General features: G+C 34.8%; 4 protein-coding genes, 2 long non-coding RNA genes and 2 other non-coding genes across 8 annotated transcripts; 3 read left to right on the top strand and 5 right to left on the bottom strand.

Annotated features, from left to right (window-relative positions):
• Positions 1–35,621: 35,621 nt before the first annotated feature.
• LOC145621782 (small nucleolar RNA U19) lies at positions 35,622–35,757 on the bottom strand. Its single transcript, XR_014108579.1, has one exon. It is a non-coding gene; the product is annotated as a small nucleolar RNA U19 (small nucleolar RNA).
• An 8,481-nt stretch (positions 35,758–44,238) lies between these two features.
• Positions 44,239–52,966, bottom strand: LOC145620333 (tyrosine aminotransferase-like). The gene is made up of 7 exons (XM_081674988.1): positions 52,553–52,966; positions 47,201–47,540; positions 46,747–46,965; positions 46,370–46,429; positions 44,987–45,142; positions 44,812–44,905; positions 44,239–44,488 (listed from the first exon to the last, which is right to left on the bottom strand). The coding sequence occupies exons 1-7, from the start codon at positions 52,840–52,842 to the stop codon at positions 44,370–44,372; spliced, it is 1,278 nt and encodes a 425-aa protein (XP_081531114.1). The 5' UTR covers positions 52,843–52,966; the 3' UTR covers positions 44,239–44,369.
• Positions 52,967–54,830: 1,864 nt separating this feature from the next.
• On the top strand, positions 54,831–57,776 carry LOC145621584 (protein FAR1-RELATED SEQUENCE 5-like). The gene is made up of 4 exons (XM_081676307.1): positions 54,831–55,205; positions 55,511–55,824; positions 56,264–57,572; positions 57,618–57,776. The coding sequence occupies exons 1-4, from the start codon at positions 55,164–55,166 to the stop codon at positions 57,774–57,776; spliced, it is 1,824 nt and encodes a 607-aa protein (XP_081532433.1). The 5' UTR covers positions 54,831–55,163.
• A 1,323-nt stretch (positions 57,777–59,099) lies between these two features.
• LOC145621601 (uncharacterized) lies at positions 59,100–60,117 on the bottom strand. Its single transcript, XR_014108452.1, has 3 exons — positions 60,053–60,117; positions 59,743–59,952; positions 59,100–59,162 (listed from the first exon to the last, which is right to left on the bottom strand). It is a non-coding gene; the product is annotated as an uncharacterized LOC145621601 (long non-coding RNA).
• A 22,348-nt stretch (positions 60,118–82,465) lies between these two features.
• LOC145619175 (tyrosine aminotransferase-like) lies at positions 82,466–99,096 on the top strand. The gene is made up of 7 exons (XM_081673805.1): positions 82,466–82,827; positions 87,889–88,228; positions 88,513–88,731; positions 89,994–90,053; positions 98,291–98,446; positions 98,541–98,634; positions 98,816–99,096. Exons 1-7 carry the CDS (start codon positions 82,547–82,549, stop codon positions 98,932–98,934), a joined length of 1,269 nt encoding a protein of 422 aa, XP_081529931.1. The 5' UTR covers positions 82,466–82,546; the 3' UTR covers positions 98,935–99,096.
• An 8,301-nt stretch (positions 99,097–107,397) lies between these two features.
• Positions 107,398–110,446, bottom strand: LOC145621487 (uncharacterized). The gene is made up of 5 exons (XR_014108427.1): positions 110,148–110,446; positions 108,876–109,107; positions 108,570–108,696; positions 108,388–108,474; positions 107,398–107,745 (listed from the first exon to the last, which is right to left on the bottom strand). It is a non-coding gene; the product is annotated as an uncharacterized LOC145621487 (long non-coding RNA).
• Positions 110,447–123,727: 13,281 nt separating this feature from the next.
• LOC145621749 (small nucleolar RNA R71) lies at positions 123,728–123,833 on the top strand. The gene has a single exon (XR_014108549.1). It is a non-coding gene; the product is annotated as a small nucleolar RNA R71 (small nucleolar RNA).
• A 13,318-nt stretch (positions 123,834–137,151) lies between these two features.
• Positions 137,152–138,108, bottom strand: LOC145619730 (uncharacterized). Its single transcript, XM_081674432.1, has 2 exons — positions 137,908–138,108; positions 137,152–137,814 (listed from the first exon to the last, which is right to left on the bottom strand). The coding sequence occupies exons 1-2, from the start codon at positions 138,106–138,108 to the stop codon at positions 137,152–137,154; spliced, it is 864 nt and encodes a 287-aa protein (XP_081530558.1).
• Between the last annotated feature and the right edge of the window lie 6,071 nt (positions 138,109–144,179).

Below are 144,179 nucleotides of genomic sequence, written 5' to 3'. Positions count from 1 at the left end.
ATTAATCACACACATGCACATGAAATATCAACCAAATTTAATCATATCATCAACTCCATCAATTATCCCCAAATTACACTATTCCATCATTCATACATGCTTCACCATTTCCCTAGCTAGGAAACTACTCACTAGCCATAGGAATTAAGATCAAAACTACAACAATCATCAATTTCATCATCAACATAATTGAAATCAAAGATTAAACCAACAATCAATCAAAATCAATCAAAATTCAATCAATGACCAAATCAATCATCAATAACATGGAAAAACTAATGAAATCAACTAAAATCAAACTTGTATTGAAATCAAGAAGAAGATCCTTACAAACTGTGAAATCAAAGATTAAACCAACAATCAATCAAAATCAATCAAAATTCAATCAATGACCAAATCAATCATCAATAACATGGAAAAACTAATGAAATTAACTAAAATCAAACTTGTATTGAAATCAAGAAGAAGATCCTTACAAACTTTGATCTAAAGATCAAATACAATGAGGAATCCTTGAGCAATCACCAAAAATCATGAGTTTCTCTCTCTAAGATCTTGAGTTTCTCTCTCTAAAATTCTCCCAAAAACTAACTATCAAATTCAATCTAAAACTAACTTTCTAAAAATAGGTAGAAATAACTATATATACAAAGAGGAGGTCGGTAATGACGCCCAAAAATAGACCCTCGTAAGTGCGGGCGCTCGGAGGAGAGAGAATGGCGCGCACGGGACACACCTAGACTGGTGCGCCTACACGCACCTGGTGTGCGGCCGCACACGACCAATGTGCGGCCGCACACTCCCTTGGTGCGCCCGCACCTGGCTGGGTCTTTCCCCCTTCTTCTCCTCGTCCTAGCTCAAGTGGTGCACACATCCATGATGATGATGATGGAGGACAAAGTAGGCAGGAACTTTCTTGAATTTCTTGAAGAGAATAATCCATGAGGGAGGCATAAACAAAGCCTTGAAGCTTGCCCCTTGGATCCACCTTTGACTTGGAACTTCTTGCACCTTCTTTAGGCATAAAAGCAATGAAAACTCGTAGAGAGGAAGCTCGGGAATTCTTGGACAATCAATTACCACCTACAAACAAAAGATAAAAAGCAAGTAAAAGAGAAAAATAACAAGTAAACTAGAAAAAGGCATGAAATAGAGAAACTAACTACAAAAAGCATGAAATGAAGAAAACAAGAATAAAACTAAGGAAAACTAAAGAAAAGAGAGATAAAATGAAATAAAAGTCATCCAAAAAGGAACCAAATGAGTGCCAAAAATGTCACTCATCAATAATTGGCTTCGGATCCATCTTGTCAACCAACAATTTTGGAATTATTTTTGTAGTACCCTCGTACTCCACAACATCATCTTTTTCCAGCTCACGAATGGCAGCTTGCACCTCCGGCTTACCAACAACGTCAACAATGTTGGGTAAGTGCGCCACAAAAATCTCCCCAGCCTCATTGACCATCATCAGTTTGTCCATGTGGTGTTGCTCTTCTTTAGGGTTGGCAACAATTTTCCTCAGAATATCATACCCCACATCATGCAAGGTCATGTTTCCATTTTGACTATGAAAATATGCAAAATCATTGAAGTTCATTTCTTGTTCAGTGTTCGTGTTGTACTTGAAACAGTGTTTGGCGTTATTAGTGGCTGTAGCCAGGAAGATCCCAGGAGGGTAAGGCACTTCTTGGTTGGGTTCCATGGTTGGAAATGAAAATATTACTTGGGGAAGAGAGGGGGAAAGGGGTGGGGTGTGTTTCTTTTCTGTCTGATAACTTTAACTTAGCTAACTCTAGTTTTGTTTTTTTTTTTTTTGAAAAGCAACTCTAGTTAACTTAAGTCCACTCATAGTACACCCTTAGTAAGGTAAGTTAACTCCTCTCAAAGAAAAAGAAAAAGAAAAAGAAAAAAAAGTAAAGGTAAGTAAACTGGCACGTGTCTAGTTGAGAGTTTTAGTTAGAATACAACTGCTACGGTTATGGGTCAAGCAACATAGTTAACAAACACACACACACAAAAAAGCAATACTTAAAAACTCATAATGTTGACAGAGATTTGCTGCTTGTTTCCCATGAACTTTGCCATTGTATAGTCATTGTAAAAAATATTTGCATTTGAGGAAGTGATACAGTATAAAGTCAATTGAAATGATTCTTGGTAGGGCTATTAATAAATGTTGTGCAGTAAAAAGACAACTGGAAATCAAACCCTCCAAACCCTAAACCCTTCCAAATTAAACCCTAAACCCTTCCCAAACCTAGGGGTGTCCATTATTCGGATAAAAACCGAAATCCAATCTAATCCAAACCGAATTATAAATTCGGAACGGATCCAAACTTTAAATCGGATCGGATCGGATTGACCTTGTTCGGATCCAAAAAACCGAAATAACAGAATTATGAAAGCGTTATTTTACAAAAAAAAAATATTGTTAATATTAATCGAATTATAATTTGGATTGGATCGGATCGGATTTGGTAAGTAACTCGGATCGGATTGGATTTGATAACTAAAAACCAAAATTGAGTTCGGATCGGATTGGGTTTGGCCACAAATCCAAACCGAAAAACGAATGGATACCCCTATCTAAACCCTAAACCCTTCCAAACCCTAAAACCCTTCCAAACCCCAAAACCTCCAAACCCTCCAAACGCCAAACCTTCTCAACCCTAAACCCTACAAACCCTAAAACCCTTCCAAACCCTAAACCCTCCAAACCCTAAACCCTCTCAACCCTAAACCCTCCAAACCCTAAACCTTCTCAACCCTAAACCCTACAAACCCTAAAACCCTTCCAAACCCTAAACCCTCCAAACCCTAAACCCTCTCAACCCTAAACCCTCCAAACCCTACAAACCCTAAACCCTCCAAACCCTAAACCCTCTCAACCCTAAAGCCTCCAAACCCTAAACCCTAAACCTTCTCAACCCTAAACCCTACAAACCCTAAAACCCTGCCAAACCCTAAACCCTCCAAACCCTAAACCCTCTCAACCCTAAACCCTCCAAACCCTACAAACCTTGGCCTAAACCCTCCAAACCCTAAACCCTCTCAACCCTAAACCCTCCAAACCCTACAAACCTTGGCCTAAACCCTCCAAACCCTAAAGGCCTAAACCCTTCCAAACCCTTAACCCTCCAAACCCTTCAAACCTTAAACCCTCCAAACCCTGAACCCTCCAAACCCTATAAACCCTAACCCTTTGTGATATAAAACTTTTTTTATACTTATACTCCCCAAATGGAATATTTTATATGTATAATTCCTCAATGAACTCGATCATTGAAGTTCAATTGTGTTCCCTCGATCTATTAAACGTTGTTAAATATATAAATCATGTGGTTCCTTTTAGTGATCTTGTTGTTCCTCCTAGTTGCTCGGAAGTAACGTTTGTTCCACATACTCTAGTCCATCGTAAGTATTTGAGATAAGCTTTAAAAATAAAATCAATCCATATTTAAACAAGCTAATTTAATGTTAATTGGTTTTCGGATTTGATTCGGTCCAGTTAGGGTCAATAAATCTATCAAACACCCTAATCTGATTTCTTTTAAAAAGTCTCAATCCGACCCGATCCGTTTAAGAGTTCCGATCTGAATTGATTGGATTGGATTTCAATTTTACTCCAACTTATTTACACCCCTGTTTTAGTCGATTACATTGACATGCTTTGAAATGTCGGTCATTACATAATCCGTACGTTTTCATATCATAAATATTTATATGAGAATAACTATGTGAATGAATATGATTTAGTTGCCTTCTATGTTTGTAGATTTAATTGCCTTATAGCTTTAGTTGCCTCTAGCTTTGTAGATTTACTATGATTTTGTTAAGTGTTACGGTTTTAGTTGAAAAGATAACCACAAATAATATACTCCACAAAATTTTAGAATTCAACAAACTAATTACAACCGTTGATTTATCAATATGTGACAGTTGCATTAGTAGGACTACATATACGATTTTCAAATGGGTGTTTGAGATATTGGTAAAAGGACACGGTAAAAGGACACGGTTTCACCATGGTAATTCACTACAAGAAAATAACCTTTCCGTAGCGATTATTTTAACCTTTAGTATCGATTGTAATTGCAATAAAAAGCTTTCCCAACGAATGGTCATTCGATACAATATCCCCCGTTGCCTTAGCCTTTAGTAGTGGTTTTCAATATCGCTGGGGTTGGCCTCAATAATCGATACGAAAAACTACATCCAATCATAGTGATTATTGTAGCGATTACAATCGCTATAAATGTTCAACTCATTTTCTTCAAAAAAAAAAAAAACATGCGTATGATCTTTATAAGATTCGAACATGCAACCTCAAACTCTTATATTAAATGTTTCACCAATAAGCTATAACATGTTTTATGTATTATTTGTCAAACAATATTTATATATCTAGTGTTGAAAAGGCTTTTCGTATCGATTTTTAGGATTTAGTGGCGATTGTAAATGATACGATTTCTCAAAATTATATAAATGTGTAAAAATAGTGTGGATATGTATTATTATGCTTTCCGTATCGATTTTATATGGGAAAACCATGGCGATTGTAAAAATGATACGACATCCTTAATTATTTCACAAACATACTTGCATATTGTAGCGAATGAACAATCGCTACGAAATAATCGCTACGAAAAGTGATTTTTCTTGTAGTGATTAGTAGGGTAGCTATCATTCGGGGTAGTATATGGGTAGTTATGTTTTGGAACATTTGGAAAGGATGTGGGTGGATATGTTTTGGATTCTTGTTTCCATTATTACAATAATACTCTGTACTTGCTTTTGTGAAGGTCTGCAAACTTTGCACAGTTTTCACAAGCAACCTCCTTTTGTCCTTCGTGAAATAAAGTAACTAAAACACTCCTAAACAAAGGTCTGTAGTTCATCAGTTGTTTTGGGCGCCAAACCAACACAAATCTAAAGTAAATTGGTAATATCCGATAATTTGTATTTAAATTTTTTAACAACATTTCAAATTCTTAAAAAAGTACGGAGTACTATTACAATCATAAAGTAAATTTAACAATTTGCAAAAACTAATTAGTTTTAAGACTAGTATATATATAAATTCTTAGTTTCAATTTAATCATGAACATAATTTCACATGATTAAGATAAACAATCCTCATTTGTAACATCATGGTTTTATATGTCTGGGAAATTGATTTATTAGATCCAAACAAGGTCAATCCGATCTGAAACATCCGAATTCCCAAAAATTTTCGAACCAATCCGATCCGATAATATATAATTTATCCGATCCGAATAAATAATTCGGTTTAGATTGGAGTTTTTTGGTTTTTATCCGAATAATGGATACCCCAAGTTGTCGTATAAACGATCAAATTGGAAATCAAACCCTCCAAACCCCAAACCCTTCAAACCCTAGACCCTTCAAACCATGAACCCTTCACACCCTTCACACCCTTCGAACCCTGAAATCGTTAAATATGATCTATATTCAGTTGGACTAAATTCGTTTTCTATTCAAAAATCTAAATCCGCATTAAAATCAAAATGGAATTGCATCTTATAAACAATCAACGTAATCATGAACATAAGTTCACATGATTAAGATGAACAACCCTCATTTGTAACATCATGGCTTCATATTTCGGTGAAATTGATTAATTGGATCCAAACAAGGTCAATCCGATCCGATTCGAAAATCCGATTTATAAAAATATTTCAATCAAATCCGATCTGAATTAATAAATTTCGGTTTAGAGTGGAATATTTCGGTTTTTATTCGAATAAAATTTGAAATCAAACCCTCCAAACCCTAAAGCCTTCCAAACCCTAAACCCTCCAAACCCTACAAACCCTAAACACTTATATTTGATCGTGATAATTAACTTCTTGTGTACTTATAGTGATATAAAATTTTTTTATACTTATATTCCCCAAATTGAATATTTAATATGTATAATTCCTCAATGAAGTCGATCATTGAAGTTCATTTGTGTTCCGTCGATCTATTAAACGTTGTTAAATATATAATCATGTGGTTTCTTTTATTGATCTTGTTGTTCCTCCTAGTTGCTCGGAAGTAACGTTTGTTCCACCTACTCTAGTCCATCGTAAGTATTTGAGATAAACTTTAAAACATATTTAAACAAACTAATTTAACGTTAATTGGTTTTCGGATTGGATTCGATCCAGTTAGGGTCAATAAATCCATCCAACACCCTAATCTGAACTTACAAAAAGTCTCAAGCCGACCCGATCCGATCCGTTAAAGAGTTCCGATGTGAATTGATTGGATTGGATTTCAATTTTACTTCAACTTATTTACACCCCTGGTTTAGTCGATAACATTTATTAATTGCCTTCTGGCTTTAGTTGCCTCTAGATTTGTAGAATTACTATGATTTTGTTAATTTTAAAGTGAAAACATAACCACAAATTAAATAATATACTCACCAAAATTTTAGAATTCCACAAACAAATTACAGCCGTTGATTTATCAATATGTGACAGTTGCATTAGTAGGACTACAGATACGATTTTCAAATGGGTGTGTGAGATATTGGTAAAAGCAAAGACATTGGTAAAAGGACACGGTTTCACCATGGTAATTAGTAGGGTAGCTATGATTCGGGCTAGTATGGGTAGCCAGGTAGGTATGATTTTGGAACGTTGGAAAGGATGTGGGTGGATATGTTTTGGACTCTTGTTTCCATTTTTACGATAGTACTCCGTACTTGCTTTTGTGAAAGGTCTGCAACTTTGAACAGTTTTCACAAGCAACCTCCTTTTGTCCTTTGTGAAATAAAGTACCTAAAACACTCCTGAAGTTCATCCGTTGTTTGGGTGCCAAACCAATACAACCCTAAACAAATTCATGGACTGTTAACCTTTGTTATTTTTAAAGATTGGTTATAGTATCCGAAATTTGTATTAAAGTTTAATTAACAACATTTACAATCATAAATTAAATTGTAACAATTTATATATACTAATTAGTTTTACGATTCGCGTCATACATACATTGCATGTTATAAACAATCAACATAATCATTAACATAATTTCACATGATTAAGATAAATAATCCTCATTTGTAACATCATGATTTCATATGCCGGTGAAATTGATTTATTAGATCACAGACAAGGTCAATCCGATCCGATCCGAAACATCCAAATTTTAAATTATCCGATCCGAATAAATAATTCGGTTTAGATTGGATTTTTTTTGGTTTTTATCCGAATAATGGACACCCCAAGTTGTCCTATAAACGATCAAATTGGAAATCAAACCCTCCAACCCCTAAACTATTCACACCCTAGACCCTTAAAACCCAAACCCTAAACCCCAAACCCTTCAAACCCTAAACCCTTCAAACACTAAACAAACCATAAACCCTTCAAACCCTGAAATCATTTGGATTAAATTATTATGCAAATTTGTCATTGTTTTTAACTAAAATCTAAATCTGCATTTAAATCTAAATGGAATTGCAAACAATCATCGTAATCATCAAAATAATTTCACATGAATAGGATGAACAACCCTCATTTATAACATCATGGCTTCATATTTCGGTGAAATTGATTTATTAGATCCAAAAAAGGTCAATCCGATCTGATCCGAAAATCCGATTTCTCAAAAAATTTCAATCCAATCCGATCCGATTAAAAGTTATCCGATCCGAATTAATAATTCGGGTTATATTGGCCTATATATTTCGGTGTATATCCGAATAATGTACACCTCAAGTTGTAAACGATCAAATTTGAAATCAAACCCTCCAAACCCTAAAACCTAAACCCTTCAAACCCCAAACCCTTCCAAACCCTAAACCCTCCAAACCCTAAACCCTTCCAAACCCCAAACCCTAAACCCTTCCAAACCCTAAACCCTTCAAAACCCTAAACCCTTCAAACCCCAATATACCTTTCAAACCCCAAACCCTCCAAACCCTAAACCCTCCAAACCCTAGACCCTTCAACCCCAAACACTTATATATGATCTATCGTCGTACTAATTAAATTCTTATGTACCTCTAATGATGTAAAACTTTTAAATACTCCGTACTTTTTTACGCTTATAAAATAAACTTGATTTGTTTTTGTTTCAATATATTTAGCTAAAATTTGTTGAAAAGTCTATATATATATATATATGCATATACATATACATATATATACATATACATATATATACATATACATACGTATACATACATACATATACATATACATACATATACATATACATACATATACATACATATACATATACATATATATACATATACATATACATGCATATACATATACATATATATGTACATATATATATATATAAATACATATATATAACGACAAAATTTAGTGTTCACACACAAATTACAGCCGTCAGCCGTTGAATTGTCGATCTATATTTAAAGCCGTTGATTTATCAATATGTGACAGTTGCATTAGTAGGACTACATATACGATTTTCAAATGTTTGTGTGAGATTTTTGAAAGTATGAGTTTGGTAAAAAGGACATTGTTTAGTTTGGTAAAAGGACATTGTTTTACCATGGTAAGTCAGGAGTAGGGTAGCTATGATTAGGGCTAGGTAGGTTGTAGGTATGATTTTTAAACATTGGAAAGGGTGTGGGTGAATATTTTTTGGATTCTTGTTTCCATATCTATGACAATAGGTTAAAAAAAAAATTTAATATTTTATATTCTAAAGTACTAGGTAAATAAAAAAATTAATTATTGACAATTTAAATTCTAACTTTCTAAGTAGTCTATCAACTTTTTATTCAAATTTTAATCTGCATTATAATCTCTTAATTGTACATGCATTTATAAATGACAGTATTTCTAAAAATATTTAAGTTTGCTTGGACATCGAATTCTTTTATGTAGTAAATCGTAGTTTGCTTGGTGTTCGAATTATTATTTGTAGTTGAACGAAGTAATGATGTTCGTCGAACCTCAATTGTTCTTTGGTTTGTAAGATTTATTGTACCAGTTTTGATCGAAATGAGCTTTGATATTAAACCAAAAAACAATCATAATTGTTCGAATTGAGGAGCTTTGATAAAAGAACTAATAAGATATTATGTCGTAACTTTATTTTTATTTTAAAAAGGCACCTCCTTAATATTGACCTCTTTAATATTGCAGCTATAAAACAAAATTTATGTTTTTTGTTTCATTTAAAAAAAACATTTTTTTAAAAAAATTGTGTTACTTTTACTGAAATCATACGAAAGCTTTTCAATTTAAATATTGTCAAAAATGTTTTAATGAAATTAGAAATTAGCCTAAGAAGTGACTACTCTATTGTACTATTGATGTCTTCATTACCCCCTTGTGATGTCTTTGATCAAAATAGGGGTCTTATCATTGTTATACTATGTGTGCTATTATGTTTTTTTTCCTTTATATAAAAACAAATTTCAACTATACCGTTAAAAAATAAAAATATAAAATTCTTCAACTGTAATGCATTTGAATTTTGTCCTATTCAATTGTCCCGATATTGGGTTGTCGTGAGTAATTTATTCTTTAGAGGTATCAAGTAATAAATTCCATAACTTTTGGAACGCACGGTATCTTTAATTCTACGTATGTAAACTAACAATATAATATTAATTTTATTTGACAAATTTTTTGACATGGAGCTCATGTTAAAAAAAAATGAAGGTGAAAGAGTGGGCAAATATTCAATGCAATTGAGTTGAATGTTGTTCTACCTAATATCATAGTAAACTACAAATTGGAAGTCAAACCCTACAAACCCTAAACCCTAAACCCCTAAACTCTAAACCCTTCAAACCCTAAACCCTCTTAAATCCTTAAATAAGATCCATACTGAATTCGCTCTATTGGCTTTTTTTTGTTTTAAAAATTAAACTCTCCGCCTTAATTACAAATTAGAATTGTACATTTTAACATTGACAGTAAGATCTAATTATAATAGTTTGTAAAAAGAAATGTATTCACCGTGGTAAAATGGTAAAATGTGATGTGTTAGGATAAGATTTGGCCTAAGATAAAGCTAGTAGCTAGGATAGCTACTTACGAGTATGATTTTGGGACGTTTAGAAAGGATTAGAGCTGCAGTGCTGAACATTCATAGGAAGATACATGTTTCCCTTTATCTGTTAAACAATTTTGACAGACCTCAATCTCATTTTGTAAGCGTAGACAATGTCCTTTAGTTAATACCTTGCGGATAAAAGACAACTCCTTTTAGTACAAAATTATATGTTATTATTATTATTATTATTATTATTATTATTATTATTATTATTGTACACACCCATTTGTGTCTCCCCAAAACCAAACCCAGTGATGAATGCCTTGCACGTTGTGTCATTATCGAATTAGGTGAAAGTGATTTGAAAGCCGAGTGTTGCGGTTTAGTTTTAATTAAATTCTTTTCTCTCTGATTTTGAAAATGACTTTATTTATTTGAAAATAGCCGAACCAGTTTAGTTTGGTCCATAATTAAGGTCCAATAATAGTGTAGATGGATGGGGCTTGAAAAGACCTTTCCAACGATATATTATGAGCCCAATTCCGATGAATAATGAGGAAGTTATGGCCAAAATACTAAACTGGGCCTGGTTAATTATTTTAATACGGCCCAATGATCTAGAGGAGGGCCCAATATTAATTATTATTCCTAAAATTATTAGGATTAATTATAGTTTTCTAGAAGTTTCTAGAAAGTTCTTTTTAATTCTAATATTGTTAGATTTAATAATTAATTATCTTTAAAAGATTTTTATTTGGAATAAAATATTGTTTTGTTATCTTAAAAATATGTATTTTATCTTCTGTACGGATTCCGTAGATCAAGTTGATTAAAGATCGGATTCCGCGTGAAGAAAAACGCGCTAATACAGGCTGTCGCCAAACGACAAGTCTGTCGCCGCGCGACAGACCATGTCGCCTCGCGACAGACATTGTCGTGTCGCGACAGAGTTAATTCCTGGTGACAGCGTGGAGTTTTATTCTTTATCAAATTCTATGATTTTCCGGGCTATTTTCATTATAAATAGCGTCCGAATTCCTGTTTTCAGAATCATCAATTACTATTAATTCTCTCTTTTCTCTCTTGAGCAATATATGCTTTCTTTCTCCTTCTCTCTAAACTAGCTTTTTACAAACAATATTCCGCATTCACAAGACTTAGAGTCTCTTAACCAAGTTCGAAGTTGCCTTCGCCCTAGACGTGCAAGGTTAATATTTTCTGAGGGTTTGGTCCAAAACTAGTCTAAACTTTATTTTGATTTCAATTTAATTCTTTAATTATTCTTTATTTATTTTCGTTGAAGTTTACTAACTTGTGTATTTTGTTATTAGAAAGAGGTACGAGGCTTCAAAGTAAGTAGATTAGCTTACTTCCTATTTCTTTCACAATGTAGATTGCATGTTTATTAATGTTTAATTCCTAGTATCATGTTAGGATGCTTTTAATGCTTTCTAGTATCATGTTAGGATGTTATTTAATGCTTTCTAGTATCATGTTTAGGGTGCCTTTGCTTATTTCTAATATCATTTTATCATGTTAGTACCATGTTAGGTTGAAAGCTTTGATCTTTATTGCTTAGTGACATGCTAGGATTTGTTATTAATCTTGTTAGTATCATGCCTAGGATCTTGCTATTATTATCAAGCTTTATTATGCCTTATCATGCTATTATCATGATTATTATTTAATATTGTTTATTATTATGTTGCTTGATTATATTTTGTTATTGCTTGATCACACCTTTTATGATTGTTAAAGGGAATTTGTACTTGGAATCACGCTTAATAAGATAATTAATAATTTGGTTTAGGCTAATGTGATTTTAACTCAAGTGATCGCCAATAATAATAGTTTATTTGTGCATTAATTTCAACCAACATAGATAAACAGGGTAGGTTTAATATGATGTTTGTATGTTATTCGAAAAGCGCACATGAATACGAGCAGAACAAAGTAGAGGCCTATTTTATAGGGCGGGTCCTTTCTTTTGTAGATTGGATTCGTACCCTCATCCCCGGACCCTATTTGGTTCAAGACCTTATGGAGTAGTTGATGGTCCTTTGGATTGTCTTTTGGGTTTACAAGTTCCTAAAACTTGTTGGCGACTCTTTTTTATATTAATCTTTCCCTTTGGAACGCCACCGTACTTTAGTGTATGATCACAGTGGGGTTCAAGTTTGGGGTTATCATAATGCTTGAAATATTCCCTACAGTTTTTGGCGACTCCACTGGGGAGGATTTCTATTTATATTCCTGAAATTTATTTAATTTTGGCAATTATTTAGAATGAGCGGATGAGACTCGAAAAATTCTAAGTATTTCATGTGCGTGATTTGATTAACATTATTGTCATATGCATTAAAAGGTCCTCATGGGAGTACCCCATGAGTCAATCCATAGGAATTTTACACGTAGGAAATTTGGGAAATATCTTTCATGACTAGAATCGAAAAGATGATGCGAAATCTGGAAAATTCGAAGAACACAGAAACTTGCCAAGGCATGTAGGAACTAGCGTCTAGAAAACAGGGCTTGTCGCCCGTAAAAAGTTTCTATCGCCTGGCGACAGGAGATTTTTTGCGGCGACAGTCACTGTAGTCTGGCGCCAAATTCTTCCAATACCGAGCCAGGGGTCTGCCTTCTTGCTTTGACCATTTCTAGCATTGTTGGCTTGATTTTGCTTATTGATTGAGTCCTTTTCTCATTTTTCTGAACCCATATGTGTTCTACATATGGAAAAAACCCTCTGGGGGTTCGCCCAATGGAATATCCCACTATCATGTGCAAAGTTCAGATTTGGGTACGTGTAATGTTTGTGAATCCACCAAACCATGGCGTCGAGTTCGATTTCATCACGAACTCGCGGAATCCTGTCCATTCGCTCCAACCCTCACGGTAGGCTTGTGTGCAATGCGTATGGATTCTTAACCATGGACCTTTTTGACTTAACCCACATCCTCGAACTTTAGAGAACTAGAGCCATGGTTAGGGTGCAAACTCATCATATTGTGACTATGTGAACTACTTGTGCCTTTGTTTGTATATATTATATATGTGTTAACCGTTTGTTTGACTTGTGTTAAAGACTAAATAAATTGACTAATGACTAAAAGGACTTTGTCTAATGAATTATTTAATCTTGAATTAATTAAAGGCTAATAAATTAATCAATTCGACTTAGTACGACTTTAGGCATGTTCATTTAGAGTAAAATTACTGGAAACAGTCCAGATTAATGTTCCAGCAATGGCACAGAAATTTGGACTGTGGCGCTGCAGTTTAGTGTCTGTCGCCTGGCGACAATTTTGTCGTCTGGCGACAGGCTCTAAACAGTGGCGACAGTCCTGTTGTTTTAGCGACAGTCCAGTTTTCTTGCTCGAGTTATCACGACGAGTCTAATTAACAGTCTACTATTCCGTTTATCAATTTATTAATGGTTCAAACCATGTTTAAGTCTTTAATTGAGTTTAGGCACTTAAAGTCCAATGGTCATACACTAAGAGTCAAAGACTTTGTTTAATTAATTAATTAATTAATTTGAACTAATAAAATTCCCTTAAATTGAGTCATAATTCCTTTTAGTCAACCCGGATTTTTATTCCCATATACTACACATGCGTCAACTTGTTTTGGTCATAGTCGGAGTTCTAGGAAGAACCACGAGTCGTACAACCTATGGATCTGTAGCCCCGAGTTTTATATTTAATTTGGCGTTGGTTTCATCCCAATCAGTGATTAAAAGTTATGACTAAAATACCACAGCCTGTCCAGTTTAATGCACATACGTGAAGTCTTAACTTAGTCTTTACTTGAGTCTAGTCACATTGTCTAGCCACATGGTCATGACACAAGTCTTAACATGTCACCTAAACTCACTAGCAAACACTTTGTACATGTCACCATGACCATGTCTTAGGTTCATGCATGAGTCGTTTTTCCGTCATTTGAGTTGGGGGTCCATTCTTTTCCTAATTCTTCCATATTTCTTTATCTACATCTTCTTCCTACACTCCACATACTTTCTCCATACATATCAGTCCCTTCATTCTTTCATGATCTTTTCCCATCTATGCATGTTGAATCGAGTTTGAGTCATGTGATTGACAATAATAATAATAAAAAAAAGTAATGATGAGACAAAATACAAGGCAAGCTTTTCACCAAGATTTCATGCTTTCTTCTTCTTTTTTCAAGCCTTTCCCCCCATAAGTCTAGCATAGGCACCCCTTGTCTACCTTAGATTTATTACATAGGTTTTTTTTTTTATTTTTGTTCCCCTTAATAAAATGAGCATTTCATTCCTTGCATATGATCATTGCATTACATTGTCCAAAAACAAAAAAAAAAATCAAGGTCGAATTAAGCACAAGGTATACCAATGATTTGAGGCACCCCTTGTAGCCATGTCATAACATCTTCACCCTTTAAATATATAATCCTTTTTTTTGATAAACCACTTTGAGCCTCGTCTAACGATAGACCTTTCATTTTTCAACCCACATCTACTAACCTTGGGATGGGATGGTGTGTAACTTATGCAATTTACAAATATGAAAGCTTGAGTGATCTCAAAAGAATAAAATAAAAATAAGTATATGAATAAAAGTGTAAAAAAGGGCAAGTGTTCCAATGTCTATGATATGAAAATATCTTTGATAAGAACATGTCTCAGATTGCGTCTCTTATCGAGTGCTCGGTACCGTGCCTGAGAAACATGAATGCCAAGTGAGTGATAGACCGCATGATCGGGATTGCCCACACTTATGAAAATAAAATAAAAATGCAAAAGCAAAAAAAAGAAGAGCATAAAAATACAAAGATTCAAAAGCAAGGTTACACACCTTGGGGGCTTATCTAGGGTCTTGAGCCTTTATCCCCTTCTTCTTCAACCTTTAGCCTAACAACGTTACAACCCTTAAAAAAGACCTTTTTGAGGTATACACACACTTGTGCGAGGTTCGGCTAGAGCTACGTTTGGCCTGATTCCTAACGGATACGTAGGCAACCTCACATTGAGGTGCGACCATAATAAAAATACATTCATTTTCACATTCACACTACACTTACACCATGATCATATCAAGGGATTTCCAATGCTCATCCCTATTTACTTAGAGCTAGACTTGGGGGCTTGATCCTTACATCATTAGCCTACCTAGCCTAAGAGTCATCATTATTTGACTCTTATCAAATAATACTTTTTCCATACACTTAGCCTTTGCAGCTTAACTTTAGTGTCACTTTCACACACATCACAGATACATGACCAAATAGACTTCCAATTAGGAACCTTTTGTCATGAAATTTTAACATAACGTTGAAGCATGGTTTGTCATATCACTCATCACTCATCACTTATAATCATCATTGTATCAAAGTATGAAGTACTTAGCCTCCGCGCCTAAGTTACCTAAATACTTTCATAATTGAGTCAACTAAGATAGTTTAGGATGAATTAATCCTTATACCTTGAGGGATAGTATCAAATGCATATACTTAATTAAGCTCATTCAACATGCACCATCAAACACTTTGATTCTTTTTCGCGTCTTTCTTTTTCGGGAGAAAGTCGGTACCCTCCACAAAAATGACGGAAAATTTTTGCTTTTTTGCATTTTCGAGTCATGTACATTGAGTCATGTTGTGTCATATCACATCGAGTTGAGTCTAACACATGTGTCAAACGATTTGAGTTAAGTCATGTCAAATCAATGAGTCAAGCAATACTAAGCCTTAGGTTAACCCTAAGATAATAAAAGATTAGCAAAGTCCTATAGTCCAAAATATAGATGCAGGTACATTCCAGCGAGCAAGAATATTTCCGGATTTTTTCGAAAAATCGCGAATATAGATGTATGAAACTTTTCCAAGATGAGAGAAGTTTGAGCAAAATTATATGGAGATGAAGAGCCTTAATTTGCAAAAGATTTCAGCAGATTTGGTTGTAAGGAAACGACCCAATTGAAAGTTCAGAACGATATCGCGGCGATAGAAGGTTTTGGCTTGCTCTGGTGCGGCGACAGGTCACGTGGCTTCATGATGTGGACATATAGACCTGGCTCAGCAATTTCGGGTTCCTTGGTACGCCAGTTAGCCCCTCTAAGCAATTTGACATGATTTAGTAGTCGGCTTGATTACAATCACAATAAGTGATCGACCTGACAAAAGATCGTCTCACTTAGCATTATTAAAGCGCCTAAGTATTGGCTCATCGCAAGCACCAAAGTAACGGTTCACAACGATTTCCTAGGATGGAAGAAGATTTGAAGATTCGAGATGACAAAGCTTTCAATAAGGGGGGCTTTAAGATTAAAAAGAATCTATTACTTGGATTTAAGAAGGACGGTTTGAGATGAAGCGACCTTCAATAGCTTTCACTATGATTGGGGAGGTTATTATTTGAAAAGAACGATTCAAGATGAAGCGGTCTTTGATAGCTTTCGCTAAGATTGTGAAGGTTATCACTTGATTTGAGAAGATAGCACGAGATGAGCAATCTTCGACAACTTCAACGCCCGCTAAGATTGTGGAAGTTGTCATCAAGATTTGAGAAGATAGCACGAGATGGGTGATCTTCGACAATGTCCGCTAAGATTGTGGAAGTTGTCATCAAGATTTGAGAAGATAGCACGAGATGGGCGATCTTCGACGACCTTCGCTAAGATTGTGGAAGTTGTCATCAAGATTTGAGAAGATAGCACGAGATGGGCGGTCTTCGACGACATTCACTAAGATTGTGGAAGTTGTCACCTAGATTTGAGAAGAGCGGTTCGTGATGAGGCGGTCTTCGAAGACATTCGCTATGATTGGGAAGGTTGTCACCATGAATCAAGGAAAAGCTCGAGATGTAGCAGCAATGATAGACAGCGTTCCCTAGGATGTGGAGAGTTGTCACAAATCTTGGAGATGGCGAAGTAAGGTCACCTTCGACGGTCCCTCAAGATAAAGAAGAGATTGTCTATAGCGGCGATGCACTGCCGTGGCGACGTATGGCCACAACCCTGAAGATGACGATATACAGTTATTTTCGACGATGTTCCCGAAATACTATAGAGGATTGTCACCAAGAATATTGAAGATGACGACATATGGCTATCTTCAACACTGGCGTTCACGAGGCACTGTGGGTGTTGTCACAAACAACAGATGAAGCAACAGCAAAACGGTTACGCTCAGAGACGTGTGCGCGACGGTGCAAGATACGCGTTTCTTAACTCTTTTATCTGTTTTAACTAATGATTAGTTTGCAGGTATCGGCGTTATAAGAATGATTTGGAATCGCAGAACGTTTTGAATCATTCTCCGTCCCTATCGATACTTTGACTTTTGTTTTCGAAACATAAGTTTCTTCAAACTCAGTCAAAGTGGGGGCTTCTGTAGACACCCATTTGTGTCTCCCCAAAACCAAACCCAGTGATGAATGTCTTGCACGTTGTGTCATTATCGAATTAGGTGAAAGTGATTTGAAAGCCGAGTGTTGCGGTTTAGTTTTAATTAAATTCTTTTCTCTCTGATTTTGAAAATGACTTTATTTATTTGAAAATAGCCGAACCAGTTTAGTTTGGTCCATAATTAAGGTCCAATAATAGTGTAGATGGATGGGGCTCGAAAAGACCTTTCCAACGATATATTATGAGCCCAATTCCGATGAATAATGAGGAAGTTATGGCCAAAATACTAAACTGGGCCTGGTTAATTATTTTAATACGGCCCAATGATCTAGAGGAGGGCCCAATATTAATTATTATTCCTAAAATTATTAGGATTAATTATAGTTTTCTAGAAGTTTCTAGAAAGTTCTTTTTAATTCTAATACTGTTAGATTTAATAATTAATTATCTTTAAAAGATTTTTATTTGGAATAAAATATTGTTTTGTTATCTTAAAAATATGTATTTTATCTTCTGTACGGATTCCGTAGATCAAGTTGATTAAAGATCGGATTCCGCGTGAAGAAAAACGCGCTAATACAGGTTGTCGCCAAACGACAAGTCTGTCGCCGCGCGACAGACCATGTCGCCTCGCGATAGACCCTGTCGCCTCGCGACAGACATTGTCGTGTCGCGACAGAGTTAATTCCTGGTGACAGCGTGGAGTTTTATTCTTTATCAAATTCTATGATTTTCCGGGCTATTTTCATTATAAATAGCAGATTAGCTTACTTCCTATTTCTTTCACAATGTAGATTGCATGTTTATTAATGTTTAATTCCTAGTATCATGTTAGGATGCTTTTAATGCTTTCTAGTATCATGTTAGGATGTTATTTAATGCTTTCTAGTATCATGTTTAGGGTGCCTTTGATTATTTCTAATATCATGTTATCATGTTAGTACCATGTTAGGTTGAAAGCTTTGATCTTTATTTCTTAGTGACATGCTAGGATTTGTTATTAATCTTGTTAGTATCATGCCTAGGATCTTGCTATTATTATCAAGCTTTATTATGCCTTATCATGCTATTATCATGATTATTATTTAATATTGTTTATTATTATGTTGCTTGATTATATTTTGTTATTTCTTGATCACACCTTTTATGATTGTTAAAGGGAATTGTACTTGGAATCACTCATAATAAGATAATTAATAATTTGGTTTAGGCTAATGTGATTTTAACTCAAGTGATCGCCAATAATAGTTTATTTGTGCATTAATTTCAACCAACATAGATAAACAGGGTAGGTTTAATATGATGTTTGTATGTTATTCGAAAAGCGCACATGAATACGAGCAGAACAAAGTAGAGGCCTATTATATAGGGCGGGTCCTTTCTTTTGTAGATTGGATTCGTACCCACATTCCCGGACCCTATTTGGTTCAAGACCTTATGGAGTAGTTGATGGTTCTTTGGATTTTCTTTTGGGTTTACAAGTTCCTAAAACTTGTTGGCGACTCTTTTTGCTCTTTGTCTTTCCCTTTGGAACGCCACCGTACTTAGTGTATGATCACAGTGGGGTTCAAGTTTGAGGTTATCATAATGCTGGAAATATTCCCTACAATTATCATCATTTTTTATTTTCGCAACAAAAAATAACACAAAATTATAAGTTAGAATTATATATAAAATCAAAATCTAATACATTGTCAAAATCAAAATCAACACAAAATATTGTTATTATTATTATTATTGCATACTTGCTAATCTTGCTAATAATCAGGCTATTAACATTACCAAAGATTGAAAATATAAGCAACTCCTTCTTGTAAAAAAGTATATGTACAAGATAAAATTGGACTACCTTTTTATAAACCCAAAAGTCCAAAACAAATATTGGAGTAGTGTAATAAGCAAAAAATAAAAAAACAAAATGGGGGGTGGGAAATGCGGCTGTTGGGACTCGAACCTGGAACCAAGTATAGTGCGTAGGTAGAATGTAAACCAATTGAGACAGTCATCGACCGTGATATAAGTAGGAAACAAATATTATATATAGTACGGGAGTATTGCTTTGCACTCTCACTCTCATTTGCATAATTAAATTAATATTTTAATTGAAAAACCAAAATAAAAAAAAGGCTACGCAAGGGGGACCGAATTTATTTAATTTTGTAGATTATTTATTTATTTTTTTTAAAGATTACTTTTGTAGATTTAATTATAGAACAAACTTTTCAAAAAAGCAAAAAATCAAAAAAAAATTGGGGGTTGGGAAATGCGGCTGCTGCTGGGACTCGAACCTGGAACCAAGAATAGTGTATAGGTAGAATGTAAACCAATAGAGACAGTCATCGACCGTGATATAATTAGGGAACAAATATTATATATAGTATGGGAGTATTGCTTTGCACTCTCACTCTCATTTACATAATTTAATTAATATTTTAATTGAAAAAAAAGGCTACGCAAGGGGGGTTATATAAGACCGAATTTATTTACTTTTGTAGATTTTTTTTTAATTATAGAAAGATTACTTTTTTAGATTTAATTGTAGAACAAACTTTTCAAAAAATCAAAAAAAAATTGGGGGATGGGAAATGCGGCTGCTGCTGGGACTCGAACCTGGAACCGACTATAGTGCGTAGGTAGAATGTAAACCAATTGAGACAGTCATCGACCGTGATATAATTAGTGAACAAATATATATATAGTATGGGAGTATTGCTTTGCACTCTCACTCTCATTTGCATAATTTAATTAATATTTTAATTGAAAAAAAAAGGCTACGCAAGGGGGGTTATATAAGACTTCACAAATAACTTATTCACCAACATCATCCATGCATAGATAATCATCCGAAATGAGTTCCTCCGCCCCTTCAAATCTTAACCCTAATAGTATCCCTTCCATACTCGGTCCACGTAGGAAAAGGAAGACTTCTAGCGGGCGTCACATCCTCTTGGAGCAGTTAGCGTGTGGCATGATGGTCGGAGGAAGAAAAGGCCGCGCTAGACTGCAGTCTCATCGTTCTGTTCCTGACCTCATTGAAGATCCTGTACATGACCTTACGAAACCAAAAGGAACTGTTGCCGAAGTGAAGGTTGCTGATGCTGAAGAGCACAAGGACGTCGGTGCTGCTGCTGAAGAGAACAAGTACGCCGATGTTGCTGCTGAAGAGAACAAGGACGTCGTTGCTGCTGCTGAAGAGAACAAGGAAGTTGTTGGTGCTACTGAAGAGATGGAGGACGTCGTTGCTAATGCTGAAGAGAACAAGGACGTCGTTGCTGCCGTAGAAAACAAGGAGGATGTTGCTGATCAGGAGAGGAAGTCTAAGGATGTTATTGTAGAGATAGAAGATGGTGAAGTTGATGTTGTGGTTGTCATGGCACCTCCTACTGCTAAGCCATCGCCTGTTGCTAAGAAAGGGCCAAGGTTTAGGAAGGAAAGTCTTGGAGTATTAGCTCCAAAGATCTCTTTCAGAATTCGCAGCCTAAATGACGACGATCCAGGGCTCGAGTATGAGCTTAGGATTAATGAAACATTCCTGAAAATTTACTATGACTATGCTAGGAGGCTGGACTGTCATTCGGATGATATTAGTATAAGGAATGCTCGTGGGATCATTTCTTGTACTCACAATCCAATAGCTGCTGGGATTGTGGATGGGGCTGTCCTGTGGGTTCGTGGCCACCGGGTAACTTAATCATTTAATTTTGCTTTTTTTTTCATCAAGTTAAATTTTAACTCATTTTAGGTGTTAATGTCATTAAAATTTAATTTTTACATGCGTTGAATTTTACCTGCTAAACACGTACAAATCAATTTAATTTTTAAAGCTGTTAAAATTTCATTTTTAAAGTCGTTAATTTCGTTATTCAAATTTAATTGTTAATAGTCGTTAAATTATTTATGGTGTTAATTTAGCTAAATTTTAGCTATTAATCTCGATAAACTTTGTGGATTAAATCCATTGTAAATCTGAATCAAATACATAAAACACGTTTTTGGATTTTAGTTGTTAATTTCGGTAAATTGTAGTTCTTAATGTCTGCTTTGATTTGATTTGATTTGTAGAACCATGCTGATGGCAACATGGATGTTCGTAAGAAGCTAGTCGTTCTCTGAGAGCCGCGAACACGGTCAGTGAAGAAGAAGGTGTTGGTTAAGCTGGACGACACTCTGGATGGGCTGTTTCAAGCTTGGAGTGAGGTGGTCAAAGTAAGGCCCAACAAAATCCTGATGATTCATGAGAACAAAAAGGTTACTCCAATTCACCAAGTTCGGTGTGCGGGCATGAGGAATGGGGATGAAATATTTTGCTTCACAGACAAGTAGGTCGTGTGTGAACAAAATCATGTATTAATGGTCTAGGGTAGATAGTGAATGCAATCGCCTTTTGTAGGAAGCCCGAAGGACCTATGTATTAGAAATTCCCCTTAGTATGGGCATTATGATGATGATGTATTGCTTTTGAACTTGAATCTTTTAACTTGCTTATGAACTTGATGTTAAGTTGTTTTAATTATGTTAGGTTGTTTTGATTAGCACAATATGCAATTGTTTGAATGAACAATTATCCCTGCAATTATCACATTACCTCAAATTTTAATAACTATAAAGTGTAATTTGATACAATTAAACTTGTAAAACATACAGTACACTAAAATTATACACTTCCAGCACACTTATGAAATCTATAACATGGTTTTCAAAAACAAATGAAATCTATAACATACAATTATAAATTATACAATGCCATAAAATTATGACAAAGTCCATTTGACATAAAATAAGGCCAAAAATAAAATAGACCAATGCATTGGGCCAAAGGAGCCCACAAACCCACAAACCAACAAACCAGATATCAGGGGCCTTTTTTGTGGGCTTTACCCTTACACATTCGAAATTGGAAACTGAGTTTTCAACCTAACTGAAAATTGAATATTCTTTTGTGAAAAAAAAAAAAAAGAAAATTGAGTATTCAATTAAGTTAAAATAAGAATAAGAATATCCAAAAATAAGAATAAGAATATCCAAATCCAAACAACATTCTAAAAACTGAGCAAATAAGCCCAAAAAAACCAGATATCAGGCATATTTTCTGGGCTTTACCCTTGCACATTCCAAATTGGAAATTGAGTATTCAACTAAACTGAAAATTATATGTCACAACACAAACTACAAATTATTTGTCAAAAAAAAAACTGAAAATTATGTGTTAAGAATTAACCAAACTGGAAATTGAATATTCAATTAAGTAAATATAAGAATATCCAAATCCAACAAATATAAGAACCCTTAATACATTACACATTCTAAACTCAGAATCGCATTCAACACATCAGGCATTGTACATATTGTTACCTCCCTTGCAGTTTAGAATCACCTCAGGCATTCGGCCCCTTCTTTGCTTAGCCTTGAAGTTAACCCCAGGCACTGGTAAATCATGCATTTGCATCCACACAACAGAGATTCAGAATCAACGTACACAGGTGAAACAACTACTATAAGATCAAACCTCACATTATTCACTCCAGCTTGGGGTCCAATGCTATCCCGTGCATCCCTTGGGTGTTGTTCACCATAGGCAATATCCAATAGCTTCATCCACCACAAGGAAATGTAGGAGTTTATAGGTACTACGCAGTGGAAATAAACATGAATCATATTCATACAGTACCTAATCCAAGGATCTAATGCATAACACATAAAGAACAAATAATTGTACCTTTGAAGCGTGATTCCACGTGCGATCGAGCAAGAACAAGGGAGATAAAGAACCCCAAGCGTCATTCCTCTACTTGGTCCACGGGCACAAGTTAAGACCTACACTAATGCTAGTTAGCTGCAATTGAAACCTTCAATTGACCTTCTATGGAGAAGAGCGACATGCTAACCAAGAACCACCACGAACCACCACACGCGCCACCAAGGGGTGGCCGGGCCGTGAGTCCAAAAGGGGGAGGAGTGAGAGTCGTGAATGTGAGAGAGGATTAGGGTTTGGGATTGGTTGCCTTGATGTCCAAATTCACAGTGTGTGAATTATGACTGCTTATTACAAACCCTAGGCATGGATCTTATTTATAGATCTCATCTCTAAATAAGAGCCCATGTCAAAAGCCCAAAACCTAATTCCAATCTAACTATGCTAGCCCAATCCAATTCATGATTAGTTAATTGCTCATGAGGCCCATTAATGGGCCTCTTACTTGCTTAACCCAATACCCTTGTGTGTGACCAATATAGGATCCATTCTAAAGGGCTTTGGACTATTTGACTAGCCCAAAGATCATCTCTCATAGTCTAGCAACAGAGGATGACGCCCCAATAGAATGAACTTATTATCTCCATAATAGTGATCCTTGATATATCTAGTAATTACACTTATCGAAGACATAATTCCTTCAATCTCCCACTTGTCTGAGACAAGTGCGCAATATTCAAATTCCTTAAGTCAATGTGTGTCGATTTGATAATATGATTGCATCTTATGTCGTGATCATATTAATCTACAAATCGTTTCTTGAAATCTGAGTTAGAATTGCAAAACAAATGATTACTATGTAATCCATTTGAGCACGGCCATGCATTTTCTGAATTCTCTCTCTTCAAGGGGCCAAGACACATTCCTAATTAAATAGGTAGACTCAATCCAATCTTATGGCAGCCAAAGCTCCCACTCAACTTCTGAAATAACCAGAAAACACCCTTTATAATCTCCAGTTACGGGAAGACGTTTGAATGTACCACAGTTATGACATCCATTGAATGAGATCAATGTTCCACTCATGTCAAAGGAATCCACTAATATATCCGGAAGCTCTATACTTGAACTTCAAAGTTGGTCTATAGTTCGATCATGCATCATTCATGCATATCCATGTGATTGACCGAGCATCACTACGCTCCTATAGCCCATGAAATTGCGCTATCAAATCAATCTTAACATGCTAGTCCAAATTGAAATCATTTATGTCCACTTAAATGATTCCGAACTAGGAACTTAAATAATGTATGAATTTAGTTCACCTGTGGGGTTTCATTCAAAAGGTCATTAACCTAGTGAGCCCATCAATTCATAATTATTTTGGACATTTTATTTAATCTTGAAACCACGATTAAATAAGATTGAAACTTTGTTTCAATTGATAAACATAATTCTGCAAGCTAATGTATTTACTTTTGTAATATGCTTTCTCAAAACATACACAACTAAAATTACATAACTTGCTTCAATCCAACAACCTTAGTATGACTCTCATACCTTGGTCATGGAAGGGGTTCAGTAAGTAGAGTTCATGAGACATTCTCATAAACATGAACTTTGCAATTTCTAAATCTTATAATCATTTTCATCTCCATACACGAAGAATTTTCCTTCGCCCTTTCGCAAAGAACTTAGGAATTTCTAATTTGTATTCCAACGTTACATTGGATTTCGATTGAAATCTATCATCACTTGTTCTTTAAAACACGTGAATCAAATAGACGAGTATAGTCCATGACATCCATGATGCATCCTTTGCAAATTGCATAAGGATCATCACTCAAAGTCTTTATTTCATCAACCTTTCTTAAAGTATTGAATCATTAAGCAATGTGCCATGTTACATGGGATTGAAACTCCTTTCAATATAATGTTGAACCCTATAAGAATCTTATCAATATAAGCTTCTTAACCAAAACTCAAACATCCTTCGAGACCTATCTATATAGATCTTGAATCCCAAATGTACTCATCTTCTTCTTCTTCAAGGTTTTCATACAAAATGCATTACCAACCACTTGACTCTTCAAGCAATAAATAATTGCTCTTTATACTAGACCAAGAAGACTTCATAGCTCCCACTAAACGTCTTGTACACATAAGACCTTTTCTTCATTTTTGATACGTGTCGTTTAACCGTATTAAATTAATAAGTTATTTACCTAACTTAGACCTTCAAAAATCTTTACAAGTAGTAAAAAGGACAAGCAAGGGTCGATCCCACGGAGAGATTGTTAATCTACTATACTCAGATAACTCGTAAAATACAATAACTATTTACACTATTTACATATGATGGAGGGGTTTAAATGATAATAATCAACTAGTACTATAATGAAAAATAGAATTTAAACTACTATATACAATCGACGACATACTTAACCAACTCCATTAATAACATTTACTCAAATTAAACTATTGGTGATTATAATTAACCGGCCTTGCATAATTAATCAATTTAATTACTAGACTAACTGTAGAGACTTTAGTAACAAAGACTCCCTGTCTTCCCTTAGTTTAAACCAATTTTGAACTAAGCCGAAATTGACTCTAAACCAATCTAATTAACACAAATATGGTCGCAACTTGCATGAATTAGTCTTGGCAGCCTTAATAACTAGGAGACCTCATTATTCCTAACTAATCCGATCACATAAATGTCAGATTATTTAGATTGAAATTGCTCTCTAACTTAAACCAAACCATAATCGCAGACTCGATTTAAAATTAGGGACTACTCTTCTATACAATTTAAAATAAGCTAAACCATATAGATAGCAATACTTTACAATCCAACAATAGAAAGATAACAAACATAGCTGAACTGCAAAATTAATAATTAATACCTAGCAAATTCAAATAGCCGTAAATTGAAATAAACCATGCAAATAGATTATAAAATTAATAATCAAATCATCACACCAATAATCCAATAAAAGTAATTAATCAATCTTAGCAAAAACAATCCAAAATAACAGTAAATGGAACAATTGAGTAAGAAGACTTATGAACTATACTCCCAAGAACAATCGTACAAGACCCGAATTCGACCCCGCGAATTGTCGTCGTTCTCGTTCTACCTTGGACTCGAGACTAAGCCCTCCTTCAATGGCTATCTTCTATACTCCAATTGCCCAATTAAGAGTCAATCGAACTATCTCACTCGGATAATATTTTCTGGTTAAGTTGTGTGTTTTGAGAGGGAATATTTGGGGGTTTTTATAAGCAGAAACAACCTAGGTTATCCGGGATCAAAGAGGTAGATTTGAGAACAAAGATAAAGATTCATCTTATTTCCATCTTGAATTTCGGATGAAATTTGTTGAGGCAGAAGAACTGTTCAATATTTCTGGGTTTCTGGTTATCAAACCCCTTTTTACAACTTTTCTTCTTATCTTTTCTTTCCTTGCTTTTACTCTTGATGATATTGATGCACGTGACTTTGTTGATGAGTAAGGTAAGTGGGCTTCAACCATTTTCTCATATTTTCCAAGTTCACTAATTTCTTTTCCTCTTTTGATGTGTGGTTGCAAGTGGATTGTGATAAAAGTGGGCTTCAATATTCTTACTTGTATAATCTTGGCCTACTTATTTATTTTCTTCTTGTTTCCCTACAAAATACACACAACATAATATTAAGTATCACTTATTATAAAATAGTTATAAAATAAAATACTAACATAAAATAAGAACTATAAATATTAAATGGACTAAATTAATAAAATAAATAATTGAAAACGATTATAAGACTAATATTAGGGACTAAAAATATGGTATATTATGCACTTATCAATTTTACGAGAACATCAAACGATTTGATTAACTCACAAGATTAAGAACATTAACTCCCTGACGCTAACTTCAATCTATTATGGATCTTTTAGGCATCCCTAGGATTATTGGATCTCCAAACTTTTGATCGTATCATATACAAATCTTATTTCATGAACAATTTCAAGAAAGCGTTTTGATATCCATCTACCAAATCTCATAAGGTAGAAATCACTAAAATATCTTTAATAGATCTTTGCAACATGACTAATGTAAAAGTTTCATCGTAATCATAGTCATACTATGAATTTGTTGAATCCGTTAACAAGTCTTTGCTTTAGTTAGAAAACATTTTTCTTTCTTGTCTGCTTTGCTTACAATGGGTTTCACCCAATTTAGGCAAATTATTCAAGTGTCATACACTTGCTTACAGACTTAGAATCTATTTCAGATTTCCTGGTTTTAAACCACTTGGAGTTATAACTTGTCAAATCATCGTTATTACTTGCATAATCATCATGTTCCAAAATAAATATATATTTTAGAACTCTTAGTCAATATGAAATCATATTTCTTTGGCTAAGTTTTAAATATGCTAGTCATCATTGTGGGTTTGATGCAACAATCGAAACTCATACAACAACTTTGTTTAGTTTTCAATGAGAAACGACAATAGAGGATGTGCACTTGGAATGTACTACCTTCGACACATGGTTATTAATTCCATTACACTTAATGAGACCACGCGTTGTCATTTGTAACATGAGGTGAATCATGCTCATATTGTTGTTTTTATTCGATTACTTCTCAAATTTCTTCGAGATTTTCGAAATCACTTTTCTTGAACTCTTTCAAGGCTCTCGAACTTTTCGAGATTCTTATACTCCCACTTGCCTTTTGAGGAGGCATATTTAGCATAGGGTGAACCAACCATGGTTTGAACTACATTTGTTTGTTGCTTTTCTCGAACTCTTTCGAGATTTATACTACTCCCACTTGACCTTTTGGAACAATTTCCATAAGGGCACCTACTTGAGCAACAAACATTTTGTGCTAAGTATGGTTGTGTAGTAATACCCCGTGCTCTATATAGGAATCGAATGTGCATTAAACGTTTCAATACAACTTTTATTCCTTGCTTTGTAGAAAGACTTTATAAGAACTTTTCTTATCCATATCACATATGAAGCCTTTGCTACTTTTGATTTGACGTATGTAGTTTTTGTTTAGTTTTGTAGCTTATCTTAAAAGTATATCCCTTGAACAATGGTTGGAAGATAGGTAACTTACATCCACTATCAAAAATATATCTCATATAGATTGATAGCTTCCTTCATAAACACTTCACAAGGTTTTCTTTCGGATTTTGTTGTAAAACGATTTCACAACTCTTGGATGTTTATCAATGTGTTGGCTTAAATTCTCATTATTACGATCATATCGCAATATTTCGAATATATTGCCAAGTGCATGTCTTGACTTAAATTTTCACAATTACAATCATATTGTAATGTAATCATTTTCTTGTCAAGTTGATACTGAACTTCATACTGAACATTTAGAACTTTTCAAAATCTTCACTCTTATGCTTCAACCAAGCACAAGTAGTGATCGTATCACAAATGAAGTTTCATTGTCCATCTCTAGTCTTTGAACCTTTGGTTTTCTTACATCGATATGTATTCGACCTTGAGTTCTCATCATCATTTCTCTAAATGGTAACTTAGTCAAAATTTCAAATTAGAATGATAATTACATATATCAATAGATTCATAATCAAATGATATTGAAAGTCCATCCCTTTGAATCTTTCGCATGCAATTTTCATTTTCATTCGAATTAATTGACATGTTAGAGACAACTTATATACATAGAAATGGTTTAACTATTTCTATCATATAGAACTTTAAACCTATTCAGCAAACACATTATGACTTAAAGAAGCATAGAATAACATTTATTCCACGTTTTTGATTCTTCGATGCTTAGTCATTACTAACATTGAATGGTGTTTTGATAATGGCAAGAATGAATAACATTTATTTAATTCTAGCCAATTATTAGTGGTGAAATACTGGTTCTACTTGGAAAGTTGCAACTTTTGCTTCCAAACTTGTAGATTCTACTTGTGAAGTAGCAACATTTGCTTCTAAACTTATAGATTTATTTCTCCTTTATCCATAACTTCTTCCTTTAGTTCAATCACATTGTGCAATGAGTGATCTAAACAAGACATCATATGTCCAAGAAGTAGCAATATGCTAAATCAATTTCTATAATATAATTCTTAAATTGGAACATTTCCATTCTTTTACCTTCCAACTATATGAGGTAGCTTCTAATCAATTGGAATTGGTCCATTTAATTTGAAACATTTGTTGTTCATAACAGCTTTTAGCATGTAAGTAGTTCTAGGTTTGAGAAGTAGCAACTTGTTTGCATTTCTTGGCCTATTACTTCTTAATGCAATCCTCATATATTCCTAAACCTTTCCCTTTGAGCCACTTAGAACATTTCTCTTAGGTTCAAAATGATACCTTGCTCAACTACTTTAAGCACTCTTCATGATTCTGCTAAGTCTATTCTATCATTATTTATATTTGAGTTTAATCAAGTATTAAACTCTATATAAAGTAGATGAAGAATACTGTTATTTGATCAACTTTTGATCATAGAGATTTCTAATCACTTTCTTATATTCAATTATATTGAAGATAAGAGATTTTATTGGACTTGTATACTTGTCTTTTGAGGGATTGTACCTCTCATCTCATTATATCCCTTGAAACATTTTTCAAAATGAAGATGTGTTGGTATTTTACTCAAACATTTTGAATAAAACCAACATGTGACATGAATTTCTAAAACTTGCCTTTTAGAACAATCTTAGCAAAATTGGAATATAGGTTTATGGATTATCTTTAAAACTTTTTGAGAACGTTTTTAACTTTATTTTTCAATCGAGGAGATTATATATAATAATAAAATTAGAACGACATGTTACTAATAAGTAAACGCAAAATTCAATTGTGTTTATTAAATTTAAAGTACCATAAGCGAATTAAATTGGTAACTTTAAAGCATTTATTCAATGTTAATTGATCCCAATTGAATTAAATGATTCCAAGATCCTTTATTCGTGCAATAATTGACCGGACTTTGGCCCTGCCATCAACCATTACATTTTCAAGGTGAGTAAACTCTTTACTGATTACAACTCTTTGTAATTCTTGGTTGAATAATTAACCATCACATGTTTAATTATTACCCTTAGCTTCAAGGTTCTAAGCTTTATCTTTAGGTAACCTTGTTGAGTATAACCAATTAAAAGTGTAGAATTTGTCCTACCCCCACTCCCCAATGAAAAGTATGATGCCCAGCTTTGGCATGACCCATCATAAATGTCAAAGGTTTCATCGGGTTTTTAATTGGAAAAACTGCCTCAATATTACTGGGATCTAGATTTATTATGTTGTGATTAAATAGTGAACTCTAGCGCATCATCACAAAACATCAATAAAATCTAACATGCATAAAATACTGAATGCATAAATAAGACATAGCATGGCCCCTAATCCTAAGAAAACTAATAAAGTAAATGGTCCCACTTGAATCATCATGGATCGCATCCACCTTGCTCCTTTGGGTCTTCACTTCATGGGCTTCTTGGATTATCTGCAGCCTGTAATTCTATTCTATTCTATCTACTACTTAAATAAAATGAAATAAAATTACAAAATACTTTATCGGTACGTAGACCGTACTAAGATTACAAAAATACATCACGATGCGCAGATCGTATTTAGCAATCTACTGGGCCATACTAGTCATTATATAGCAATAAACAACATCATATATTATAAAATTGCCACATAATAAATCACTCATCATGCTTTCCTAAACTATACGATCGAATGATCATAATTAAGGAAACATGGCATCTAAATATCTCATATTTTAATTAATGTAATTAGATAATATCATATATTATTCATGATCATCAATAAAATATCATATATTCTAAATTAGTCATGAGATAGAATCAAATCTTATTTTAATCTTAAAAGATAAATCATATTTATCCTCAAAGATTATCCTAAAAAAGTTAGGAAATTCTATCCTAATTACTAGCCAATCACAAAATTTTAAATCAATTATATCCAAAAATAATTATGGGATAATCACATTATTTAAATCAATTATTATCCTTTTGGAATATGCTCAGAATATCCTAAGAAATCTTATCCATAATTAACCACTTTAATTTAGGATAATTACCCATTTAACAACTTAAATATGGATAATATCAAATATAACAACTTTTGAATATTTGATTTTATCCTAAAAAAAAAGATTTTATCCAAATAAAACCAATTTTATCTTTTAAAATAAAAGATCATATTTTCAAAATATTTTAACTTATCCAAAATAAAACTGATTTTATCCCAAAAAAATTCATAATTATGTTGAAAAAATTTTTTAAAACTGTTTTTTTTTTTGAAAAACGTGAGCCACCAATGCCGGCCATCGTGGTTGGCTAGCCGAAGCTAGCCACGGTGGCTGGCTGCCATGACAGCAGCCACTGCCGCAAGGGCAGCAGCGTGGCAGCTGCTTCTGCCAGGGCTGCAGGCCACCGTGCGTGGCCAGCCAAAGCTAGCCACGGTGGCTGGCTGCGGTTAGCAGCCACTACCGTGCAAAAGAGGCAGCAACAGCAGCCCTAGTGTGGCTGTGACAGCAGCCGTGCAACTCTTGCACGTTGCTGTCCAGCCACCTTTCTGACCACTTGCCCTCCCTTCCTCCCTCTGGACTGTCCACCTGGTCGGCAGCCGCCGTGGCTGCGCCACCCAGCCGCGGTTGCCGGCCACAATTTTTTTTTTTTTTTTTGTGTTTTAATTTAATTAAAATAACACTTATCTTAATTAAATTAAATCAGTCCATAAAAGTAAAATTAAATCACATTTAACTTTAAAATTAGGGTTTATCATAAAATTAATCCCAATATAATTTTAACGTTTAAAATTAAATCTTTGATCATACATAAAACATTTTTATGCATAAATCAATCCAATTAAAAATATGAAACATAATACAAAATGAATTAAATCAAAATCAAGCATAAAAAATCATATTTTAAGGCTGGAAATTCGAAATTATTCGAAAATAGGGTTAAGGGGTTCGAAAATTTCGAACACTTTTGGGCTAAATTTCGGTCCTCTTCATGGCTATTTTGAGCATAATCAAATCGCATTTAATCTATTCCAAAAGTTTAATCCCATTAAATATAACAATTGAACCATAATTAAATATTCTCCCTCCTAATTGAATTAAAATTGTGGATTATCAAAGAATTATTGGCAATATGCGTAAATGCAATAGGCTAACTAATACCACTGTAGGAGTTTATAGGTACTACACAGCGGAAATAAACATGAATCATATTCATACAGTACCTAATCCAAGGATCTAATGCATAACACATAAAGAACAAATAATTGTACCTTTGAAGCGTGATTCCACGTGCGATCGAGCAAGAACAAGGGAGATAAAGAACCCCAAGCGTCATTTCTCTACTTGGTCCACGGGCACAAGTTAAGACCTACACTAATGCTAGTTAGCTGCAATTGAAACCTTCAATTGACCTTCTATGGAGAAGAGAGACATGCTAACCAAGAACCACCACGAACCACCACACGCGCCACCAAGGGGTGGCCGGGCCGTGAGTCCAAAAGGGGGAGGAGTGAGAGCCGTGAATGTGAGAGAGGATTAGGGTTTTGGGATTGGTTGCCTTGATGTCAAAATTCACAGTGTGTGAATTATGACTGGTTATTACAAACCCTAGGCATGGATCTTATTTATAGATCTCATCTATAAATAAGAGCCCATGTCAAAAGCCCAAAATCTAATTCCAATCTAACTATGCTAGCCCAATCCAATTCATGTTTAGTTGATTGCTCATGAGGCCCATTAATGGGCCTCTTACTTGCTTAACCCAATACCCTTGTGTGTGACCAATATAGGATCCATTTTAAAGGGCTTTGGACTATTTGACTAGCCCAAAGATCATCTCTCATAGTCTAGCAACAGAGGATGACGCCCCAATAGAATGAACTTATTATCTCCATAATAGTGATCCTTGATATATCTAGTAATTGCACTTATTGAAGACATAATTCCTTCAGGAAAGACCACACAAATGAAATTCAAATGAAAATTGGTTCCTCCTCTCTACACCATATTTGTTTGTTTGAAGGACTGTGCAATAAAACACATACAAAAGTGCTTACCCCAATTTTCCCGTATTCGCCAGACAGCAATTTGTCCGACTTTGCTGCCATCCCAATCTGCTGCATAGTCCACACTTTAATTCTAGGAAAAACACCCCACTGAATAGGATCCCTATCCAACCGATCCAAGTACAATATCTGCCAATATGTTGAAAACAAGCAATTACTAACAAAGTAACCACAAAGAAAAAACAAAACAAGCAATAATACACTGAAACACACATACTACAGCAAATATTGCACACCCGCCGCATCCATTGGCAAACCCATTAGCATGGAAACGTCAAGCAAAACTGTGTACGCTCTTCAGCAACCTCGACAGCACTAAAGAGCACCAGTCATACTCAACTGCCTCCATAGCACAACTTATTGCAGGTAGTAGGTCAGACGCAAGCCGGGGTGACTGAGTGGGACACAACACCATCTCTAGAGCAATTATCAAGAACAACGTCTTGAATTTATCTTCCTCTCCAGCATGGAAGTACCCCTCCAAGCGACTCATCATATCTGAACTTAATGGTATGCCTACAGACGTGTATACTTGACCAGACTGTCCCCCAGACTTGGACTGCCACGATTTACCATACTTTAAAATTATATTCTGAACCTTTACACGTTCATCATGGGTCATGGTTTTTGTACAAGGAACAATCCTAGAACCCATTGGTATCCCTCGTACCCACCTAACCTGATTCTTTGAAAACTTGAACTCTATACCGTTGGGACTTCTAAACATTTCACTAATTGGATCCATCCGTGTCATGACCCAGTATGCCAATTGTCTTGGTAAATGCATATCTAAAGCAAGATGTAAAAGACTACCAAATCCCATCTCACAAACCCAACGTCTTCTCCTATCATCAAATTTCTGACATATGCGCCCAAATGACTCGATGTGGCAACCCATGTTAGGAGGCTGCCAATGAAATCACATTAATGAAGTTAATGTTCCTCTCCTAGACCCACTGACCACTTAATCAAGAAGCAAACTTACCCGACTTGAAGCCTTTGTATGTTCAGCCATCACCTCCGCTCTACCTTTGACAGTCCCTCCATAACTTAATCTATCATCCTAATAACTCAAAAAAACAGTATACTTAAGTCATTCGTAAACATTAATCATGCAAAAACACAGTCAGAACAATCTTAGATTGAGTATTGTAGTACCTTAAACAATTCTGCATACAAATGCATGATCTTCTGCTCACATACCTTACGCTTCTTACTAAGCCCACACCCCTCTTCAACATCTTCAGCCACAGCCCCAACCTTCATCCCAAAACCCCTCACCATTGTACGTTTATTCTTACCATTCCCCACTGACATTTTGATAATCCTGTCCCAAAAACTATTATATCAAATTTGCTGCCACAAAACTCATTCTACCCACAAACAATTAATGACTGCATAATTCAACTCATTTAATTAACACAATATCACATAGATATAATGAGTAATGAGCACCAGTGAATGCATAATTCAACTCATTCCATCTAATGAACATTTCAATACAACATAAATCACCTCATTCAGTCAACTCAACAGTCCACCATAACACAATATAACATATACAGAAAGAATAATGAGCGCCAATGAATCAATAATTCACCTGATTTAACACAATATCACATAGATAGAACGAATAATCGTCACTAATATGAATGCACAATTCACCTCATTCAATCAAATCAAATGAACATCTCAGCAGCGTAATTCACCCCATTCACTGAACATCAACATTTGCATTATTTAACAGCAGCGTAATCGCAATAATTCCATTATTTAATTTCGGACAAATTAATACCTTTTGTAGCTTTGGTTCTGCATCTGCAACCCTAACAAATCCTAGAACTGAAACCCTAATTCTGTCAATTGAAACAGTCACCGAAAATCGACCCTCAACCCTACAACATTCAAGAAACATGAACCAAGCGTCCAGTACGAATTGAGAAACAAGCCAGTTCGAATTGAGAAAAAACAAAGAAGCCAGTTCGAATTGAAATCAGAAAATTGTAATAAAAAAATTGAAATAGAAATCAGTGAGAACCTGGATACAGTGTTTCCGCCCAAATTGGAGATTATCCTCTTCGTCTTCGACTTCGATTCGGCAGTTTCAGAAATTTTGAAATTCAGGTCGCCCATATTCGAACTTGCATTTTTACCCGTGAATTCGCCCATGGTCGAATTCAAATCTCCGTCGAAGAATTACGGGGTATGGCAGCAAGTATTACAGCTGGCAAACCAATCATAAACACGTAAGATTAATTGGGCCAGGTCAGTCGTCCAGCAAGTCGTCCAGCAAGTGACTTATAATGGCGAAATGTCGTTTGTACCCCCGTGAGAAACAACCCTTGTTTCTCACGATGAGAAACAGGGAATTCGCCAAAAACAAATCAAGACGAGCTCGGACATTAAAATAAATGTCCAAGGCTGCTTGGAGGACAATCAATGGTTAAAAAACAATAGCCCCCCTCAAAAAGGCCTTGGCATAATATGGATCAAATTTTACATTTGACCCAAATTAATTAATTTTTGCCCCTTAAATAAACCAATATAATACCTTAATTCATTCATAAGGCTACTCTTTAGAGGCAATAATGTCCTTATTATACCCAGTAATACATTCAAATTAAACACTTCTAACAAATTCTAAATTACAATAATTGAGGCAAAATTGATTTAAATGCGGCAAATTTAGGCAAATAATTGAAGCATGAAACAATAGTATAAATTCAAGCAAAGACCCGAAGAACAAAAAAATTATCAAAAACGAAGAACAAAAAAAACCCAATTGAAGAACTCGAAACCCTAAATAAGCGAATACCTCAAATTGACTATACATAATTCAATATTATAACCCAAATAACTGATTATAAACCAATCAATCAAAAGAAAATGCGAAAATCAAAAGCCACATTTCACTAAAAACTCCCAAATCATCAAACACTAAAACATAAAACCCAATAATTTCAAGATCAAATTCCCAATCCGATCAACATAACCAGCTCCAAATCTAATAAAAATAAAATTAACAAAATTTTGATTCAATTTGAAACAAATCAAACAATTCAATCAATTTTTCCTTTTTATAATTATGTACATTCTAATTCTTTATTAAAATTTTAAACTTCCTTTTTTTATTAATAATTTACTCCTTAACGCGTAGTATTTGTAGTTTTAGTCAACTATTTAATATAAAATTGGAAAAATGGCTAAAAAAGTCCCTCGAGTAGGACGAAGCGAAGTCCCTGCTAGGGTTTGTTCGTGCGTTCACTATTGGTTAGTTTCTTGCTTATTTTTGACAAATTCTCATAATTTTGTTATCGATTTTTGCTGCTTGTAACCATGGATGATAGTTTGGTGAAAGATTGGGAAAAATTAAAACTGACTGAAGATGAAGAAGTGGTTATTGAAGACGGAGGAGAGGAGGATGTTACTGGGATTCCAAACCCTAGAATTGCATTATCATTGGTAGGTAAATTACTTACCAAAAAGCCCTTTAATTTCGAAGCCATGATACGTGTGTTGCTAAATTAGTGGCGTCTGGATGACAAAGTTGTTATTCCCATGATAGAAACCAACCTATTTGTGTTCCAATTCTTTAATGAAGAGGATAAATCCAAAGTTCTTGAGGGGAGACCATGGGCTTTTGATAACCAAATTTTACTCCTCAAAGAAATTCAAGCAAACGAACAACCATTTGAAATTTTCTTTAGCTCTTCCCCTTTCTGGATCAGATTTATTGATGTGCCGTTCAGAAAGAGAAATCTTGAATTTGCTCGTGAGGCGGGTGACTGTATTGATGATTTTCTTGAGATGGACGATTCTTATCCTTTTGGATAGGAAGAGTTTATGAGGATTTAAGTGGTGGTAAATATTAAGAAACCGCTGCGACGAGGGATTAAAATTGGTGCTGGTGATGGTATTACAAAATGGATAGGGTTCAAGTACGAGAGGTTGGGTGACTTTTGCTACTTCTGTGGTAGACTTAGGCATGGTGATAGAGAATGCTCCGAGAAAGATGAACGGGTGAGTGAGTCTCCGTTAGTGTTTCAATATGGACCCTTCTTGGTTGCTTCTCCTCACCAACGTGCTAAGAGATCAGGTCGAGAAGGAAAAGGAGAAGGGTTGGATGGAAAAGTTAAATCAACGGGGTGGTACTAGGCGTATGGATTATAATAGTCCAGGCGCCATCCGTTTGGGACCTCTAGGGGCTGCCTGAAAATTGCTGTTTAATTCGCCAAATGTGAGTGCTACTCAAACTTTGCAGAACCGAACCACCAAATTAGTTGATGTGCATGATGAGAGTAGTAACAAATTGATCTTTAGACCAATGGGAATTATGGAGAGTATGAAAGCACCAAATGAGAGGGGGGGAGAAGAATATGGAGGTGTTGTGGGGGTGGGAATGTAGGAGGATATAATTCGAATATGGGGAGTGTTCATGAAGTTGGTGTTACTAAGAATGATAGTGGGGTAGTGATGCATGTGCATGAGTCAACTGAGATGATGGAGGTTGATGTGGGTATTTTGCAAGGAAATAAAGTAGTTAAAAATAAAAAATAAAAAAAAAAGAGCTGGAGAGGAGGTCTTCGATGTAGAAGGAGAAATAATAAAGTAGGGGAGTGACAAGAAGCAGTAACTTATGTCTCAAATTCGGGATGTATTACTACACACATCTCAAATAGAGGAACTCGATGAACCCCAGGTCCTCGAACAACAATGAAACTTTTGAATTGGAACGTCAACGGAATCGGCAATCCGTGGACAATCAAGGCTCTCTAAGACCTTTGTTGGAGAGAGAGGCCAAAGATAGTCTTCATCATGGAACTAAGATTGATGATAAAAGACTTGAAAGGGAAAAAAACAAGTGTGGCTTTGTTAATGGAGTTTGTCTTAGTAGCAATGGTAGATCGAGGGGCATGGGGATGTGGTGGAAGGATGTTAATGTTTCTGTAGTATCTTTCTCTAGATATCATTTTGCTATTGATGTAAATGAAAATGTTGGTGATGCTATATGGAGAGCCATAGGTATTTACGATTGGGTAGAGCTTGCAAACAAACATACCGTGCTTTATGTTTGGTGATGTTAATGAGATAGCTTGGACTTCTGAGAAAGAAAGGGGGGTCTTAAGGAGTGATAGACTGATGGAAGCGTTTTGTGACTCTATGGACTCGTGTGCTCTTAGGGATCTTGGTTTTAAAGGATCTCCTTTTACATGGGAAAGAGGGAAGACAATTGAGACCTATGTTCGCGAGAGATTGGACCAATATCTAGCTGATGATAAGTGGTGTTACTCATTTTCAGATGCCGAGGTACGAAATTTACCTATTTTGGACTCTGATCAGGCTCCAATTATTTTATCTAACAAAAAAGAGGTAGGCAAATGAGTGGGGGTAGTTCCTTTAAATTTGAAGCTTTTTGGTTATCCTCTGATGATTGTGGCCGTGTGATTGAAGATGGGTGGAAGAAGGGTTATGAGTTAAATATTGATAAAAAAAAATAGCTTTGTGTTGTGAGAAATTGGGGTCATGGGCATCACGTACCTTTGGGGCTCTTCAAAAAAAAATCAAAGAAGCAAAAAAGAAGATTAGTGCTCTAAAGGGTGGGGTTATGGATATGGTACAAAATTGGAGCAGTGTAACATTCTTTTTCTTGAGTTGGAGGCTTTCCAAAGGAATGAGGAATCATATTGGTTTGCTAGAGAGAGAGTGAACGAGCTTAGGGATGTTGACAAAAATACCAAAAAATTTCACCAAAAAGCGAGTCAAAGAAAGAGTTAAAATAGAATCGAAGGTCTCAAAGGGGATAATGGTGAATGGTTTGATCAAAGGGTTGATATGGAGAGACTCATCACGGCCTATTTTACTAATCTGTTTGCTACTAGTTCACCTACGGACTACTAGGATGCTCTTGAGGGGATTGATCGGGTTGTATCGGATGATATGAATAACTCCCTTGATTGTGAGCCTACAGATGAGGAAAAAAAACAGCCCTTTTCAGATGCATCAGAATAAGGCCCCGGGCCCTGATGGCATGCATGCACTAAATTTTGGCATGTTGTCGGTCCTGATATTATTGCTTTTGTGAAAAAAAATGTTGGATATGGGTGGCTAATCTGGCGTCGGTTAATGAGATGTGCATTGTTCTAATTCCGAAATGTAAGGACCCTACCCTTATTTTGGAATTTAGACCTATTAGTTGCTGTAATGTTATATATAAATTTGTTTCGAAGACAGTAGATAATAAGTTGAAGATATTTCTTGGGACAATGATTTCTCAAAACCAAAGTGCTTTTGTCCTCAAACGTCGTATTACTGATAATGCTTTGGTTGCTTTTGAGATTTTCCATTCTATGAATAGAGGGGGGTGAAGGGAAAGAAGGTAATATTGCATTGAAGTTGGATATAAGCAAGACCTATGATCAGGTGGAGTGGATTTTCTTGGTGAAAGTTATGGAGAAGATGGGGTTCTTGAGAACCTGGATTGGGAGAATTATGAGTTATCTTGAAAAGTGTGTCTTTTGCTTTCAAGACAAATGGAGAGATTTTGGGGGCGGTTACCCCATCGCGTGGTCTTCAACAAGGTGACCTAATATCTCCATACTTGTTTCTTCTCTGTGCCGATGCATTTTCTACCTTGATTAGTAAGGCTGCCAGGGATAAACTTATTCATGGGGTGAGTGTCTGTAGAGGAGCTCCTCTGGTTTCACACCCATTCTTTGTCGATGACAGTATTCTTTTTGCTAGAGAAAATAATCAAGAATGCTCTGTGATTGCTAATATTATTAGCGTGTTTGAGAGAGCATCGGGTCAAAAATGTCAACTTAAATAAAACTGAAGTCGCTTTTAGCAAAAAAAAAAGTGTGTAACAGCCGACGGGAAGAAATTATTGAAACTTTGGGTGTTCGTGAAGTTGAGAGGCATGAGAAGTACCTTGACCTTCTGACTATTATTGGTAGATCTAAGAAATCTATATTTTCAAGGTTAAAGGAGTGTATTTGGATGAGATTACAAGGTTGGCATGAGAAACTACTTTCGAAACCGGGAAAAGAAGTACTTATCAAATCTGTCGTGCAAGCTATTCCTACATATGTGACGAGTATCTTTCGCCTCCCGGATGGTCTTATTGATAATATGCATTCATTGTTGGCTCGTTTTTGGTGGGGATCTATTGACTCATCGAGAAAATTGCATTGGCAACGGTGGGAGCTTCTTTGTAAACCGAAGAGAGAAGGAGGGATGGGGTTTCGGGATTTACGTTGCTTTAACACAGCTTTATTGGATGTTGGTGGCTTCATCACTTCCAAGGTACTATCCTTCACTCTATTTTAAAGGCCAAATACTTTAAGCATGGTGATGTTTTGGATGCTTGTCGGGGTTATGACCCGAGCTTCACTTGGAGGAGTATTTGGGGGGGGCGAAATCTTTCTTGTTGGATGGTCTAAAATGAAGAGTTGGTAATGGTAGTGCAATAAAGGTGTGGGAATGTGTGTGGCTACCTAGTAATTCGTCGGTGTTGGTGCCTTCACCTTTACCATGTAGCGACATGAGCCTTAGAGTGTGTGATTTAATAGATTTTGATTCAATGTCATGGAATATCGGGGTTGTGCAGGATAAATTTTCGACTACTAATCAAGCCTTAATTTTATCCATACCACTCTCAATTCGGCAAACTAGTGACATGATGTATTGTTGGTCTTCGAAGTCGGGTGAATATAGTGTAAGGTCAGGCTATTGGCTTAGCAAAAGATGTCCGAACAATAGTAGTACTCAGTAGGGTAATGAGACTTGGAAGATCATTTGGGACCTTAAGGTCTTCCCCTAAGCTTTGTCCTTTCTTATGGTGGGCATGTAAGGGCTTCTTGGGGGTCCGAGAGCGTTTGCACTATCGCCACTTGATTCCTGATATGGTGTGTACTATATGTGGAAGCGTGGTTGAATCAATTTTTCACACTTTATTTGAGTGCAAGGCTGCCAAGAAAATTTGGAAGGTGAGTGAATTTGCTACTCTTGTTTCTCAAATTCCTTTTCATGACTTTACTACTTGTTTCTTATGGTTTGCTTCGAAACTATTAGGTAAGGAATTGTTATCTGTTGGTGCATTGATGTGGGTTGCGTGGTGGTGTCAAAACAAGACTATTATTTATAATGATTCGTCTTGCCCTGTCATGGTTGCAGCGAGAATGATGAATTATGTTTCTGATTATGGAGAGTATGCTAGTAGGGTGTTCAAGCCCCCTGCAATGCTCACTGATGCTGTGTCTTCGTGGAAGTGCCTAGGGGCTGGTTGGGTTAAAATTATTGTGATACTCACATTGGCCAAGCTACAGGGCTAGGGGTCTTGATTAGAGACGAATGTGGTAAGGTGGTAGTTGCTGCAGTTCGAAGGGAGCATGCGGGATGGACTCCTTCTCTGGCCGAGGATGCTACTTGCAGATATGGGCTATTGTTGGCGTGCATGTTAAAGTACATCAGAGTGATTATTGAGAGCGATGCCCAGCTTGTTGTGTGTGGTCTCAAGTAGATCGAGAATGCAGGGGTTTGATCCCTTTAGTTTGTTGTTGGATGATGTTTTGTCTGTTGCTAGTTCTTTTTCTAATTTGTCGTTTTCTCATACTAAAAAGGCGGGTAATACTTTGGCTCATCTTGTTGCGAGGTGGGATACCAAAGATTGTAATGAATACGTTTGTTTAGGTCCGTTACCTCAAAGTCCTCTAACTTTGGCGGAACTTGACCTCGTTTAATTATGCCCAAACCGTTTGTTTCAAAAAAAAATGGAAAAAAAATAATCCCACCTTTGCATTATCTGACAATAATAATTCCACCTTTTGTTGTTGGTGACTGATTTTTGTAGGTTATATGACACGTGTTAGATTTTAATAGGCTCATTTTATTATTTTAAAAATAAAAATTAAAAAAAAACAAAAAAAAAAAAAAAAAAAAAACTAAAATACATAAAAGAAAAAAAACCCAGCCACCACCCACCAACTCCCCCACAAGCAACCGTAAAACGCTAACCCTTACCCAGCTACCACCAAATACCAGCCGGTCGTCCACCTTAACGTCCGAAAAGCATTGGTCGGCACCTACCCACCCACTAAGGGCCTGTTCTCTTACGTTGAAATTCAGTTCAGTTCAGTTCAGCTCAGTTCAGTTCAGTTCAGTTCAGCTCAGCTCAATTCAGTTCAGTTCAGTTCAGCTCCTAATTTCCTTCTCTTATAAAATATTCATTTCAGTTCAGTTCAGTTCAGCTGAGTTCAGTTCAGTTCAGCTGAGTTCAGTCAATGAGAACAGGCCCTAAGTGATGTGTTTTTAGGGTGTTACTTTAAGGGGGGTTTCTGAGATAGTGATATAGGGAATTGGGGACTTTCGTGGCTGAGATGGGGAATTTAGGGGTAGTTAGGGAGGTTGAGTGGGATTGTCAGTGGTTTTTCGGCGGTTATAGAGGTTTATCAAGGCTGGGATGGGAGTTTTCGTTGGTTTTTTCGGTGGTTATTGGAGTTTATTGGGGTTGGGATGGAGGTTTTTGGCGGTATTCGACAATTATACGGGTTTTTCGACGTTCGGGTAGTGTTTTTAGGATGGTGGTTATGGTAGTTTTGGGGGTTAAATTTGGGTCAAGGGTGATTTCGGGGGTGGCTTTTGGTATTGGGAGGTTCCAATCGGCGTTTCCAGGGGTTAAGGGTGGTGTCTGACTGTTTTTAGGTGGGCCTAGGGTATTGGGTAGGGTTTCACGGTGGCTGATGGGTTTTTTTGTTTGTATTATTTTTACCTTTTTTTTTTTTGTTAACTTCTGACCAATCATTAAGCGACATATAGCTATTAAAATATATATAAATATATATATATATATATATATATATATATATATATATATATATATATATATATATATATATATATATATATATATATATATATATTAACCTGTTTGATAGGTTGTATGTAAAAAGAATCATTTAAAGAAGATGATATACAAAGGTGAGATTATTGCCTCGTAATAATCAAAAGATGGGATTGTTATTGTCAGACCACGCAAGGTGGAATTATTTATTTCCATTTTCCCTATGAAATTCGTGAAATATTTTGTCAATTTACTACATTTGTTTCATATTATTAATTTGTAACTTTCATTTTCTCATCCAACCTAAAACCCTCTTTCACTTTCTCTATCCTTCATTAATGGCGTTACTGATTTCTCCTCCGACACCCTTCACTTTGCCACGGATTTTCTCCGATTTTAATCTCAATTCCATAGTTATACCACCTTCTTCTGATCTTCAAATCTCCATTTCTCCTAATTTGCTCAGGCGGTTGAAGATTTTGTCAATTTGCAATTTTTGCCAAAGAAGGATTAATGGGTGGTGGAGTGTGTACGTATTTTGGTGGTTTAAGGGATTGGGGGAGGGGCAGCGCCGAAGCTGGTGTCGGCTCGGGGGAGTGGCAATGGGCGCAACCATTTGGGGCGGGTGGGGTACCTAGGATGGGCGGTGGAAGAAGGTGGCCGGAAATCCAGGGTGATGGAGAGGTTGTCGTGGGTTGGAGCTGGTTTTTGATTTTTGGTTTTGATTTTTATTTTAGTTTTTTTTTCCAACTAGTTACGCGGTGAAACGTGTTACTAAAAAAAAAAGTTGTATAACAAGTTACTAGTCACTTGAGACTGTTTAAAGCGAATGACCCTCTAAAATTCGGATTATTTACAAATAATCCAAAGTTAGGATTATTTTGAACGAACGGGCAAATTTTGAGATTCTTTAAACAATTTTTCCCTATAAAAATTGAAATTGAGGAATTGGGTAGTTTATTTAAAATGAGAGAATTATTAAAGAAAAAGCTCGAACACACCTAAAATAGATATACTTTTATTTTTTGCTTTGTTTTTATTTTTTTACTCTATATAAGTAATAATTTTATAATTCTGTTTTTTTTTTTTTTAAAAAAAAAAAAAAAACAAATATCATAAGTAAATTGTACCATTAGATGGTGTGCATGTAATGGTATTATAAATCCTTCTAATGATACATATATTATTCTAGTCGTAAAAATAAATCTATAAATGGTGTATCTGAACAAGCGATGCTTGAACCTAAGATCTTCTTTCAGCGACATCAAGTTGCTCACCAGGCCACTTTAGCCAACCCGTTTTGGTTAGATGTCTCTTTCTTAGTGTGCCTTTCCATTCCTTTCACAAAATGCTTTTATTCTATCAAGACCTTCTTCAAGAACTGATGGGTCAAGTGCAAAAGTTATTCGAAGCCAATTTTCCATTCCAACAGTAGAACCTATTCATAAACATTACAATTGATCATCAGAAATCTCTTAGCTCATGCTTATTAAACAAAATTGTTTGCCTAAAAGAAGAACCAAAATAGAAAAGCAATTTCTTATAATTTATTAAATTTTGTTAAAAATTCCATGACTTTGAACTAATATTGAAGTGTCTTAAGTATGGAGCAGAGAGATTATTTTGCACAATGTAATGACTTTTAGTTTTAGACATAAATGATTAAGATAATGAATAAATAATACGTCACAACTTATAAAAATTAGACAATTACTATGAAAGAGGAAGAGAATTTATATCTAAAGCTTGACCATATCATACCAGGCAAAATGATCACTTTCTCCTGTTTAGCAAGCTTTAAGCAAAAATCAGCGTCATCTTGTATGCCATCAAGCATAAACACATTTAACTTGACCTGCAATTGAAAATGTGGTTTTTGGTTAATCATGAACTAAAAGTTACGAGAAAACATACACGAAAAATATGATTTACTAACCATTATGAACATGGATCCTTCCGGCTTACTCGGACATGTAATGCAAGGGATCTCCTTGAGCTTTTCATAGATAATATCTGCATCTTGTCGAAGCACATCAATACATTTTGAAAAGAACTCTTGTTTTGTATTTTGAAGGATTTGAGGAACTGCCGCCTGATCAAATCACCATCCTTGTTATGCTCAAGTGACAATAGTCATTTATAAAATTTCTGACTAGTGGTATAGTATTTGAACAATTGAATATCAAAACAGACAATTCAAAGGTTATTTATTTATGTGATGATTATCTGGTTTGTTCCGAGTAGGGTTGAACATGGTCTGGTTTGGTGCGGTTTGAGTCTAAACCAAACCAAACCGCAAAATACGGTTTGGTTATTTTCCAAACCAAACCAAACCAAACCAAACCATATTAGTATTGAAACCAAACCAAACCAAACTGTAATAATGCGGTTTGGTTTGCGGTTTATGATGAGATGACATTTTTTCCTAAAAAATTGTCAAATGTTAATAAATTTATAATAAAGTTTAAATAATTAGCTCAAAGGGATTAAATTTTACTACAAAGTTTAATAAAAATAACAACCAACTAATTAAGTGCTAAGTGCTAACACAATAAGAGCAATATGATCAGTTATATTACCTATTGAATTTTAAGTATTGATATTTGAGAATGAATATAGAGTATAGTAGTATACTGACCGTATAGTCTTTTAATGATTTTCCATTTTTTTTTTTGAATTTTAACTGTGTACAGCCCTGGTTACGAGTAGAATCCAGACTTTTGTACACTAAGCAAAAAGCTAGTAAATTGATGAAAGATACAACGGATATGATCCATATGAATTAGAAATTAACTTCAGCTCACAGATATCATTAGGAATACAGTGTGTGTAACATCTGTTTTTTGTACTACAAAGAGGCTGATATGTTTGATTTCATAGATATGGACACATGGTGGATTATAAATATTCGGATTTTATATACGCAAGAACTTGGTTAACTCAACTAATCATTTATTCAAGTCATACCATATCTCAAGAAACTAGCCAATTCCCTTACACTCAAGTCCAAAGAAACATACAAGTATATAGGAAACTAATCAAATAACAAATTTTCACATTTCTTTTAATCGATTTGTGATTAGCCTGCAAGGATAGTGATGTAGAAAGGTATCAAACTCTACCCGAGGTGCTATGGTAATACCTAACTAGTGTTTCGATGATCTATTTAACTGAATCGAATGAGATCTATTAAGTTCTGAACTTTCATAGCTATAGAAAATGCTAATGAATCATGAAAAGAAATATATTCATATTGCTTTCAAAAAAAGAAATATATTCATATTCATAACAGGGGAAAAAAATTATAGGAGGGGCAAACCTGAATGAATGTAGCAGGTTCAGGACTTATGCTGATAAAGTCTCTAACACGCTTCATAAACTGACAAGAAGAAATCAAAGAAAAGGAAAGAGTAAAAATGATTAGAAGACATAAGGTACAATAATTCATCCATATCTAGAAGCTCCAACAATTTGCCATGATTACTTCATGAACATGTTGTACAGATTGAAAATCATAGACCAAGTACTTTTGTTTTGCATAAAACTCTACACTGGTGTGTGCTTTAAACCTCTGTCATGTAATTTGCAGGCTTCTGAAAGATATAATACTACAAGAGAGTAGAAGATTTAAATCAAATTTGCCAATTTATAATGAAGAAAAAGGGCTGCAGCGAACAAGATATAAGAGGAAACAACCTGAGATTTTTGTAGGAAGCTACTAGGATCATTTGTGACAAGCCAACCAAGTCTCCAGCCAGGAACAAGCCACCTCTTAGAGAGAGATCCCACTGTAAGCACAGGCACAATGGACGCAAATTCTCCCATCCGAACAAAGGGATTGTTACCAAAAGTGATGTGTTCATACACTTCGTCTGCAATCACAAGTAACCCAAGCTTTCTTGCAGTTTCTGCTACCTGAAACAAAAAACAAGAAATTCAGTGATGCATTATGGACTTCAGACTTCTGTTGGTAAAGTAACGTGCTACTATGCTGCTATACCTCAATTGATTTTTGTATAGAGATATCGAAAAAATAAAGTAACCTCTTAAGCTCTCCAAATTTCTGATGATCTATAAGTTATCATATATCACTTAAGTCATAGTAGGCAGTAGCACAAGAAAGCAATCAGTTTTGATGAAAAGTGCACACCTTTTGCAAATGTTGGCGAGTGTAGACACTTCCACTAGGATTTCCAGGATTAATTACGACAATAGCAACAGTATTGCTATCTGCTAGAGCTTCAACTGAGTCGATGTCAACTTCCCATCCTCTTTCTGGGAGAAGATCATATTGCTGGACTTTAAGGCCTGTATATGCAGCAGCCGCATCATACATTGCGAAAGTTGGCCTGGGTAGTAGGATGTTGGAACCAGGAGTAGCAAGAGAAGTTATTGCAAGTTGAATTGCGTGTTTGCAACCACAAGTTAGGTGGATGTCATCTGCTGAAAGTTTGTAAGGAAGATCCTTTGAAATGTAGTCTGCTAATGCCCTGCAATAAAATGACTGATGATTTATATATGGACAATTTTACAAATATTCTAGATTTTGTAGCCGTAAGCCACCATAATCTATTGAGAAGACCACAAATTCTATAAAAATACTCCATAGTAGTAAATTAGAAAATTTTGTAATATTTTAAAATCAATAAGTTGCTCATATCCCCACTTCTCGTTATATGATTTTTTATAATGAAATTACATGAATTATATATACATAATACCATAGCCGTAAAATTTACATTTTTTTATAATTTAAATTTGTTGATGAAAATAATAGCAAATAATAGAATACTTTAGATTAAAATAAATACAATAAAAAAAGCAAAAAAAAAAATACTTTATATAAAAATAAAACAAATAATTTTATAATTAAAAATATATATAGTAGTCAATTGCAATTAAATTTACACTTTACATTTTTACCAACAAAATTAAATTAAGTTGTGCTTTGATATACGTATATAGAATAAAATACAATATAAAGTATTAAGATGTGTATTAAGTTGGGTCTTGAAAGACTCCGTTCAAAACTTTGTTAAGACTTTGCTTCATAAATACATAAATTTTGTGAAGTCTTGTATTAAGACAATTTAAAAGTGATTTGATGATGTCATGTATAGTCTTAAATCCAAAAGTAATGGTCCCCACAAAACCTCTCACTTTCTTCTCTTTCCTCAAAATTATACCCCACTACCTACTATATTATTTTAATAAATTCTATTAACTATTTAAAACTCCGTGAAATGTAAAAAATCTATGCTAATATATTAAAAGGCGTTTATTAAAACATCCATGTGCCACGTAGATCCTTTTATAATACGTCACGTCACTTCACAAATACTTCATGATGCCACATCATCTCTTTATGCCACATCATCACCCAAGCAATCCACAATTTTACTTCAATTCATACTTGTATATAAAAATATAATGTTAAGGGGATTGAACCCCCACCCACTTATAACAAAGGTGGCTTATAAACCATCTTAGCACATTATCAAGCGTGTTATAAATATTAAAAAAAATATATACATAAGTGTAAACCACATGATTTAATTATTAAATATAACACATTCAATCTAATATATATATATATATATATATATATATATATATATATATATATATATATATATATATATATATATATATATATATGGGAATTTTTTCCCGAGTTTTTAGAGAGCCACGTACGATTTAATTTTCTTAGCGCGCCATGTAGGATTATAAAGTTTAGTTGTAGCCAATTAAATAAGAGATTATTAATTTATTTTACAGTTAAATAATTTAAATGTCACGTAAGCAAAATTGACAAATGATATTTTTAAGTTTAAATTAATTAAATATAAAATATTATCTTTTGATATTAAGAATTTATCTAAATATGCAACAAATTTTAGCACATAAATACAAAAAAATATATTTTAGAAAATTCAAACAAACCGTGCATCGCACGGGCTTCATCTAGTAATATTGATTTCATATTTCAAAATCCTTAAAAAAATGCCTCAATTGCACGATTATAAAAGTAGCAACCCGGGCTACTCACTATCTATACTAATATATTAAAAGGCGTTCCTAAGAACGTCCACGTGTCACGTAAACCCTCCTCACTATGCCACGTTACCTACTCGATCAACTATTCATTACGCCACGTGGCTCTCCTTCCATTTGTTTTTCATTCCATGTCATGCACTCATAATAATAATAATAAGTATAATAATAATAATAATAATAATAATAATAATAATAATAATAATAATAATAATAATAATAATAATAATAATAATAATAATTCTCCATAAGAATTGAACCCACAACCTCTAATTTTAAAAATAAGTATCTTACCACCAAGTTATGTGATTTTTTATGTAATCTTTTGGATACAAAATATTATTATGTAGCAAATGACAATATGAACAACAAATTTAATTGCAAGAAAATTAAATCATACATTACAACGTATATTAATGTTCAATTTCATGTAATAATCCGGGGCATCGCCCGGGCCCAAAAACTAGTTATATATTAAAAAGCGTTTATAAAACAGAACATGTTCCACGTGTCACAATTTTTTTGCATCTAAAAAATGCTTATAACAAGACTTAAAATCAAGTCCAACAAGTCTTAAGTTACAAATCTTACCATCTTAGCCATTTATTAATTGTGTTTTTTTTTTCCAACAAATTTATAGTTAACTTATATAAGTTAACTGATGTTTTATTATACTATTTGTTTTCATTATGTAATAATTGAGTTTAGCAACTAAAAATGTTTATAGCAAAACTTAAACTCGAAACTAACAAGTACAAACTAGCAACCCAGGGCATCCCTCGGGCCACACACTAGTTTTATTTATTTAAATACGGAGGGAGTATTTACTTAGACAGGCTAATAAGTTTAGTATTAGTAGTGATAGTGGACTAGTGGGCTATAATAACAGGCACTATCAACAACTGGCCCAAGTAATTTTTAATTTTTTTTGGTAGTGAAAGCTAAGGGTTTGTTTGGCATCATTTTTTGTTTTCAGTTTTCTGTTTTTTTGAAAATTAAAAACCAAAAACAGGAAACAAGAAAAAAGGTGTTTTCACTTTTTTGTTGTTAGTTTTCAAAATTATCATAATTTTAATTAGTCTAAATAATTTTTTATTCATTATGTGACATATATAGTATACTTTTTAAAAACAAAAAACTAAAAAACAGAAAACTACAACAATGCCAAAAAAACCCTAACTTGTTTCAATTTTGGATTCTTTCAAGTTTAAAATGCCGTAATTTTTTTTCCCCCAACGTTTTTCATTTGCATTTTGCATTCACATTTCCATCAAAATTAGGAATGGCAACGGATTGGATTCGGGTCGGATGTAGCTAAATCTGAATTTGATCCGTTTAGTAAACGGACTTGTAATCAGATCTGAATCCGAGTCCAAATCCGAACAATCCGAGTCCGAATCCGATCCGACTCATGATTTCCGGATCCGAATCCGGTCCCTTTATATGGACCTCCGAAATAATCCGAATTTTTTTTTCGTTTTTTTTTGTGATGTCATATATACCTATGATTGCTTGTATTGTCATACCAAGTAAAGTATAAACATTATATATTTAAATTATAAACTAAGTTACATAACAAATTTTGCTACAAAAAAAGCAAACAATTGTCCCAAGTTATAAAACATATGCTCATACTCTCGGATTCGGACTCGAATCAGACTCTGTCGGACTTTGCTTAGGATCCAAGTCCGACCCGCCTCCTTTTCGGATTCGGATCTAATTTATCGAATTCGGATTCGGGCTAATTTTAAACGAATTCGGATCGGATTTTTTTTTCTTCAGATCGGATCGAATCGGATTTGAATCGAACTCGGATTAATTTGCCATCCCTAATCAAAATTGGTATTAGAGTCAATGATGTTGTAAGGCCTAAAATAATGCAAATAAAGTATGTTGGAGAGTTAAATTTAGTGAGAATTTGATAGTGTACTACTCCCTCCGTCTCTTATTGATAGTCCCTTATGCCTTACTTTAAGTCTTAAAATGATAATACTATTTGCTTTTTCCAACTACTATAAATACTAATTTTTTACCAAAATTCTTTCCAATTTGCAATAATATTTGTGCAAATTTAACTTTCCTATGTAAATTTTACATTTCCATGTACTTTTATTACTTTATCTCTCTATTTTTATGCATACCCTATGTAAATTTACCTTTTCAGTGTATTTTAACTACTTATTAGTTTCTAAAAACCAGCTTCCCTTGTGGACTAGTGGTAAGAGAATGAAACCTCTAAGATTAAGTCCATGGATCAAGCATTGGTATCATCCTCTCGTTCTCTATCTCTTCTCTAAACAATAGTTAAGTTTCTTAATTCCCGTGAAATTTCACCATAAAGGACTATCAATAAGGGGCAGATGAGGAAGTACAATATTATGGCATGGTACGAGGGAGTAGTCACTAACCTTTTAACCTACTAAGAAAGTAATATTACTCTCTTGTAAATACTCAATAATCTCTCTTTCTCTTTTTTTTTTTTTTTTTTTTTTTTAATTTTGTCCTATTGTAAATAATTGATTCAAATTGGTAAAACTTTGATTATATATAAATATACATTAATCTATAAGAGATAATATAGTTAAGTGGAGTGTTGTTAGATTTGGCTTATTGTATATTTTATTAATATCAAGATTTATAATCTTTACGCTTATAAAAATAGAGTTATATACGTTTATGATGTGTCTTGGAGAGTGTTAAAAGTTAAATTGGACAAAAAATAAATAGAGACAAAGAAAGTAAATATAGAGTCAATCACTTTTGTATACACCGGTTTTTCAGTAATTTACTGTAAATCGAGTTCACTTTTGTCAAATTTAGTGTCACTTTTGTCAAATTTAGTATCACTTTTGTCAAATTTATCAATGAAGCATAAATAACTCTTATATATTTACATATGTCAGAGTAACTTTTGTGTGTTTTAGTGTAACTTTTGCACCTTTTATTGTCACTTTATAACGTAACGGATGTTCAGTAATTTACTGAACATCCGTTTTATTTAAAAGTTTGTGATATAGAGTACTCCCTCCGTTTTTGAATACTTGATTCATTTCTCTTGGACACATATGCCGATACTAATCTTTGATCAATAATATCTTTAATTATCAATAATTATAAATTCTAACAATTAAAAATTAATAATCTATTTATTGAGACAATTCCAACAAGTACCCACAAAACGGAGGGAGTATCACAAAAGTGTCATTTTCTTCATCCCCTCTATCCATCGACCGACAAATCAACTCTATAATTCTATTAGAAAATATTCTTTCTTCAAGAGCATAATAACAAACAAAAAGAGTGCAACAGCAGACAATTAAACAAAAAGAGTGCAGCAGCAGACAATTAAACAAAAATCAACATTCTTATCTTTTTCACAAAAAATAAATAAAAAAATTTAAGTAAATTTAAAGAATAAACAAGATGATAAGGGTAGTGTAAATCATACTTTCTAGCAGGCGGGAGGCCGTAGGTGGCGGCGTAGCAATTAGAGGTGGCGGAGCGTAGAGTAGCAACAACAGCGTCCTCAGCGGCGGCGGCGGTGCGAAAGCATTGAAATGGCGAGGGATCACCGTGACCCATAGGAACTAGTGATCGCTCATCATTAGGATCAATATTTTTAAATAACAATCCTAAAGCTATTCTCACTGTTAATGGTTTCTTCTTATCTCCTGACTCTACTTCTTCATGTTTCTCCTCCTTGTTGAATCTCCATAACATGCTTCCATTGTTTTCCATCTTGAGCTTTATCTCCTAATTATTGACTTCTCTCTCTATTGTACTAATCTCTAAACGAATCTCAAGAGTGTATATATATTCTATGTTTATGACAAGGGAGTAGGTATTACAAGTGTTTTAAATGACCATTAACGTGCCGTTTTCTCCCACCTTTAATACTACCTCTCTTAAGTCTTAACTTTTAGCATGACCGTCCCAATTATTATAAAGGTCATGTGCAATTGAGATAAAAATAGGCCTTCTTTTATATAATAATCTCACACTATCTAATAAGTGTTCCGCTTTGATTCTCACGGAGGTTTAAAACAAAGAAATAAATGTTTTAAATTACTATTTTAAGTGAAATATAAAATTTTAAATTACTATGTTAAGTGAAATATATATATATATATATATATATATATATATATATATATATATATATATATAGGGTCGAGATCCGGTGAGAACCACCCTTTATGTGAGAACCCACATCTTATGTGAGAACAAATCTCAGCCGCTAGATTAGATGAAATCCAACTGCTGAGATTATAAGCATGCCTACAAGCTAACTTTCAGCATCTAATTTATCTCTCCCCTCTATTATGTCTGCAATTCAAAGCTCATCAATGGCGATTTACTTATCAATGGCGATTCACTGAGTATGCTCTTCTTTCGGCAAATTTCAGCGGTTTCTTTCTGCAATTTTCAACGGTTTCTTTTTGCAAATTTCAACGGTCGCAATTTCATCCACCATTGAGGTTTGTTCGTAATTTTAATTTTGAATTGCATGTTAATCTGAATATTCAATATATTTTGATTTTACATCTCTGAAAAATTTGGAATTGCATGTTAATTTTTGAATTGAATTACATGTTAATTTTCGAATTACATTAATCGAATTGAATGTTTAATTGCATCAATTATTTGATTGAATTGAATCAATTATTTAGGTTTGATTAATTTGATAGAGATTTTAATAATATCAGATTAAACTTTATAGTGATTGAATCAATTATTTATGTTCTTATTTTCAATCAAATTCAAAATGAGCAAATAAATTAAAATGAGCAAACCTAAATATGTATAATAGAACAAAGTGGATATGAAATGAGCAAAGTGGATATGGAATGAGCAAAGTCATATAAAAATGAGCAAATTGAACTTTGTTGTTATTATGTTCTTATTTTCAATCAAATTCAAAATGAGCAAATAAATTAAAATGAGCAAACCTAAATATGTATAATAGAACATTTAAAATGAGGTAACTACAATTAAAATGAGCAAATATTAATGACATTCATAAGTAATTCAAGGATCTATAAGTTTTTCAAATATTAGCTTGTAAAAACACTAAGTATACAGAATTGTGTATGTATGTGTGTGTGTGTGTGAGAGAGAGAGTGTGTGTGTGTGTGTGTGAGTGAGTGTAACAGTGTGTCTGTGTGTGAGTGTGAGTGTGAGTGTGAGTGTAAGTGTGATTGAGTGTAAGAGTTTATATATGTGGGCATTGAATTGCATGTTCATTTGACAAATGAGCAAACCTATCCCCCCCCTGCCCCCTCCTCTTTCTGCTTGCAATTCTGATTTCAGAAACTGATTTCAGTTATAATTATAGATTATGAAATTATTGAGTGTGTGTGTGTGTGTGTGTGTGTGTGTGTGTTTGTGTGTGTGTAAGTGTGTATCTATGTCTGTGTGTGTGTAAGTTTGTTTAAGAATCTGATTTCAGTTCTAATTATTAAGAGTGTATGTGTGTGTTTAAGTGTGTTTAAGGAGGTGCATATTCACAAATGATGAGCAACAACGAACAAGTTGAGAGTGAATCAAGTACCATCACAAATGTGCAAACTACTCCTACAATAGTAGTTTCTCCTAAAGTAGCACCTTTGATCACTCCTGGAGGAATAAAAGAATGGCATCCAATATGCCCCAATGAGTTGAAACCAGCTATAGGGATGAAGTTTAATAATCTTGAAGAGGGCCTTGAATTTTATAAAGGTTATGCATTTGCTTCTGGTTTCAATACAAGGAAGTCTACAACTAAAAGACAAAGAAGAAGCAAAGAATTAAAATATCAGTATATCTTGTGCAATAAGGAAGGATACAAAGAAAAAAGAAAGACTACTGTAGAAAAAGATTTAAATAACAAGGAAGGGGAAAACAATGAAGAAAAATCTTCAATCAAAAGGAAGAGACTCGTTACTCGTGTTGGGTGCAAGGCACATATTGTCCTAAAGCATTGTGATGATAACACATTCATAGTGACAAAATTTCATGAGGGACATACTCATGCACTTTATACACCTAGCTGCAATCTATTCCAAAAAGAAGGAAGGAAAATGAACATTTTACACAAAAAAATAATTGTGAATAATTCTAAGGTAACACTTTCAAATTCTCTTATGTTTCATGAATTCTATGTATGTTCTAATAAAAGTTGTTAGCTCATTTGACAAATAAGCAAATAATTTTTTGCTCATTTGTCAAATGAGCATTGAATTGTTTCATGAATTCTCTTATGTTTCATGAATTCTCTGTATGTTCTAATAAAAGTTGTTTTCTCATTTGACAAATGGGCAAATAATTTTTTTCTCATTTGACAAATGAGCATTGAATTGTTTGCTCATTTTAAAAATGAGCATTGAATTATTTGCTCATGTGACAAACTGTTTTGTTCTTTAAATAGGTGAATATTGGTCCCGTTACAACTTTTCGAATGATGAAGGAAATTGTTGGAGGATATGAAAACATTGGTGCATCTAAGGAAGATTTCAAAAATTTTCATAGAGATTTAAAAGCATACATTCAAGGAAGCGATGCTCAAATGTTCGTGGATAACTTTACCAACAAAAAGCTAATGTGGAGCGCTTTTTTCTTTGATTTTGAGATGGATGAAGATTATTGTCTTTGTAGAGCATTGTGGGCAGACCCCCTTTGTAAAAAGAGTTATGCTCTATTTGGTGATATGGTATCCTTTGATACCACATACCAAACCAATAGGTAATTCATTTATGTGTTATTACTAGTTTTGCTGAAATTAATGACTTTGTTTTAAATAAAATTAGTTTAATTGCTCATTACTTCTATGTGAAAATTGAATATCCCCATAAGTCTAATATTCTTTGATAAGAGTATGTATATGGGCATTGAATTACATGTTCATTTGACAAATGAGCATTGAATTGTTTGCTCATTTGACAAATGAGCATTGAATTGTTTGCTCATTTCACAAATGAGCATTGAGTTATTTGCTCATATGACAAATGAGCATTCAATTATTTGCACATTTGACAAAAGAGCAAAGAATTGTTTGCTTATTTCACAAATAAGCATTGAGTTATTTGCTCATTTGACAAATGAGCAATTGATTATTTGATAATATTTCAAATGAGTATTAAATTATTTGATCATTTAAACTATATTTTGTATGTGTAAACAGGTACAATATGGTGTTTACTCCATTTACAAGCGTTGACCATCATAAGAATTGCATTAATTTTGCTGCTGGTTTCATAGCAAAGGAAGATATCGTGTCATTTGAATGGCTGTTCAGATCATTCCTCAAGGCAATGGGTGGGAATGAACCTAATTGTATGATCACAGATCAGGATCCAGCAATGAAAATTGCTATTAAAAGTGTGTTTAAGAAGACTGAACATCGGTTCTGTATGTGGCACATAATGAAAAAGTTACCAGATAAGGTGGAGAAATCAATCATGCAAGAAGAAACTGGTTTCCTAAAAAAATTATGTGCTTGCGTTTGGCACCTTGAAATTGAACCTGCTGAGTTTGAAGAAAGGTGGAACAAGGTGATGATTGAATACCACTTGGAACAACATGAATGGTTAGGTTATATGTACAAGATAAGAGACAAGTGGATTCCGGCCTATTTCAGAGATGTGTTCCTTGGAGGAATAATGCGTACAACATCAAGATCCGAAAGTGAAAACAACTTTTTCTGCTCCTTTATCAATCCTCATGTGTCACTTGTTGAGTTTTACTTGAGATATGAAGCTGCAATTGATGCCCAGAGACACACTCAAGGTCAGAATGATAATGATTCAAAGCACAAATATCCTGAGTGCAAAACACCACTAGGGATAGAAAAGCATGCCTCACATTTATATACTAACTCTGTGTTTTATGAATTTCAATACGAGGTTGAAATTGCTTGTTTTTCTTGTGGTATTGATGAATTGAAGAAAGAAAATGAATTGGAAGTTGCAACAGTAAGTGAAGGAAATCGGACTAGAACATTTGATGTTGTGTTTAATCCAACTAACTATGACACCACATGTTCTTGCAAGCTATTTTATAGGCAAGGAATTCCATGTAGACATATGATTTGGGTTTGGAAAGCAAAAAGGTTTGAAACCATTCCCGGGCAGTATATGCTACACAGGTGGACTACTATGGCATTAAAGAAACCTATTTTTGACTTGGGAGGAAACCTTTTGGAGCAATGTGCTAATATAATAGACAAGAAAAAATTGTTAAATGATTTATGGTCAGAGATACACACTTGTGTAAGTTTGGCAGAAGGCAAAGATGAAGATATTCAAGACCTTGTGATAAATCTTCAAGGAATAAGAAAGGATTTGGAAGCAAAGAGGATTGCAAGAAATAATGAAACAACAGCTGGAAGTGCAAAAAACAAAGAGCAAGACATTGAGCTATTGATTGGAGCTAGTGTGCTAACTGAAATAATTGTCAAACCTCCAAAAGTTTCAAAGAATAAAGGGACCGGAGTTCATGTATCAAATGAAGAGACATCAAAAAAGAAAGCGACTGAGACTGATGTGTCAAATGTTGAAACAAGAGGTAGAAGTGCAAAAAGGCTTAAGGGAGAAAAAGAAAGGGCTGTAGAACAAAACCAAAAAAAGAAGAGATTATGTAGAGGTTGTGGTGAATTGAGTCATCATGATATTAGAAATTGTCCAAAAAAAGTGTAATGGTAATTTTATATACATATAAGATTTTGTTGAATTTTTATATTTAATAATATATTATTAATTTTGTACTAATCATAGTTTAATGCTTTGCAATATTGTTGAATTGTAAATAGAACATATTCAAATGAATGACTAAATATTTGTTCATTTCTCAAATGAGCAATAATTCCTTGCTCATTAATCAAATGAGCAAATAATTATTTGCTCATTTGGTAAGTGAGCAAATTAGCTATTATATGAACTTGGAACAATTACACTCTTGTTTCATCTCCCAGTCCAAAATCAACTCTCCTTGGGTCAAATGAGCAAACATATCTTTTCTCAATCATCAAATGAGCAAGTAATTCCTTGCTCACTTAGCAAATAATCAAAAAAGGTAAAAGCTCATTTCTTAAATGAGAAAAAATAGTTGCTCATTTGTGAAATGAGCAAACATTTCTTTATTCATTTATCAAATGAGCAAGAAATTCTTTGAACATTTCTAAAATGAGCAATAATTCCTTGCTCATTAATCAAATGAGCAAATAGTTAACTACTCATTTTGTCAAATGAGCAAATAATTATTTGCTCATTTGGCAAGTGAGCAAATTAGCTATTATATGAACTTGGAACAATTGCACTCTTGTTTCATCTCCCAGTCCAAAATCAGCTCTCCTTGGGTCAAATGAGCAAACATATCTTTTCTTAATCATCAAATGAGCAAGTAATTCCTTGCTCACTTAGCAAATAATCAAAAAAGGTAAAAGCTCATTTCTTAAATGAGCAAAAATAGTTGCTCATTTGTGAAGTGAGCAAACATTTCTTTATTCATTTATCAAATGAGCAAGAAATTCTTTGAACATTTATCAAATGAGCAAGAATTCATTGATCTATCATTTAATGAGCAAACATCTGTTTGCTCATTGTTTGCTCATTTAACAAATGAACGAATATTTCAAATGAACACTGGATGTATATAACAAGGTATGTGAAGTAAAAACAAATAAAAAATTGAATTTTAATTCAAATATAATCATTACTATAGTAAAAAAGGGTAGGCTTCTATTGAGAAAATCTGTTTATAAATCAGTTTTACATCATTCAAAGACTACTTAAAAGTAGATAAAATCTTAATTTACCCAATTCCCTAAACCAAAAAAGACAAATCATCACTACTAACTATTTAATTCCCTAACATTTAGCTTTCTTCAGTCTTTTGCTCTTTCTTCCTTGAACTTTTTCTTCTTCAGGCTTTTCTTTTTCAGCATTTTCTTCTTTGTCAGCAACAGAAACTTTACTTTGCTTTTTCTTCTTCTGAGCAATTTCTTTAACAGATTGAATAGTGTTCACTTCACTTGTAATTATTCCCAGGGTGTACTTTTCACGAAGTTTAGTCAAGATTATCAGCTGCAAAACAAATAACATAATCAAACCCTATACAATTAAGGAGATTTCAATAACATGAGCAAACATGTAAAAGTAACACCACAAGTTGCAGTTGTAACTTGTAAGGCAATGGCCTACGGTATTGCTAGATTAATGGACCATAGACCTCAAAATTAAAGTAAACATTTGATAGGAATCCTTGCTCATTTATGAAATGAACAAGTAAATCCTTGCTCATTTGTCAAATGAGCAAACATTTCTTTGCTCATTTGATAAATGAGCAAGTAATTTCTTGCTCATTTAGCAAATAATCAAAAAGTTAATTGCTCATTTCTTAAATGAGCAAAGAATTAGTTGCTCATTTGTGAAATGAGCAAACATTTCTTTGTTCATTTATGAAATGAACAAGTAAATCCTTGCTCATTTGTCAAATGAGCAAATAATTTCTTGCTCATTTAGCAAATAATCAAAAAGTTAATTGCTCATTTCTCAAATGAGCAAAGAATTAGTTGCTCATTTGTGAAATGAGCAAACATTTCTTTAAAGTAAGCAAATAGACCAAAACATCTTATTATTAATGAGACTAATCTAAAAAACTTACATTATTTTTCTTCAAACCAGGATCCCACTTTGCACAACCCATGTATGTTTCCATGAGTCTCATCACTGCAACTCCACAATGCAAATGATTTTTATCCGAAGACTTCCATGAACCATTAATCACAGAAATTTCCATCCGCTTGATATCATTTGCCAAAATAGAACTCTGTACATTTCCTTCACATTGAATAAAGTTTGAAAAAGCAGTTCTCTAAAAATTAAAACATCAAATAAGCAAACATAATAAAATCTGATCATTCAAGTAAAAGAAACAAACATAATGTGAATAAAGATTAACTTTTAAGCCATACCAAATGTTTTAAAAGCTGTTTATGATCTCCAGCATCTTCGTTATAATCAAAAAGCTCGATATTACCATTTAGTGTGGTAGTGTTAAAACATACCAAATAGTAATGATCTTCTTCATAAACTGGGAAGAAAAAAAGTTGAATATCCTTGTGTGGTATAAGTGATTTTATGTACAAATTCTCAGCAACCTCAAAAAACATCTTATTCCGATGGGCAACAGAATCTATCTCATAGTGAATAAGACAGTCCTACATGTTAAAGAAAAAAAAATTAATTACAACAAAAAAACAAAATAATTCAATAAAACAAAATAAATGAAAGAATTTGAACTTACGGTAGCACTAAGGTCAAAAAAGAAACGAGCAGGAGAATTTGGATCTCTAAACTGCTCATTATAATTCAGAATGCTACACCAAGCATTAATGATCTCTGTATCAACTTTATATTTATTATAAAGATTCTCAAGATGTACTCTCAAAATTTCAAGACCATTCTCTCCATTAAATACTGGTTCACTGCATAAAAAGAATAAAGAAAGTTAGTATGTCTAAAACAAATGGAAGTTAATGTACAAGATAATAAATTCTATATATAAAAAAATACTTACACACGATTTTTATCATCAGCAAACATTGCCTTCAAGACACTCATCTGAACTGGTGATAATGGATTGTAAATTATCATAATGCGGGACTTAAAAGGTGATCTAAGAAGCACTGATGGCTGAGGTTTGCGTTTCTTTGGAATAGAACTCTTCTTTTCAGTATCACCTTTTCTCTTATGCACAATTAAAGCTTCTTGAGCATCAGAAATGAGATCTTGAGGATTAGCAATCAGAGCATCACCAACAGCTTGAGAAGCATCAGCAACAGAAGCACCAACTTGTGCACTGAAAGAAGCAACTACAGGTTCAGTAGGCGCATTGCTAGGGGGAGAATCAGTTTCTTGAGAAAAGACTCCTAAACTGAATGTAGGAGTTCCAGATTCTTTGGCAAGTGAACGCCCTGAAGCAGATTTGAAACTTGAATCTCCAATTTTTTTGAACACATTTTCAGCAGCCCTATCTGAACATCCAACATCTGGGATACAACTTGCTATCTGAACACTTTCAGAAGCAATCTTAGTAACATCAATGGGTTCCGATTCATTTGGATGAACAACCATTGCATTGATTGAAGATTCAGCATGCTTTTTGTTGCTTGAAATCTCAGAAAACCTATCCCAAGCTTCAATTACTGCTGGATCTTGCCAATACCCTTCATCTTGGCTAAATGAAAGAGTATTATCTTCAGTCAAAGTTTTGGAGCTCATCTTATACTCATCACAAATGCCCATGGCATCTTCCTTCAACTTTTGTATCTTCTCGTTGTTTGGAAAATACTTGATGGCAGTTTCATGTTTTTGACTGAAATGCATGTATGCCAAGACCAGGTTTGTAGATGCTGTTGCAAGCTCCATAAGGCATTTCTGTAAAAAAAAATAAAAATAAAAAAATACATAAATAAGATAAATATAAATGAGAAGAGTAAATATGAAATGAGCAAAGTGGAAATGAAATGAGCAAAGTGGATATGGAATGAGCAAAGTCATATAAAAATGAGCAAATTGAAATTTATATGAGCATTGAAGTTTTTGCTCATTTGACAAATGAACAAAAAATTAATATTGGTTTCCAGAAAACTCATATAAATACCTTCTTTGGATCTTGTTCACTTTCTTCATTTTTTGTACGAATTGGATCAGATTGTTCCTAAAGACAAACAAACAAAAAAAGAAAGTTAGAACAAGTTTGAAAGCAAATATCTTAACAAATATAAACCAATCTTACTTATAACACATAACCAATTGCATAATTTGCTCATCTGTCAAATGAGCAAAAAATTATTTGCTCATTTCAAATATGAGCAAGTAATTGCTTACTCATTAGACAAATGAGCAAAAATTTAGTTGGTCATTTCCAAAAAGAACATAGAATATTACAGTATATATGGTTACCTTATTGGCAATTACTTGAGTTTCCACTTCAAAAGGAATGAATTTTTCCTAAATAAAAAACAAAAAAGTTAAAAAAAGTAGGATAAAAAGGAAAAGAATAAAACAGAAAATTATAGTTAAACACCATTTTAGGCTGTATCATGCTAAAAGAACCAGCATCAAGCTTTTTAGCACGAATATTTCCAAGCCTCCCTTTAAAGAGTTCCAATTTCTCACGTGTTGACAGCATAGCTGTTGTCCACCCTTTCAAGATTGGAATTTCACGTGCAGCTCGAACTTCCTCAAGTACAAATTGATCAACATATAATAACTACAAACAAGTAAGAAAAGAAAAATTAGTAATTAAAAATAAAAAATAAGTAAGAAATACTACATTAAAAATAAACAAAAATTAAAGTAATACCATAAGAAACAATAAAGACCCAGGAAAAGAACGAGTTGGACGTTCTTCCCATAAAAGCTTGCCCTTCACGAGAGAATCAAGGATATACTTTGACCAATTCAAGTCCTTGATTTTATCAACATCAGAAAGAAATGTAAGAATATCAGAATTAATATTCATGTTTTGTTTCCCTGACAAAAAAATGAGCAAAACAAAAGAGAAATGAGCAGATAGAAATTTAAGTGAGAAAAATAAAATAGAAATGAGCAAACTAAATTGAAAATGAGCAAATTGAAAGTAAAATGAGCATAATAAAAATAAGAAGACTACCATCCATCAGTGTAGACACACAAAGAACTACAAATTTCCGTTTGAACATAGCACCAGCTGACTTATGCTCCTTCAAAAACTCTTTAAGCTCCCCTATTTTGATAGAGAGTGAGTTGCTTTGGAATTGCTTTTTCCATTGCTGAATGACTTTTTTATTTCTGGAAAAATTATTTTTATCAATCTCTATGCCCCCTATTGGCAACCCAAGAACTTCATGCACATGGTCTTCAGTAATACGGAAAGGATCAGAATCAGGAATATTTAATGAGCACGTCTTAGCATCAAAGTGCTGCACCAACCATAAACCCAACCGCAAAGGCAGTTGGGTCACCTTCAAAAACTCCATCGACCCAAATCCTATATCTCTAACTGCTTTCAACTGATTTTGTGAAACTAAAACTGATTCCATAACTTGAACAATGGATGAGGGTGACATCCGACTATGCAATGTCCCATGAATGTGAGACTTCAAACCTTCCACTTCATTGCCTGACTTCAAACCTTGCAATTCATTGCTGGATTTCATCTCCACTACATTAATCATTTGTTTTTCTTTCTTTAATGTGTCCTTTAAAACCATTTTTCCTTTGTCATTAGAAGATCTTGTCTTGAAACTCATTCCTTTATATTGTGGCTGTGTAGAACGACCAACAACTCCTAATTGTGCTGGCCCTGGTGCATCTTCGTCACCACCAACAACTCCTAACTGTGATGCCCCTGCTGCATCTTGGTCACCACCAACTCTTAACTGTGCTGCCCCTGCTGCATCTTGGTCACCACCAATAACTCTTAATTGTCCTGCCCCTGCTGCATCTTGCTCACCAACATTAACAGCAAAATCTGTCTCAACAGATGTCCTGCTCAACAAAATAGGTATCCTTGATGTCAAATGAGCAAATACTTAGCTACTAATTTAACAAAATGAACAAAAACTTAAATGCTCATTTCTCAAATGAGCAAATAGTTAATTGCTCATTTCTCAAATGAGCAAATAGTTAATTGCTCATTTGTCAAATGAGCAAATACTTAGTGCTAAAATGAACAACAAAACATAAAATGAACAAGTTATCAACTACTTTCAAAGTTGTGAAGAAGTTAGAGAACTTGTTTTTAAACTCAAATTCTTTCTCACTGATATCTACTAATCTACAAGAACTCCCATACAAGTAATACAACTCATCAACTAATCTACAAGAACTCCCATACAAGTAATACAACTCATCAACTAATCTACAACAACAACAAAAATAATAATAACTCAAATAATAAAAATAAAATGAGCAGAAACACATACATTGTATTTTCTTGAGGAACATTTGCAGAATCCATAGCAATTACTTCTAGGTTTCCAAAAAAAACAAAGAAAAGGTAAGATAATTACTCATATGAAGCAAAATTAAAACTAAAATCAACTAATAAATACTCAAATAAAGCTATAATCAAACAAAAAAATAAGATAAAACCAGAAAATAAAACATAATTGGGAACTAAAGTAAACAAAAATCAAATTAAAATACACAAAATAATTAAACACCTAAAATCAAGCTAAAATCAACATAATAGCACAAATTATCAGTGATTTCTAGGTTACCAAAAAAACGAAAAAACTGGACAATAACGAAAATAAGCAAATCAATTTAATAACTACTCAAAAAACGAAAATAAAACTAAAATCAATGAAAAAACAAAGTAAAACATTATCGACACAAATTGATAAACAATGTGAGCTGAAATCAGCGAAAATCAAACAAAAATCAAAACGAAAATCAACAAATGTAAGTGAATGTGACCTAAAATTAATTGAAAAACACGAAAATATAAACAATAAACTCACCTTGACAAAGAATTGATGAAGATTGAAGGAGTAGTGATGAAAAATCAAAGAAAATAGCAGAGAGAAAGAGAGTAGAAAATAGAGAAATTGTGAGGAGAGAGAAAATACCGCGTGAAAGAAGAAGGAGAAGAGGGAAAAAATGCAGGAGTTTTGTTTGACCGGGATTTAATTGTGGCCGTTGGATGTAATTGATCCAACGGTTATAATTAGTTCTCACATATAATAGGGTTCTCACATAAGGGATGTGGTCTCATATGATCCCATTTCTATATATATATATATATATATATATATATATATATATATAGATTATTGTAAGGGGAAAGAGAGAATGGAAAAATGTTTTTTAAAATGAAAATGAGTTGAGAGGTTAAAATAGGGATAAAAGTATTAAAATATTGTTATAATCTTTCAAAAGCAGGAGTCCAACCTTGCACCTACTATTACTAAGCCCTGCTCATTTACCACTGAGTCACAACACTCATACTAAGTTGTTTTCTACAACAAATTTTATATATTGTATGATTTTGAGGCCCAAGCAATATTGGCCCTGAGATGTTGCGTAGGCTGCACCGATTAAAGGTCGGGCCTGACTTTTAGTTGCAATTTTGGGTATTATTTGTAAGATATAAAATATTGGAAAACTTTTGTATACACCCGTTTTTCAGTAATTTACTGTGCATCGGGTGCACTTTTGTCAAATTTAGTGTCACTTTTGTCAAATTTAGTGTCACTTTTATCAAATTTATCAATGAAAAATAAATAACTCTTATATATGTTGAGTAACTTTTGTGCGTTTTAGTGTAACTTTTGTATATTTTATTGTCACTTTATAACGGATGTTCTGTTATTTACTGAACATCCGTTTTATTTAAAAGTTTGTGTAAAGTATTTCAAAGTTGCAACTAAAAGTTAACATAAGTAGTAAATTTATGGCTAAATACGAGTACTTATAAATAGTGTTAAGACGATTATATCCCTAAAATATTAATTTATATATTTATTCTTTTTAACAGTAACTAAACTTTTATGCATAAAGTTGAGACGATTATGTTCTTACAAAAAAAAATTTACATCTTAATTGTAATTATTGGTATTTGCTCTAGTTTAATTTAATTTAAACTTAGTTAACTATTATCTCCCTTAGTTAATTATTATCTCTATGTTTAAAATAATTTATTTAATCTTTATAAAAAGTTTGAGATTGTTATAAAATAAGGGAGAATATCAGAGAGATATGCAGATGGTAATTGTGATAGACCATGTATTCATCATTCATTTCAATAGACCATCTGTATATATATACATGATCTAAACAATAATGTAACCTACATGGAGAATAAAGAGTCCATTCATGTGGGGGTTGCAATGTGTGCTAATGGCATATGGGGCTTACAAAGATACTTAAGATAGTCATATTAAAGAGGGAGTTAAAGGCTATAATGGACATACACTATTATTTTGTAACACTATGGCTCCCTTGGATGCCCATTTTCTAAGAGAGATTTAATGCGCTTATATGCTGCCTCATTAAAAACCTTTCTAGGTAAAACCCTGTGAGAAAAACCATGGATAAGGGAAAAAGAGTGCAGCACGCAATTACTCCCCCTCATTATTATATCACTGAAGATCTTTAAGACGACGCAATCCTATACAATAACTAGCTTTTTGAATGTTGCGGTTGGAAGAGCCACTACTAGAAAACAGGCCATTTTCGACGGAAAAATTTCGTCAAAAACACCCTAAATTCCATCGAAAAATTCGTTTCCGTCGGAAGTGGTTATCGAAAACGGGTAGGTAAGAAAATTGACCTTTTCCGATGGAAATTCCGTCGTTATAACATATTCTAGCACGGCAAAATCCGTCGTAAATTTCCAACGGATAAAAAATTCCTGGAAAATTTCCAACGGAATTTTAGTCGGAAATGTCTTAAGAAAATAAAAAAAAAAAAAAACACGTCACACCACGAGGCGTATCACCACCTCCACTACTCCTAACCACCGCCACTATCACATCAGACCACCACCACGTTACCCATACCCTGACTGAAACCCTCCCCAAACCCCGACCGAAACCTTCCCCAACCCTAAACCACCCCAAAACCCTGACCGAACCCACACCAAACCCTACCAAACCCAGATCTACCCACCTAAACACCCAACCCTGACCAAACCCACACTCAAACTCACCCACCTAATGACCCTCGACACGGAAGACCACCACCACCGAACCCAAACCCATACCCACGTAACCCAAACACTGACTGAACATTCACCAAACCCCACCAAACCCAGATCTACCAACCTAAACACCCAAACCTGCTAACCAAACCCACACACCAACCCACCCACCTAAATCCTTCAACACGTAACACCACCACCGAACCGACAATCAAACCCGCCAACTTAAAACCATCCAAAAATTAAATAAAAAAATCAAAAACAAAAATTAAAACATTAAAACACTTACATTAAAAATCAAGAAGCTCCGAAATTCCCTCAAACTTGGTTTAATAAGGCCAAATTCGACCATGAAAACGCTAGATCTAGCATTTTCATGATCGAATTTGACCTTAAAAACCATCAATTTGTTTTAAACCCATCACCATAAATAAAAGATCGGATGAGAAGAAGAGGCGTCTAAAGAGAGGAGAAGGAGAGTAGAGAAGGGGTAATTCCCAGTTTCTCTTCTTGAGAAACAAGGAGCGTTTCTCATGGGGGTAATTTGGTTAAGTCTCAATTTGACGGGAGGTTAAGTGTTTTAACTTGTAATTTTTACCCCCTTGAGAGTTACCTACATCAGAGGTCTATCTCTACTCGGAGAACTTGGACAACCCAAAGTGGTGCCGTTTGCAGCGGTGATGCAGACTTCGTATGTAAGAGCTTCAATGGAGGAGGGAAAGCTCAAAAGCGTCTAACACCTATCCATAAGGGATTAAACAGACCCTTAAATTCAAATTTTTCTTTAGGGTTTTTCGTTAAATTCCGGCAGAAAAGCCACCATTCATTGGAGGAATTTGAGCTTTTGCGGCGAAGCCTCAATGGAGTATGGTCACCCTTACCCTTTGGGTTGACCATGCCATAAATTTTACCCTTTCTTATAGGGTTTTTAATTTGATTTTGGCGGCCGCCTATGTTCTCCGCCGATGATGGTGGTTGTCGTCGATGGAGACGATTTAGACGAAAGAGGAAGAAGATGGTGTTGGTGTTTGTTGTCGGTGGACTATGGAGGTGGAGGTGAAAGACAAAAGAGGAAGGTGATGGTGTTGTCGGTGGAGGTAAAAGACGAACCTTGAGATCTGAAATAATCAAGCCCACCTCAGATTTGGAGACTACTACATACAACGACACAACAATTTCGTTCAACTTCTCCGATCGATTGTAGACATCTAAAAATGTCTCCCCAAAACAAAACCCGATGATGAACAACCTTTCACCGCCATTATTGGTCAGTTTGAGTATTTAATATTTGGAGTGCTTAAATCCAAGTTTCATTCAATACATTTCATAAACCAATCCATTTCCTAGCTCATTTCCCTATGCCATAACATGTTTTCCTCTTTTCGTCTCCACGTCGCAATACCGAGAGAAACTGATTTTTTGGACTTATGATTTTAATCCAATTATTATTTTGTTGGATAGGACATGAAATAAGATTTCCAACAATATATCATCAGCCCAATTTCGATTTAAAACGAAGAAAATATGAGCCAAACACTAAACTCGGCCCAAAACCGACACCCTTCTACTAAAACGGCCATATCTTAAAATCTTCAATGATTTTTATATAATTCCAATTAGGTTGGAAAGTAGACTTGATAATATTTCCAATAATATATTATATGCCTTATTCCGAGTTACGGATCAAAAGTTATCGTAATTTTAAAAACGCGTAAAAAACTGGAATTGTCGAGCAATAACAAAATTACCGCGTCGCGGCAATATCTGACGTCGCACGGCAGCTGGTACCGTGTCACGGCAATCATTACCGTGTCACGATACACATACCGTGACACGGTGCTTTTTCTCACGCACCTTTTTACCGTGACACGGTGTACTATACCGTGCCACGGTGGACACTGCCGCGTAACGGTGTGTTGTGCCCGTGACACGGTACATGTTCCCTGTCACGGGAATTTCTCGTGTTTTCTCCTCGTTAACCCTAATGCGTTTTATCCTCCGGTGATCTGTTTCTGTCCCGCGTCACACCAAAGTACCCCGCGTCACGGGAATCCTTGCCGTGTCACGGCAACCTTTGCCGTGACAGCGCATTTTTTCGTGTTGCGGCGTTATTTTTAGGGTTTTTATCTTTTTAGGGTTCCGTGTGTTCCCACTACTCATTTTCCCTATAAATACCCCCTCATTTCTGCAATTCGGGTCACCAAATAATTCTCTCTTCTGCACCAAAAATCATTCTCTTCTCTCTCTCTCTCATATCCTAAGCCTTAAACCCATATTCCTAGCTACATCATTCTTTCCTTAAGCACGGCCAAGGAGTTCATACAATACCCGAAGTTCTATACTTAAACCAAGGCTTGAAAGTTATAATTAACTGAGTGTTTAGACCAAATTAACTCTACTTTTAATTTAATTCAATTTAATTTATGTTTTTATTGAAGTTACTAACAATTTATTCATGATGTAGCAATTTTAAAGGAACGCGCACAATGTGAGTAATTAATTAATTTAATTACTCTTATTTTATTTTATATTGCTAGTATCATGATTAGGATTATTATTTGATTTGACTAACACTATTATTTTGAATTGCTTCCAATATTATTATTTATTCTATTATTATTTATGATCAATATTGCATGTTAAAGGGAATATGTAATTGAAACGCCTAATAAGATAATTTGGATATTCCTTTTTAATCTTGTTATTTAATCAAGTGGTCACTAATATTTTTGAATTATATGTTGCATTAATATTCAACCAATTTAGTATAACTATTAGTTTGGAGCAGTTTGAATCTTTGTTTGCATGTCTTTGAGATCGCAGGATTTCTTTTCCCTATAAGAATCGAGTAGATGCCAATACGGGAGAATGTGACTCGATGACTCATTTCGTACCATTATCCCCGATCCTCCTTTCGTGGTTCTGAACCACATGGAGTTAGTAATCTCATGGATTATGAATGGGGTGTAACCTTCACGGGTTAATCGTTGTTGTCTATCGTTGTCCCTTAATCGCGGTTGCCTTTTATGATCCGTGAACAGTTTACAAGTTCCTTAAAAACTTGTTGGTGGTGTAATACCCATATTTTAAACCCGTTTTATTATATTAATCAAATTTATTAATTTAATAATGTTCGATTTCCTTCCAAATTATTTTTAAAATATAAATATGTATTTAGATAATACAATAGCATTATTTAACTTATCAATATATAATTTTACGGAAATAATAATTACATTTATAAAATATTTTATACGTATGAGTTAAGCCGGAAATGTAATACTCAAAAATCATATTTTTACTTTGAGTATTTCTTTGCTCCAAGTCAAAGGACCCAAGTCCATTTCTTACTCCTAAAGCATGACCAAAGTCACAAACTTCTCTTACAAACTTGAATACTTGGCCTCCAAGTTGTTGATGACATCATACATGATGTTAATAACATGACCTCATAAACTTCATTGACCCCCAAGTTGTTGACATCATGCATGATGTCAATAGGGCTCTCAAACTCTATAAATAGGATCCAAAGTTCAGCCATTTTAAGTCAAAAGTCTCTTGCCCTCAAAGCTCCATCCTTCTTTCTTCTCTCTTTCTCCCATTTTCGTACTTCTTCATCCCGTATATGTTCCAGGCCATTTTTCAGCCACTTCTGTTCATTTTTAGCATTTTGATATTTGAGACTGCAAAGTTGTTCTTCTCGAAAAATCCTTGAGGTTAGGCTCAAGAATCACCCAATTCGGAGTTATATATATACTATGAGATATGGCCTCTGCAAGATCTGACTCCTCCTTTTCAACGTGAACCTTTCTACTTTAAGTTGTTTTGCGGTTAGTATTCTAAAACTAATATTTATTTTCAATTTATTATTATAAGGTTTTATATTTGATTTTATTACTCCATATAATGTTTATTTAGGAGATAATTCATGGTAGTAAATCTAGGTGAATAGTTGTAAAGAGTCAATATAATTGTTCATGCACAACTAGTCTAGGGTCGCTATTTAATGGTTTAATGTTCATGGGTTGAAGAGTTTTTGATTTAGGATTATTGGTTCCTTGTAGGGGGAATTGCAAGTTTGAGATTAAGAAATTTGTGTTTGTTGCAAAAGATCAAGGTACGTACTCGTGGCTAGATCTTTAAATAAGTGATTTTATACAAATGTGTTTTGTGTTTTGAATGATGAAATATGTTTGAATGTTGAACAAGGATTTATGAATGTTTATGAAATGAATATTGTGAAATATTTTACTGTTTGATCTTTGGAAATAATTTCAATGTTCTAAAAGTTGTTTATGCACATACTTGACTTCAAATTCATTTTAAAGAGCAAATGTTGTTGAAATCCCATACATGGGAATTGAAAGGTTGATTTATCAAAGATATATATTGGATTTTTACGACTCCCACTATGTGGAGATAAAATTGAAGACTATGGACTATGTATGACCTAGTCTTTCCCCTTGATAGCACTATGTAAGGAGTTACTAGCTTGGGGGGTGTGCACACTTAGGTGGTAAAATGATTTACGAAAATGAGGATTGATCCATCCTATTCAGAATTATCTTTGGAAAGTTGGTTGTTTCGGAAATTGGTTCTTTTGACAAGTTTTTATACATGGATCTCTATTCATGAATGGTTTGGATAAATTACGATTTATTAAAGTTAAATCTCTTCGAAAGCATGTTTAATTAATTGAATTGATTTCACATGACTAGCATTTGTATGGACTTAGCATTTTGGCTAATACGTATTTGTTTTGTTTTGGCTTGGCCCTACTCATCATTTTGATGAGTAGATAGGTGATGGCGATCAGACAACGTGAACTATGTGCTGCATTGGGAACGATGGGGGATGATCCCCTAGTTTAACTTAATAAACATAACATTAGTAGTGTAGTTACTTTGAAAGTGTATCAAACTATTATTACTACTATTATTATCATTAATGAAAGTTAAGTACTATTTTCCGCTGCAAAACTCTGTTAAGCCTTACGTAATCACGTGGCGGTAATACTTCCATGTTACTCCCTAAAGTTGGATTATTGTTGTTAATATTAGAGAGTAATTTGGGGGTGTTACAGGTGGCTCCCTACTTTCCTTGTCCCTAATAGTTGTCCCTAATCATAATGTCAATTCCCACTTCCTATGAGTTCCAAACATATTCACACCATGCTTAACAAAGGCGTGCTTCAAACGACGCCTACAGATATGCATTTTTTTTTACTTCTCTTATTCTGTGTACATATAATTTTTTTTTCACTATTATATACTTGTATGTGCAATAAAAAAATCAAATGATTACATATAATAATAGTATTAATAACAATAATAATAATTTTAATAACAATAATAACAATAATAATAATAATAATAATAATAATTATTATTATTATTATTATTATTATTATTAGTATTATTATTCGGTTTGGGCGATTAGGGTTGGGTAGTTTTAGGCTTCTTCTCCGGCAAAGTGTTAGGTCTAAGGCGAAGGGCGTTTTCTAGGTTATTGGCAGGCAACAACTACGCAATTTTCCGTCGAAATTCAGGCAGTTTCGGGGCATTTTTCTGAGAGGTTGCGCGACCATTTTCAGCGTTTTTCCGGCAGCAGCTTCCCTCCTCTTTCGCTGGTCAGGTTGCAGACAATTTGTAGGCTTTTTCGGGGCGGTATCAAGTGTGACTTTCGTCGTGGTTTCAAGCGTGGTCTACTCTGTTTTTAGTCGTGATTTTGGGTGCGTTTTTGGAATAATGTTCAGGCGGCTTTTGGGTCTGTGTTGAGGGCTGTTTACGGGCTGGTTTCAGGCTGGTTTTAAGGCAACATTCTGGTCTAATTTGAGGCAATATTCAGGTTGTTTCTGCTCTGTTTTCAATCGTGTTTATGGGTGCGTTTTTGGAGCATTTTTAGTGCATATTTCAGGCAGCTTTTGGGTCAGTTTTGAGGGTTGTTTTCGGGCTGTTTTCAGGCTGATTTTCTGGCAAAATTCTATTCATTTTTGAGGCATAATTCAGGTTAGTACTGCTCGAGTTTTAGGCTGTTTTTTGTGGCAGTTTCGGGTGCAGTTTTGATTGCTTTTGGGTTCAGTTTATGGTCTGTTTCTGGTGCATTTTCCGGCGTATTTCAGGTCAATTTTTAGGCGTTTTGGCTCTGGTTTAAGTCTGGTTGTGGACTAGTTTTTCTAGTCAATTTTTGGCCAGTTGTTTTGGTGCGTCTTGGTGGTGTTTTTAGTGTGTTTTGGGTGCAGTTTTTAGGCAGCTTTATAGGGGTTTAAGTGGCAGTTTCCAAGTGTCTCTTGGGAGGTTATTTGCAGCCTATGTCGGGAGTGGTTGTCAAGATGGGAGTGGAAATAGCCTTACTGGACGTTCTCTAATCAGGCATCTTAGTGATCGTCATTGTTGTATCGGTGCGCGAGATATCACCCGACATTCTCTTACTTCTAATTTGGCTATTTATAATGAGGTAGAAGTTACTTTTAGGCGTATGGGGATTTGGTTATGTGGAGTTTGCTATAAAACGCACACGGTACGTTTTAAGTATCGTCATGATAGGAATGATGAGGATGTGTCACCCCCTGATGAAGGAGATGGTATTGTTCGTTTTGTGCTTCATAATTTCACCAAGCCGCAAGCTCCTTCTTCTCCTGCTCGAGTTGGTCATGTGGATGGTGAGGTGCGAGATCATAACAGTGGTTTTGATGTGGCTCTCCTTAATTGTTTATTCTCTAAGAGGTTTCGCACTGTTAAGTCTATCCCTCCCAAGTGTCGTTTGGGTTTTCTCGGGTTGTGAAAGGCGCTCTTGATAAGGTGATCTCTAAGCCTGATGACATTTCTAATTGGGTCTCTTTGTTGGTGTTACCTCTTTGCATCCTTAAAATCTTTCGCCCGCGGAATAGTCGTGAGTCTCGGTCTTCGGTAAGACATCGGCATCAGGAAGAGAGTATCTCCCGTGCTATTTGTTCTTAGAGTGTAGCGGGCGGTAATTTGCAGGTTGTGAGGGAAATTTTGGTAGAGGATTCTCCTACTTTGTTAGCGGTTGATGATGAGGACATTGATTTGGAAGAGCAGAATATTAAGCAGTGTCGTATGTAGATTTGGGATGGCCATTACACTGCTGCAGTTCGGGTTCTTTCTTCTTTAGGCGTTGCTCCTTATAATGACGCCACTCTTGCGGATTTACTGTCAAAGCACCCATCATCTCCAGCTCCATCCTTGCCTGATATACCTATTGATCACCTTCATCTCGTTACAACTTCTGCTGTTTTTTTGGATCGGATTAAGAGTTTCCCTCGTGGGACATCATGTGGTAGGGATGGTTTGCGTGCTCAACATCTTATGGATTGCTTAAGTGGTGCAGTTGTGGCAGTCTCACATGAGTTGGTTGACTCTATTATCGGGGTGGTTAATCTCTTTCTAGCTGAAAGATGTCCTATGGAATTAGGAGAGTACATTGCTAGTGCTCCTCTTACGCCACTTGTCAAGCCCGGTGGTGGTATCCGTCCTATTGCTGTGGGTAAGGTTTGGCAGCGTCTCATTTCGAAGGTGGGTGCTGTTATGGTTGGTCAGTCTTTAGGGAGTTACTTTGATGGCCTTTAATTTGGTGTTAAGGTTTCTTCAGGTGGTGAGGCAATTCTTCATACGGTGAATCGGTTGATTGAGGACTGTGGTTATGATGTTGGTCTATCTATGTTGTTGGTGGATTTTCAAAATGCCCTCTATCTGGTTGATCGTTCTGTCATGTTACATGAGGTACGTCGCCGTTGTCCGGGCATTTCGCGATGGGTTGAATTCTGCTATTCTAATCCAGCCAAGTTGTACAATGGGGACCAAACCTTATGGTTGTCTCAAGGGGTGCAGCAGGGTGATCCCCTTGATCCTTTGATTTTTTCTTTGGTTTTACAACCCCTGGTGTGTAAAATCAGAGAGACTTTTGATTTATGTCTTCAGGCTTGGTATTTAGATGACGGCACGATTATTGGTGACACTTTGGTGGTGGGGCAAGTTCTGCAGTTGATTATGGAGGAAGGACCTCGTACTGGGTTATGTCTTAACGTGGAAAAAACTGAAGTTTTCTGGCCTACAGAAGACCCTCGAAGCAAGCTGGTGGGTGTCTTTCCACCTAATATTGCTCGACCTTTGCGTGGTATTAGGTTGCTTGGAGGTCCTGCTAGTTCCGATTCTGGTTTTAGTGGTGAGTCTGTGATGCAGAGGGTGACCAAGACCATTGCCCTTATGGATAAGGTCGCTATGCTAGATGATCCTCAGTGTGAACTTTTTTTACTTAGGGCATGTACTGGAGTTTCAAAACTCTACTTTGCATTACGTACTTGTCGTCCTAGTATTTTAAGGTGGCTCAGCGCACTTTTGGTGGAGCTCTTCGACCTTCCTTGGAGCGTATTGTTATCGCTTCGGGGCCTGGGTTTGGTGATTAACAGTGGCGGCTTGCCACCTTACCATTTGCGTTTGGAGGGCTTGGTGTTTATTCTGCAGGTGATATTTGTCACTATGCTTTTCTTGCTTCTCGGTTGCATTCTGCTGGGTTGCAGACAAAACTTCTTCGGCATGCTGACATTGTTAGTCTTGGACGAGCCTTTGAGGATGCGTTGAGTCAGTTTAATGGAACAGTGGAGTCTAACATTTTGAGTAATCCTAGTGAGGTCGCTGCCCCTAAACTCATGAAGAAATTGGCAGATATGTATTTCACAAAGGTTACCGCTTCTGCAGAATATGCTTATTCTTTAACTCCTCGACAATCAGCATTATGGAAATCACATCAGGGTGATCACACCTCTGCTTGGCTTCGGACGGTTCCCATTTCGGGGTTGGGTCAGACGATGAACGCCAAGACTTATCGCTGTGTGTTGTCCTATCGGTTGGGTGCTCCATTGTTCTCTATCTCGACGTCGTGCTCTGCTTGTTCGATGGTTTTTACTGGAGATATTTTCAGTGATCACGCGGTGTCTTGTGCTGGTATTGTGGGTATTAAACATCGGCATAATGTTGTTCGGGATACCCTTGTTGATGTTTGCTATAATTTTGGGATTTCTGCGAGAAAAGAGGTTGGCATTGGGTTGGCTGGAGGGAACGACGAGGCCCTCAGACCTACGAATATGTTACTTTATTTATGGGATCGTGGTCGCGATGTCTGTGTTGATTTGACAGGGTCTTCTCCTTTGACACAGTCAGGGCTATCTGACTTTATTCTTAGGCGGGTTGTGGCTGATGCTGCTAATCGGAAGCGGGTTAAGTATATAGCTCGATGTCAGGCGATTGAATATGGTTTCATTCCCTTCTCCTTTTCTTCGCTTGGGGAATTAGAGAAGGAGGCTGTTGCGTTACTGAAGCGGATTCAGAGGTTCTCGATGGCGCAAGACATTGGAGCTCGTGTTGCAGCTCATATCTTCACTAGGGTAGGATTTGCAATAGCTAGAGGAGTGGGGGCCCAGATTGTATCTTGGCTTCCCACTAATTTATTGTAGGTTGTATGACTTTTGTTGTTGTTGTTATTATTGTTATTAGAAAAAAAAAATAATAATAATAATAATAATAATAAGCACCAATATCCCGAGTCTTAGCAAACACCTAGACCCGTTTCAACAACGCAATAGCATCCTTCACTAATTCCCCCATCGAAGAAAAGGAGAAAGGAAGAAAACCATAGCCAATAGCCCTGCAATGCGCCCCATACTTATCCCGCTTCCGCTGAGCCGCCGCCGACACAACACCACCAGGAACGAAGTCAGACAACCCCGATTGTGTTAAAGGTGAAGACCCCGTCAAGTCAACACATACATCAAGACCTCTATCCAAGAAATAAAGCAACACTTTTGCTGGTCGAAGAGCCTCATCGTTCAATTTAGTCAACCCAACATTAACCTCCTAACCGAGGGGAAGACTAAATGGGCGAAAAAGAAGAATTGCTTTTCTCTTGTGACCTTCCATGCCAACTCCCTTTTTATGGAAACTAGCAGAAATCCCAGATTGAAAACAAATATCAACAAGGGTATCACGAACAACGTTGTGCCGATGTTTAATACCTACCATCCTAGCACAAGACAATGCATGATCCCCATAATTATCCTCATCAAAACCCTCGAGTAAGCAGAGCACGAAGTCGAAATAGAGAGCACAAGAACACCCAACCGGTAACAAAGAACAAAACGGTAAGTCTTACCATTCATAGTCTGACCCAAACCAAATATTGGGACCGCTCGCAACTAGGCCGAAGTGTGATCCCCCTGCTGGGACTTGCATAAGGCAACCTGACGTGAAGATAAGGAAAAAGTGGAATCTGCAGATGCAGTGACCTTCGTGAAATATATATCTGCCAATTTTTTCATGAGTTTGGGAGCATCGATCTCACTATGGTTGCTCATAAGGACAGTATCCACAGTCTTATTAAAAAGACTAAGAGCACCATCGAAAGCCGGTCCTAGATCAACAATACCAGAATTGTGAAAAAGCGTAGCTTGAAGACCAGAAGACTACAGACCAACGCAAGGAAAGCATAGTGTCGAACATCACCCGCTGAATAGACAAGTCCACCAACCACCGTAAGCAAAAGGTAAGGTGGCAAGTCGCCATTGCCAATCACCAAAACCAGCTCCAAAGAAGCCCGAAGGCCCACATAAAAAAAAAAAAAAAGAAATATGTGCCGCTTCAAAAAGATGAGGAGGACAAGTGCGCATAGCAAAGTACAGTTTTGAAAGCCCAGTACACACACGAAGAAGTAAAACCTCACATCGGGGATCATCGAGCATAATTAACAACAGCATCCATTAGCACAATGGTTTTCTACACTCTCTGCATAACAAGCTCACCACAAAAAGGGGAATCTGCACTGTAGGACCACCCAGCAACTTAACGCTATGCACAGGACGACCAATATCTGGAGGAAAGACACCCATGAGATGGCTACGAGGGTCCTCCGAGGGCTAGAAAACTTCCGTTTTCTCAACATTGACATGGAGGCCAAGACGAGGTCCCTCCGCCAAAATCAACTTCAAAACCTTTCCTACCACTAAGGTATCACCAATAATAGTGTCGTAATCTAAATACCAAGCCTGCAAACATAAATCAAAAGAATCCTTGATTTGGCACACCAACGGATGAAGAACCAAAGCAAAAAACAAAGAGCCTAGAGGATCACCCTTCTGCACCCCCTGACATAACCATAAGGTATGCTCCCCGTAAAACAACCTGGCTGGAGTAGAGTAACAGAATTTAACCCATCGCGAGAGAGCTGGACAACGGAGACAAACCTCACGCAATAAAGCCAAACTGTCAATCAAATTAAATGCATTCTGGAAATCCACCAGCAACATAGAAAGGCCAACATCACTACCGGCCACGAGCCTCAACCAAACGATTAACAACATGAAGAATAGCCTAACCACCCGCCGGCACCCCAACACGAAACTGAAGTCTTCCTAAATAGCTTCCCAGACGTTGACCAATTAAAGCAGCCCCAACCTTTGAAATCAGACGCCTCCAAACGGTATCCACAACAATAGGCCGAATACCACAACCAGGCTTAACAAGAAGCGTGAGATGAGCATTAGCAATATATTCTCCTAACTCAACATGACATTTCCCAGCGAGAAAGAGATTAACAACCTGCGTAATAGAGTTCACCATCTCACCTGAAATAGCAACTGCAGCACCACTCAAGCAACCCAAAAGGTGTTGAGCACGCAAGCCGTCTCTACCGCATGACGTAGGTTTTTTTTATATATATTTTTATAATAATAATAATAAGGAAGATTTGGATTTTGGTACCTCGAAAGTGGGGGTAATTGAATTTTAGTACCCATCTAAAATTTATTTTAAATTGGTACCTCAAAAATGACTAAATTATAGATATCAGTACCTCCGTTAGCATCCTGTCAACTTTGCCGTTAGTGGGTCCCATTATCTAATAATTTAATTTATTAAAAAAAAAAGAAAAAACATTTAATAAAAAAAAACTTAACAAATAATAAATAAAAAAAGTCAGAAAAAAAACCCCTAATACCACCAGCCACCCACCTACCGCCGGCGGTAGACCAACCCCGCCACCCAGCCTTGTCGCCTGGTACAACAGGCCGCATACAAAAATTGTGATAAACACATCAAAGGTCTATAACAAGATGTGACTATATTCATACTATATGTGAATATTAAAAATCCTTTTTTTAGAAGTTACATGTTAAATTTCAAGTGTTTTAGAGGCCATAGAGAAAAAATATATGACATTATTTGTGATATACGAAATACAATATTAATACAATGATCATGTAGATTTTATAATAGAAAATATTTTTCCAAGCATATATTGAGTCACAAAGTTTCATATGTGGCTGGGTACACCGTGCAGTGTGGCCGAGATTACTTGGTTAGGGATTACTCGGTCGGTTAAGGGTCACTTAGTCGATTTGGGGTTACTCAGTCAGGGGTTACTAGTGTTTTGGCGTGTGTCAGCTGTGTCAATCACACAAAAAAACCTTGTATTTTATTGAGTTAGTGGACAGAGTTTATTCATTTTTACAATGAGGAGGCCAGTGACTCAAGTAGAAATGAGAAGAAAAAAAAACTGACTTAATGTAGGGATTGATTATCAGTTCATTGATTGAGTTAATTGAATTATATTTAAAAACTTTATATTTAATTTAAGAATAAAAAAGTTGTCTTTAAAGTAGTATATCATTATTTTAAGAGGTTAAAAATGTATGATTAAGGAGGAAGTACTAATGTAGTTTTGCTATGCATTTGCAAATGCATAACAAATATAAAAATATTAAAAAGTACATGAAAGAGAGAGAAAGGAGGAGAGAGATAGGTAAGTGGAACCATTTTTAAATGTACCACTGAAAACTTATAAATATAATATCATTGTCTATTTAGTGATACTATTTCTACCTATAGTTAGGGTTGTACACAGTATGGTCTGGACCGTAACCAAACCATACCAAACCTAAACCGCATTTTAGGGGTTTGGTTTGGTTTACGGTTTGGAAAAATATGGTTTGGTTTCGATTTTTGGGAAATATGGTTTGCGGTACGGTTTGGTTTTTCGAAAATTATAAACCAAACCTAACCGTAAACCAGTAAACCACATTTTAATATTTATATAATTTTTAATTAAATTAAAATAGTTATTATATATTATAAAAAAAAATTAAAAAAAACAAAAAAAAAAAAATCATTAGAAGACTATATGGTCAGTATACTACTATACTCTATACTCATTCTCTAATATCAATACTTAAAATTCAATAGGTCATATAACTCATATTGCTCTTATTGTGTTAGCACTTAGAACTTGATTAGTTGGTTGTTATTTTTATTAAAACTTTGTAGTAAAATTTAATCCCTTTGGGCTAATTATTTAAACTTTATTATAAATTTATTAATATTTGACAATTTTTTAGGAAAAAATGTCGTCTCATCATAATTAAACCGCAAACCAAACCGCACCAAACCGCATTGTTACAGTTTGGTTTGGTTTGATTTCAATACTAATATGGTTTGGTTTGGTTTGGAAAATTGACCATACCGTATTTTGCGGTTTGGTTTGGTTTAGACTCAAACCGCACCAAACCAGACCATGTTCACCCTACCTATAGTTAGTACCACTGAATATATATATAGTACCATTACAAACATATATTGTACCACTGAATGTTCAATGGTACTCTTTGATCATCCAATGGTAATATTAACCACCCAATGGTACTACTTAAATTCATAATATGCATTTACGTGTAATTACACCCTTGCCCCTTGTTTGCATTTCTCTATGCATAACGAAACTCCATTAGGACAATCTCCATGATTAAGATATCTATATAAGTAAGTTCATTATTACTCATTAAATCGTTTTATCTTAAGATTTTGTGAAATGAATATAAGTAATAAGATTTGTAAGCCGTGCATCGCACGGGTGCTGTGCTTATATAAAATAAGAAAAATACACTTACTAATTGTACTCCAAATATCTATCTATTTATTAACTTATACTAAAAGCGAAAAACCCATGACACTTGTAATTAACTTGTGAAAAATTTTCATGCTTTTATCGCTCTTTTTTTTTCTCCGGTAAACTATCAATATCTTATGATATATTTTTTTTTTTCCAATTTGATAGTCATATTCCATATATTCTCGAATGAAATATTTCTGCATATCTTTTACTACGTATATAATTTATAAGTTGTAATATTATTGTCAAAAATACTTTACAACATAGAATTTTAACCTAGTTAATGACTAAAATTGTCATGTACTGTAATCTATTAACTATTACTAAAACAGAAGTTGATGATGTCATCATTGCACACGTGTTGCTCTCTCAATAAACTTTCCCGACTAAATGCAATGATGATGTCATCTCTTTTTTTTTTCTTGCTATCATATTTACATTTTTGAAATTTAAATATAAGAAGCTTTTACAATCTACATTACAACTAAAACCTATCAGTTTATCGTTGGAAATTTAAATAATTGTGAATAGGACACTAATTTATGACCTCCTACATTGAACTATGTATTAGACAATGTTAATCATTATATCATAATTTTGATGAAAATAAAAATTTTAAAATTACAAAATGTACGTAATTCTTATTTATATTCATGTACAGTAGTGATTTATTTTTAAAATGTACAAATTAAAAATAGGTTTTATATAAACCGTGCATCGTACGGATTATTTTTTTTTTTTTTTTTTTTTGGTGTTTAGAGAGCCACAAGGGCAGGTGATGAGAATCGATCTCAAGATCTCTTGAAACCGGGAGGGGAGCTCTAACCACTTGAGCTATCGTACGGATTTTAACCTACTACACTAATACAGTAACAAGTAAGGTTTAATAATTAACAAATAATCGCACCCGAAATGGCACACCCCGAAATGAACTACGGATTAATTAATTGTACTCCGTAACATTTGAAATAAAACAATCTCTATGTGACAAAATCACACTATCGTAGTACATTTAATTGTCAATAAAAACTAAACTTTAAAAAAAGTTCCCTCTAGGTTTTCTCCTTGAGAGGGTTTTTTGGTTCCCTCTAGGGTTTTTCCTTTGGGAGGGTTTTTCTAGCCTTCATTGCTAGATTTTCTCTACTTTTTTGAAGGTTTTCCTTCAACCTTCTCCTTCTCTCTCTTTCTCTTCCATCTCTTTTCTTCTGATCTCAATTGTAAATTTTTGTAGGGGCTTCTATCGGTATTTTTATCGGTGGTAAGCCTCAAAAAACCTTTTTAATTGCTTTCAATAAAAGATCACATCTTTAATGATGGAGTTTGATCTATTAGGTTTATTTTATTTGTTTGTTCGTCTGTCAAAGTTTAAAGATTTAGGGTTTCACAATCTCCAAAAGTGTCTAAAAGGCCATATGAGTTTTTTCACCCAAACAACTATTCATATGTGGATCTCAAGCCGAATTAGTGCTAACTCACAGATTGTATTGCTTCAGATGAAGATTTTTATAAAGGCGATCGTTGATCGAATCTGCGATGTAACTAGTTATAAGGTGAATTGTATTTGTATTGGAATTTTAGATTTCTTCGATTTTGTTTGTAAATGTCGTTTGACTATCTATCATTAATGAAATCCTTTCTCTTTTTGTTTTAAAAAAAAAAAAAATCACACTAACCCAAATACTCTAAACTCTCTTGAGTTCCTCCTATAAATCTCCCTTGTTCTCATTGCCTATTTTCCTTGTCTCTTTTTCTAATATCTTTGTCCACTCTATTTCCCTACCTAAAAAACCGAGAAGAGAGCGAGAGAAAGAGAGTGTGCAAGATGGAGAACGGAGGAGGAGGAGAAACACAGAAATGGAATTTCAAAGGTAATAATAGTTTATCCAAAGCTTCTGGGATTACAGTTAGAGGTGTTTTGAATTCTTTAATGGAAAACCTTAATCCAACCGACAACCGTCAAATTTTGCGTCTTGGACATGGCGATCCTTCCCATTTCCCTTGCTTTTATACTTCTCCGTTTGCCGAGGACGCCGTTGTTCTCGCTCTCCGCTCTCGTCAGTTTAATTGCTATAGCTCCACCGCCGGCATTCTTCCTGCTCGCAAGTAATTCCTTTAACTATTACTACCTCCGTTAACTATTATTTGCAATAAAAGAATATTTTATATCTCACAAATAATACCCCTGAGGTAGTATATTTATTGAATTTTATATTTTCATGTAAAATCAGTTTTTAACTAAACAGTCATATTGTTATTCAAGGTTTTGTATTAGCATAAGTGTACGTGTTCGAACAAATTGGAGCACTTGAAAAACAGAGGGGGTACGCCTGTTCTGATTCAATGAACTGAACTAAGTATTTTATGAGATGAGGATATCAAGAACTGAATTGAAAATAATCTGAATAAAACAGACCCGTAGTACTCTTTCTGTTTCAAAATTAATGTCCCAATGGACATATGTTAATGCAGAATTTTAACTAATAAGATCTATAAATATTAATAATTATAATTTACTCTTGTCAAAAAAAAATAAAAATAATTATAATTTACTATTGAAATCTTTTAGACGATTATAACATGCGAGTACACTTTCAATATGAATAAAATTATAATCGAGGTCAACGTGACGAGGCATGTTAATAGTGCAAAAGTCAAGATATACATTTGATTTGTAATAAATGGAGTATTAATTTTTTTAATTCGTACTTAATTTTTTTTTTTATTGTTTTTTTTAGATAACACATTCATGTATAATCGTGTGATAGACATAATAATTAATTTTTTTTTTTGAAACAAAGACATAATAATTATTCATTTTGTTTTTTCTAAGTTACTTGGGTCAAAAAAAATTCGTATTGTCAAAAAATATGGGTGTAGGGTGATTTGTTAGAGAATTTTGTAAGAAATAAAAACATTGTAGTCATGTGGATCATGACAAAAATGAAATAAAATGACATGAAGTCGTGATCATGTGAGGGCAAAAGACGTGTTACGTATATGTATATTATACATATAATTGAAAAATAGTATAATATTGCTTACAAATGTGTCACTAATTAAAGGAAAATGTATCACTTAAAATAACGAAGGGAGTAATGTACTGTACTTATTTACTAATATGTGTATTGTGATAATCCTGATAGTGTGAAAGCACAATTATATTCATTAACTAGGTTAGATCCCGTGCCATGCACAGTTTTTCACTCTTTGTTACGGAGTATTAATTAAAACTATATTTAAATATAAAAATAAATGGGTCTATTGTCTATTTTTTATTTTATCCCAAATCTTGCAACTTAAAAAACTACTCCGTACTATTTTTTTTTTTTTTTTATGACTACATTTTTTAATTCAAACTTTCTTTTTTATATTATCTATTTCACATTTTAAAAAAATTTCATTTGCTAATTATGTTAGGTTGAAAGATTATATTGATGAATATTTTTTACTATATATAATAATTATATACATTAAAAAGCAATTACTTATATAGAAGTAGAAAGATATTATTAGATATCTAAGTTTGTAAATCTATTATTTTACAATTGTTTTTCTAAATTTTTGAAGAAAATTTTTTGCGTATATTCTCTATAATTTTTTTTCAAAAGTTTTTTTTAAAAAGAAAAAGAAAAATTAAAAAAAAATACTAAGGAGACACCAGAAAATGACACGTGTCATTGCTGGTGTGTCTTTTAGTATATAGTTATTGATTTTTTTTTTTTTTTTAACTATTTGAATTATAAAAAAAAAGTATTAAATGTTAATAATAATATACATGAAAATCATAAATATACCAAAAACATTACAAACAATTATATGAAATCAATAATATAACATAATATCCTAATATACCAAAATAACAAGATAAGATATTTACAATAATGTAAAGAGATATACTATCTCAATGTATCGAAATATTCTTTTAATTCCAGAATAATTGTTACGATTTGACTTTTTTCTTAATTTATTTGACTATTATTATCTTTAATTATATGGTAGTAAAAATAATTAAAACTTGATACTAGGATAATAATAGTAAATATGGTCAAAATTATGAGAAAAATAATGAAGTGAAACAAAGAAAGTATTGTTTAAAGATTAAATTGAGACCAAAAAAGCATGATGTGAACAAAAAGAAGCAAAAGGAATTTGATGGCCGTTTGGAAGTGGTTTACGTTAATATCTAATACTAATCATTCTCACATGATCCTATTAATTCAAAATCACTAATTAATACGTTGGTCTTTTTTGTATACTTCTTCTATTCTTTTTTTATCTTCTCGTTTGCTGTTCATACAAAATGAAATGGTAAGTGTAAGTGGGAAGATAATTGATAGTTACTGGCCTTACTGGTCATGTGGGAAAACGTGAAATTGAAAAAAAGTGAAAGGGGAGATGAGAATCCAAATAGGAATGAGAAATGTGAGGGAAATAGGGAGGAAAGGGAAAGAATGAGCCCAAAATGACGTCACGTGGTAGTTGGGGGGTAAGAAGGTGATATCTTTTGATGTTTTTGATAATAGAAGGTGATAATTTTCAAAAAAAAAAAACAGAAGGTGATAATTGCTAAATTGGACATAACAAAAGGTGGTAATTGTCAAAATTTCCAAAATAAATATAGGCATCCAATCAAACGACGTCTTTTGCTTAAGTTCGACTGAACTTAGTTGTGTAAATAATTTATAAAATTCGGTTGATTTATGCTCATGGAAATAGAGCTATTGTGTGTCAAAATAACTTGTGTAATTGAATTGATAACCTCTTAAGTCACATAGTGATAGAAGAGTCATGATTTGTGATGGTAGAAGAATGTTAAAAAATGTGGGCCAAAATAAGTAGAATCTTTAGTTTTCCACCACATCTAATGTATCGCTTTATATCAATTTGATTAATGATTTATACAATTATTTGTCTTCATTTGTCTGTCTGTTTGTTTGTTGATTCATTCATTGTTGATAGATCAGTGTTTGATTGGAATGTGAAATCTTAGTGCAAAGTGCGATATATACAAGTAGTATATAGAGAACTTTAAGTAATGATAGACTATAATTTGTTAGAGAATTTGCTTCATTTGTTTGATCTTTTTAATTGAAGTAGATTGATTTCCAATATCTATTCACACTGAAGTCATAAATATTCTCAATCAAATTCACCTTAGTGTCCAGAACAAATTTGCTTGCACAGCCTTATTTGTATGAATAACAGCAAATCATTTAAGTATAGAAGTATTATAACATACTCCCTCCGTCCCTAAATTACATTCCTCTTTTCTATTTTTAATATTTCAAAATTACATTCTTCCTTTCTATTTTTGGTAAGTTTTTTTTTAGTAAATCAACTCTCTTTTTCTGTTTTATATTTAATGTTTTCTCACTCATGCTTACCTAATCTCACTCATAATCCTTGTGCTAAATTACAATGAATATGATTGGTTAAAATTTTTCAATTAGAAACATGTGATTGGTCCTTTTTTTATGCAAAGGATTGATGACATGTCATGATTAATAACTAATATATCTTTGTATTTCCCATTGCATTATCAAATTATTGTTATTTGTCTTATTCTTTCCTTCTTAATTCCCGTGTAAATTTCCAAAGAGGAATGTAATTTAGGGACGGAGGGAGTACAATTTTTTCTGGTTTTATCATCTTGCTAATGAATTGCTTAAAATTATACTACATATTTATAAAGTACTTCTTTGGTTAGATATCAATCATGCTTTTAGTGATGTGCTAGCATAGTGTGCAATGTGGAACATTAACATGATGAGATGATACATATATGAAAATACTCCGTATCTTCTTATTTGCTTTATAGTTCAAGGGATGTAAAAAGGCATCAAATTAGAACGTGTATATATATAATATTAATTCTTAGTTTTCTATAAGGATTTCCTTGTGAAAAAGTGCAAACTATTAATGCTTAATAGTTAATTGACCAACAAACAACCTGAAGTGTTTGGTGTTTAGTTGAATCTTGCTTTCATCTTCATGTGGGAAGTGTGAGATCAACACATAGTGCCTCCGGTTTAAGAGTAGAGGGTTAGAAACTTAAAAAAAAAAGTGGCCTTTGAGCCTTAGAAATTATGATGCATGGCTTATTAGTGCCTGTGGTCTTTTGGTTATGGTGGGACGACATATGAGTATTCGATATGGTCTAAGCCAACAGAAGAAAAAAATCAGATTTTTGTACGACATACAACAAACAATCGTTTGTCTTAATTCCAAAGTTAATGTCGTTAGATAAACCAAGATTTTATCTCCTGTAATCATCAAAAGTTCTCACTTTACTTCATATAGTTTAAAGAAAATTGACCAATGTGTTAAATGCTTAAAAATATAGAAAATTGGCCCTTGTTTACGTTGTACTATTGTGATCCAAAGCAAAATGATTAGCTGTACAGCCAGTACTTCATATGTTTTGTGCCTTATGGAAAACTTAAGGAAGTTGTATTAATAAACCATTATCTTTTAACAGTAATTGTCATATGAAATAAAACAGGTATGTAGACTAGAAAGCTATTGACATATATGTTGTTGGAATATTAATTTGCTTCAAATTGTTAGTGGTTAGTTAACTCCTAATGTTAGTGGAATCATAATAGTAGTGGGTTAGTTTAGTGGGGGTTAATGTTAGCATGATCAATGATCATGGGATTATATTCCTTATTTTTAGTTATATTTTGCACTATATATGTTGCAATGTAGTACAATTTTAAATGGATACAATACAACTTTTATCATTATTTTCCTTCTCTCATCTCTATTTTATTATTTCAACATATGTGTCATATGAAATTGTTCTGAGTGAAATATGCTGGAAAGGCGGTAGTAAAATAGAACATGAGTAGAACAAAAAAAGGAGGGGAGGAAGTAAAAGATAAGCCAATAAAACTGTTCTATGATGATTAAGTTAAAACGGAGGGAGCAATGAAAATTTACATGTGAAGATATACTCAATGTCACATATCATGTATGTAGCTAAGTCTAGGACAGCTATTTTACCGTTCACCTAAAGAGTATTATTCTGTGTGAATTATAAAGGTGCTTAGTGTAATGTACAATGCTGCGCAGTGGAGTATTTGTGTTTGTTCTTTACATGAAGGTCTAATCCTAGACTGACTTTCCAGGGTCTGTCTATTAATGTTGAATGACTGAATGCAGGGCTGTAGCAGAGTATCTCTCTCATCATCTTCCAAACAAACTATCTCCTAATGACGTATTCCTCACACTTGGTTGCACACATGCAATCGAAGTAGCTCTTTCTGTTTTATCTAATCCAGGAGCAAATATATTGATACCAAAACCAGGTTTCCCTTACTATGAGGCTGTGTGTGCCAACACTGATCTTGAAATTCGCCATTTCAATCTTCTTCCAGATAAGGGGTGGGAGGTTGATCTTGATGCAGTTGAGGCCCTAGCGGATGAGAATACTGTAGCCATGGTTATTATAAACCCTGGAAATCCTTGTGGGAATGTTTATAGTTATGAACATTTACAAAAGGTATTGAAGTTCATGCTTATTATATTAATGCTTTTATCGGGAAGTTCTGTGTAATTTATAATACCATGTAGTCTTGACTTATGCAACATTTCTACAATACACATAATGAAGAAGGCATCATTAGCAGTAATATTGCCTTAGGAGGGAAAGTCAGTGGAAATAGGGGAAAAAGGAGAATGTTTCATCAATTATCAATCTTAATCTATAATTATTATTATAAATGTAGCTCCAACAAACTGAAAGTAATGTTTCTTTCTTCAGTTAAGTTTGAATTTTTTTTTTAGGTGGCAGAAACTGCAAAAAAACTTGGAATTCTTGTGATTGCTGATGAAGTGTATGAACACCTTACATTTGGAAAAAATTCATTTGTTCCAATGGGTGTTTTTAGCAATATTGTTCCTGTAATGACACTTGGTTCGATATCTAAACGATGGATAGTCCCTGGCTGGCGTGTTGGCTGGCTTGTGACAAATGATTTCCATGGAGTTTTGCAGAAATCAGGGGTCAGCTTTCTTTCTATTTTTATTTTTTTCTGCTTTGCTTTATCCTACAATTATCACTTTCTCACCGAGCCTGAATTTTATAGACAGCAAATCAGATATCCTTTTAATGATTTTATTTTCCGTTTTTTTTTTTTTAAATCTTTTCTCATTTAGAAAGATGTTTGAAAATCTGGACCAAATAAACCAAATATTTTTCACTGGTTTGAAATTAAATTAGTTGGAGAACAAACCCCCTTTTGTCTCAGAAAAAGGTGGTTTTTCGCTCCCTACACTTTCAAATAGCACATCTAATCACCTTAGCATGCATGTTTCCCTATACTTTTCGATATGCACTAAATTTGTTATTGACAGTTGGCATTCTTGCCATATCACTACTCCAGCTCACAGTCACACAATTCACACCGTTAACATAACATTTTCCATCAACTTTCTCTCTCCTCACTCTTCTCAATCTCTCAACAATGGAGGTAACTTCCAAGAGAAGAGCTCACTCAATCGGCGATCGATGTCAAACGTGAAAGCACTCCACCACCATCACAACCACAACCATCATCACAACCACCGTCATGTATATTTCATCTCCTCCCTTTGCCATCGACAACCTCACTTCTACCATTAACGACCCATCTTCGAAAATCAAGCTCAATGGAAGGAGCTTGAATGGAGGACATGGTCACCGCTACCCTTAGGGGTTGACCATGCCATTAATTTCACCCTTTTTTCATAGGGTTTTCGTTTAAGATTGGGGAAAGTGGGTGGATTTTGGGGATTCATCGATGGTGGTGTCGGGAAAGCTTCAAAGGTTGTGGAGATGGGGAAGCTAGCTTCAATGGTGGAATGGAGGTTGATGAAGCTTTAATGGAGCAAGAAAGAGTACGAAGCTTTTCAATGGTTAACCCGATTGCGGTTACGGCGTCAAAAAAAATGATGTTTCATCTTGTTGATTCATCAAGTGGGGGTCACAAAAGCTGAGGTGGAGATTATGATTGACAAATTTTGTCAATCATAAAGATTAACTGGGCAAGCCCCGTATTTTATTCTAGAGACAGTGATCAGTTTATGTAAAGGGATTTTGTTGCTTCTTAGCTATAGTTTACAATGAGTTTTTCAATTGTTTAGTATTCCTAACATCATTGTATACAAACTAATGACTAATGTAATATGTGTCCTTTGTCAAAAAAAAAAAAAAAAAATGTAATATGCGACCATTTTGGATTGAGGTTCGGATGTACTGACCCATTTTTGTGTTTCTATTGTACCAGCTTGTGGACAGTATTAAGGACTTCCTCAATATCTCTTCTGATCCTGCAACCTTCATCCAAGTAAGTTTTAATGACTTTTAGAACATTTACATTATATTTTTCAAGGTAGAGGCAACACCTACTCAAAGCTGGTATATTTTAATTTTAATCTGTTAGTGTTGATGCCTCCCTAAAGTTTATCCTTCCTGACTTCTATATTAGAATATGTGATGTTTACTGTATGATGACAACATATATCTGAACTCAGAACTTAAACCATCCAAGCAACTTATGAGTTTCTGATTATATGTCTTGTATTTCTATGTGCAACAAAAAATGTGAGCGCATTTGTACATGATGTCCCTGGACTTAATCACATGACCACAAGCATAAGAATCGTTAGAACCTCTAAAAAAAAACGATAAGCAGCACTATGGTATGCGTTCCCTATGAAAATAGAATAAGTGTTCTTAGGCCCTATTTTTCCCTTCTTAAAACTTTAAAAGAAGGAATTCCAACCGTTGGCTAGACACCCCCACACTTTTTAATGTTTCAAGTTAAGGACATGGCTTTTCCACAATTCTTAAGGAGTCTTGTCCAATTTCTTATGAGGTACCCTGTATAACATGTGACAAGCAAATAAATTAGCCCCCCCCTGCCTACATCTTGTCAGGAAGCCCAGAACTAGTTAGCATAGCATTCATCATGTTTTCAAGGGATCTATTTTTCCTTTCTGCTATACCATTTTGTTCGAGGGTATAGGGGGCAATCACCTCATGAATGATTCCATTTTCTTGACTAAATTTCTTAAGTAGTAGAATCATATTTCCCCATCGGTCACTCCTAAGTCTTTTTATATTCCTATCCAGTTGGTATTCAAGCAGAATATATGTATATGGTATTATATATATATATATATATATATATATATATATATATATATATATATATATATATATATATATATATATATATATATATATATACACACACATATATATATATACACACACATATATGTATGTGTATGTATACACATATATGTATGTGTATGTATATATATACGTATGTATATATATATACGTATGTATATATAGGGCAAGGCCAAGTATCAGGCTCACAAGTCGCTGCATTCATACGACGATATTCTGCTTCCGATGAAGAAAGAGCAACTGTAGGTTGCTTCATGGTTTTCCATGACATTAGAGGCAAACCAAGTAGCACAAACCAACCACTCAAGGATCGCCTGGAAAGAGGACAACCTGCCCAATCTGAATCACACCACCCTTCCAACTGTAAAGCACTATCAGATCTTAATAAAATTCCCTGTCTCGGGCTCTTCTTTAAGTATCTAACAACTCGCAGAGCTGCCAAGTAGCACAAACCAAGCACTCAAGGATCGCCTGGAAAGAGGACAACCTGCCCAATCTGAATCACACCACCCTTCCAACTGTAAAGCACTATCAGATCTCAATAAAATTCCCATCCCGGGCTCTTCTTCAAGTATCTAACAACTCGCAGAGCTGCTTCCTAATGCCCAATCCTGGATATTGCATAAATTGTGATAAAATGTGCACAGAATATGCTAAATCTAGTCTCGTCACAGACAAATAAATTTGACGACCTATGAGGCGACGATATTTCTCAATATCACGCAAGTACTCACCTTGCGCGAAGGCCAACTTGTGATGTTGTTCCATAGGGAACTCTGCAGGCTTAGCATCTAGTAAACTGGGCTTAGTAATAATGTCAATTGCAAATTTTCTCTGACAAATAAATATTCTTTGTGCATTCCGGGCTACCTCTAGCCCCAAAAAATATTTCAACACTCCAAAATCTTTCATTTTGAAGCAATTTCCCAAGTATGATTTAAAATTAATCATAACAGATTTATCAGTCCCTGCAATACTTAAATCATCGACATATACTAACACATTGAGCTGCATTTTTCCCTTTGTCAGAGTAAATAAAGAATAATCATTATATGACTGTTTCAAGCCATAAGATTTCAAAGCTGTGGCTAGCTTTGCAAACCAACATTAGGGAGCCTGTTTGAGACCATATAAAGATTTCTTCATCCTGCAAACTTTGTCAGAGTTATTTTTATCAAAACCAGGGGGTATTTTCATGTATACCTCTTTCTCCAAGTCACCATGTAGAAATGCATTGTGGATGTCCATCTGATGCACTTCCCAATCTTTCACTGCAGCTACGGCAAGAAGTGTTTGCACTGTCACCATCTTTGCCACCGGTGCAAAAGTCTCATTGTAGTCTAAACCTTTGACCTGATGATTGCCGAAGACAACTAGCCTCGCCTTTAATCTCTGCAAATTTCCATGCTCATCATATTTTTATTTGTACACCCACTTACTTCGGAGTGCCTTTTTACCCGGTGGTAAGTACCCTGTTCTTCTAGTGCTTGGATCTCATCGATCTTCCATCCGCTTTCCTCCAATCCTCATGTTTCATGGCCTCCTTGAAACTTATAGGTTCATTTCCTCCTGTAACAGCAGCAATATATGTTTCACAGAAAATCGGTGAGAATCAATACAATTTGTTAAAGGGTAAACGGTACCTGAGCAGAGTGATGTCGTAGGTGAACGTTGAGTCGATGTAGATGGACTATTATTTCGGATGGTGCGTGTCACAAAACCAAGGAGTTTTGTCGAGGGAAACTTTTGTCTCTTGCCTTTCCCAAGTTCTTCACCATCAAGCAATCGAGAGGGAGTTCTATTGATTAAATGACAAGCCGCTTCCACACACTCCCCCCCAAAATTTTAGAGGCAAGTTTGCTTTAAACCGGAAGGCCCTAGCAAAATTCAAAATATGTTGATGCTTCCATTCAACACGCCCATTTTGTTGAGGTGTGCCCACACATGAGGTCTCAAAAATTATCCCATTTTTACAAAAATAATCTTTCAAGGAATTAAATTCTGTACCATTATCACTGCGGACTATTTTAATATCTTGAGAAAATTGACGCTTAACAATAGCAACAAAATTGTAAAACACAAACTCAACTTTCGTTTTATTTCTAATCAAATAAGTCCACACACCTCTAGAATTTTTATCTACATACGATAGTTAAGAAGTAATGAGCACCACAAGATGACTTGATCTTGTAAGGCCCCCACAAATCTAAATATACTAGGTCAAACATTCAACTAGTTGTATTTTGACTCAAAGGAAAACTACTCCTATATTGTTTTGCCCGAGGGCATACATCACATGAATGAAATTTATTGCTACTACAACTCACAAACGGAAGTTGTTGCAAGACCTTTCCCGAAGGATGCCCCAATTGATGATGCCATAACTTTGTTGAATGATCCCCATCTATCTTCAAAGCCTTCACCATAGGAACACCCCGGAAATAATATAGTCCATCCACTCGTTCACCCGCTCCAATCACCTTCCTCGTGGTTAGGTTCTGTATAACACAAAGTTTATTAGTAAATTGCTTACACAATTTGATTTATCACATAATTGAGTCGTTGAAATTAAATTGCAATTTAATTGAGGTACATAAGGAACATTATGAATGATTAAGCCTCCTTGCAATATCACCGATCCAATTTTAGAGGCATTGGCAAAATTTCCATCCGACAATCCCACCAGATAATGACCCACATTTGTCACATTCGTCAATGAAGAAAGGTCACAAGTCACATGGTTTGAGGCACCAGTGTCAATAATCCAACCCGAATAATGCTTACCGTAAAGCTTGGGTTTGATGGAATTTAAATGATCAAGCAATTGTTGAATTTGGGCAGACGTAACCCCCGCAAGGGCTACCCCATCAGATATCGTGGCAACAACTCCTTGTGAGATTGAGAGTGTTGTTGTCCACGCAGAAGGAGCAAAGCCCCCCCTTCCCCTGCCACTTGAACGTCTTCCACCCCGGCCAGCCGAGGCAGCACCACGCCCTATTCCGCGCCCCCCACGAGGGCGATCTACCCACCAATCAGGTTATCTATGGAATTGGAAGCAAGTTGATTCTTCGTGGCCCTCCTTGTTGCAGTGAGTGCAAAGTTTCTCGTTGCTCTCCGTACGTGGCTTGGTTCCCTGCAATTTGAAGGCCACCACACCAGTTTGGTCCTCTGTAGGAGCAGTCACCTCCCCTCCAGTAAACGCTCAGCCTGTATGGCCTACCGATGGCAACGGATCTTGGGCTAAGAGTTGAGCTCTTAAAGACGCATTTGCCGAATCCAAGCCAATTAAAAAATGGTGGACATAATCATCTTCCCTTAATTTTTCAACCTGATGCACAATTAGGGATGGCAATGGATCTGGACCCAACCCGAATCCGTGGATCCAGATCCGTTTTTCACGAATCTGGGTCTTCAAATTTTGGACCCGACGAATCCGGGTCGGATCCGGGTCCTGCTGACAAAAAACGGATCTGGATTCGGGTCTAGCCCCAAACCCGAATCCAGATCCGTTTATCCGTTTTTTATTTTACATATTAAAAAAAAAATTGTTTCTTTATTTAAAATGTTGATGCTGTTACTAGTGATAAAGATTACCCCTTTCAAGAGATAAATTTTGGATGCTCATATTGAATATATCATCATATATGTAGCATCGTACTTTTTTCCGTTGTTTATAATTTTTATTACAAAATATAAGTGTATAAGTTAGTTACTTTGTGATTTTACATTAGGTGTATAACATTAATTAAGGTTGGAATTAATAACCCCCAACGGAATTTTAAAATAAATTTTTTGACCCAAACATTACATTTATTGCAAAAAATTAGGCAAATATATTGGACCCGTTTTGGACCCGGATCCGTGGACCCGTCGGATCTGGATCCGGGTCTTCATTTTTCGGAACCGACGGATCCGGGTCGGATCTGGATCCTAGATACAAAAACGGATCTGGATTCGGGTCCATCTGGACCCGGTCCAGATCCGACCCGTTGTCATCCCTATGCACAATATTGTAAGTGCACTTACCACACTTACATTTCGGAACCGAAACATATGTGGTTAATTCATCCCAAATCTTCGACAATCTGCCGAAGTAGACAGAAATTAATTCAGTCCTGCCTTGCTTACAATTAGCCAAGGCTGTCTTCAATTGACACACCCAAGTCCCGCTCATAAAACAAAAGCAATTTTGGAGATTGTCCCACAACAACTTTGCATAATCATAATCACCTAGTGTAGACCTAACGATCGGGTCTAAAGTATTGGATAACCAAGAAACCAACATCAAGTGTACACGATCCAATCCTCAAGCTTCTCACAGTCAGTCGGTTTCACAATCGAGCCATCTATGAAGCCAAACTTTCACTTTGCCTTCAAAGCTGTCCGCACAACCCCAGCCTATTCATCATAATTATCACCCCGGAGTTGAATCGGTGTGATAACATTACCAGGCCCGTCACTCGAGCCTAGGTGAAAGGTCAAATCGACCTTCATTTTTCCTCCATCTCCTCCTGTCATCTCTCAAAAAAAAATCGTACAAAGGAAGGACATAAAAAAAAATTGAATCTTATTTGAACTCTCGCAAACTCACAGAGGTGAACGATGTTTATGAAAAGCAAAGTTCAAGAATTAAATCGTGGATCGTACTCAAGCTCTTGATACCATGATAAATTATGCTCAATAATTATATTATTCACATTCATCAATACGGCCATGTACAATATATATATATATATATATATATATATATATATATATATATATATATATATATGTACAACATATATATACATATGTACATATATATGTATATGTATATATATATATATATATATATATATATATATATATATATATATATATATATATATATATATATATATAGGTATACTTGGAGGGCAAGGCCATGTATCCTAAGATAGGTCAAAATATTCTAGGATATATTTTACAATATTCACAATTATCTTGTTTCCTAAAATATATCCAATAACATACACTCAAAAAGAACTGATTGGTCCTTTAAAAAAAAAATAAAAAAAAAAAGGAACTGATTGGAGTAACAATTGTTTTCCAAATCAATAGGAGAGTAGGTTAAACATTGTACTACGTATATAGTAGTCAATTTTATTGAAAAAATGTAGTGTAAAATGTGCCATTCTTATATAAGAAAATAGTGGCGGAAAAACTAGGAAGCTATCAACGAAGACACGATTGTTGGAGTAACTTGGGGGGCAGAAATTATGGTGCAATGTACGTGGATAATTTTCAAACTACAATGTATGTAGACAAACATATGTGAGGATTGTTCAAGCAATAACGTATGCATACATTTTTCAAGCTTTTGAGGCTTTATCTCCAACAAAAACTTATATATTAGATTTCTTAACATCCTTCCAACAATGGTCTCACTTGATCACCATATATCCTCATTCTTTGACTCATACATAAAAACTTGTACAAATTATCGATCTTAAGACTTCACAAATGATTATTTTTCCACTTAAATATTGAAATTAATGGGTTAGATAACAAAAAATCACTCACAAAAAATGATAATTAGTTTGTGCTGTCTTTTTTAGGTTTTGTGTTTGGCTCTCTTTAGGATTCAACCTTGTTTTGATTAGGTATGAACCTTGTTCATGCTAAAATTAGAATTTGGAAAGATTGTAAAGATAAATGTGAAACTACTAACCTGATGAGAGAAGTCAATTACAACTTACAAATTGAGTTAACACTCATATAAAGAAATATCAAATATAAACTAAGAAACAAAACTCAGCTAGTCCCAAGCCTGGATAAAGGAGGAGGGTTACGGTAAAACTTTGTCACATCTCATGGCATGAGCCAAATGAAACAAAGAAAAAACCTAGACAATCGAATAACAAAAGAAGCGTAAGATAAGAACATGAACATGATGCCACTTTCTGGTGTCAAAGTACTCTATAAGATTGGTTGAAAGTTTAATTTACAATGGTTCAAAGGTGAGAGATATGAGGAGACACAAAGCATAAGTGTATTATGAAACCACAATGAAACTGTTTATAATATAGGATTTCTTATGCTGTCAAATTCAATTGGTTGTAGATTGGTATATAGTTCATAGTGAGAAGTGAGATCTACACTAATCTTCATTTTTATTTAATCAATGCGAAGCACATTTGTGTGAGATAAAAGGCCATGGAACATTTCTTATAAATGTGATACTCTTGGAGTATGTAGAAAACAGAAAAGAACTATGCAGACCCTTGAACACAAGATAAAGTACAAGTTGAATTCCAAGGTGGATTATCCATTCCTACTACACGTAGGAGGATGAGATGTGTGATTTTATGATCCATAGCCACGTTTGGGTGGTCGGTGGTCCAATGGAAGGTTTTGATCATTGATTCATGCATTCTATGAAGGATGAGATTTATTCTGGATGCATGTCTTGGGTACCTTAATAGATGTAATGTAAAAGTAGCAAAGTTGAGTGGCTTTCACTTAATGTATCTAACTTTATAGGGCACTTGGTTGGATGGCACTTTGGAATGAATTATTGATAGATATATTACTTAATTCGAAGGTTAACCTTGTTGCTCATAAAATAGCACAAACCGGGTGGTTGTTTACGACTTGTAGAGCACCTATGTGAGTATATGAAAGATTTGAGCACTCATGAAAGCTACTCAAAGATGTGATGGTGGTTTCATAATTATGCATCTCATAGTTACTTAAGCTCTAAACGCAAGGTATTTGTTATCATGCTCGTGCAATAAGCTAAAGCTCAATCGTAAGGATTTATGGATACGCTAGTTTCATTATGCATTCCCATTGCACTACATCTTAGTTCAGTTCTTTGATACCAGCATTTATGGACCGATCTTTTCTAATTCCTAGATCTCTTGTTTGCTTGGGTGGTATTAGTTCATGGAGAGTACTTTTTAGCTCTTTTGGTTTTTTTTTATTTTTTTTATTTTTTTTATTTTTTTATTTTTTTTTTGTTGAAGCATATGAATAGGCTCATATTATTCCTAGCATCATGATTCAAATATTTTAAGTCCTATTTACACAAACACAATCTCTGAAAGGAGAATCCCAACCTTTGAGTTCACGGTGTAGAATTTTAAGGTGTCGTGTTAACATGGGGAGGTGTTCATCCATTACATGCTAATCCCTGCATTATTAATTAAGGCAGCGAAAAGGTCTTGAGATCGTTAATCTGTTTGCAATTCTGTAAAGTATTCTTTATCATCAATATATGATTAATATAGGTTTCAACAATTAGTTTTACCATCATTTTGTATTATATCTCTATGATAGACTTTTGGTGAATAATGATCATTATTATACTATCTCTGTTTGCATCTTGTCCTCTCAAATTTTTAATTTCTGCTAACATTTCAGGGTGCACTTCCTCAAATCTTTGAGAACACAAACGAGGAATTTTTCACCAAAATAAAGCAGATACTACGCCAAGGTGCAGACTCTTGCTATGAGAAAGTTAAAGAAATTCCTTGTCTAACTTGCCCAAGTAAGCCAGAAGGTTCCATGTTTGTTATGGTGAGACATCATTTACAAAAGTCCTTTGTTAATTTTGAGTTAACTCCGAATCTTACTATCTTATCATTAACTTAGTTATAATGACACTTTACAGGTGAAACTCGATTTGTCAGTGTTAAGTGATATACAAGATGACCTTGATTTTTGCATGAAGCTTGCTAAAGAGGAGAATATGGCTATTTTACCAGGTAACGAATCAGATCACTTGATGTTAATCAAGCAATGAATTGTATGCTTCAATTTGACAAGTTCACGTCTACTCAAAAGATTATGAGGAAGATGTACATGCAATAGATTTACGAGTTATCAATCTCTTTATCGTGGAGCTTTTAATTGTGATTAATGCTCCCTCTTCTTTTGGTGGAACAGGTTCTGCTGTAGGCATGAAAAATTATTTGCGCATAACGTTTGCTGTTGAGCCATTGATCCTTGAAGAAGGGCTTGAAAGAATAAAAGCCTTCTGTCTAAGGCATACAAAATCACCATAATACTACTTCATGTATTCAGTATAAGACCGTCATTTAGTAAGAAAAAACCCAATTTGCTGCAACTATTGCAAAGTGCTGTAATATTTTGGTGATTAAATTATACATTAATTAAGCAACTGTAAAAACTTTTTTTTGGAATGTATTAGTTTCTTTGAAAAAATAGATGTCGGAAAATTGTAGTTCCTTTTTTTTTTTTTTTTTTGGTGAAGAGTTTCTTACTATTTAATTATCTATCATACTCCCTCTATTTTTTTCTTCACAAACTTTTAAATAAAACGGATGTTCAGTAAATTACTGAACATCCGTTATAAAGTGACAATACAATGTGCAAAGTTACATTAAAACGCACAAAAGTTACCCTGACATATATAAGAGTTATTTATGCTTCATTGATAAATTTGACAAAAGTGACACTAAATTTGACAAAAGTGACACTAAATTTGACAAAAGTAACACTAAATCTGACTAAAGTGTACCCGATGTATAGTAAATTACTGAAAACCGGGTGTATGCAAAAGTTTTTCTTTTTTCTTTAAGTGTTATACTTACCCAATTTGGCTGCGTTTTTTAATAAGAGTTAAGTATAAGAATGGGGACTAAGTATTTAGTTTTTTCACCTTTTGGGACCTAAGTTTTTTATTTTAACCTTTTGGGACCTCCAATTAACAATCCGGCAAACTAACCTAAGTTTAACTCACCGGAGCAAAAACTTAATCCCTTCATTAAATTTCTGTACCTTTTTTTTGTACCTTTTATTAAATTTCGTGTAAGAAAAACTTTGTCCCTTCATTTATTTAATAAATGGCAATTCTAAAAACATAGGTTCTTATAATTTTTCTCATTACTCGAATTTTTTTTCACCACAAGGTTCCGTTTCAAGGTTTAAAGTGATTTATGTTCTTGGTAACTTCATGTTTTTTTTTCTTTTGATTTGATTGGTTTTATTTTCTGGGTGTGTTGATTATATATGCTCATTTTTTGTATGTTTTTATGTTGTTCGATTTATTATATGATACAAAGATTTAATTTTTATGTGTTCAACTTAGAACATTGAACTATTTAAGAGTATTTTTTTAAAAAAAATCATTTAAGAGTATTTTATACTGCGTATATATATATAGTTTATTATAGCACTTTTTGTGTAGTTTAGGTTTTGCTTAAAATTTCAAAAAAAAAATAAAACGAATGAAAAAGTTTTTTTTTCATTAAAGATTTAAAATTAACACATTGACATAGGTATTTTTAACTTTATAATTTTTAGTTATTTTATATTCCTATGAGCATCATAAACAATTTGAAGAACATAAAAATATAAAATAAATCAGAAATCAGAATTTGTAAGAAAATTTAAGTATTAAGAAATTTGTAATAATAAGTCTTTTTATTATTATTATTTTCTTGTAAAAAAAAACTAATTCCTCACATTCCCACTTCACTGTTACAAGTTATTCGTTGTTTATTTCATAATTCTTCAATTTTAAACAATTTTTCTCTCCACTAACTCTAAATTTGTCATATTTTTTCTTTCATGTTACTTTGAATCATATCCGTAATGACAATTTATACTTTCGTTGTTTTTGATCTCCGGAAAGCTAACCATGGAAGATGTGAATTAGGGAAGTAAAAGTAGTAATAATCACAATGCTAGGTTTACACTTTCTCATGATTTTCCACCTGGATGTGGGTTTGGGTGTGGAAATGCATATTTACCCTTTGCGATTTTATTGGATAAGAAATCAGTTCATCATACAAGAGAATTACTACATGGATGTGGTCCAAATATGCCTAAAATAATCACTCAGATTGGTGGAGTTTTGAGTAATTGGAGGAGTGTTGTTAGGTGCATGTGGAAATGCAAATTTACCCTCTACTTTTTAGGGGACTAAGTTTTTTAATAGGGGACTATGTTATTTTACCAAGGGACTATGTTTTTTTAACCGACCTTACTTTTTGGCCGAAAAGTGGACTCTAGGTCCCAAACGGTGAAAAAAATAAACTTGGGTCTCAAAAGGTGAAATGATTAAAAACTTGGACCCCAATGTTATACTAAACTCCGTATTTTAAGTGGTAGACTTTTCCTTTTTTTTTTTTTTTTAGAAAAAAGCTACTTTTAATATTATATATTTTTTTCAACCCATGGTCTCTATTCAAACCCACAATTACTTTTTTTTTTTTTAAAAAAAAAAAATACTCTCAAATTACTTTTCAATAAGCTATTAATTCCACTATTATTTGGACCTAGTCCATGCCTAAGCCCAATGTACCTAAAATGGCGAAAATACCCTCCATGATCCAACCCATCATTAGCCATCACAAAGTTCGAATTTACCGCTAATTTATCTAATCAAGTACAAGACTATCACCTGAAAAGTACATTTATAAATAACTCATCATTAATTAATGATGGGAACTTTTTCTAATCTTTATCTCTACTTCTCACTCTACTTTCTAATATTATCTCTCTCTAGAAAGTACTCTCACTACTTTCTCTCTCTATAAAGTACTCTTTCTAGTCTCTCTTTTAAGTGCGATTTGCTGATTTAAGTATCGAAGCTAGGGGTTTTCTCGGATCTCACCACCAGGGAAGCTAACTTCTCTTTCTTGCAAATTGAGCCCTTAGACGTCAAGGCGGAGCCCTCAGACATACCTTTGGAAGGCGGAGCTGAAGGACTTTGGACAATTGGACATAGACTCTTGAACATCTTGATATACTTAAAACCCCCTAACACGCTTAGGAGAAGTATGTTTCCTTAAAAAATTTTAATACTCCAATTAATGCATTACTTATCTTGTATTTTAATTAAAACAATTAAATTACCTAAACTATGTGTCGGTGAAAGTGTAATATTTAAAAACAGCAAAGTGAGTAATAAATTAGTGTTTTATCTACCTGGAGCTCTCTATCGGCCTTGGATTGATCGGTTGAGGAATAATCTAATTAGGAAGATAATAGGGGTGACGTTTATTGAATACAAAATGAGAGAGAAGCGCCATATTTAAGGTGGTTTAACCATTTAAAACGAAGACCAAGTGATACTCGAATAAGGAGGCTTGAAGAGTGACATAGTGATAGGATCTTGACTCCCAAGAGGTATATAAAGACCTGATTTAAAAAATAAAAAATAAAAAATAAAATAAAAAAAAAAAAAAAAAAAAAAAAAAAAAAAACCTTACTTGGAAGAGGGTGATTGAGAGTGATATGAGTATTTTGGGGATTAACGAACATATGGTGTTGAATAGGACAAAACGGAAGGAGAAATTTCACGTAGAGAACGTGTATGTCATGATTTACACAAACTCTTATACTTCCTCTGTGTCTTTATAGCTGCAACACACACTTTATCACGGTATTTAAGAAAAATGGAACTCACAGTACATGATTTAATATACTTAAAATAGGGTTAATAGGTTGTTAAGAGTATAATCAAGTGGGTCATGTGGTTTGAAAAAAACCCTAGCCTCCTCTCTCTCTTCTCTCTCATGAACTTTAGCATCCTTTGTCAATTTTGAAGGGGCTTCCATCGGATTTCACCGGTAGAAAGCCCCAATATTTATTTTCTTTTAACTTTTTTGATTTGTTTCTTAGGTTACAATAATAATGTCTCCCTCGAAAGAAAGGGTTTATCTCCTTCGAAAGACAAGGTTTTACGATCTCCTTCAAAAGACAAGGTTTTTCGGACTCCTTCGAAAGACAAGGTTTTATTTGTGTTTAATTTTGTCTTAGGTTGTGCGGGGCTACTATTGATTATGGCTCGGATTCGGGTTACGGAATCAACACAATAATTTTCTTTCTCACAAAATTGCGAACCAGCGACGGGTCCACTCAAAAACGTTGTATGAGACAACATAATGTGTCGAATTTTTATATTTATGTATTTGGATTTTTAGCCCTTCCCCGATTAATTCTTGTTTGATTTTGTTAACTTCGTTTTCATTATCGTTAATTGTCAATTGTAGATGTCGTATGGCTATTATTAATGAAATTTAATGTCCTTTAGGACTTCTTTAAAAAAAAAAAAAAAAAAAAAAGGAAATTTTGTTTTTTACCACCTCACAAAAACACGAAAATCTGTTTTACCACCTCCCAAAAAAAGTATTATTTTACCACCTCATAAAAAACACGAATATAGGTTTTACCACCACTTAACGGTTTCCATCCAAAAATTCCGTTAAGTGTGGCCCACGGTAACACGTGTCAGCATTTTATTTGCTCAAAAAAAAAAAAACCTAAAACTACTCCAACCACCACCACTGTTTTGGGGGGATTCGTGGTCATTGAGGGTTGTGGGTTGGTGGCTTTTGGGTCGATTGCGGTTGCGAGAGAGGGAAGGGGGCGTTCAGGTGGGTTGGGAGAGGGAGGGGGTGGAGTCGCGCCGCCGGTGGTAGGTTCGGGGGGGGCAGTCGTGGGTTGGGTGGTGGTGTGGTGGTGGCGTTGTGGTGGTGGCTGGGTAGTTTTAGGGTTTTTTTATTTTTTTATTTATTTTTTATTTATTTTATTTTTTTTCTTTTTTTGGCCAATAATAACACGACACGTGGCTTTATGGGCCCACTTAACGGATTCTTAAACGGAATCAGTTAAGTGGTGGTAAAACCTATATTCGTGTTTTTTATGAGGTGGTAAAGTAATACTTTTTCTTTGGGAGGTGGTAAAAGAGATTTTCGTATTTTCGTGAGGTGGTAAAAAACAAAATTTCCAAAAAAAAAGTGGGTCATATGGTTTAAATAAAAGTAATAGTACAATTTTCACCATAAACACTTTCCTTTTATGGTCTGTTGCAACTATTGTGACGTTTCCATTTTAGGGAAGTGTTGCAATGATAAAGAAGCAGAGGAAGTATGTGGCTGGCCAAACGGTGTGGTCAGCGATAATAGCGGTTACTTATTTCGTTAGTGTAATAAGGGTTACTTGGCAGTGTTAAAGTGGTTGCTTTGTTAGTGTTATAGGGCTTTACTCAGTCAGTGTTATAAAGGTTACTCAGTTAGTATTACGGGGGTTACTCGGTTAATATTACGGGGACTACTCGGTCATTATTATTAGGTTTACTTGATTCTTTTATAAGTTGCACACGGTGTGGCCAAATAGACACAAAACAGGCTGCATGATTTAATATGTGTATATTTATTTATTTATTTTAGCATGTAATTTTTATTTTTATTATTTATATATTGAATTCGTATTTTGCAGTCTCTATCTTTTTGTGATGTGTAATAATGCATGATATATATGTGTCACGATTATTTACCTCATAACTCAACCAACAACTCGGGTATTATCTAGGCACAAAATTAGTAATCTATACTTATATATTATAAAGCGTTTCTAATATAGAATATGGCCAACAAAAATAATAAAAACCCAACTAGACCTCCTAACAATTTAGTAGCATAAGTAAAGATCGATCCTTAGCTACAAAAAGAAAGTTGTTTAATAATTAACTTTAATTAGTGACAAAAAAAATTTAAGTGCTAGAATAATGGAAAATAACTATGGAATACTAAAATATCAAATACGAAAAAGAGTGGGGGATAGATTAAGCGCTTAAAGCTTCCCTCCCGGTTCTATGTAATCCTCGAATCGATTCTCATTACTTGCCCTTATGACTCTAAAAAAACAATTTTAAAAAAATTCAAATACAAATCAAATAACAATTAAAACTCTAGAGTTATATATCACCCCTAATATAAATTAACACAAGATACATCACTACCCCAATCAATTAATTAAATTATAATGCTTAAAAGGAAAGACGCGGCTTAAAAGGAAAGACACGTCCTATGTAATACCAAGAATTTCTTTTGATCAATTAACTAGTGAATAGCCCGAGCGTTGCCTCGGGATACTACTTTTATAGTTGTGCAAATGCTAATTTTTAAGAGCATTTAATAGTGTGTATGTAGTATATATATTCAATACTTTTATAGTATAATACTTCCTCGGTTTCTTATTAGTTGACGCGTATTCCTTTTTGGGAAGTTTCTTTTTAGTTGACACGTTTCTATTTTAGGTAAATTTTGTATTGTTAAATGACAATTTTACCCACATCTTTCTCCTCCAAAAAAAAGACCCCACTCTCTTTCTTCTCTTCACTCTCTTTCCTCTCTCCTCTATACCCGTCTCTCTCCTCTATGCTCACTCTCGCTCCTCTAAATTCTGTTAGTTCTTTTTTTTTTCTTTTCCAAATTTATCAAACACCATTATCAATTGATGAATTAATAGAGCTAGTCATCTACCTAACATCATCGCCCTCAAACAACAAATAAATGGAAACAATTTTCACTTACTTCTACATATGCATCTTCAATTTCGATTTTACTTTCGCCATCCATATTAAAGTCGCCCATTGTGAAGATTAATGGAGCAAAATATCAGTAACAATAAGTTACAATTTCACATTAACAATTGCAAATTTTGAGATAAAAAGTTGCTTGAATAGAGATACCACCATTGTTAAGCTTTTATGTACTCTCTTTTTCCCTCTCCTCTATAAATGGGTCTTTGATTTGTTTATGTTTTAGAGTTCATAGATTAAATGTATTGTCGTATTGATTTAATTGTAGTATTTTTTTTTCTGATTTTATTTTTGTCTTGTGAAGTTTAATACTTTAATGGATGTTCTTCGTTTTTAAGAGGAGAGAGAGTGGTGTCTTTTTTTGGGTATTTTACACATCTCAGGAGGTGGGGATGTGGGAGTAATGTTAGGGAGTGAATGAGAGGGTGTTTTGGTATTTTGCATCTCTTGCTTACTTTTTTAATATGTGTGCCAAAATGAAACGCGTCAACTAATAAGAAACGGAGGAAGTATTATTTAGTGTGCAACATTAAAGTATAATCAACTATTTGCCTAGATGGTTAGACAATAACATTTCTTCAAAGAGGTCAAGGGTTCGATCCTTCTTATCCATTTATTTTTTTTCAATATAGTTGAAGCAACATGTGTTTTTGGTAGTGCAAATGATGTGGCATATAGAGCAATTGAGTGGATGACGTGGCATGATAATGAGTTGAGTGAGTGATGTGGCGTAGTGAAGGGGTCTACGTGGCGTAGAGACGTTTCTAAGAACGCCTTTTAATATATTAGTTAGATTACTTTTCTTATAGTAAAATCGTACCTAAAGTCATGGATTCATGCATATTAAATATATTGAACACATTACCCTAACTTCATAACAATATGTTCTACACTTCTACCTATTTTCATGGAGAAATACATCCTTGAGCAAGATTAACGTAGTGTTATCTTAAGACTTAAATCCATTGCCACATCAACTTTTAGATTAAATTTAATTATTTTTGTACATTTATAAATATTTGAGTCTTGAATTATCAAGACTCTACTTCAGATTTTGTTAAGACCAAGCTTCATTCATCAATGCATAAAAAATAAAGTCATATCTTTACACTACAAGATTAGAAATTGATTATGTCACTTAGAGTCTTAAGATCTAGGGTTATTGAATTAATTAACAACCAATTAATTCCAGTGGATGTCGTTGATAAATAAATATAAGGTTCAAATTAGCACCAAAATAACTTCTAATCTATTATTGATAAAATACCACAATTCAATAAGCAAGAACATATAATTTAATTAAATTAAGGATTTGGGGTAAAATCATATATCAAGTCATACAGGGTTAATCTAACCTTAGAAAATAAAAGATGAATGAAACATAATTAACGAAATTAATTCCCATACTTAGATGAATGTACCATAGTACAATACATAACAGTGTTAATTACTTCCTCTGTTTCTTTTTATCATTAGTACATATCTATCTAACCTTAAATAACACCCAAAAAAATATTACATAAAGTGATAAAAATGTTATTATAGACAATGAGTAACATTTTAGTGGGTGATACATCCGCCCATGTTACCTAAGGTCTCATATAACACTTTAGGAACATATGGTCACACTTTTAAATGTGTTACTATTAACCATCTCAGGTAACACTTTTTACATAATTAGTATCATTTTTAGAGTATTACTTTTTATTTCATATGTAACACTTACTTATCTTTAGTACCACTTTTCAATCATATAGTAACACTTCATTAGACATTATGTATCACTTTTGTGAAAAAATCTAACACCTTGTTGATTATTAGGTAACAATTTTCAATCGTTTTTTTGACATTTAGTTACACTTAGATCAACCGTATGTATCACTTTATACAAATTAATGTAACACCTTGTAACACCTTATTAAATAATAGCCAACTACTCCAAATACTACCATGATTATTTACAAGCTAAAACTTTTTATTTTAAGAAAAATTATATATATAACTAATATTAACATGTATAAAAACCATGAATGGGTGATAATGACATATACAATAGACAATAATTTGAATTGATAAAATTTCTAAGTTTCTTTTAAAAAAAAATCCAAAAACACCAAATTTTAATAAACAAAACAAAAAGAAATTAAATTCAACTTTGGTCTCTAGATTAAACCACGAAATTCAATAACAATTTAAGAAAAATAAGTCAGGCGCAATAGCAAATAGACAGCAGTAGCAGTAGCAGCAGCTAGCAGTAACAACCGATAGCAGTAGCTAGTAGTAACAACAGTCAGTAACCAGGCTAGCAGTAGCAACAGCTTGAGTCAGCAAAAGTAGTGACGCAAAAGCACGCATCAATAACAACAGTAACTTCAGCAAACATCAGTACCAGCAGCAGCAATAACAGTGACATCACCGGCTAGATATTTGCAAGCATGTTTGTGGCCTTGTAGCATGGCGGAAGTACTTGTTTCCATCGTCTCCAAACTTCGAATGCTCTAACTCATAGTATCTCACTCTCCTGCTCACAAATGGAAGACCATCAGTAAATATAATGAGAATTGAAAAAAGTAGTAAACTGATTGTCCTATCCTAACTGAAACTAAAATGTACTTTTGAGCAGGACACGACCATGTTTTATACATTTTAAGTAAACTCGAGGCTATGAACGGTGCCTAATTAAGTTTGTTCTTAAGTAAAGTTGCTACGATTTATCACATGCCCAAGATGATCGCACTCTTTAAAAAATAAGAAGAGCTGCTTAAATTATAGATTTGATTGTAAAAAGAAACATCCAAACAAAAATGTATATTATCAATCAAATCATCATAATTCGAGCAAAATCACTTTCAAATCAACAATAATTATTCAAAAATAAAAAATTAGAAGAAAAAAGTGGCAATAGCGAAATAAAACCATGAAATAAATAAAATCTCAATCATCATCGTCACACTTTTAAATTTTATAATAATATTGATACCTTTCCCCTCGATTTATCATATGGAAGTCATTTATTTATGCAAAACTATATGTCAGATAATTGAAATAATGATTGCCTTTATCAACACCAAAATCAAAGACTTTTTCTTTAACATCATAGATACTAAGTTCACATTTTAAATTGACATGAAGATAAAAGCTAAGCTAACAAAAGATGAAATACCTGCCCATCCATAGGCAAATATGCAATGTTGTATCTAGATAAATAATTCTCTACTATTGGTAAACCAACCATCCTTAAAAGCATCTCCTGCAATTAGTATATAATGTCAGAAAATATTTCATAGTTCAAACAAAAAAAACTTGGCTGAAATGTGACAAAACATAACCAGTTGACTACTATACCTTATTTACTATTTCACATGCTCCATGATAAAATGTAAATCGAGTTTTTGGCTTCCTGCCTCGAGCATCTGTTGTATCCTTGTGTATTTTTCTCAACACTCTTAAGGGATCGTACCCTTAATATAAGCTAAACATTGCACCATATTACCAAAATGAAAAATAAAAGGTCTAAATTAAAATTTTAAAATACTTTTTTTTTTTAATTTTCTTTATGAGTAAAATTTTACAATACTCTTAACCCATAATCCAACAATATTAAAAGTATGAGTCAATCAATTAAACATTGAAAATAAGAACTTGGCTAACCTGTTACATTGTGAACTTGAGTTAAGGCCTAAATGTTATTATAGCTATGAATAAGCGCTAATGCATCCGATTGGCCATACTTTTCACTAATTTCCTCGGACAAGATTCACACCATCACACTACATTGAATGACAAGGCTCAATCGAATTAACTTGTTCTAAAAACTACGGCCAAATCAATCTCAATTCCCTACACCATATCTTCCACAAATCCACTTCATAACCAACATCAACTACAGCAAAAACAAGGGATAGTGAGTCAGAAAATGGACAAAAGGGTAACAATATCAAGACGAAATGTTAGAGTGTACTCCCTCCGTCCCTAAATTACATTTCTCTTTCTCTCTATTATGTGAGGAATAAATGCTAGAAACAGGAATGTAATTTGAAAAGGAGAGAGTATAAAATAAGAAGAGTTGGTATCATTTTCTAATTTTCAAGGGTGACTTTAAAGTAAGTCAATTAAAGTAGGCCTATTGCAGATTATATAGAAGAAAACAAGATTTTCTAATTAAAACAGTCTTTGGGAATTTTAGAAGCATCTAATATTGGGATTTGTGATCCTTGTGAAGAAGAATTTGAATCAACCCAATTCATTGTAAAAAAGAACATCAATAGGCATCAAACACAGAGAGACTTAGAAACAAATCAATTGCACAAAAAACAAAATCATTAAAAAATAAAAAATCAAAATCAGATGAAAAGAAATGACATACACTAGAAGAACTGGAGTTAATTCACGAAGGAAGATTTCCATGTTAAAGTTGGTTATGCCAATCTAAGTCAGTTGTCAAGAAAACATATACAATTTGATTGTAGTGCCCAATCTAGTTCGATTAGAGAAACATTCTACAAGTATCTCTCAATCTACATACTATAGGTTGAACAGTTTCTAATCAAAATTAAATTGGGACCTAATAGTTATTGAAATCAAACTATTATTAGGTCCAACTAAAAAAATGGAGATAATTTCAGCTCTTTAATTAGCTTATTAAATCTAATAAGCTTAGAATGCAAATCAAACTGATTTAGCACAAAGTATAGCTTTTATTGAATTTTTAGTTATTCCAACGCACCACTACAACTACAATTAGTAATCACAAATTCATCATCAAAGAATTGAACAAAATTCGTCAAAATCAGCAGATAAAAATCCAAGTAAAAATTACAAATTTTCGCCTCGACGTTGGCGTCCCCATCGCCGCCACAAACAATTAGTAACTTCTTCACTGTAGTTTAAATAAAGAACTTATTAATTTGTCACATCACACACCTTGAAAACCCTAATCCAATCGAATCTACTCATATATAGAATATATTCCTTAAACTAAGATGAACCACGGCCATTAGAGCGGTGGCCGAAACCCTCAAAATCAGCCATTATTAGAGCGGTGACTGAAACCCTATGCAGCGGACGTCCTCGCACTAGTGGCTGGCAGGCCTGTTACAGTTAAGGAGGGAGGAAAAAGAGGGGCGACGACCTGGCGCAGGCTTTAATGTGTGGAAACTAGAGAGGACGAGGGAGAGGTTTGAACTTTGAAGGAGAGGAAAAAGGAGCAACATTGAATTGAATTGGAGGTTAAAGCATGAAAAATAAAGTGATGAGCTGAAGGAGGAAAACCAAAATTAAAGTACTCCAGTTAAAAATAGTAAAGTTATTATAGATATACGAAGTAGGTAATAGAAATAAGGTAACACCTCTCAATGTTACCATAAAATGTTACCTATTTAAAAAGTGTTATTTTGTAATGTTATTTATGTTAAAAATGTTACTTATGTTAAAGGTGTTACTTAAAATGTTATATAATAAAAAAAATGTTATTAAAATGCTACTTATAGTTTCAATTATTTTGCATTTTAAAAACTGTTTTTTTCTTTAACTTCATTACAAAAACCTTGCTTAAAGATTTCTTCGGAAATGTCTTTTTTACCCTTTATTTTTTTCAAGATTCTTTAGTATTTCCTTGTTTTTTGACATATTTTCGGAATCCCACAGTTTCTTAACTCCGCTTCGAAGCCACGATGGTTGGTTGAGCGCACCATCAACACTAGTTGTGATTACTAGGCCTAGATAATAAGAAACCATCCTATGGCCCCAAAATGGTGGCTTCTGCTACAATGGTTCTTCATTATTTTTGATAATTGATTTCAAATGTATTTTGGAGGCTAATTATGATTTGAATACTTAGCTATCTAGCTAGTCAAGTATTGTATTTATAGTGGAAGGTATCGATTAAAATATGTAATTGTTGAAGTTAAATAATTGTAACTATGGAAGGTAGTCGATTAAAATATATAGTCACGGGTAGTTACGATGCATGTTCATTGGGATGCTTATTGTTGGATGTAGAAAACGTACATGTTTAAGCCGCCAGCTCGATCATCTTCCACTAGTTATCCAAATTACTACGTAATTCATACTCCGTACAAATGTTACTTTTTATAAAAAGAGGCTAACTTAAAAAATAACATAAAAAAAGACTTACTTTCTTAACACCTTGAAAAAACATTTTTTTTTTAAAAAAAAAAATAGCCTTATTGTTAGAATATTTTACTAATGGTAAGATATTTATGAGTGAAGGAATAAAGATAGGAAGCAAGTAGTAGTATGGTAGGAAAAATCTTTCTTGTTTTCCAACCTTAGTTCACAATACGTGAACTTTCACTTATATAGCCAAAATAAGTCAATAAAATAATATACATTATTGTAATTCATACAAATAATTGTACTTAGTAAAGTCTTCATTGACCTCAATTTCTATATGTGAACTTCAATTCAATCATGCATGTTTGCATGTTTCTCAACACTCCCCCTTTGAACGTTCACATGGAATGGGGTACTAGTTGCCTCACTAAAAACCTAGTTAGGTAAAACCCTGTGGAATAAAAACCATAGCTAGGGAAAAAGAGTACAACTATATTGTATTATATGTTTTGGTGTACTGCCTCGTTAAAAACCTTGTCAGGAAAAACCCAGTGGGATAAAACCTGATCGAAGGGAAAAAGAGTGCAGTCATATAATACTCCCCCTTATCTCATCATAGTTCACGAAGATGTCGCATTCCGGTTTTGTGAACTAACTGCTCAAATTTCTTCGAAGGAAGTGATTTGGTGAACAGGTCGGCAAGATTTTCACAAGACTGAATTTCTAGATATTTATTTCCTCGTCCTTTTGCAGATCATGTGTGAAGAACAGTTTTGGGGCTATATGTTTCGTTTATCTCCCTTAATATATCCTTCAGTTACTTGAGCGATACATGTTGTATTGTCTTCAAAGATGATGGTTGGGTCTTCTGTTATTGCGTTCATTCCACACTCCTTTTGGATATTACTGATCATCGACCTCAGCCATACACATTCCCGTCCTGCTTCATAGAGGGCTATCAACTCTGCATGATTTGATGATGTCGCGGTCAATGTCTGCTTTGTTGACTTCCAAGATATTGCAGTGCCGCCATAAGTAAACACATATCCTTTTTGTGACTTGGCATTTTGAGGATCTGATAAATATCCAGCGTCTGCATACCCAATGAGAGCAGCATCTTGTTTTGGTTGGTAATATAAACCAAGGTCTTGTGTCCCTCGTAGGTACCGGAGTAAGTTTCGAATTCCCTTCCAATGCCTATATGTTGGTGCATTGCTGTGCCTGGCTAACAAATTTATAGAGAAAGCTATGTCGGGTCTAGTATTGTTAGCTAAGTACATTAAGGCTCCAATTGCACTTAAGTATGGTACTTCTAGACCCAGAATCTCTACATTTTCTTCTTGAGGTTTGAATGGATCATTTTTCATATTCAAAGAACGAACAACCATTGGGAAGTTAGTTGGAGTTGCTTTGTCCAAGAAGAATCGTTTCAAAACTCTTTCTGTATAGTTTGATTGATGGAAAAAAATACCATGACTCAAGTGCTCAATTTGCAGTCCAAGGCAAAATTTAGTTTTCCCAAGGTCTTTCATCTCAAATTCTTTCATCAAGTATTTTGCAGTTTTCTCGAGTTCATTTGGGGTTCCGATGATATTTAAATCATCAACATAAACTGCAATGATAGCGAATCCTGATTGTGATCGCTTTATGAAAACACAAGGACTATCTTGGTTGTTTTTAAATCCTTCTCTCATAAGGTATTCACTCAGACGGTTGTACCACATCCTTCCAGATTGTTTCAATCCGATAAAGTGACCTTTTTAGTTTCATGGAAAGAAATTGTCTAGGCTTGTGGTTTTCTGGTAGTTTTAGTCCTTCGGGGACTTTCATGTAAATGTCTGTATCGAGTGACCCATACAAATACGCAATCACTACATCCATTATTCGCATTTGCAATCCTTTTGTGACTGTCAAATTTACCAAAAATCTTATTGTAGTTGCATCAACCACTGGAGAATATGTTTCTTCATAATCAATCCCTGGAATTTGAGAAAATCCTTGGGCTACAAGTCTTGCCTTGTATCTAATTATCTCATTTTTCTCATTACGTTTTCTCACAAATACCCATTTGTATCCAACGGGTTTTACACCTACTAGTGTAAAGGTTATTTTTCCAAAAACTTCTTGTTTTTCAAGTGACTTTAACTCAGCCAGCATTGCCTCCTTCCACTTTGGCCAATCACTCCTACGTCGACATTCTTCTACTGTTCTTGGTTCAACATCATTTTCATCAAACACAATGTCGATTGCGATGAAATTTGCAAATATTTCATTAGCGATAACATCTTTCCTATTCCACTGAGTCTTTGTAGAGACGTAATTCATTGAAATTTCATTGTTATCGATGTTTTGAACATCTTGTTCATTTCCCGTAGGGTTGTCAATGTTGGGGTTTGGTGAGTCCGACTCACCGCGGAAACAACCCCGCCCCGAGGAACCACTCGCAATAATTAAAATTATAAAGCATAAATAAATAATCACAAAGAAAAGGAGAACGAATCTTACCCTCGAAGCGAGCTTCGCCCAAAAACCGGGGCTCTCACTTGAAAGCTACGAGCACGTCAAGCGCCGTACCTCCGACAGTATCCACCCACAAAAGGCGAACACAACTTTAAGGTCCGCTACCTTGGAGTTAGCAAGGTCCGACCAAAACCCGAGTGTTATATGAGTTTAAGAGTTTTCCCAAAATTATGGAATGCTCTTTCTAACTCCCACTCAAGCACTTTACTCCAAATCCCAAGCTTGGTATTTATAGAGGAAAGTATGAGTGGGAGTTTCTATCCCATCAATGTGGGATCATGAAATTCCACAAATTAATTTAAAGCTGAATTAAATTAAAATTGCAAACTAATAATAAATCTACAAGTGGCATTACCATGTGAGATGGGTTGGTGAGGACCACATGGAGAGTAGGGGACCATACTTGCTCCCCACTCAATACTCTCCTTGTGCCACATGTCCTCCCCACTTGCTCCTATATTCCCATGCTTCCCCTTAATCCACGGCCCTATGGCTCGAGCCAAGCCCGAGCCCGGCCCGAGCCCAGCCCACACCCAGACTCGCACCAAGCTGCTGCTGTGGCGCGGTGCGGCTGCTTCTGTGGCATGGTGCGGCTGCTGCTGTGCTAGCGTGCCTAGCCGTGGCAGCTAGCTGCTGCACGCACCACGTGCTGCGGCTGCAAGCACGCACCAGCCAGCCATGCTAGGCTCGGCTTGGTGCTTGCTAGCCACCTTTGCTAGGACATTTTTGCCCCTAGCATTCGGATGCTCAGGGCACTCCGATGCTAGGGGTATTTTGGGAATATGGTCGATTTATTATTATTTTTGCGCGTCTCGTCTTTTATTATATTGACTCGACTTTCGACGATTAGTTTCGACGCTCTAAGCTCGAATTACCGACGTCTAAATATTTAACACTCGGGCGACGAATTAATTTCTTCCGAATTAATTCGTCGAGTTGGTTCGTATATTTTGCTTGGGTGTAACCCGAAGGGTTCAGTCAAGATTAAGCTGTAATATTAATTATATTAATATTACTGATTGGAAGCGGCCTCCACCCAGGCATTCCGATCACTTGACCTTACTTAATATATTAGCTTTCTAATAATTCTGAACCCGCTATCAGAATAATACACTTGTTCGAAGGACACCATTCCTTTCAATCTCCCACTTGTCCTTCCGGACAAGTGTGCATATAGTGTATAGCCCTTATCCTATGTCTCTTCATGAACTACAGAGTAAGATTACTCGTCATCTCTGTTACGTCCTGAAGTGTGTCTCGAAATCCGAGTTTGACTGTCAATAAGCAGATGATCCATCTGAGCACGGCCATGCATTTTTCATAGTCTCGCTCTTCGAGAGGCCTTGTAAACAACAAGACATGTTCCCTATTGTTAGTAGGGGGACATTTCCAGTCTTGTAATGTAGCTTCTCTTACTAAGAGGACTCACCCGCCTGATATCTGTCTTTATAATCCCCAGTTACGGCAGACGTTTGGCGGATACCAAAGTGGACCAGTACTCAAACAAGAGATCTCCCACTACTCATGGTCAAAGGAAAAGAGTTCCGATAGTAATAATGAGAAAATACTTATGACGATTTTTAAATCTCTTAAAGTATCCTCATAGGTCGATCCATTATGGTTCTAAACCAATACCTGTGCAAATGATTTATATCCTTGTAGCACAAGAAACGGTGCTATAAATCATACTACATACTAATCTCTAATGGTCATCAATCGTCCACAAAATATGACCTTGATTAGGGATAATTTTCGATTAAAATATTCAATGTTCACTTAATAGGTGTTTCTTTATCCAAGCCATTGACTTGATACCCTATTTTGAATATTTATTAAAATCGAATGGACTCATTATTTAATTCTAAACCACAATTAAATAGTTTTGTGGAATATTTAAAAATATTTTATTCCACCATGAAACTTCACAATGTTTCATCTTATGATAAATGGTTTTTCCCAAATGTTTAAAGAGTAATACTCTTCATACAACATTCATAGAAATCACACCCATATTTGATATGCTTGATTTCTTTCATGCAATTATGAATGTTGTCATTCACTTATTGCAAAGGTTTAGTTAAAATTACTTTGCAAACCTTAGCATCTTCATTATCCACCATTTCCATAATAAGATGATAAAATTTTGAGAGTGTTAATGGATTACATGTGATTCAGGATTTATTGTCCAAGCAATGGCTCCCACTCATTTTCATGATTTGAGACCTTCTACTTGACAACCTAAAATCATTAATGTTCAACAACGAACCTTTCCATTTAACATCTATCTTATTATTGCCTTTAAGGCAACAATGTTCTCAACATATATTTTAGTAGACTCCCCGATGATGCCTTGCTTGGGTTTTACTCCAGGCGACTCACAACGATTTGGGGTACCCTAATCACTTGTGATCATGAAATTTTTCCTTAGATTCCCACAGATCATATATGGATGCACATCCATGTTACCATTCTCAAGCCACAACGCTTCTTGCCTCGTGCTTAATTATAAATGGCTTCCTTGCTAAGGATCTAATCCTTGTTAAGGTTTGTGCTTGCAACATCAAAACTCAAATTATATTTGTTTCCATGCGTTAAGAACTTCATCCTACTACTTATTTAAGTTCTATGGATGTTCTTGACTATAATCTAATGATCTAATACTTAGATTAATGTCGATTGGTATTATATACGTACTTCACATGCTCTAAGCATGTAAGTCATCTGACAATTCCATATCATAGCCTTACATGATGGATTTAATTCTAGAATGATTCTCAATTTTATTCCATCCATGTGACATAGCTCATACAGTTACACTGTGTCTTGCCAAATTGTTCGCTATATGATATGATTGAAAGTCTCTGATGGGAAGGAGAACGGTAGGTCGTTGGGCTACCACCCCACCCTATCAAACAAAATTTGTAACTTAACAAACCCCTATTTAGCGTAGTGTTAAGTCAAGGTCGAACCCAAAGGAATGGAGGTCGAATGCACGATGCCTAAGTTAAGCTATTCCGAAGTCTAGTAGGGGTTTATGGTAGAAACTAAGGCTAAACTAGGCGATGCAAAAGGCTTGTACTAAATGAATGCTAAGGCACTAGGGGAATGGATCCACATGCATCAACGATGAAGTTCAATCAACTTGGGGAATTAACCAATCAAGTCAAGCAATGTGAGGGAAAACCGATATTGCAACCAAGAGAGTACATCAAGCTATTCTCCTAGAGGTCTAATTAGCGTCAACTACATCAAACACTAGCTAGGAAACATCACAAGATATCTCAATCGAGTAAATGTAAGCCACAAATCAATGGTCCGTATCAATGTGAACTCACAATGCAATCTAGTGTGAATAAAAAGGGTGATCAAGCCTAATCAAGCACACACATGCACAAAATCAATCAACCAATTTAATCACATTATCAACTCAATCAATTTCCCCCAAATTAAACTCAATTCATCATCAATACATGCTTCACCACTACCCTAGCAAATAAACTACTCACAATCCATAAAGAACATCAAAATCAAAGCTAAACTAATCATCATTCCAAAATTCATCAATTGAAATCAAATTGAAACCAACAAATTCAATCAAATCAATCAAACTATCAATTAACCAAATCAAACAACAATACTAATGAAATCAAACATTGAATTGCATTAAAGAGTAAAGAATCCTTACAAACTTGATAGAAATCAAATCAAATGAAGCAATCTTCAATCATCAATCATCAAACCCACACTTTCTCTCTCTAAAAATGCTAAGAACTAATGTTTTCTCTCTCTAAAATCTAATCTAATCTAATTCTTGCTAATGAAGATCTAATCTTCTCTCTATAAATGGAAAGAAATAACTAACAATCCCAAGAGGAAGTTGGGAAAGACGTCCAAAAATAGACCCACGTCGGTGCGGGCGCTCGAAGGAGAGAGAATGGTGCGCACGGGAGCACACCCAGACAGGTGCGCCCGCACGCACCTGATGTGCGGCCGCACACGACAGATGTGCGGCCGCACACTCCTCTAGTGCGCCCGCACAACGCTGCTGCTTCCTTCTTTCTTCTTTGCCCTAGCTCACGAGGTGCACACATCCTAGATGATGATGATGGAGGACAAGGTAGGCAGGAACTTCCTTGAATTTCTTGAAGGATAGAAGCCATGAGGAAGGCATAAACAAGACCTTGAAGCATGCTCCTTGAACCCCCCTTTGACTTGAAACTTCTTGCACAAGCTTTAGGCATGAAAATCAATGGAAAACTATAGAAAGGAAGCTCGGGAATCCTTGGACAATCAATCACAACCTACAATCAAAGGATAAAAAGCAAGTAAAAGGGAAAAATAGCAAGTAAACTAGAAAAAAACATGAAATAGAGAAACTAACTACAAAAATCATAAAATGAAGAAAACAAGAATAAAACTAAGGAAAACTAAAGAAAAGAGAGATAAAATGAAATAGAAATCATCCAAAAAGGAACCAAATGTGTGCCATAAATGTCACTCATCAAATTCCCCCAAGCTAAACTTTTGCTCGTCCTCGAGCAAAACAAAGCAAGAAAGAATGAGGATGAAAATTTTATTGAAAACGAAAAAGAAAGACTCAAGATAAGGATATACACTAAAACTCATTGTCGTTGGAATCACGGTTGTGTTTAGCTACAACAAGCCCTCTAAACCCTAAAGTCGCCTATGAGGACGAGTGAGGTCTCGTAAGGGTATCCTAAGAGTTTGACCCATAACTCTTCACCAAACATCAATGAGGCAAACCATAAAAATAAAAGAAAGAAAATGAAATAAAAACAAACCTTTGCGAAATGAACTCACATAAAGACTATAATCCAAATGAATGACAATCTTTCTCAAGTAGTTAAGGTATGCACTTTTCAAGATATCTAAGGTTGATTGAAACATAGGGTATGCTAGGCATAGGAACTAGTCATCACAATCCACGTTCATCCCAAACAATCTTACCGCGTTCTCCCCACTAGTCTCAAATCTCCCCTTAGTGAGTGTCTCAATGATTCCTCGAAGGAACCGGAAAAAGAATTATTTTTAGGCTACTTGACAATCTTGACTATGCATCCCCTTTCCTTAGGCAATGACCCATGATGCCCTCCCCCGAATAGTGACTCAACTATCTAGGTCGAAAGGTCTTTCCCCAAGGTTGTAACGTAAGGCAATAAGGGTGAAGGTGGGCTAAAATTTAAAATTTGGTGGTTTTCCTAATAGTGAAGCAAAGATTGCGCATATCTTTACACCAAGACTAAGTTGTCACCAAACAAAAACAACACCCCCAAGCTTACTTGAAGCTATACTAACAAAAATATATACAAAAAGCGTACACGCTTCTCCCCCAAGATAAAATGAAGCATTGTCCTCAATGCTTAGAAGGAGAAAAGAATACATCAAAATATTTTTGAATTTTTCACCTTTCACTTTTTTTGTGTTTTTATAATGTAATTGCAAAGTCCTTGCCTTTTGCTTAATTCGGACGGCTTTTCCTAAATGCAAATTATTAGTCCATGCCTTTTGAGAAGTAGGACGGCTTTTCCATATACATTTGCCATTATTCACAAAGAAGACAAAATCACAAACTTGCTTACATAAAAACCAAAATACCAACTTAACCACCACAAACTTCATCTCAAATGATCATATTGCTTCACAAAAACCAAGAAAATATAGAAAATGAAACAAAAGGTCAAATAACTAAAGATGTGGCTTGAAAAGAAGGGATAAGGCTCAAATGGTTGCAAGAAGGCAAATGTAAACCCAAAACAAAGAAAATAACAAAATATAACAAAAATGAAAAATACCACCCCGAAAAGTGTGCCTTTGTCCTTCCTAGATAGTTCGGTCTCGTGTTTGAGAATCATACATCAAGCTTTATTAGATTAGGTTTGCATAGTCAAGGATCCACGCCGCTCATACAAGGAATGTTGAAGGCTAGAAAAACAAGTAACCTCACAAGGTTGTGGCAAAAACTCACTAGTGGTGTCAAATCAACTATAGGAAGCAACTACCAACGTACCACAAACAAGTAGAATCCGGCTTCATGATCCTCCTAGTTCAAACCAACTACCCTAGAATACACTATCCTAGAGTCAACCGAACATAGTCTCAAACCGTGCATACCTTTACAACCTAGGAAGAAAATCATGCAAAAGACAAGTCCAATGTACAAGGTTCATTCCATAAGAAAAGAAATGAAAAAAATGCCTCAAAATCACATTAAAAATGAAAAGAAAAATAAAGGAAAGTAAGAGAAAAAGTAAAATAAAAGAGAGTAAAAGAAAAGAAACGGAGACATAGAAAAGGAAAACATAGGAGAAATAGCATGCAAAGGACTAGAAAGCAAGTTAATCACATAAAATTCCCAATCGACAAACAAGTGATCGATAGACAACAAAGTCACCGATCCCAAACACATTACGTGTTAACAAGCATCCATCCTCGAACCATTCAACTTCTCCTAAACTAATCCTATTCTATGCAACCAAGGAAAATAAAGAGAAAATAAGAAAGATCTCACCGGGATTCCAAGCTTAGCAAAAATAAATGAAGCGATTAGAAACCACCTCGTTACATAGCCATATCCATATGCTCTTCAAGGAACCAAGTGAGAAAAAGAAATAAAAGAAACTATGAACAAAGAAAATGGTTAGTAACTTCAAAACAAATAAAAGAAAACAACAAATAAAAGGAAACTAAACTAAGCAAGAAGTATATAAAAACTAAAGGAAATAAAAGCTAAACTAATCAAAGAGTAAAAAGAATAAAAGAAAGGAAACTAAAGAAGCAAGAAAGTAACTAAACAAACTAAAGAACTAAACTAAACTACAAGATTTGGATTCAAGGGATTTTGATGGTGAATGGTGAGTGAGGAGTGTGTACAAGTGAGGAGGGTTTGAGAGGGAGAGCGTGAGGTAGGAGATGAGGAATGAGGGAATGAATGAAAGAAAAAGGAAGAAGAAATAAAAGGGAACGGCTACAGGGGGTGTGCGGCCGCACTTGTAGCTTGTGCGCCCGCACACGCAAGGTGTGCGCCCGCACACACCTGATGTGCGGCCACACCTTGCTGTGCTTCTCCGTTCTTTCTTTTCCTCTTATTTTTGATACTCACTGACCACTTGGGTGCGCACATGAATCATGATGGTGATGAGGAACACCATAGGCAGTAGCTAAAAACATTTTTAAAGAGCTCAAAGTTAAAGATTCATGTGCTCACCACAAAAACTCACTAAGTATCAACTTCCTCCAACCTTTAAAACATGAAATTCCTATGTTACCTCTCTAAAATTCTTACCCCTTTTACCTCAAATTTCGATTGGAATCAAACAAAATATGATATGTGCCACGAACACCTTCCATTCACCATGCATTCTTGAAGAAATCCAATCTCGCAAAGTTCATCCTAAAAATCCAAACAAGTAGAAAGGTGAAAGCAAAGAAAAAGTAATAAAAGAAACAAAAACAAGAAAACTCAAAAATCAAAACGAAAAGTTAGAATCTCCGGGTTGCCTCCCGGGAAGCGCTTGCTTAAGGTCCTAAGCTCGACCCTTCCTCCAAATCATGGAGGGTCAAAGAACACCACCTTCTTCAAGGTAGTAGAAAGAACAAATTCCTCTTCAACTTCTAGCAACTTCTCGTTGTTGCTTGATAAGCTTTCATACAAAGACCTTTCAAATGCGAGCTTTTCTTTCCTCAACTTCATTCTCTTTCTCTTTTTCTTAGAAGCTCGGGCTCTTTTCTTTGCCTTGTTTTTCTTTGTAAATGGTCCTTCACCATCTAAACTCATAGAAACATCACCTTCATCTTGAGGACGGAGTTCAAACCAATGAGGAATATCAACTTCCTCCTCGTCCATAAGCTTGGGAATCATCACTTTATCTTCACTAACCTTCTTGCAATCACAACTCAAAAGCACATCATCATAATTCTCAAGAAAATCGGTATGTGAAGAATCAATTGTGCATGCATCATCAATAGGGCGAGGGGAATTAACACACATAATTCCTTTTACAAAGGACAAAGACTCATGTGTTGGTTTCAAATCAAAACTTTCCTCATTCTTACCAATTCTCAAGGTAATACGACCTCTCTTAACATCTATCAAGGCTCCCGAGGTGGCTAAGAAAGGCCTTCCTAAGATGATAGGGATATGTTCATCTTCCGCAATCTCAAGCACAATGAAATCAACGGGAATGGTGAACTCTCCTATCTTGAGAGGAACATCCTCAACTCTCCCTTTAGGAAACTTGATAGACCGATAGGCCAATTGAAGGGTCATATTGGATGGAAGGAGTTCACCTAGCTTAAGTTTCTTAAAGACGGAATAAGGCATGATACTAACACTAGCACCAAGATCACTAAGAGCATTTTGGAACAATTTTCCTTTGATTTTGCAAGGTACGGAGAAATTTCCGGGATCCTTCAACTTTTGGGGTAGGTCGTTTTGAAAAAAGGCACTAAAGCACTCCCCTAGGTTCGCCGGTTCCACCAAATTGCAATCTCTCTTACCGCTCAAAATTACCTTAAGAAACTTAGCATAGTTTGGCATTTGTTCTACAACATCGGTAAAAGGAAGAGTAAGATGAAGTTGCTTAAGCATGTCGATGAATTTCCCAAATTGCTCATCCAATTTATGCCTATTATGCTTTTGGGGGTAAGGAAGTCTAGGTTTGTAAACCTCATCTTGCTTCCGCTCTTTCTCCTTAGGCTTATCATTGGAATCCTCACTCATCTTGCTAGGCTCTTCATTCTTATTCTCTTCACTCAAATCATTCTCTTTTTCACTCTCCTTACTCTTCTTAGGAACACTCTCTTTAAGGACCTTACCACTCCTAGTGGTCATAGCACACATCGGTTCCCTAGAATCAACTTCTTGTGAGGGAAAAGGAGATGGACTAGCACAATCTTTCAAAGGGTTGGCTAGTTGAACAATTTGGTTCTCAAGCATCTTTCCATGAGTAAATAAGACCTCAAACATTTTATTACAAGACAATGTGAATTCATTCAACATCTTAGATTGATCCATCATGAAATTTTCTAGCTTATTCAATTGGGATTGTTGAGTAAAGAAATCATCACCTTGGCTTTGAGTCCTTGGAGTAATTTGAGGTGGGGTATCTCTTTGAACATCATTTTGAAAATTTCCCCTACCTTGATTACTCCAATTACTCTTACCATGATTTTGGCTGGAATTTTGATTATGGTTACCATAACATTGGTTATGATCCCCATATTTTTGGCCATAGCTTTGATCATTACATCAAAAGTTATTATGGTTACCACAAAATTCTTGGGTCACACGGTTACCATTACCACTCTTTTGGTTGTAATTATCATAGCTCCCATTATTGTGATAATTTCTATTCCCAACAATCTTTTGAGCATTAAATCTAGGTCCAAAATCATTATTATCATCACAATTCACATGCACATTCTCATATCCATCATATCTATCACAAGGAACATTGGAGCAATTAGAAGCATCATGATCATTCTTTCCACACATATCACAAACCAAGCATTCTCTAATCATGCAACAAGAAGCAAAAGGAGGGTTAGAGTAGGAAGATGTACCTCTCCCCTTAAATTGGGAGGGAAGACTAGAAGCTTGTGAAGGACTCTCGAGCTTGTTCTTGAGAGAATTCACCTCCTTTCCTAACTCCGAGACCATTGTGGACAATTCGTTGATGACATAAGATTGATCGGTTGAGCAACTTGTGCTTGCCGATTCCCTCTCTACATCATGCCAATCCATGTAATTCCTTACCACATCATCTATTACATCCACAACCTCTTCTTCCGTCTTGTTCATGATTGGCCCTCCGGCTCCGGCATCTAGGCTCGATCTACCTTGAAAGCTCAAACCACTATAGAAGATTTGGATCACTTGATATGTTGGAATTCCGTGGTGAGGACATTCCCTTTGGTAGTCCTTGTACCTCTCCCATGCTTCATAGAGATTCTCTCTAGGCAATTGCTTAAAACTTTGGATTAAGGCTCTAGCCTCCGCCGTCTTCTTTGGTGGGTAGAAACGGGACAAGAAAGCTTTTGTGACATCATCCCATGTCTTCAAGGAATTGGGCTTCACTTCTTTGTCTAGCCATTCCAAAGATCTTCCTATGAGAGAGAAAGGGAACAACTTAAGGCGGATAAACTCTTGAGAAACTCCATTGACATTGATAGTGTTGCAATATTTTTCAAACTCCTTAAGATGGTTCAATGGGCTCTCGTTCTTTGCCCCACTATATTGTCTCCTCTCAATTAGGGTGATCATTGCCGGCCTAATTTCAAAATCGGCCGGTGTTGTAGGTGGAGCTATGCCGCTCTCATACCTATATGCACCGGGCACTCCAAGTTCCTTCAAGGCAACTCTTGAATTACTTCCCATGGCTAGGGATCTAAGCACACAAAACTCAAAGAAAATGTTAGTAGAACGGCTACAAGTGTAGCCTAAAGTGTAAAATCTTTTTGTATTTTGCAAATAAAGTGGAATAGACTCAACAACAACATGCACTCAAAGCACCATTCCCCGGCAACGGCGCCATTTTGATGGGAAGGAGAACGGTAGGTCGTTGGGCTACCACCCCACCCTATCAAACAAAATTTGTAACTTAACAAACCCCTATTTAGCGTAGTGTTAAGTCAAGGTCGAACCCAAAGGAATGGAGGTCGAATGCACGATGCCTAAGTTAAGCTATTCCGAAGTCTAGTAGGGGTTTATGGTAGAAACTAAGGCTAAACTAGGCGATGCAAAAGGCTTGTACTAAATGAATGCTAAGGCACTAGGGGAATGGATCCACATGCATCAACGATGAAGTTCAATCAACTTGGGGAATTAACCAATCAAGTCAAGCAATGTGAGGGAAAACCGATATTGCAACCAAGAGAGTACATCAAGCTATTCTCCTAGAGGTCTAATTAGCGTCAACTACATCAAACACTAGCTAGGAAACATCACAAGATATCTCAATCGAGTAAATGTAAGCCACAAATCAATGGTCCGTATCAATGTGAACTCACAATGCAATCTAGTGTGAATAACAAGGGTGATCAAGCCTAATCAAGCACACACATGCACAAAATCAATCAACCAATTTAATCACATTATCAACTCAATCAATTTCCCCCAAATTAAACTCAATTCATCATCAATACATGCTTCACCACTACCCTAGCAAATAAACTACTCACAATCCATAAAGAACATCAAAATCAAAGCTAAACTAATCATCATTCCCAAATTCATCAATTGAAATCAAATTGAAACCAACAAATTCAATCAAATCAATCAAACTATCAATTAACCAAATCAAACAACAATACTAATGAAATCAAACATTGAATTGCATTAAAGAGTAAAGAATTCTTACAAACTTGATAGAAATCAAATCAAATGAAGCAATCTTCAATCATCAATCATCAAACCCACACTTTCCCTCTCTAAAAATGCTAAGAACTAATGTTTTCTCTCTCTAAAATCTAATCTAATCTAATTCTTGCTAATGAAGATCTAATCTTCTCTCTATAAATGGAAAGAAATAACTAACAATCCCAAGAGGAAGTTGGGAAAGACGTCCAAAAATAGACCCACGTCGGTGCGGGCGCTCGAAGGAGAGAGAATGGTGCGCACGGGAGCACACCCAGACAGGTGCGCCCGCACGCACCTGATGTGCGGCCGCACACGACAGATGTGCGGCCGCACACTCCTCTAGTGCGCCTGCACAACGCTGCTGCTTCCTTCTTTCTTCTTTTCCCTAGCTCACGAGGTGCACACATCCTAGATGATGATGATGGAGGACAAGGTAGGCAGGAACTTCCTTGAATTTCTTGAAGGATAGAAGCCATGAGGAAGGCATAAACAAGACCTTGAAGCATGCTCCTTGAACCCCCCTTTGACTTGAAACTTCTTGCACAAGCTTTAGGCATGAAAATCAATGGAAAACTATAGAAAGGAAGCTCGGGAATCCTTGGACAATCAATCACAACCTACAATCAAAGGATAAAAAGCAAGTAAAAGGGAAAAATAGCAAGTAAACTAGAAAAAAACATGAAATAGAGAAACTAACTACAAAATCATAAATGAAGAAAACAAGAATAAAACTAAGGAAAACTAAAGAAAAGAGAGATAAAATGAAATAGAAATCATCCAAAAAGGAACCAAATGAGTGCCATAAATGTCACTCATCAGTCTCTTACTAGAGTCTTTCTTGTTTGATTTAGTACTTAGCCTAGCTTATACTTAGTTCAAACATTTACTTAGCTTCATACATATGGGTCGAAAGCCTTTCAAAGTCCTTCATGTTTAACATGGTAATTTCCTTTACTCATTTAAACATTTTAATTAAGTCTATACCATAGAATTTAATTCCCAACATGTACTAAGTATCGTCTTTAGCTCGGTCCATTGTCGAAAATACTTTCAAATCTAAGCATTTAGCATTTGATAGTTGCTTCACAATAGAGTTCGTAAACATCTTGTTGGACCATTACTTTTGCTCCCAATAAACTTCTTGTTCATCAGAATTTCTATGTTTCTCCATAAGTCAATCCTCTTATTAACTTTATGAGAAAACACGTTCCAATTCCTTCATGCAATGCTTCCTTTAATCCCATGACGGATTCCATGTGCTTGCTTTCAAATCTAGCATTATTTAGATTTTCAAAACCCTTAGACTATTCCATAGTTACTTCCAAAATTCCATTTTGGGAAGGCGGTTTTGGTATCTATTTTGCCATATTTCATATGCGCAATTTTGCTAGATCAATCACGAAAAGACTTGAGCATTCCGATTGGTGAATGGGATTTTATTAAAATCAACTCCTTGAAATTAATTATATCCTTTACAACCAATCTAGCTATGTATGCATATAAATTTCCACATTTGTTAGTTTTCTCCTTGAAAACTTATTTGCAATCGATGGGACTTTCACCTTTCATGCAAATTAATCAAGTTTCAAACATGATTTTCAAACATGGAGTCTATTTCGGATTTTCATGGCCTTTAACCATTATTCGGAATTTGGATTTGTCGTAGCTATCTTACAAGACATTATTCCTTTATTATCTAATAGTAAATAGTATGCTTCTAAGTCTTAGGTTTGTTTCTAACTTAATAGAAAATTTATAGGATTCAATCCAAGCCTTTGGTGAATTCTATACCTATACAGGGCAATTGCATCAAACACTGAGTTTTAAGGCGCTTTCAAAGCCCTTTTATTATGTTGATCTTACTCCAACATCTTTAATGTTTTATGAGTAATGAATTCTCTTTTAAGGCACTTATAAAGTCCTTTTGAGTATTGTTGATCAAGCATTATCACGAAGTCCTTTAAGGTCTTCCGAGATTCTCAGTTCTAGTTTGTTGCTAAGCTCGATGGTCATCAAGTTCGTTTTTCTCTCACTTGTCGTTTTGGAAACGTGTTACTTTCCAGAAAGGCACTACTTAGAGCAACAAACCATTTTTTGTTCTCAATTAGGATGTGGAGGTAATACCCGTAGTCTCACTTGAATGGTTACAAAGAGACATGTATATTGTCTTTGGGTAAAAGTTCGTTGTGAAACAAACAGTTAGCTCCTACTTGAGCTATCTTAGTCTTAATTGAGCCATTCAGCTCCCATTGAGTCACCTAGCTCCCACTGAGCCACTTTGCTCCCACTGAGCTAGTGAACTCCCACTAAGACTAAGAGCCTTAGAGATATACTTGAAAAGACTTTTAGAAGTTATTTCTATCTATAACTAAATATGGCGTCCTTTCTTAGCTTTGACATTTTGTTTAGTGTAACATTAGTCATTTGTGCAAATCTTTAAGAACTTTATAGGAAGGGTTATGAACCATCATCGTTCGAGTCATTTTCAATTGACACCGAGGTCTCCGTGAAGACACACTATGTTCTTTGTGGAGTTACTAATGAAAATTTCCATTCATAACTTTGAGATGGTCACGCTTGGCTCAAGCAAACATCGCTCGATCTAATCTAGACGTTTTGATATCTTGCCAAGTCGATTCTGTACTTCACTGGACTCTTGAGCTACTCAAGTCAAGTTTGTTCACATTTGATGAATGTAGACACCCATTTGTGTCTCCCCAAAACCAAACCCAGTGATGAATGTCTTTCACGTCGAACCATAATCGAATGAGGTGAAAGTGTGAAAAGTCAAGTGTTGCGGTTAGTTTTTATTAAAATCCTTCTTTCTGTTTTCGAAAATCCACTCTATTTTATGAAAATGTCCAATTCAGTTTATTTTGGTCCATGATAAGGGTCCAATAATGATGTAGTTGGATGGGTCTTTAAAATACCTTTCCAACGATACATTATAAGCCCAATTCCGATGAATAATGAGGAAGTTATGGCCAAAATACTAAACTAGGCCCAAACCGGATTTTACCTACGACCCAATGATCATGAGGAGGGTCCAAAGGTTTAATCCTATTCCTAAACTAATTAGGATTGATTAGAATCTTCTATAAGTTTCTAAAATATCTTAATTATCCCTTTTTGAAAAGATAAGATCATGGAATTTGATTTGAATATAAACTTTCCTTTTTTAAAACTTTCCTAATTCTATTCGGATTTAAAGATGTTCAAAGACAGTCAGATATTATTTTCGTGCCTCATATTTTTTATCCAAATTTTATATGGTTGGATATATCTTGAAATTATCTTTCCAATGATATATTATAATATTAAATCCAAGCTATAACGAAAAAGATATTAAAGATATACGAAACTCTATCCAAAACTGACACCCTTTCACTATTTCGTACATATCTTTTTATTTACAAAAGATTTTAATCTGATTCTGATTACATTAGAAAGTACACTTTAAGAGCTTTCCAACGACATATTATATGACTTATTTGGACTTCTAGATCAAAAGATATGATTAAAACAAAATCCGCAAAAAACTGTCTTGTCGCGAAACGACAGGCTTGTCGCCTCGCGACAGACTCTGTCGCCTGGCGACAAGATAAATTTGTGGCGACAACGTCGGTTTGATTAGCGACAGAGTGGAGTTTTATTCCTTATCAAATTCTATGATTTTCCAGACTGTTTTCTTGTAAATAGGGTCCGAACCTCTGTTTTTATTCATCAATTCTCTCAATCAACTACTATCATTAACAATCAATTCTTACTCAATTCTCTCTATCGACTCTCATTAAGAATTACTTAATTCTTATTCTTTCTCCCTTTCTTTCTAAACTAGCTTTTTACAAACAATATTCCGCATTCGCAAGACTTAGAGTCATCAAGCCAAGTTCGAAGTTGCCTTCGCCCTAGACGTGAAAGGTTGATAATTTCTGAGGGTTTGGTCCAAATCTAGTCTAAACTTTATTTAATTTGATTTCAATTTAATTCTTTAATTGCTCTTTATTATTTTTCATTGAAGTTTACTAACTTGTGTATTTTGTTATTAGAAAGAGGTATGAGGCTTCAAAGTAAGTAGATTAGCTTACTTCCTATTTCTTTCACAATGTAGATTGCATGCTTATTATTGTTTTATGATTCCTAGTATCATGTTAGGATGTTTAATATTCCTAGTATCATGTTAGGATGTTATTTTATGCTTTCTAGAATCATGTTTAGAGTGCCTTTATTCTTTCTAATATCATGTTAGTACCATGTTAGGTTTAAAGCTTTGATCTTTATTGTTTAGTGACACGCTAGGATTTGTTATTAATCTTTTTAGTATCATGCCTAGGATCTTGCTATTATTATTAAGCTTTATTATGCCTTATCATGCCATTATCATCATTATTGTTATTGCTTTATTATGTTGCTTGATATATTTATTGTTATTGCTTGATCACACCTTTTATGATTGTTAAAGGGAATTTGTACTTGAAATCACGCTTAATAAGATAATTAATAATTTTGTTTAGGCTAATGTGTTTTTAACTCAAGTGATCGCCAATAATAGTATTATTTGTGCATTAATATTCAACCAACATAGATAAACAGGGTAGGTTTAACATAATGTTTGTATGTTATTCGAAAAGCGCACATGAATACGAGCAGAACAAAGTAGAGGCCTATTTTATAGGGCGGGTCCTTTCTTTTGTAGATTGGATTCGTACCCTCATCCCCGGACCCTGTTTGGTTCAAGACCTTATGGAGTAGTTGATGGTCCTTTTGGATTGTCTTTTGGGTTTACAAGTTCCTAAAACTTGTTGGCGACTCTTTTTGCTCTTTGTCTTTCCCTTTGGAATGCCACCGTACTTTAGTGTATGATCACAGTGGGGTTCAAGTTTGGGGTTATCATAATGCTTGAAATATTCCCTACAATGAATATAGCCATATCCTTTCAAATTCTTTGTGAAACGTTGAAGTAATTGAATCCTCTTTAGCCTTCGAAGTCAATTGTCTATACCAAGAACAATAACTCTCTGCTTTGTCGGTTTCAACAAGTAAGAATTGCTTGTCTTAGACCGATTCCAATTCGAACAACTATCAAGAGCCTATCTAATAGAGCCTTGAGTACGTTCTTGTCGACGTAACATCGCTAAAGATGTTTGGAACGCAAATCAAGCCCATGACTTGAACTTAGTGAGTTTATCATGTTAGGGAAATGATTGTTTATAATCAAGCATTCTTGACTCAATGCTTGGATAACCATGCCATTCAAATAAATCTCGCAACTATTGCTTATTTCTTTGAATTTGAGTCTTTCCGTGTGTAAACGGATCAATTGCTGATTATGGAACATAATAACCATTACTTGTTCCACCCTTTGGCTTAAAAGGTCTTTAAACAAAACATACGACCTTACAACTGATGTAGCTCTTCTTGCTTCATTCTAAGCTTGTAAGTCAATAACTTAGCTTAACTTCAATAGTTTGAGGTCACTATCATAGTGGAACACTCAAGCAGTATCCGATACTTGTGAAGATAACAAATTGCTAAGTAAACTACAATAACATGAACTCATGAGTTGAAATGAAATCTAATTCCTTTTCTTCGTTCCTTCTTTCCTATATTTCTTATCATACAATATCTCATAATCTTACTTTAAGAATCATTTCTTTAAGTACCTCGAGTCTTATACTTTGTTAGGCATAATCAAGCACCTAGTGCGCCGTTAAACAAAGTTCCATCCTTTCCATTAATTCTTACTCGAATTACTACATCAATGAGTCCTACTCGATTGTGATGCGAAAAGATACGTTGGTTGTCAAACATTGACAATCTTGAGTTTGCAACACCAGCACGGAGAATGCCCGTTTAGTGTTCAGTGAAAACATTAAGGTTACACAACCTCGATCATCCTCTGATGAAAAATGAATGGGATTCCACGCCCGCAGCTTTTGAACATTAAGGCTGTAGCGTTCCTTATATGTATTAGGTAAAAAAAGCAAGATGAGATCGATCCAAAGATCTTCTTTCTAAAGAGATTCGATTCGGAACTATTATATGTCCAAGGCAATACCTCATATTTTATCAAAACTATCTAGTATTTTGAATACATGATGTCCAACCGTCCTTTCGGACTTAGTTACAAAGGTCATTTATGAGAATTGTATTTTAGAAATGCTTTTCCTTTCTTTGAGAACTATTCTCAAGGATTTCCTTTACCAATCATGGAAACAATATTTATTTGATTTAGAATACTATAAATATAAGTGCAAAGTATAACCATTTATCAAAAACATAATAAGTTTGAAATTCAATAACATTCATGCAAACTTTAATCTTATTAAACGTCTTATTTACGCATAAAAATTGTCCCTATTTGGCGAAAATAAGGCGATTCCAAGATCCGAAAAAACAAAGAGTGGTTAAGCATGCTTTGGCTTGTCTTAAACACTCAATCTTCTAGGGTAAGCATTGCCTTTCTAATGGCTCTAAGCCACTCTTGGTTAGACAATCATCGCATCTAATGCATCTTTGACGATGTATCTCTTTTGCCACGGTTTGTGAGGACTCCTCACTCATACCGATGAGTTAAACCAAAACCAACGTGCACACCCGGTGTGCCTTACGCCCCTTGGAGAAGTGATGACACCTCGTTTTGGCGTAGCCTACCATCACCATCGTCCGGTTAGTAAGTGTTGTTTTGGAAATGCAAGTTTGACTCAATATTATTAGGGACCTAGGATTTCTATGTTGGTTGATTTAAGTGAACTTAACTAATCATCGCAACATCAAGAAAACCTAAACATGAATCTAACGAATAATTCACATATATATAAGCATAAAATATAAAGCGAAATTATAGATGCATATTGGCAACTAGCATGACCCCTTGAATACTTCAAATCTTCAAAAGGTATTCATTTGCAATTCAAGGCTTTGTCTTCCAAGATACGCCATCTTCACGACTTAACCAAACTATGCAAATACTAGTGTCTACAATTAGGAATAATCTAAATATTAAGGTACAAAAATACTTAACGGTGCGCAGACCGTATTTAGATTTACAAAAATACATAACGGCACGTAGTCCGTATTTTCTATCCTAGTCGGGTCCCACTAGTTGCCATTTCTATGAGAGAGAATATACATTCCATTCATCCATTCACTATTTGTGAATGGCCCATGCAATTTACAAAACAAACAAGTAAAATGCATTTAAACAACGCGCGCACTAGTAACTAATCTAGGTGGTTAATCCGATTAACACGCCTAATTAAAACTAGTCAAATTTGTTTAACCGATTATGTAATTGACGTCATTAATAATTTGAAGCTCCCACTAAATTCCGCATTTCCCTTAATTAATCTAATTAATTAAGTCGGTAACACCCAAACTTGTCAAAATGAAATTTTGCCAATGCCGCTCAAAACCGAGGCCTAGCCTCCCAAAATTTTAATTAAAATAAACAAAATTAATTAAAATAAATGAAATGGCAAAACAATTAACATTAAGCCTACTACGGCTAGTCACCTCACCGCACCAAGCATACGCAAACGCCAAAAATCGAACACACGGCCCACGGCCCGCAGCCGCAAGCTGCTGCCACGGCACAGCCGCGCGTGGCTGCTGCAGCCCGCGTGCTGCTGCCGCACATGTTGCCGCAAGCAAGGCGGCACAGCCACCTTGGCAGCCACATACAGGCTGTTGTGCAGCCCGGCTTGCCAAGGTGGTTCGTTGCCTCGTTTTGCGTGCCACGGCCTCGGGATTTGATCCCTTTTCGCGAGACAAAATTAATTAATTCTAAATTAATTTTAGCACTAATTTAGTGAGCAAAATAAAATTTTAAATACCTCTAACTTAATAAAATTTTCAAAGTGCAAATAACCAAATAGTTCCTAGAACCATTCTTAATTAAATTGGTTTAACTTGGTGCAAAATAAAATAAAATTAAGGCAATTTCTCACTTTAATTTAATCAATTTAAATTAAACTTGAGAATTTGACAAAGTAAGGGGAAGTCGGAAAAATATGAACTTTAATGTTCAAATGAAAATTCCAACATCTAAATTTTGTGAATCCTTGAAAATTATATCTTCCAACATGAAGATAACCGAATTTCTATCACAAAAATTGAAACTTTATGTTTCCAATCAACTCAAAATGATTAAAACAACAAAGTTTAACACAAAATAACATGGAATTTAGTGGTTTTTAAAGTTTCAATCACTTATCACAAATAAAGATTGAATCTTTAACACTTAGGAAGCCTCAAAAATAAAATTTTCACACTAAAAAGCAATTAATTTGCAATTATGTGAAAATAAATCAACCTTTAAGCATCAAATACTACCAAGTAAGTGTGCTTTAAGGGGACATAAAAATGCAGAAAATAATGCAAATAATCAATCATATAATCAACAATTTATGCCATTAATTTCAAGGTTAGAAAAGACTTAAATTTTTTTGTCAAAAACGAAAAACCCCTCGAAAAAGGCATTTCTGGTCAGAATTTGGCTAAAATCACAGTCTCCTTGGGAGAAAACCTTTCCAGAACACGTTTTCCACCCAAAATTCACTAGTCTTGGGCGAAAATCTGGGTTCTGGGCCAAGCTTGACATTAAAAACGGGATTAAAATAAATAAAACCGAGCTACTAATCTAATTAGCAACTTAAACCAGAAAAATAAGCCAAAATAAACCTTGAAAAACATGATTATAAAAATAAACGAGCGGGGCTATGATACCGCTGTTGGGGTTTGGTGAGTCCGACTCACCGCGGAAACAACCCCGACCCGAGGAACCACTCGCAATAATTAAAATTATAAAGCATAAATAAATAATCAAAAAGAAAAGGAGAACGAATCTTACCCTCGAAGCGAGCTTCGCCCAAAAACCGGGGCTCTTACTTGAAAGCTATGAGCACGTCAAGCGCCGTGCGTCCGACGGTATCCACCCACAAAAGGCGAACACAAATTTAAGGTCCGCTACCTTGGAGTTAGCAAGGTTCGACCAAAACCCGAGTGTTATATGAGTTTAAGAGTTTTCCCAAAATTATGGAATGCTCTTTCTAACTCCACTCAAGCACTTTACTCCAAATCCCAAGCTTGGTATTTATAGAGGAAAATATGAGTGGGAATTTCTATCCCATCAATGTGGGATCATGAAATTCCACAAATTAATTTAAAGCTAAATTAATTTAAAATTGCAAACTAATAATAAATCTACAAGTGGCATTACCATGTGAGATAGGTTGGTGAGGACCACATGGAGAGTAGGGGACCATACTTGCTCCCCACTCAATATTCTCCTTGTGCCACATGTCCTCACCCACTTGCTCCCATATTCCCATGCTTCCCCTTAATCCACGGCCCTATGGCCCGAGCCAAGCCATGAGCCAAGAAGGAGCCCGGCCCGAGCCTAGCCCGCACCCAGCCCCGCACCAAGCTGCTGCTGTTGTGGCGTGCCTAGCATGCCTAGCCGCGGCAGCTAGCTGCTGCACTGCGGCTGCTAGCCGTGGCTACTAGCACGCACCAGCCAGCCATGCTAGGCTAGGCTTGGTGCTTGCTAGCCACCTTTGCTAGGACATTTTTTCCCCTAGCATTCGGATGCTCGCTTGGGGTATTTTGGGAATATGGTCGATTTATTATTATTTTTGCGCGTCTCTTCTTTTATTATATTGACTCGACTTCCAACGATCGGTTTCGACGCTCTATGCTCGAATTACCGACGTCTAAATATTTAACACTCGGGCGACGAATTAATTTCTTCCGAATTAATTCGTCGAGTTGGTTCGTATATTTTGCTTGGGTGTAACCCGAAGGGTTCAGTCAAGATTAAGCTGTAATATTAATTATATTAATATTACTGATCGGAAGCGGCCTCCACCCAGGCATTCCGATCACTTGACCTTACTGAATATATTAGCTTTCTAATAATTCTGAACCCGCTATCAGAATAATACACTTGTTTGAAGGACACCATTCCTTTCAGTCTTCTTGTTCGTCCCCTTTTGGATTATCATCATCTTCTTTACTTTCATCCACATTTGGTCTTTCTTGACCTTCTGACGGGGGAACACCATTAGTCTCATTTTCTATTCCATCTAATCTTATCAATATTCTTGGCTTAGAATCTTTTGAACCAAGTGACCTACCACGCTTTCTGCGTGTTTGAGATTCACTTTCTATGGCCTTATTACCAGTTGGAATTTCAATACGTGCAAGGGCATTTTCTGCTGGTATATGTGATTTTGTCACCTTCTTTGTATCTACAAATGCATCAGGAAATTGATTTGCAACACTTTGTAAATGAACAATTTTCTTGACTTCTTGTTCACACAAATTTGTTCGTGGGTCTAGCATCAATAGTTGTGTTGCATTCCAAATAATTTCTATTTCTTTCTCGCGTGGGTCCACTTTCTCTCCCCCTAAGGCTGGGAATATTGTTTCATTAAAGTGACAGTCCGCAAATCTAGCCGTAAATAAGTCACCAGTCAATGGTTCAAGATATTTAATTATAGAAGGGGATTCAAACCCGACATAAATTCCCAGTCTTCTTTGTGGACCCATTTTTGTTCGTTGGGGTGGAGCAATGGGAACATATACAACACAACCAAAGATTTTTAGATGTGAGATACTTGGTTCTCAACCACAAACAAGTTGTAGTGGTGAGAATTTATGATAAGCTGTAGGTCTCAATCTAATTAGCACTGTTGCATATATTATAGCATGTCCCCAAGCAGATGATGGCAATTTTGACCTCATTAATAATGGTCTTGCAATCAATTGTAATCTCTTAATTAATGATTCAGCTAGACCATTTTGTGTATGAACATGAGCTACTGGGTGTTCAACATGATTTCCAATTGACATACAATAATCATTAAATGTTTGGGATGTAAATTCCCCAGCGTTGTCAAGTCTTATTTTCTTTATTGTATGATCTGGGAATTGTGCTCTTAGTTTGATGATTTGGGCAAGTAATTTTGCAAAGGCAACATTTCTACTTGAAAGTAGACTAACATGTGACCATCGTGTAGAAGCATCAATTAAAACCATGAAATATCAAAATGGTCCACATGCTGGATTAATTGGCCCACATATATCTCCCTGAATTCTTTCCAAGAATTTGGAGACTAGTAGCAATTTTGTTTATAGATGGCCTTATTATTAATTTGCCAAGTGAACATGCAGAGCATGTTAATTCATCTGATCGGGGAATTTTGACATTTCTTATTAAATGTCCAACTGAATTTGCTATTATTCTTTGCATCATCCCAGTTGCTGGATGTCCCAAACGATCATTCCATAAAATAATCAAATGTTTGTCATCTAACTTCTGGTTAGATACCATATTGATTTACACGGGTCATATGTTTATACGATATAACCCCGAAGAGTATGCTGGCAATTTCTCATATATAGGTTTCTTGCCATGTTTAATTTTTCTGCCATGAGGCATGTATACTCTTTTTGATCTGTCGTCATTGTTTATAGATGATAGCCATTTTGGCGTACATCTTTAAAGCTTATGAGATTTCTGATTTACTCGAATATAAAGCATTGTTGATTATTAATTTTGTTCCATTTGGAAGCATTATACAAGCCTTTCCAGATCCTTCAATTAATTTAGCTGACCCGGAAATAGTGTTCACATTTACTTGAAACAACTTTAGTTGTGAAAAATAAATTTCTATCCTTTAAGATAGTGTGCGTTGTTCCACTGTCCAAAAGGCATTGATATTCGGAACTAACTTCATGTAGATCCGTATCTTCATAAAATAAATTTGAGATTAGTTTAGAATAATATTATACAAACTTTTATTGATGATAGAGATTAAAAGTACATGACTAGAAATTTAAAATACAGAACATAAAGAAAATACATTAAAACATAGCATATGTTACATTAGTAGATGAGAAACCTAAGCATTGTTGTTTTTTCCAAAAATGAAATCATTTCCAATTTCAGCATTATCCATGAAATATCAGATGCATCAGATTAGCATTTTCCTCATTAACATAATTTGCTTCTGCATTTTTCTCTTTGCCTTTTATAGAAGCCTGGTAAAGGTCTACCAAATGTTTGGTCGTACGACAAGTACGTCCCCAATGTCCTGTCATGCCACATCTGTAACATGTGTCTTTTGCTTTCGAAGGAGTTTGTTTGTGGCTTCCAGATGACTGCACCTTCTGTTTTTCAAAATTTTTGAAATTACTGTTTCTTTGAAAATTGCTTCTACCACGACCACGGCCGCGTCCGCGATAATTTCCATGGTCTCTTCCACGGCCATTGTAATTTCCACGTCCACCTCTTCTTGTAGCATTTGACTCGGGTGGATAGGAATTTGTTGCATTTGCCTCATGATGAGTGGCCAAAGACCCAGTTAGTCTCAGGTTATGATATTTCAACAAAAGTTCACTATTTTGTTCCGCAACAAGCAATACACTCATTAATTCGTTGAACTTTTTAAAACCTCTTTCACGATACTGTTCTTGCAACAGTATGTTGCTTGCATGAAAGGTAGTGAGTGTTTTTTCAATTATCTGTTCATCCATGACTGGATGATCACAGTATCTCAATATAGACACTATCTCATGTATGGTTGAATTATAATCAATTACAGATTTGAAATCCTGGAACCGTAAATTTGTCCAGTCAAATAATGCCTTAGGAAGGAGCACCCTTTTGTGGTATCCAAATCTTTCATTAATGCAATCTCATAATACTTTGGGATCTTCAACCATCATGTACTCAATTTTGAGGCCTTCATGTAAATGATGCCTTAACAACACTAAGGCTTTTGCCTTATCTTGTTCAGTAATAGGTTTTACAACAGTCATTGCAAAAGTGGTAGTATCAGTTATTTGACCAGAGGGACTTTTATTTTCTTTAACAGTGTGCTCCAAGCCTTCAGCTGTCAAATTCATCATTGCATCCACTTCCACTCCATAAATTTCTTTCCAAATAAATCTAAAATGCTGAACTGTCTTTTCATAAGGTCTCTCATTTTAGCTACAACAAATTACGTGATAATTAGTTTATAATAACAAATTATATGTACAACTCACATATTTAGTTCTTCCATATTTATAATTAAGTTAATAAAACACGTGATAATTAAATTTAATAATAATAAACCATAAATAATGTAGTCTTTTCTCCCCCTTGGTTTATTATTGTGAGTAATTATATGATTAGACAAAAATTAATCATGTTAGTTGCAGAAAAAATAGCAAAACGCGCGACAACAATAACAGTAGTAACAATAATTATAATGATAACGGTAATATTATACAATGATAATTAATAACAACACAAACATAATAAAACAAAAACAAGCTTTTAATATACTAAAACGACAAAATAAGTGAGTTTTACATATACATAATGACAGAAATTAATATTGCTACTAATATAACTACAATCGCCGTAATTAGGAGGAAATACTGTTTTATCTTCCTTAAATCTTCCTCAAAAGTGAAGTTGTGAGTGTTTTGGTTGCCGTCGTCAGGGATCATATCGGAGAAGGAGGTGATAAAATTTTGGGTGATTTTTTTTGGATAAAAAGTGGGAAGGGATAAGGGATTTGTGGTGAAATCGGGGGGAAAATCTGCCTTTTATAAAGGTAGGTTTATCCGTTACTATTCTGTACAACTGTAAAAATATCATATAATAGTCTAATGTACTGGCATAAAATTGTGATCCATATATGTATATATATATGTATGTATGTGTAGGGAATATTTCAAGCATTATGATAACCCCAAACTTGAACCCCACTGTGATCATACACTAAAGTACGGTGGCGTTCCAAAGGGAAAGACAAAGAGCAAGAAGAGTCGCCAACAAGTTTTAGGAACTTGTAAACCCAAAAGATAATCCAAAGGACCGTCAATTACTCCATAAGGTCTTGAACCAAACAAGGTCCGGGGATGAGGGTACGAATCCAATCTACAAAAAAAAGGACCCGCCCTATAAAATAGGCCTCTACTTTGTTTTGCTCGTATTCATGCGCGCTTTTCGAATAACATACAAACATTATATTGAACCTAACCTGTTTATCTATGCTGGTTGAATATTAATGCACAAATAATACTATTATTGGCGATCACTTGAATTAAAATCACATTAGCCTAAACCAAATTATTAATTATCTTATTAAGCGTGATTTCAAGTACAAATTCCCTTTAACAATCATAAAAGATGTGATCAAGCAATAATATAAATCAAGCAACATAATAATAATAATAATGATAATATCGATAATAGCATGATAAGGCATAACAAAGCTTGATAATAATAGCAAGATCCTAGGCATGATACTAATAAGATTAATAACAACTCCTAGCATGTCACTAAGCCATAAAGATCAAAGCTTTAAACCTAACATGGTACTAACATGATATTAGAAAGAGTAAAAGCACCCTAAACATGATACTAGAAAGCATAAAATAACATCCTAACATGATACTAGGAATTAAACACATCCTAACATGATACTAGGAATTAAACAATAATAAGCATGCTTTCTACATTGTGAAAGAAATAGAAGTAAGCTAATCTACTTACTTTGAAGCCTCGTACCTCTTTCTAATAACAAAATACACAAGTTATTAAACTTCAATGAAAATAAATAAAGAATAATTAAAGAATTAAATTGAAAACAAGTTAAACAAAGTTTTGACTAGTTTTGGACCAAACCCTCAGAAATATCGAACCTTGCACGTCTAGGGCGAAGGCAACTTCGAACTTGGCTAGATGACTCTAAGTCTATTGAATGCGGAATATTGTATGTAAAAAGCTAGTTTAGAAAAAGAGGGAGAAAGAAAGCATATATTGCTCAAGAGAGAAAAGAGAGAATTAAGGAAGAATGATAGTAATTGATGATTCTGAAAACAGGAATTCGGACGCTATTTATAATGAAAATAATCCGGAAAATCATAGAATTTGATAAGGAATAAAACTCCACGCTGTCGCCAGGAATTAACTCTGTCGCGACGCGACAATGTCTGTCGCGAGGCGACAAGGTCTGTCGCGCGGCGACAGAGTTTGTCGCGTGGCGACAGACTTGTCGTTTGGCGACAGCCTGTATTAGCGCGTTTTTCTTCACGCGGAATCCGATCTTTAATCAACTTGATCTACGGAATCCGTACAGAAGATAAAATACATATTTTTAAGATAACAAAACAATATTTTATTCCAAATAAAAATCTTTTAAAGATGATTAATTATTAAATCTAACAATATTAGAATTAAAAGGAACTTTCTAGAAACTTCTAGAAAACTATAATTAATCCTAATAATTTTAGGAATAATAATTAATATTGGGCCCTCCTCTAGATCATTGGGCCGTATTAAAATAATTGAACAGGCCCAGTTTAGTATTTTGGCCATAACTTCCTCAATATTCATCGGAATTGGGCTTATAATATATCGTTGGAAAGGTCTCTTCGAGCCCCATCCATATACACTATTATTGGACCTTAATTATGGACCAAACTAAACTGGTTCGGCTATTTTCAAATAAAATCATTTTCAAAATCAGAGAGAAAAGAATTTAATTAAAACTAAACCGCAACACTCGACTTTCAAATCACTTTCACCTAATTCGATAATGACACAACGTGCAAGGCATTCATCACTGGGTTTGGTTTTGGGGAGACACAAATGGGTGTCTACAGTGTATATATATATATATATATATATATATATATATATATATATATATATGAACTAATTTGCATGTGAACTTCAATTCAATCATAGTTTTGAATTAATTTTTACATTATAAAGGGAACCCATGATATATTTAGAATTAATTAGAATTATATATTTTACATTATATAATTCTTAATATATCATGGGTTCCCTTTATATATAATCTAAATATATAATTTTTACATCATAGTTTTCAATCATAGTTTTGAATTAATTTTTACATGTGAACTTTAATTCAATCATGCATGTTTGTCATGTTTCTCAACAATTATAACATTTTTTTTCCACTTGATTCAAAGTTTTCAAGGGGCTCAAGCCACAAATAATATACTTGTATATGATTATAATATGCTAGTGAAGCCTTATGTGATTATATCATTATAATATGCTAGTAAAGCCCGCAGGATTGTATTTATCTCTTGTTAGTCCCTGGTTCCTACACCCAAGGCAATCAGCTGATTTACAGGGGTTGTTTAGTTGACAAAATAAAATGGGGAAGTGAAAATTCATGGTATTTGTGTAATTTGGGTAATTATTTGGTTGACACAAAAAACCAAAAATGAAAGAAGTTGCAATTCATGGGAATTTAATTCCACTTCCCACAAAATGTAGGAAGTAAATTACCTAGCCCCCCTTGGTCATTCAAAATTCATGCGAATTTCAACATCCCATTACACAATCAAACAACTTATAGAAGTTCCTAAAGGAATTTCATTTGGGAAATAAGTTCCTAAAGGAATTTCATTTGGGAAATAATTTCCATGAAATACAACTTTCTACACGAAACGAGGCCACAATTTTTGTTAATCAATCCTTTTTTAAATATAAAAAAGTACACAAATTTTTGTATGTGGCTGGCCACACCATGTGGCCAGCCACAATTTTATTAAAAAATACATAAGTCTTCATAAGTCTTCTCTTTCCTTTATCTCTCTCCTCTTTTCTTAGCTTCTTCTCCAAGCCAAACCACACATCACCAACAACCATATTTCTACTCCACCCATTTTCTCTCTCCTTTTTTCTTAGTTTCTTCTTCAAATCAGACCACACATCACCAACAAGCACATCTCTACTCAACCCATTTTCTCTCTCCTCTTTGCCAAATTGATGCAATTAAAGCCCGAAATTGTAGAATTTGGGTGTTAAATTGCTGTGAAAATTGCGATTAATTAAGCTTAAGATCATCAACAACATTTGAAGTAGTGAAATCAATGAGAACCGGAGAAATTTGAGCTCGTTTTCTTCGTGGAATCTTCGATCGAACATTCTTTGTAAAAAAATCAGCAACGTAAACAACAATAGTAGTATGAGCAGATTATAGAGTGTTACTTGTCAAAAAAAAAAAAAAAAGAGTGTTACTTGTAGGGTGTTACTGGTTTAGTTAGGTGTTACTTGTACGGTGTTACTGGTTTGGTCAAGGGTTACTTGTAGGTGTTACTAGCTAGTTTGGTTAGGGGCTTACTAGTACGGTGTTCCTGGTTTTGGTCAGGGGTTACTTGTAGGGTGTTACTGATTTTGGTCGGGGGTTATTTGTAGGGTGTTACTGGTTTGGTATGGGGCCTACAAGCAACTCTTGAATAAGTAACGCATACAAGTAACCTTAAATAATTAACTCATACAAGTAACCCTTAAAGTAACCCCATACAAGTAACCATTGAATAAGTAATCATACAAGTAACCCTTTAATTAACCCATTCAAGTAACCTCTGAATAAGTAATCTACTCCCTCTGTCCCAATTTACTTGCAACATTTTGACTGGACACGCTTGCCGATGCACATGTTTGACCGTTGATATCTTTTATTATATATTTATATAAGTTATAAAAATTTTATATTAAGAAACTATACATTAAAATAGACCCAACAATATCTTACATGATTACATTGACTTTCATATAATAGTTAAAAAAGATGGTCAAAGGGAGATGTGTGAATAGTGCAAAAAGTCAAACCGTTGCAAGTAATTTGGGACGGAGGGAGTATACAAGTAACCCTGAAAAAGAAGAAGAAGAAAAAAAAAAAAAAAAAAAAAAAAAAGTAACCCCTGAAAAATACAAGTAACCCCTAAATAAGTAATCCATAAAAGTAACCCTTGAAAAAAAAAATCAAGTAAACTCTGAAAAATACAAGTAACCCTTGAATAAGTAATTTATACAAGTAACTCTAAAAAAAATACAAGTAACCTCTAAATAAGTAATCATACAAGTAACTCCTGAAAAAAAAAAAAAAAAAAAAAAAAGTAACACCTGAAAAATACAAGTAACCCTGACAATGCCAGTAACTCCTACATGCGCGTGAATAGTAACCTCTAGGTCAGTTATTTTTGCTGACTTGGCAGCAGGCCACATGGTGGTGTGGCCTACTGCACCGAAAAAAGTAAATAGGAAGATTATGTTTCATATGTTGTTAGCTACACCATGTGGTAATAGTTACTTATTCAAGGGTTATCAGTTAGCTAGGGGTTTCTCATTCAAGGGTTATTAATTTAGGGTTTACTCGATCGTTGAGAGGTTACTTGATTAGGAGTTACTTGGTCATGGGTTATTCAGACGATCATGGGTTACTCGGTCAAGGGTTAGACATGTTGTATACAATGACAAAGCTACATCCAATTTATTAGATGCAATGACTATGCTATCCCTCAAAAATTTATGTAAATCAAACGTATAACTTGATTGTTTTCCTCACACTCACATATAACTATTAGCATATAGGCCCTATGTATTTTGCAACAAATAGGGTGGAAAAATTGTAAATATCAATATATGATAGGTAAATGCTACCATTAACTGGTCTAATGATACAAATAAATACTACATCCGTTTTAAACTTTTGACAACTTTAGGGTATTATTTATAAGATATAAAATATTCCAAAGTTGCAAAAAATCTTAAACAAAGGTAGTATGTAAATGATACATCAAATATTACATTATTGTTACTTAGTCAACATACAAGTATAATCTAATTGTATTATATACATGCATAGTATGAGTAGTACAAAAAGTACCATTGCAATAAACATCACCATTACTACATTACCCTTCTACGTGTTTCTAAAACACATAGTGAAAGAGTAGTGTCCTTCGAATAAGTATATTATTCTAATAGATGGTTCATTATTGACGGAATTACTTATTCATCAGTGAAGTCAATTGATTGAAATGTCTAGCTGAATGCCAATTTTGATAAGTTGGAATACTATATTTATTTTCACATCTTGCTCTTAACTAAACCTATTGAGTCACATCCTAAGCACAAAATCATTTTGTCAGACTGA

The sequence above is a fragment of the Chenopodium album genome, chromosome 27 (genome assembly GCF_948465745.1).
Source record: "Chenopodium album chromosome 27, dcCheAlbu1.1, whole genome shotgun sequence".
In the NCBI taxonomy this organism is placed as follows: domain Eukaryota; kingdom Viridiplantae; phylum Streptophyta; class Magnoliopsida; order Caryophyllales; family Amaranthaceae; genus Chenopodium; species Chenopodium album.
This window is presented reverse-complemented; position numbering and strand designations above follow the sequence as displayed.

Excerpts from the sequence above, each read along its gene's own strand:
- LOC145621584 (XM_081676307.1), top strand. The coding sequence starts at position 55,164 with ATGAACATTTTACACAAAAAAATAATTGTGAATAATTCTAAG. Across the intron at positions 55,206-55,510 it reads TAATTGTGAATAATTCTAAG|GTGAATATTGGTCCCGTTAC; the intron begins GTAACACTTTCA and ends TTCTTTAAATAG. Across the intron at positions 55,825-56,263 it reads ACCACATACCAAACCAATAG|GTACAATATGGTGTTTACTC; the intron begins GTAATTCATTTA and ends ATGTGTAAACAG.
- LOC145619175 (XM_081673805.1), top strand. The coding sequence starts at position 82,547 with ATGGAGAACGGAGGAGGAGGAGAAACACAGAAATGGAATTTCAAAGGT. Across the intron at positions 88,229-88,512 it reads GTTATGAACATTTACAAAAG|GTGGCAGAAACTGCAAAAAA; the intron begins GTATTGAAGTTC and ends TTTTTTTTTTAG. Across the intron at positions 88,732-89,993 it reads GAGTTTTGCAGAAATCAGGG|CTTGTGGACAGTATTAAGGA; the intron begins GTCAGCTTTCTT and ends CTATTGTACCAG.
- LOC145620333 (XM_081674988.1), bottom strand. The coding sequence starts at position 52,842 with ATGGAAAACAATGGAAGCATGTTATGGAGATTCAACAAGGAGGAGAAA. Across the intron at positions 44,906-44,986 it reads AAGGATCCATGTTCATAATG|GTCAAGTTAAATGTGTTTAT; the intron begins GTTAGTAAATCA and ends TTTCAATTGCAG. Across the intron at positions 44,489-44,811 it reads GAAAGTGATCATTTTGCCTG|GTTCTACTGTTGGAATGGAA; the intron begins GTATGATATGGT and ends GTTTATGAATAG.
- LOC145619730 (XM_081674432.1), bottom strand. The coding sequence starts at position 138,108 with ATGAATTTGACAGCTGAAGGCTTGGAGCACACTGTTAAAGAAAATAAA. Across the intron at positions 137,815-137,907 it reads TGATGGTTGAAGATCCCAAA|GATTTCAAATCTGTAATTGA; the intron begins GTATTATGAGAT and ends TTACGGTTCCAG.